This window comes from Pleurodeles waltl, chromosome 6, assembly GCF_031143425.1.
Source record: "Pleurodeles waltl isolate 20211129_DDA chromosome 6, aPleWal1.hap1.20221129, whole genome shotgun sequence".
In the NCBI taxonomy this organism is placed as follows: Eukaryota; Metazoa; Chordata; class Amphibia; order Caudata; family Salamandridae; genus Pleurodeles; species Pleurodeles waltl.
In genome coordinates, this window is record NC_090445.1 from 330,382,898 (window position 1) to 330,527,076 (window position 144,179).

Genomic DNA, 144,179 nt, shown 5'->3' on the forward strand with positions numbered 1-144,179 from the left:
TCTGGATGGTGGTAATATCCAACTGTTGGACTTGGCCCTTTTTAGCAGGGTCATTCCCAAACTTTCTGCCTTGTTTTCAGAACCCGTTATTGCTGGCTTTTAGGACTCTGCACACTTTACCACTAATAACCAGTACTAAGTTGCTTGTGCTCTCTCCTTTAAACATGGTGACCTGAACTTAATCAGCAATCTGTAGAAATGCCTGGGACATTGTGGATGGCAGGAAAGGCAGCCATGTGGGAAGAGCAAGAGCATTCCTCTGTGATCAGTCTAAAGCACACGCTTAAAGGATAGTAGAAATGAAAATCACCTAGTTCAACTGGGAATGCAAAAGCGTTCTCCATGGGAGAAACCAAACACACTCAATGTCAGCTAACGGTAGTACAGAGCTCGGTGAGACAGCTGGGCCTCAAGGAGGCCAAGACATACTGGTTTGCTGCACAGATACGAGTTTATGAATGGGGCGATAAGACAGGGAATATCCATTGGTGGACAACCTGGGACACCAGCTCCCGGCTGATTACAGAGATCTGAGACCCCCCCTCAGTTTCTTGCTCCAAACTTCTCAGGAGATCGCTGCCACGTTCGCCATTTACTGCACTACTCTATATGCCTGGCAGCACCACAAACCATGCAAAGCCACACACCCTCTCATCGCATACCTTCCCCTCATGACGCTGTCGACAATCGATAGGGAGACACTAGACCAACCCCTCATTCTTGAGAAGATCACCGCAGCTATCACAGACATGCTGATGGGTAATACCCCAGGGCAAGATGGCTTCCCCCTGGAATATTACTCCAAGTGTAGATCCCTTCCCTCCCCACACCTCATAAACTTATATCTGGAAGCAGTGGAGAAAGGCTGCTTCCCTCCCGAACTAGACCTCACCACAATTGTAGTTCTCCATAAAGCCAGGATGAACGCTCCTCATTTTGACCATCTCGTTTATCAATTTGGAAGTTAAGATATATGCCATATCCATCCCGACAAGTGCGAGTTCCTACCCCGGGCTAGCATGCGCCATCGCATCCGCCAAGTACACACTGTTCTAATGAATTATCATATGCTCCTCAACCCCACTGCATTCTTCCTCTTTGATTTTGAGAAGACATTCGACTCTCCAGACTGGGAGTTCCTTTTCCATGTCCTCCGACAGATGGGATTCAGGCCATGTTTTCTTTCCTTTGAAAAAGGTACTATATACCCAACCCCATGCTCAGGTACGGGTCCGTGGTGTGCTTTCTGCCCAGTTCCCCATCTGTCTAGGCATGAGGCAGGGCTGCCCGCTCTCTCCATTGCCATTCACCCTAGCAATGGAGTCCTTGGCAGCATGGACCCATTGTCATGTTCAGCTATTGGGTTTCTGCTGGTCAAATGACTTTGAAGACTATATAGCACTGTACGCCGATGACACCTCCTTTTTCTAGGCTGCCCGCAAACATCTGGGGCCTGTATTGTTCAAATCCTACACGTCTACAGTGAGGCCTCTGAACTCTGAGTCAACTGCACCAAATCACACCTGGTCCCTCTAAAGGAGTATGCCTCAACCGTCAACTGGCAGTCTCAGCTTCGAGTCTGTCATCTTAGCTTCAAATACTTAGAGATCCATGCTGCCCTCGAGTCAGGCCTGACCTGGAGCCTCCACCTCCCCCCAAAAGCTAGAGACCCAACAAGACATGGCTAAATGGGCCAATCTACCCCTCAACATTCTGAGTCATGTGGTTCTCTTCAAAATGTTGATCATGCCTTGGCTGCTGTATGTCCTGAAGAACTATCTACTGTTCAACTTACAACACACATCCGATCCTTCCTATGCCCAACCAAAACTCCCAAGGTTTCTTTCCAAAAATGCATCCAATTTACATATGTAGGGGGCATGGCGATGGGCAATCCGAATTGTACTACTGGGCATCTCAGATTCAGGTCCTCAACAACTGGATCTTCAGGGGTATGAGGACCCAGCCTTCAGACACGAGGTATTCCTCAGAGGCAGACACCATATTGAATGCCTATTATACACTGACACCATACCAAAATTATTGCCAGACCTGGCCCATATACCTATTCTCTGCTGTCAGGCAGCTCCCACCTGCTCTCCTTTATGGAGCTACAGACTGATTTTTCCCTGCATAAGCCACAATTCAACAAATATTTGCAGTTGTGCCACCCGTTGGCGACTAGCAACTCCATGGTGTTTTAAATACCTGAGCACAACCCCCTGGAGCTCAGGGTCTCCATGGACCCACTGGAAAAGGGTGCAATCACGACGATACACAAATCACTAATTGCCAACATCCAGCCCCACTTTACGTCCCTGAGGGAGCAATGGGAGAAGTGGATGGGCCCCCTGGATGAGAGCAAATGGCAATGTCAGCATGGCCCCAAGAGAGCTAGCCATATTGTCCTGCCTGCATCTCGTTGCATTAAAGTACCTCCAACAGACCTATCTCACGCCAAAGGCAGCTGGAAAGGATGGGAACATTCCCCAGCACATTATGATCCAGATGCGCCAGTGTTCTTCCACATTGTTTGGGAGTTCCCAGTTGTTGCCTGGTGCTGATAAAAAGGTTTTCTCCAGCCATTGGAAATCGGCCCATGCCCCCAACAAGCCAAGTGGAGAGTGGCTATGGACTAGTGCGTAAAACTAAAGGAACCAATATTCGCAGCAAGGGGGTGCCCCCAGAAGCACTACAGGAACTGGGGGAGATGGCGGGAAAACTATATTGAACTTGTGCCTTAGAATAGGAGCCAGAACTATTGGTTGTACAGGAAGAGTGGCTACATTTATTCATAGTTCAGTGCTTAAGGTGTTTTTTCCCTTTGATTTTTCTCTTTTCATTTCCTCTTTTACTGTATTTGCCTTCACATTGTGGTACTTGTATAAACGTAATAAAATCTGTTTTTAAAACAAAAACATCCAACTGGCACATTTTATTTACTTGTAAGTCCCTATTGAACGATGTGCCCAGGGCCTGTAAATTAAATGCTACTAGTGACCCTGCAATATTAATTGTGCCACCCACCTAAGTTTTAACCATATCTCAGGTTCGACATTGCATCCTGCGAGTGCAGTTTAAACTGCCATTTAGACCTAGCTGGCAAAATAAACCTTTTGCCAGGCCTAAACTTTCTTTTTTTTATTACATCCAAGTCAGCCCTAGGGTAGCCCCTAAATAGCCCATAGAGCATGTTGCAGTGTATTTAAAAAGTTGGACATGTACTTTTAAGTTCTGCATATCCAGGTAAAAAGTTGTACAGCTATCACAGGGGATACCCCAAAACAAAAACCCAGTTGAGACCTGGGTAAAGATATATACCTAAGGGGGATTGGTGACTCACGCTCAAGAGGGAAAGAGGTACTGGTTACTCTACTGGGGTCATGAGACTATGGCCCTCATTATGAACACAGCGGTTTTCACCGCCGTGTTCAGGCTGGCGGTCTTTCTATCGACCGCCAGCCCTCCTGAAACCCCACCGGCCGTACTACAAACATTCTGCTGGGCCGGAGGGCGAAAAAAAAAAATCTGCCTGCTGGCCCAGCAGAATGCCTGGCCGGGACATTGCCAGCGGCTCCATCAATGCCTCTGTGCGGTGGGTGCAGCTGCACACATCGCGCAGATCACTGCCCGTAAATCGGGCAGTGACCTGCGCGATGGGGCACTGCACGGGGGCCCCTGCACTGCCCATGCCACATGCATGGGCAGTTGAGGGGCCCCCAGGGGGGCCCCGGAGCACCCCTTCCACCAGACTTTCCCTGGCAGGGAAACCCGCCAGGGGAAGGCCGGTGGAAATGGGATCATTATCCGAGGGGCAGCAGCTCTGCCCTGTCGGATAATGATGCTGTCCACCGCCAGGCTGCCTGTCGGAGGCAGCCTGGCTGCCCTCCCTGTCTTCATTATATGGCGGTGTGGGCCGCCATGCCGAATGGCGGGATTTCCCGCCACCGCCGGCATGGCGGCCCACACCGCCATGATCATAATGAAGGCCTATGTTTTCAGAGACTGCTTCTTTGAGTGATTTAAATGGCTAAGAGCTATCAGATTTTTTATTGATTTTGAGTTCCCCTGAGGATTCTTGCTCTGGAATAGTTTTGAATTATTTGGGCCTTAATTTTGGATCTTTACTTTTGATTATGCTTGATCTATAGGATTCTCCTCCATCTCATTTATGTGCAGTTATTTCCAATAACGAGATACCTTGGATACATCTTTAAGTGACGCATTTGGTGGATATATATCAGCATTACATTTTGGCTTGTCTTGTCCTGATGGTGATCCTTAAATAAATATGGATCGAAACGTCAACTGTTATAACAGCAAACTCTGGGCTCTTTTAGTCGAGCAAAATGTGTGATTAAACAGTTCTTTTTCATGCAGATCTGTACTGAGTTTTACAACGTTAGCCCTTCAGCTGCTTTTGTGTATATATATATATATATATATATATATATATATATATTGAACTTTGTATATATTTTTTGTGTTTCACTTGTGCCATTCACCAGCACGATTGTCATGAACACATTTTATGTTCACTTTCACAATTTGGCCATTTGAATTGTGGTTGCTGTTTATTGTCCTCTAAGACTGGTTAAATGACTGTATAAACATTTAATTGTTTTTGCTTACTTCCCTGTGTCAACCTTAATTTCTTAATAGTTTCTACCTTGGCTTTGAATTATACCCGTTGAGACAGTGTTGCAGGTGTACAGGTAAAAAGTTGGACATGTACTTTTAACTTATACATGTCTGGGTAGGGAAAAACTCTTTAATTTGTGTTTTACTACTGCAAGGCCTGGCTCTCTCATAGGATAGCATTGGGTTGTTAATTGCATTTAATAAGTGCTACTTTTCAATTGGGAGCAAGAAAGAATGTCAAGTTTGGTGTCTAAAGAGTCAGAATTTAATAGTACTGTTGGATTTTAAGTTACAATTCTAAAAATGCCACTTTTAGAGAGTTGCCACTTTCTTGTCCTAATTATTTGGTGCCTGCAGCCTGTATCCTCGGTCACATGAACAGGTTTAGTTAGCAGTTGGTATTTGTGTTTTGCTCCCAGACAGTGAGACAAAGGCAAATAGGGTTGGAAGAATAAGCCATCCATGACTCGATGAGGGGGAGGAGCTGTCTCCTACCACACTTGCAAATCACAAAGGCTGTACCTGAGCTCATTCACAAAAGGTTTGACACTAGCCTTTTGTGACCCCAGACAAGCTGGGGCCAGGGCAGGGAGGCAGGAAATCCCAAACACCACAGAGGATGCAACCCTCCAGAACCTTCTAATTCTGCAAACTTGGCACCAGATATAAATAATGGACCTTCAGAGCCATCTCTTCAGTACACTTCTGGTCCAGTGGAAGACTCATAAGGACTGCTGTGCTGCTCTGCATGAAGGACTGCTACTATGTTGCCCTGCTGCCTGAGTGAAAGGACTGGCCCTACATCTTTAAACCAGGACCACCAGAATTACTCCAAGGGCTAGTTGGCCGGCCTCCTGATCACACACTCATGGGCAGAAAAGTTCCAACAACCTTCAACCTCACATCTGGACTCTGTCTGCTGTGAGTCCTACCCCTCAAGTTGTGCTACCCCAGTGCTTGACAATTGGAATTTGGCCTCGAGGTGCTCTGCCAGCCCAGCTGTTATCCTGTGAGAAGAACCAACTCAGTATGACGCATCTCCTAACAGTTCAACTTAAGAATCACCGCAGCATGACGCATCCCTGACACATGACCTCACATTGCAGCATGCAGTTACCTCAGAACTGCTGCAGAGTGACATATCCTTGGCACACAACTTTGCATTGCAAGTCCCACGTCGACAGCATCCTCGACGACGATGCAGTACTGTGCATCATAGCCCCTCGGAAGCGATGTTGCGCGATACACCCTCTGTGCGGGATTTTGCAATGTTCTGCAACCAGGATTTAAGGTACTTTGTTCAGCGGGCCTAACTTGGTCTCTGCATCCACCCCATGCTCCATTGTGGTCGGCCTGAAAGTATGACTTTGTCCCGGTCCGGCGTGACCAGATAAACACAGTTGGTGCTTTGTGCTTTTAAGTATTGTTTTTACTTAAATCTTTAAAATTGCATATCTCCAGTTCTAGTGATTGGATTTATGTCATTTTTGTTTCAAATAATGTATTCAATTTTATGTTATTTTTCTAAATTGGTGTGGGATTTTTCTTGTGTTGTATTATCACTTTGTTACTGTGTTCAGTGCTGCATAAATACTTTAAACATTTTCCCAAAGTTAAGCCTGACTGCTTTGTGCCAAGCTGCCAGGGGGTTAGGCACCACTTAATTTGGGGGTTGTTTGTGTTTCACAATAGCATAGATTGTGGTTGCTGCTTGAGTAGGGTTTTAATCCCATAAACCAGGAACCCAAATTCCAACACCAGCCTACTCCATGTCCTTCTAGACTCCACATTGGCACCCCCTAGGAGCCTCAGGCTGCAGCATATCTCATCCAGGCCAGACAAAATTACACCCATCCTAATGAAACTCAATTGGCTCTCCTTGCCAGACAGAACCATCTTCAATATCAGCTGCATCATTTACAAAGCAATCAAGACCACCCATCCCCTGTCCATTACTGACTTTTCAAAGAAGGAGACTAACCTAATAGAAACCTATCCCTAAAAATAAACAGGTACTCTAAAGGAATTACTAGGTCTAGCAGCAAATTCCTTGAAACACATCGCTTACGGAAATATTCCCAATGTCTCATATGCACTGAAAGACTCACAGGAAAATCAATAGCAAACTCACAGGAACACTTTTTTCTGTAAAGGCCTTACTCTTTCCTCTCCAGGCTGTCGGATGAATCTGCCACCGGTCAGATTCAAACAGATTTAGTAGGAGGAGAGGTGGTGAATGTACTGAAAGGACCCAATGCTGTTCCACTATCAACTGACAGAACAGGAGAAACCAAGCGCCACAAGGCCACCAAAGTTCAAAGAAGCATATTGAGATCCCTTTGTCCCTTATCTTCTCCAAGACCCTTTGAAAGAAATTGGGGTAGAGGTATAATGTAGCCTCTGAAGCCGGTGGAATGACATTGCATCTACTTTAAATATTTTAAAATCTCACTCCCCTTGTGTCACCAAACACGTTTTATCTTTATCACTGCACCTTCTAGTGTTTCCAAATTGCTACAAACCATCAACCTTAACTTGTGAGAGGTGACTCCTTTTCTGATATAAAAGATACAACTCACATAGTGAACCTTTCACTTTAATTGTTCTTTATTTCATTGAGATTGATTTATTCCATTAAATCTATTTCAAATGTTGTAGGTTTTTGATTATTTCCAGCAATTTAAAATCATTCTTATTCATTATTCCAAATGATGAACATAATTAAAACCAAATAGACAACGCATTCACGGACTTTCTGACCCACCTTCAGGAGTAATAGGCACATCCTGAACCCCAAAAAGAAAAGATACATGTAAGAATGTTAACACTCCACCCAATTTTAAACTCAAGAAACTTATCATTTTCCTCCTGATCTTGTTAAAAGTCCTAACCTTCATCGGAATGTGCAACTTTTTTTTCACGTCTAAATGTGCTACTTTTGCAGCAAATATGGCATAATAGCGTTGTCTGTCATTTGGGTCAAAGACGGACCATATGACTTATCTTTCTTATATATCAGTTATCCATGTAATACGAGAATACCGTCAGTAACTGACTCAACACATCCCTAAGAAATATGTGAAGAGATTAATTGACACAAAGCTGTGAATGATAACTTTTCATTCAATCCCTTCGGGCACGCAGACATCTCAGCTGTGAAACATCATGTTGTTTCCATAAAATGTCTAGCCACACTTGATCTGATGTTTTTATTCCTGATATCAAAGTTATGATGAGTTGATCGCGTCTTTGTTGATCTAGGCGTTTGCCCTACTTACATGAGGCTCGGGCTCTTTAATGTATAAATCACATTTCATGTTTTACAGGTTGCATTGCATTTTATAGAAATCGTTTTACTTGTCATTAGGTGTTGTATATTTGTCCGCTCTGATAAAGTTATTGCAATATGAGCTGTGTAGACTAAAGAAAGTTAATTGTATATTTGTTCCCAAATAACACCACCTTTGTATTTTTCTTGTATGAGCTTTAACTAGCCTCCTCCTTAGTATTCTAGAACACTTTTTTTCTCGCCACCAATTCTGTCAGTTTCACCACTATTGATATAATTTCATTGTTTTTGCTTATTTTTATGATTCCACGACTTTGTCATTAGTATCACAATATTATTTTTGATTTGTTTTAAAGCTTGTGTTCCACTTATATAATTTACATGCCTCATTGCTTCCGCTGGTCATTTTTTTGGTACCCTTTCATTGGAATTTCTCATACATTTATTGTTTTCTTGATTTATATGTATCAACTTCTGTGACGACTCTTTTGAACTGTAAAATGTGAGTAGAAGGTAACAGTTTAAGCAGTTGTCATGGGCGGAAACTAGTAGCATGTTAAATGCTGTTTTCATCTGTTTCTTGAACATGAAAGTCTATCACAAGTTCTGCCTGCTTATTTTAACATTTATGTCAAGCAAATATATTTCGTTCGCCCATGTTCAAACCAAAGTTGATTGCATTATGGAACTCATTTAAATACCTTCCAAATCTCAGTAAATCGCCTTTAGTTCTGTTCCATCTGTCCAGTGTGTCATTTATGTGAAGCTTTAAAAAAACAACAGGTTGTCTCTCCATTCCTCTTTTTGTAAGTTGTTTGTTCATTTTTCTGCATGAAAATATTTGCATATGTTGGTGCCAGGCTGCTGCCCGTTCAAACTCAAACAGTCCATAAGTAAAGCTTATCAAACTGCTAATCCTTTTTGGTTTCCAGAGTAGAGTGATACCTGCCGAAAAGCACTTTGATGCCTCATCAGGAGTAGTGAGTGCTATATAAATACAATAAACTGCATCAGGAACAGTCCCTTCTCCCGCAAACACACACTTTCCAAAATTAACTGTTCAGCTACCTCTTTCCCTCTTCATGAGGGATGTTCCCATAAAGATTAATAACATCAAATGTAGAATTTATGTCAGTTGTTTTACATTGTTCTTCCTCAAATGTAATGAGTACGTCTGTTACATCTTTAATTATTGTGGGTACATGTGTTAAATGTTGTTTAAGGTGCACATCCAAGCATGTTGCTAAAGGTACAAAAAGTGATTATTTTCTTGTTATTATACAGGATAATGACAGATTCTCAATATCTTCATGCATTTCGTTTTTTGTACCCTGTACAGGACAGGTGTTGATCTTTCAGTTTGCAGTAGATATGACCCATCACGACAATTGCATCTATTTTCCAAGGATTATAACTAGGGCAAGCTGTGCAATATATATTCTCCCTTGCTGGAAGACCAGCTGCTGACAGAAACCCCAGATTCATCTCTGGCTACAAACACATCTCTTTGGATATTTGCTCAGGGACAGAGAATGAGTTGCTCTTTTCTGTTGAGATGACTCCTTGCCATCTAATTGATGGAGCAAACTAACACTCATTTCCTCCTCTAGCAGGACAAGTGAAAGTGTGCCTTATAAACTACCTCCCTCCAGTTATAAACTACCTCCCTCCAGTTTGAGTAATGAATAGTTTCTACCTAGCTCCACTACTAGTGAACCTCGAGATCTAAAAGGACTTTCCCCCACCACCCTATCCCACATGATTTTCTGTTAGCAGAAAGACTTGGAGATTAGGGAGCCGTGGAACCCCTTTTTAACAAATAGTTCATATCCAGTCACCATTCTACCTCCTCCTTGAAGGCTAACATGACCGGGATTAGTTGTTTGTACTCCCCTTTTGTTGAGGACTGATAGTTCATCAAGTAATATAATAGGGGTTTTAGATGAATACAGGAACAGAATACTACTCCTGCTGTGGCTGCCAAATGACCCCAGTGTCGCACCCATTGCCAAGGTTTCACCTGGGAGGAGGTCAACATGCCTGTCAGAAGGTTCTGTAACTGAAGAGCTTGGACTGTAGAAAGACACTTCCCAATTATTCTAAAAATCAATTTTCCAAAACAAGACTCCACAAAGTGTTTCTCCCTAAAATATGTTGGAAAAAGTCAACACGAAAGGGGTGAAGGGTTTAAGGGACTAAAGTAATGGATATGGGGGTTAGGATTATGGGGTTAGAAGTGGGGATTAGGGACATGGGGTTAAATGGATAAGGTTAAGTATTTGTTGATATAGGGTTAAGGTGTGTGGCATATGGTTAGGGTTTTGGTTTTAAGGCCATATGAGTTTAGGACATGGGTTAGGGATTTGGGTATAAATCTAGATTCTTGAACTTCTGGGATGGGGGTTAGGAGTGAAGGGATATAGGTAGAGAGATTCGGACACAGAGTTAAGGGTACAGGAGTTGAGGGATGAGGTTAAGGATGTGGAATAAGAGTGAAAGGTATGGGGTTAGGGTAGAGGTTTAAATGTACATATTTCCATCATCCATCTGCACAGGAAGTGACATCACTTCTTAATGGTGGCCACAACATAAGCAAACTGCTGGCCCTCCAAAGGCAAACTAAAGGCAAGCCTATCTATGCTCGTCTGTGCCTGGACCGCACCCAGCGCCAGGAACTCTAGTCCTCCTGCTGCTTCCCAGCTCTGACCCTCCACACCCTCAAACCCGGCTGCCTTTCTCTATGCTGCTACCTCACTGTATCACACATCACCAAGGGAGTGTTCTTCTGCACTTTCTGCAAGTTTTCATGCACTTACCACATGCAACACGCAACACTTTCTGCACCTGCACTTACAGCACCTGCACCGACAGCACCCAAGACTCACAGTCCTGCAACCACCCACACAACACTACCCACTCATATGAATGCTCCTCAACACCCACTCACTCACCAAACATGTCACAGAGATCTCCGGTACAACAATGACCAGGCCTACTTTTCCTCATGCAAACCTGGCTGAACCCTGTATCAGTACTTGAGATTGCCAGAGCCATCATCTCCCCCTACCCATGATTCAAGTTTTCCAGGCAGGACAGACTTCACAAGCCCCTAGGGTGGATTCACCATTATCCACAAGAACGCTGTCAGCTACACCACCTCCATGGACAAGACACGCTCCAACTTTGAACATCTATCTGTCAAGCTCCACGTCACAGCCAGCTTCACTGTAAGTCGCACTCACATCCACAGATCACCTGGACCGTACACCAAATTCACTGATGCCATCATGGACTTCTGCGCATACTCTCTCTTGACGCTAGCAATTACATCTTATTTGGACACCTCAACTTCCACCTGGAAGACCACACTGACCCCAACTCAAAAGCACTCATCAAAACCATTAGAAGCCTGGACCTCACCCAGTGAGTAAAGGGACCTACCTACATTGCCAGACATGTCCTGGACCCTTTGGCACCTCCTTCAGCAGCACCCAAATCGAAGAGCCCACACAGGTCTCCTGGGCAGACCGTGTCTTCATCAAGTTCAGCATCCTCGTCTTGGTCCGATGCACATGCACCATGCTAGACCAGCTCACTGAAACTGGAGCAGCATCAATGGCAAGGACTGGAACATCGACCTCAACACCCACCGACCATAACACAGCATCAACCTTCCTAAAGCCATCAAGAATTTCAGTAATTGGATTGTCTGTTGGGCCGACTCCCTTTCCATCCTTAAACACAGCAATTAAACAATATCTAGAAACTAGGCCAGTTGGTAAACAAAGGAACTCACACTGATGAAAAACCACAGCAAACAAATGGAGTGCAAATGGAGAGTGATCCAGGACAATGCTGACGGGATCATTTTCAAATCCACATTGAGAAGATACCGCCAATTTAATCCGGACCACCAAACGTGCTGCTCGGGTGGACCACTGTGATGCCAGCACCAACAGAAGCAAATAAATCTTTGCCACTGTGAAGGATTTCACATCACCAGCAGCTGCCTCGAACTTGATCACCCACTCTCAGGACCTCTGCAACAGTCTTTCTCATATCTTCAGCCACATAATGACTGCCACTTAAAGCAACCCCAACCCACAATCAAAACCGACATACTTTAGCAAACACCAAACTCTTCCCGATCTTATCCAAAGACTCAGTGCTAACTACATGGCGTGTCATCACACAAGACAAAACTGCAGCCACCATGCAGTCCATCCACTCAAGTGCCCGATGGGACCCTTGTCCTCACCACGCCTACTCCTGAAGACTGCAACCCATCAGCGCCATGCTCAAACCCATTCTGAATACCTTGCCCTTCACACGTGTGTGCCCTTCACACAACTATCCTCCCATTGCTGAAGAAACCCTCCATAGACCCTTCAACAGTGGCCAACTACAGACCGACCTCCCTGCTACATTTCCCGGCCAAGCTCATAGAGAAAATCATCAACATGTTCCTCACTGAATACTTCAAAGACCACTAACTCCTCAACACCACTCAGTCTGGTTAAAGATTCAACCACAGCATGGAAACTGCCCTCATTGCTACCATGGATGGCATCTGCATGACTCTGGTTGGAGGAGACATGGCGGCCTTTATCTCCCTGGATCTCGCTTCAGCTTTTGACATGGTCTCCCACCCCATCCTCATCCAATTCCTACATGGCATCAGAATCAAAGAACATGCACTCTGACGGATCTGCTCCTTCCTGACTGGAAGGACCAAGACAGTTATCCTGGCACTTTACATCTCGGACACCTGTGACCTCAACTGTGGAGTTCTGCAAAGGATCCTCTTTGAGCCCGACTCCCTTCAATGCATACATGATCCCTCTAGCCAACACCATCCCCTTTCACAACATCCTGACACTCGCTTAACTCAAACATTGCATCCAACACTGCATTTGTGACACTAACACTGCACCCTTGGGCCCACTCACTGCACCAACCGTAACATGAATCACTGTGACCGCCATCTGCACTTTGCCATGCTGTGTGTCTGGCAAATTCAATTCGCCCTGGTCCTGTGTCGAACACAATGGTAGAAATTTGAACTTTACCATGCACTTCTTTACACTCTCTCTGTGTAAGTACCAAAATACCACACCCCGGTTTTGATATCAACAGAAATTCAACATCTTGTGTGGAATCATTTTTGCTTACTTATATACGCTGATCAAATGAACATTTAAAAGGATGTTCACAAACAACAACAAACATTTGGTACCCAATTTATTTTTGTTCCAGTCTCTTAATACACAAAAACAACCTAGAATTTTTTTTATATTTTGCATGTGAAATGCCACCCATCAATCAATTTGTGCATTTAAAACAAACAACAGGATTCACATTATAGAGGGCCAGTCCCACAAATACCAGTACATGAAAGGGGTGATAGAGCGGTCCGTACTAATAATTTACTTCAATCAATCAATAGTTTATTCGGTCCAAATTTGGGCCATTTAAAAGATTTAAAAATATATACATACGTACAGAAAGATAAAAACCATAAACCAGTACACAATAAAAGGAACAATAGTAAAAAAAGTAGGGGTCCAGTAGCTGCCTGAGAAAGATTACATAAATAGGTGGGGTGAAAGAGGTGCTCGGAATAGTCTCTGGATCTTACCCTGTACATAACCCTGAACAGTAAAATAATAATAACGTAAAAGCTGTTGTGTGGCACATCTCTATATAAAATCAGGCATTGAAACTCCAGACAGTAAAACTGATTAAAAATTTAAGAAGTCAGACAGTGGTAGATGATGCTCTAGGTTAATTAGTTCTTTTGGGTTAATTAATCCACTAAATTGCATCTTGACAATTATAAAATTAAATATAATTTTAAATTTATAAAACACTTTAGTTAAAATAACTCAATGTAGCACTTATTCAGAGATACGGTCTTTTGGGCTCAATAAGTCGCGGTTTACAATTAGAGCCCAAGGCTGATATAACAGGATGCTGGTTTACTCGCTTTAATGTAAGATTCCCCCTTCATCGCACTCCTGAATGCTTTAAAGAATTTCATTTTCTCGTCTTTTATTTCACAAAGTTTGTAATCAATAGGTGACTTTTATTCCCGGAATACTCTTCGCTTGCCTTTCCCCTTCCAATCGAGCCCCACGGACTGCGTCCAATCCGTGCGCGACCCTTCCCTGCAACCAACCTATCCCAGCGCGGCTCCTAGTGACGTCACACTCACACACACTGCGGCTGACAAAGCCTTGCGGCTAGTCCTCCTTCACTCAGCTCCTCTCGTAACAACTTCTTGCATGTATCGCGAGCTACAAAAACTAAAACAGATCTGTCGGTTTACTACAGGAAGGGTAACACAGTCGCTTCAGGACCTTAGGGACTTTTCACTAGCCTCGGCCGCTATTCCGTCTTTCTCGGTCCCCACGTTCGCAAGCAAATCTGACCCGCAGACCTACTCTCAACTTGTCAATGATCTATTCTAGTGCACTTAGAATCTTGTCAAAGCCCGAAGTCGAAGTTTCTTTCACTCCCTTACACACGTACCGACTCGTTGACCACGCCCGATCAACCTACTAAACCGCCCAGACCACAACATAAAACAACATACTCCGGAGTCTCTTGACCTCGCAGGGCCCGTCTCAACAACAACAACCACGTGGACCTTTTTATGCACAAAGCGCCACACGCACATGAAGTTCGACGACTTCCCTACTCTCACACTCGGAGCCGCACCTCCGCTATTTCTATGAAGTTCGACGACTTCTCTACTTCTACACTCGGAGTCGCACCTCCGCTATCCTCCAAGAAGAAAAATCCTCGCAACCCTTTCACACACCCTGCGGCAATAAGCTGTGCAAGCGCAAAACCCTAACTTCTCTCATACCATCACTAGTACCGCCAACGCTGACTCCACACCTCCGTTCTCTCCATTCGCAAGCTCCGAGATCCCGGGAAAGTCGCGGTGGACCTAGCCCATCATCATTCTGTCAATCAGTTTTATCCAAGAAAAATCTAATTCAACTTCTCGAGTGTGGTCTCAAAATTTGAAACCGTTAATTCAACACCATGTACTTTAAGAGTACAGGGTCCCAAAAGACGAAACCATCCTCTGCTACCATCTACTGATAGAGCGGTCCGTACTAATAATTTACTTGTATTTGGACGCTCTTTAGGCCGATGAATCTTTTGACTAAGTGGGACTCTCCGTACTCTTAATCAATCAATTTCATTAAAATCAATAATCAATAACGAACATAAGCAATACCTTGATCAACATAACACTTAACAATTAATCCAGAATACATTTCGGCGAACCCTGACCTTTCAGTCAGGAATAACCACACCAGTTTATTGCAAAGTTAGTGAATTTATTTCCCTATATTAACAAAGCTAGCACAATATAGATGTGTCTCAACACCAAATGATAAACGTAAATGAACATTAATAGCTGTCCATAGCGGCGGAACAAGTGCAGTCTATGTAGCATTTGAATCACAAGGCATTCGATAATAGCAATGCAAATCACTTAAACGATAATCTGTAATGAACTAATTGCATACATTTAGTCAGCATAACAAGGTCTCAAATTGCATCGTGCAACAAAAGGAATCCTCATCTAACCTCAAATTAGCATCGGCATGTGGGGCTTCATGCGAAAACAATTTAGCAACATAAATTTGGAAAAACTCCTAACTAGGGATCTTATCAAAATCAGCAGTTGGTTACCTAAAAGAAACACAATGCAATTTTACAATTTCCTTTCATATTTACCAATTACGATCAGCATACAAGGAAGTCTTCGTCTCACAGGTACCGTTTCTCGATCAGCATGGGTACCGTTTCGATCGGCATGGGACGGGGCAAAGGGGCAGGGGTGGACGGGGCAATTGCCTCACGGCGGCAAGGTGAAACTATTACTTCATGCAAAGGGGCAAATCAAAGTTAAAGTCTCTAGGGCCAGAATCATTTAAAGTCTCTTTCTCTCGATTAGAGAAAGCATCAAAGTCTCTTTCAAAATGGCGTCGCAGCAAAGTGGGCCATAATAGCTACGAAGTCTGCAAAATGGCGGGTATCGAGCTGGTAATGGCTGCAAAAAGCTGGTAACCGCAATAATGGCTGGTAATGGCTGATAATAGCTACTTTCTTCTCGTGCACCTGGGTTTTATAGACAACAGTTCAAATCCAGTAGGGTCTTCCATTGGAGGGTTCATAGGTTAGCTTCAAATTGTCCAATCAAAAACGACAGTTCTCAAGCTTTTACTTAAGCATACATTATCCTTGGAGATGGGTACGCAAGTTGCAACATTTTATACCAATTAGCTCACTTTCAGAGCCTCCATTGTCCGCACCTGCAGATTGACCTTGGAGTAAAGAGAAAATATGCCAGGCTGGCACGAAACTTTAAGATAAGCATGTGAACGATCTCAGTGGAAAAGTACAGCTTCAAGCAAAAATACACGTTTAATAGCACATTGGAAAAATACGAGCATCTAAACCGTGAGACCAGGCAACTAGGCCAAAGCCTCCACTAAAGTTATGCTAAGCTAAAACATTTCAAGCAAGCAAATCGTAGCACACGTTTATGATTATGTCGGATTAGTGCAATTCTAATACATCACATTATATAAAGCACGCTTATAAATGTTGGCAAACTACTCTGAGGGCACATTTTGTCCCCGTACAATCTTTATTAGTTCGGTTAAAGTCACACATGATTATTGCAGCACTACGTTTAAGCGTAAATAAATCAAAACCTTCATTTTCTGCTTCATCAATCCCTCCTCTGATGACTACTTGTCATCACACCAAATTATGCCCACAAATTTTATTCCATTAAAATTCTGTCAGTTCTCTTTTCCTTTTAATTCCCCTAGTTTTCTCTTTGTATTCTTCTGCCATTCTTTTCATTATTTTCTCCTCCTTCCTTCTTTTAATTCTTTCCATAATCATTATTATTCCCCTTTTTATTCCCCAAATTCCAAATACGCAAATTATAACTATCATAATTCCCTCTATTATTTTTAGCAGTATCCCATTCCAAATTCCCCCAATCCAATTTCCCACTGAAGCAAGTCCTTTTCCAACCTTCTCCCACACTCCTGGTTCTTTCAATTCCTTCAAGTCCGCACTCTCTTTTGTTAGATTAGCAAGCATTGTTTTAATCTTCACACTATTGTCGGGAATATATGTACAACAGTGTCGTGCACCAAGCATTTTGCAAACGCCACCATCCTTTGCTAAAAGAATGTCTAAAGCAAGCCTATTTTGAAGAGTCATAGCTCTTTCCGCTGCAAGTTCAGCATCTATCAGGATTATAGCACCTGAAAACTTTGTCAACATGTTATCCACTATAGTAGACAACTTTCTTATTTTGATGGAATTCAACACAACTCCCAATGAAGGAATCATGGCTCCAAATATATCTCCTACCACAGCAGCTGCGGTCTCTCTTTTCTGGATACGATGGGATCCAGATGTCTTTTGAATCATCGATAGGTCATCCAGTTGATAAACTTTTGGGAACACTATACCCAAATAACATCTCCCCTACCATCCCTTTGGAAGACGATAATAGGCATTATACCCACAAATGTAATATACACCTGGAATGACAGGGTCAAGTCCGTTCATCATGAATGTCCATTTGGCCTTAAAGATAAACGTATGTTTACACTCACTCGCTCCTACAAAAATGTTGTCATAATAAGATTCACCTCGATATATACAAAATTTCCCTACATGCCAAGCATCTAAAGCTATTCTCCCTTGTGTCTTTATTGCGGCAAAATCATAATTATCTACTGAAGTCCTCTTATGTAGCTCTTTTTCTAATTTCGCATCCATTTGTGCCCTTCTATCATCTGTGCGATCTAAAAAGCTTATTTCTACTGCAGAGAGCGAGCAGGTAAGATTTTCCCTATGAGCGTGAGCCGTTTCAAAAGGTTGCATTGGCTCGAAAAATTCCCTCATTATTTTAGCATCCCAATCTTTAGCAATCTGGCTTAGCTGCGCTATTATAGGAACATATGCAAAGGTAACATCATAATTTGAGTAAAAATACTGTATGTTAGTTTGACCATAAAATCTAGACATTACTATACTACATGTAATCCCGTATGTAAGAGGCATGTGGTGATAAGTCACCCCTTCCTTTACTGATGTCGGTATCTGTGTACACACATAACATAACATAACAATCTTTCGCATCCATTGTCTCAACATATTCTGTTAGCAAGCGATAGAAAACGTTATATGAAAGTTCTTTCTTATCATGCAAGAGTCTCTCATCCAATTCTAGTCTTTTCAATGCGGTTAGTTCAGTGACAGTAACAGGAGCAAGAGTAGAAGCATCAATTTTCTCATTCTCACCCTTTCCATGCATTCCAAGTACAATTGCCATTATTATTAGTACACATGCAATTATCAAACCTATACACACATATTTACAATATTTCTTTCTACTATTTTGCGTCATGATCTGTATAGAATCAGAGAGCTAGAAGCACCTATAAAGAAACTATTCAGCAATTCAGTTACAAAGCTGAACGAGCGCAATGTTCACACCGTCTTCTTCAAGAGGCCAAGTCACTTATCGGTTAGCAGCATTTGTCTCAATTCGGCAATAACTCAGTCTTTTATCAGTTTAGCAAGTGTCTCATCCGGTTTAGCAATGTCTCAGCTGGTTTTATCACTTTAGATTGTAGCAGGCAATGTCATTTATCACCCTTTCAATCAACACTGTCCATAAAACTTTTCTTTTCTATTGGTATCTCTTCTTCTTCGTTCTTGATGCTTAGAGATACAAACTCATCAGTCCAATCGTCATGACTACATATGCCCATTCAGGACCGGATTATCTTCTGTTCGGTATCCTTTTCCTTTTCAATTTTGCTTCTCTTTTCGATTCTGCTTCGCTGGTACTTTCCACTTTTGTCAAGTCTTTTTCTTCACTCGGGGATGGTACCGCGACAGTTACTTCTTTTCTTTTCTCTTTCACTTTTGGCCTTTCTCCGTCATTCAAACCTTCTTCAGTCCTTTGTTTTATTGGTGATATGCTTAGTCTCCTCTTTGCACCATGTCCATTTGATGGACCTGCCATCTTTTCTGTGGAAGCTTGAACCCTTTCGTTCTGTTCGGCCTTGTCCCCTCCTTCTGGGGAGTCAATCACGTTCTCTTTTTCTTTTTCTGTATCGTCTGCTTTTGGGAAAGCCCTCCTCTGATCAGGCTCTCCTGCTTTTTCACCCTTTTCGAGCCCTTCGTCACCGTTACTTTCTTCAGGCTCTGTATCACTTTCAGCTGCTTCAGGTTCTTTGTCACCTTCAGCTGCTTCAGGCTCTTTGCTACCCTCAGCTGCTTCAGGCTCTTTGTCACCTTCAGCTGCTTCGTCGCTGTCTGAACTTTCTCCTTGGTCTTCCCCAAGTGAGTTGGTCTCTTCGTCCTCAGAGCATATCTCTTTCTCTTCCGTTCCTGCCTGTTCGCTTTCAGTTCGGTTTCGCTCTGTCTCAGCACTCAGCACTGCTTTATCAGGCACTGGCAGTTTTAGCGCTTCAACTTCCTCATCTGTGGGACACAACACTTTCTTTGTGTGACTGGCGTGAATCCAGTTGGGAACCCCCGCACACTTCACAGCGGTAGTTGTCGTCAGGATCACTTGGAAAGGGCCTTTCCAACGGGGTTCCAGACACGACTTCCTCACGTGCTTCTTTACCACGACCCAGTCACCTGCTTTCAGTGCGTGTCCTGGACCTTGGATCGGTGGCAAGGTGCTTGCTTCCACCTGGTGAGAGAAAGAGCGAACCACGTCAGCCAGTCCCTTGCAGTAGTCTAACACCATATCATCTGTAATATTCAAAAGCGCGTTTGCGGGAACTGCAGGAAGCCTCATAGCCCTGCCCATGAGAATTTCATGCGGAGACAATCCAGTCTTTCTATCAGGGGTGTTTCTCATTGACATTAGCACCAAGGGCAATGCGTCGGGCCATTTCAAATTTGTCGATGCACATATTTTCGCCATTCTTGATTTCAGTGTACCATTCATCTGCTCCACCAGTCCTGATGCTTCAGGGCGATAGCTACAATGCAGCTTTTGCTCAATGTTCAGCGCTTCGCAGAGTAACTTTATCACCTCGTTATTGAAGTGACTTCCCCTATCTGATTCTAAAGAGATCGGGAATCCGAAACGTGGTATTAACTCCCTCAACAATACCTTTGCAACTGTAAGGCTGTCATTTCTACGTGTGGGGTATGCCTCAATCCAGTGACTAAAAATGCACACAATCACCAACACATACTTCAAGCCTCCATGCACAGGCATCTCAATGAAGTCCATTTGCATTCGACTAAATGGGCCGCTGGCCCTGCCAATGTGGCTGGCGTTCACAACTGTTCCCTTTCCTGGGTTCATCTGCTGGCAAGTGACACATCGATGGCAATCTGCTTCTGCAGCTTGACGAAATCTGGGGTTAAACCAATCAGTTTTGAACAATCTTATCATGGCATCTCTCCCTAGGTGAGCCTGCCCATGATAGAACCGCGCAAGCTGTGATAAGAGACTGTTTGGCAAAACAAATTTCCCTTCATTTGAAACCCATAACTCATCTGGTCTCTTTATACATTGTGATTTAATCCAGGAGTCTCTTTCATCCTCTCTGACGCTATTCTGTAATGCTTTTAATTCATCTATTGTATCTACAACCTTCAAGGCAAATGCTTCAGCTGGTTCGAGTTCTGGTTCACTAATCGAGTTCCATTCATCCCTGAGTAATATACAGTTCAAGGCACAAAATCTTGCAACTTGATCCGCATATGCATTTCCCAGAGAAACATAGTCCTGTCCTTTTGTATGAGCACTGCACTTTACCACTGCAACTTCGGCTGGCATTTGAATGGCGTGTAACAATTCCCTTATTCTCTCCCCGTTTTTCACTGGGGATCCTGAAGAAGTCAGGAAACCTCTCTGTGACCATAGTTGTCCAAAGTCATGTACAATCCCAAACCCGTACTGACTATCAGTGTAAATGGTGACTTTCATCAATGCAGACAGTTGACATGCTCTTGTAAGGGCTACAAGTTCTGCTACTTGTGCAGAATAGACTCCTTGAAGCCATCCCGCTTCCAAGACACCTGTTACAGTACATACAGCATATCCTGCTTTCAAAATCCCCATCCCATCTCTTAGACATGAACCATCAACGAAAACAATTTGGTCATTTTCATCAAGTTTAGTATCCTTAATGTCAGGTCGAGGTTTTGTGCAAAATTCAGTCACCTGAAGGCAGTCATGCTCGACGTCTTCAGCGTTCTCAATTTCAGCATTTTCTCCAGGGAGCAAGGTTGCTGGATTCAACGTAGTGCACCTTTTCAGCTGCACATTCGGTGAGCCCAGAATTGTCGTTTCATACCTTGTGAGTCTTGCTCCGGTCATGTGTTGCGTTCGGGAGCGGGTCAAAAGTATCTCAACTGAGTGAGGGACCATGACTGTTACTGGGTGTCCCATCACTATTCCTTCACTCTGAGTGAGGCTGATACCAACTGCTGCTACGGCGCGCAAACACCCTGGGAGTGCTGCTGCAACCGGATCCAAAGTAGCTGAAAAATACGCTACTGGTCTGTTTATGCCACCATGGGCTTGAGTCAAGACAGACAAAGAACATGCATCACGTTCATGACAAAACAATGTGAAAGGCTTTGTGTAATCAGGCATACCTAAAGCTGGAGCCCTGCACATGCACTCTTTCAATTCAACAAAAGCATCCATCTCATCTCCTTTCAGCTCAATTTGATCCAAGGCATCCTTCTGGGTCAGCTTCAGTAAAGGCTTTGCTAGAGTCGAGAAGTTGGGAATCCACTGGCGACAATAGCCCACCATTCCCAAAAACTTCCTCACTTCCCTCCTTGTCTTTGGTGGACTCATTTGAAGTACACTTGTTATTCTTTCCTTCATTATTCTCCTTGACCCTTTCTCTATCTGGTGACCCAAGTATTTCACTTTCTTCTGACAGAACTGCAATTTGGAAGGAGACACCTTATGTCCATTCCTTCCCAAATGGTTCAACAGAGCAATGGTATCGGCTGTGCAGCCACTTTCTGTCTTTGATGCAATCAGTAAGTCATCAATGTACTGTACTAGAGTTGACTCGAATGGCAATTCTAATGCTTCCAAATCTTTCTTTAGAATCTGATTGAAGATTGACGGTGACTCAGAAAACCCTTGAGGAATTCGACACCAACTGTACACTCTGTCTAAGAATTTGAAACAAAAGAGGAATTGGCTGTCCTCATGAAGAGGCACAGAAAAGAATGCTTGTGACAAGTCGATGACTGAGAACCATTCGGCATCGCAAGGGACTTGAAACATTATCACAGCTGGATTTGGTACGACAGGGCAACACTTGACTATGATGTCATTTATTTTCCTCAAGTCCTGCACAAGTCGGACCTTTCCACTTGGCTTTATTAGTCCCGTGATTGGTGAATTACATGGACTGCTCAACACTTCTTTCAGTACTCCCTGCTTTACAAATTCGTCAATAAGTTGAGCAACTTTCATGAGGGTGTCTTGTGCCATGTGGTATTGTGGGTTCTGGGGAAAGATTGCATTGGGCTTTACAGTCACTTTCACTGGTTCCACTCCTTTCATCAATCCCACCTCTTTCCCTGTCATGTCCCACACTTCCTTTCCGACTGTTTCCCGTAATTCGGCTGGAATATCTTCTTCAGTTATCATCGGGAAAAGACAAATCAGAGGATACTCTTCATCGACCGTTTCCATCTCATCCCCCTCTACACTGTCCTCTTCTTCCCCATCACTGCTCGTCTGGATTGTTATTCCTTCGTTCGAACACATGATCGAACAACCCAATTTGCACAATAGGTCTCTCCCTAACAGTGCTATCGGGCTTGAGACACATACCACAAACTGATGCACCCCTTGATAGTTACCGATGCTGACTGGTACCGGATCTGTTATTGGGTTCGTCAGGTGCCTGTTTGCTACTCCCACCACTTGAGCTGTCCTCCCTGAGAGTGGCAAATTTGGTACTTCACTGCTCTTAACAGTCGAACGTGTAGCCCCTGTGTCAACCAAAAATGAAACACGATGACCCATTACTCTTCCCTCTACGTACGGACCCTTTTGATCAACTTCCAAGGATGCTGCAAGCACACAATCTCCTTCTTCTTCTGAGCTTTCACTCTCCCATACATTGTTTATTCCACTCTCACTGTGTAATGGGAACTGCTGTACAGTGCCATTTGTACTCATTACCTGACCCGAGACCTGTGGAGGAACCATCACTTGCTGCTGACTCATTGGTGCCAAAGGTATTTGCATTTGCTGATTAGGTACCATGGGTAACTGCTGTTGCATTGGCTGCATTTGCGTCATCTGCATGCGAGGCATCTGCATCTGCTGCGGCTGCATAGGTTGTAATCCCTGCAACTGATTTACGGTCTGAAAATTTGGGTTTGGACCTCTCATTTTCGGTCCTCTCATTGTCTGAAATGCATTGACATCATTGTTTTGCTGACCAACACCTGCACCTGCACCTGCACCTTCCTGCACCACCATCGGGCACTCGCGTTTCCAATGACCGACAATTCCGCACACGTGACACGGCATCACCTTCTTCATTGCCTGCACACCAGTCACAACAGTATTCAAATCCGGACCATTATTCGCAAAACCTCCTCTGCCTCTGCCTCTGGCCTGTGGCTGAAACGCCATGTTTCCCTGCAACTGCGGCTGCGGTACCTGCTGTTGGAACCCTTGCATCCCTTGCAAACCTTGCAGACCCGTCTGAGCTGCTTTAAGCTGCATCATCATCACCTTCTCCTTCAACTTTTTCTGTTTCACTTCAATTTCGTCGCTACAGTATTTCGCATAATTCAACACCTCATCAATCGGTTTCGACTGCCAGCAAATCAAATGCGACTTTATCATCTGACTTATCTCTGGTCTCAACCCTTCCACAAATCTGAACACAAAATGGAGCATGTCCTTCGCCTCTATTGTTTCCGTGCCACTGTAGTTCTTGAACGCCTTCAACAACCTCTCATAGTAACTATGAATCGACTCTTTAGCCTCTTGGGCAGTTCGATCGATCTTCTGCCAATCTACATTTTTCGCGGCAACCTTCGTCTTCAGGTGCTCAATCACCTTATAGTACAGGCTCATCACCATAGGTGATGGTGCACCCGTCTCCCTGTCTCTCTCTGGTTCACTCGTCGGCCAACCTACAGCTCTTTTGCAATCCTCCCACAAATCTGCCGGAACCACAATCTCAAAGAGAGTGTTCAGATCTTCCCAGAGACATTTTGCAAGCTTTACAAACCTATCAGTCTGTTGATACCATTCAATCGGTTTCTCCCTCAGTTTGGGAAAATCATCCGTAAAAGACTGAATGTCACTTCTGTGCCATGGTACATGTATTAATTTTCCCCCTGCTGTCTCCCTCATTGGTAACATTGTTACTGCCTCGCTACTCTGTGGTCTTTTCGCATTGTGCTCTGTAGCACTGTCCCTCCTCTTTTCCTTTCTCTTTACCCATCTGCTTTCCCACTTGTCTAAACACCTCCACACTTGTGCACTCTGCAACAATTCTCTAAGGTGCGCCTTCATGCCTGCTGACCTCATGTGTTCAAAATCTGTGGTCCCAAAATCCAATCTGTAGCTCCTGCTCAAGTGTTTTGTCTTGTCTATGTCAACCCCGTTTTTGTCAGCTATTTCTTGCAAGCTTTTATGTACCTTGTTCACTTCTTTCGTAATCCTTGGACATAGGTATCTCAGCTCTTCTTCCGAGTAGGACTCTAACCTATTCACACCCATAGTCCCTTCCACCAATTCTTGTGCTTCCATGTTCAACCTCATCCTATTCATATAATCTTCTCCCTTCCCACTGTCTGAGCTTTGTGTGGAATTCAAACTGTTGAACCACTGTGTCAGCTGTTGCGCATTCAACCCCATCAGTGTAGCGTTCACATCGACTGCCATTGATGACTGCGGCAACTTTTCAGTGTTCGATGACAGAGGTATTATCAGTGGAGGACTTGACCTCACCAGTGTCGACTGAGCACATACGGGACTAAACTCCATCAAGGATCCGGATCCATTTGGCTGAGCCGCTATAGGAGTTATCCCTGGAGTGTTTTCTATGCACCTTCTTTCGGTCCCATTCTGCAGCATTGATCCCTGGCCGCTCATACCCAAATTAGACTGACTGTACAGAGGTACCGGCGGACCTACAGTAATGGGTAGCGATATCGCATCTGGGTTCTGTCCATTCCCCATGTTCTGAGGCATGTTCATTCCCACACCATGGGTCATCATTGCCGGCATGCCCATCTGACTCCCCGTCATCTGAGCATGTGCGTTTCCCCCCTGCATCTGCTTTTGAGGCATCAAAAACTGGGTTGATTCAGCTTGTGCCAATGTTGGGTTGTGACCATTCTGTATTCCCATTACAGTCGGGTCTAGAACCATTCCCGTACTGTTGTCACTGCTGTAATATCTTGGGACCTGCGGCTGATAATTTTCTGCTGGTTTCAACATAGGCACATCTGGATATATTCTCCTAACCTGCGGTATCTGCGGGGTGAACAGTAGACTCGGGTCCTTAGACCCCGACGATGCTCCTGAACTCTGAGTTTCACTGTTCTGTACCTGTGCCGGAGGGGCAGAACTGGTACTTGGACCTTGTCCACTCTCCGCATAAGGTGGTGGACGGTCGTTCAGCAATTGCATTATTAGCTCCTCATCCTCTAACTCCTCTTCTCTTCTCAACTTTTCCTCGTCCTCTCTATCCTTGGAACACCTCCTGTTGGTCTTACAGGTAGCTTTCTTACCTGTCTCCTCTTCTTCCTTAGTAATTGCGGGAAACAATTTTATCCCCTGCAATACATCTGACCTCCACACCTTCTGTGCATTATCCCACCTAGCGTCCGCTAGTGTCTTTTCTACCTTCCTTATCCTTGTTTCGAACTTATTTTTCTGTTGCTGTCTGGTCATTAATTCCCAAATCGCTAGAGCCTCAAACTGGGCTGGCCTTGGAGGCACCTTCATGTCGTACATCGTGAACCTCAAATTCTCCAAAATCCTTATATTGAATGTCCTGTGGATCGGGAATGCTACGCTCCCATGTTTCTCTGTCAACTTGTGCCATTGCTTTAGCCAAAGGCACGGAGCTACCCCTTTTCCTCCATTACAATGTAAGCTGGTGTGCCTTCGGGCGGCGTCTCCTCTCCTACACTCGCTTTAATGTAAGATTCCCCCTTCATCGCACTCCTGAATGCTTTAAAGAATTTCATTTTCTCGTCTTTTATTTCACAAAGTTTGTAATCAATAGGTGACTTTTATTCCCGGAATACTCTTCGCTTGCCTTTCCCCTTCCAATCGAGCCCCACGGACTGCGTCCAATCCGTGCGCGACCCTTCCCTGCAACCAACCTATCCCAGCGCGGCTCCTAGTGACGTCACACTCACACACACTGCGGCTGACAAAGCCTTGCGGCTAGTCCTCCTTCACTCAGCTCCTCTCGTAACAACTTCTTGCATGTATCGCGAGCTACAAAAACTAAAACAGATCTGTCGGTTTACTACAGGAAGGGTAACACAGTCGCTTCAGGACCTTAGGGACTTTTCACTAGCCTCGGCCGCTATTCTGTCTTTCTCGGTCCCCACGTTCGCAAGCAAATCTGACCCGCAGACCTACTCTCAACTTGTCAATGATCTATTCTAGTGCACTTAGAATCTTGTCAAAGCCCGAAGTCGAAGTTTCTTTCACTCCCTTACACACGTACCGACTCGTTGACCACGCCCGATCAACCTACTAAACCGCCCAGACCACAACATAAAACAACATACTCCGGAGTCTCTTGACCTCGCAGGGCCCGTCTCAACAACAACAACCACGTGGACCTTTTTATGCACAAAGCGCCACACGCACATGAAGTTCGACGACTTCCCTACTCTCACACTTGGAGCCGCACCTCCGCTATTTCTATGAAGTTCGACGACTTCTCTACTTCTACACTCGGAGTCGCACCTCCGCTATCCTCCAAGAAGAAAAATCCTCGCAACCCTTTCACACACCCTGCGGCAATAAGCTGTGCAAGCGCAAAACCCTAACTTCTCTCATACCATCACTAGTACCGCCAACGCTGACTCCACACCTCCGTTCTCTCCATTCGCAAGCTCCGAGATCCCGGGAAAGTCGCGGTGGACCTAGCCCATCATCATTCTGTCAATCAGTTTTATCCAAGAAAAATCTAATTCAACTTCTCGAGTGTGGTCTCAAAATTTGAAACCGTTAATTCAACACCATGTACTTTAAGAGTACAGGGTCCCAAAAGACGAAACCATCCTCTGCTACCATCTACTGATAGAGCGGTCCGTACTAATAATTTACTTGTATTTGGACGCTCTTTAGGCCGATGAATCTTTTGACTAAGTGGGACTCTCCGTACTCTTAATCAATCAATTTCATTAAAATCAATAATCAATAACGAACATAAGCAATACCTTGATCAACATAACACTTAACAATTAATCCAGAATACATTTCGGTGAACCCTGACCTTTCAGTCAGGAATAACCACACCAGTTTATTGCAAAGTTAGTGAATTTATTTCCCTATATTAACAAAGCTAGCACAATATAGATGTGTCTCAACACCAAATGATAAACGTAAATGAACATTAATAGCTGTCCATAGCGGCGAAACAAGTGCAGTCTATGTAGCATTTGAATCACAAGGCATTCGATAATAGCAATGCAAATCACTAATACGATAATCTGTAATGAACTAATTGCATACATTTAGTCAGCATAACAAGGTCTCAAATTGCATCGTGCAACAAAAGGAATCCTCATCTAACCTCAAATTAGCATCGGCATGTGGGGCTTCATGCGAAAACAATTTAGCAACATAAATTTGGAAAAACTCCTAACTAGGGATCTTATCAAAATCAGCAGTTGGTTACCTAAAAGAAACACAATGCAATTTTACAATTTCCTTTCATATTTACCAATTACGATCAGCATACAAGGAAGTCTTCGTCTCACAGGTACCGTTTCTCGATCAGCATGGGTACCGTTTCGATCGGCATGGGACGGGGCAAAGGGGCAGGGGTGGACGGGGCAATTGCCTCACGGCGGCAAGGTGAAACTATTACTTCATGCAAAGGGGCAAATCAAAGTTAAAGTCTCTAGGGCCAGAATCATTTAAAGTCTCTTTCTCTCGATTAGAGAAAGCATCAAAGTCTCTTTCAAAATGGCGTCGCAGCAAAGTGGGCCATAATAGCTACGAAGTCTGCAAAATGGCGGGTATCGAGCTGGTAATGGCTGCAAAAAGCTGGTAACCGCAATAATGGCTGGTAATGGCTGATAATAGCTACTTTCTTCTCGTGCACCTGGGTTTTATAGACAACAGTTCAAATCCAGTAGGGTCTTCCATTGGAGGGTTCATAGGTTAGCTTCAAATTGTCCAATCAAAAACGACAGTTCTCAAGCTTTTACTTAAGCATACATTATCCTTGGAGATGGGTACGCAAGTTGCAACATTTTATACCAATTAGCTCACTTTCAGAGCCTCCATTGTCCGCACCTGCAGATTGACCTTGGAGTAAAGAGAAAATATGCCAGGCTGGCACGAAACTTTAAGATAAGCATGTGAACGATCTCAGTGGAAAAGTACAGCTTCAAGCAAAAATACACGTTTAATAGCACATTGGAAAAATACGAGCATCTAAACCGTGAGACCAGGCAACTAGGCCAAAGCCTCCACTAAAGTTATGCTAAGCTAAAACATTTCAAGCAAGCAAATCGTAGCACACGTTTATGATTATGTCGGATTAGTGCAATTCTAATACATCACGTTATATAAAGCACGCTTATAAATGTTGGCAAACTACTCTGAGGGCACATTTTGTCCCCGTACAATCTTTATTAGTTCGGTTAAAGTCACACATGATTATTGCAGCACTACGTTTAAGCGTAAATAAATCAAAACCTTCATTTTCTGCTTCATCAGGGGTTACCAAAATGTCTCTCTGAAGAATAGTTTTTCTTAATTGATTCACGTTTATAATATCCTCGATGTTGGAGGCCGGGGTTAATAGATCTGTGTTTCAATAAAAACCAAACACTGGTTTATTTCTTGTATACAATAGTATGGTTCTCCTGATCCTTTATTCAAGAACCCATTACATTTCTGGGCTTAGCTGTCGATACCTTTCGACCATAGCTGTGGTGAGGGTGTCCCCAGGGCTTGGAACTGGTATCTCTTGAATTTGTGCAAACCTACGAACATAATTCTATTTTAACTTGAACCTTGTGCCTGGCGTGTACTTCATAATTGTATGACTTCTGCAAAACACACCTTTTGTACTGATTTTTGTCCTGAATTTTGGCACCGTGTCCTGGTTGTTGTGTAAAGCCACTACTCAGAGCTTGCTTCCATGCCAGGTGGCACCTTGTGTTCTACGTAGGCTTTTATTCAGTAACTGAACCTTAAATAACACCCTCTCCGATTTTACCACTCACACACAGTACCATGAAATTGGCAATTTTTACCAAACAGGCACATTCATACAGACATGCAGTGCACCCCGCTTCCCTGTCCAATAAAAGGTCATACAAACACAGTTTTCGCTATTACAGACAGTGCACTCTCTAGCACAGTTACTGCACCCTGCCCTGAGCGTAACGCACTGTTCATCGTCCCATGTGTGACATACGCACAGCACTCGTTATTGCCTACTCCTGCCTGACACAGTAAAATAACTACTAAATGGACCCATCCAATTGAATCATTGCAATGTCATCGTGAAAGATTTCTTTTAAATAACCCAACGAGGCTTACAGCCGTAGCCTTTTGGAACCATGGGTTTTATGTGAAAAGAACAACTACAAGTCCCAGAATGCAAAGTGCCGTTGGGAACAAAACCAGACCTGGCTGTGGGTGCAATTTAATGACGGGGGGGGGGGGGGAGGCACGTGACAGCTTCGTTGCCATCAACGTATCCACCATGGCACTCTCACTGCAACCTGGCACTCTCCCAGCAACCTTGTTTGCACACTGCACTTGTCTGACGCAGTCACTGTATCCTGGCCACGTGTCCGACTTTACTATACCCTGCACTATTCCTTACTTTCTCCTTCCAAAACATTAACTTCCACCTTCGCCGACTAGTGTGGCGCCCGAGGACGCTAGGACCCTGGTCACAGGTAGGAGAGATGGAAAGGAGGAGGAGGAGGAGGGCAGCGGGGAAAAGAGGAGGAGGAATGGGGGGAGGAAAGCTGGGACGCTGCTGCTGAAATTGAACACCAGGCCTCCTCAGCAAATGCAATTTCTCTCTCTGCGCGGTCCGCTCCGCCGCTGCCTCCCCTCCCCCACGCCCTGGCTCCCTTTCTCTCCCCTCCTCACTCCTGTCCCAGCTCAGCTGAAATCAAAGCTCCGTGGCCTGCTGGTGGGGAGCCCCTGGTTGCCCGTTCCTGAGCGGGGGGATCCCTGGCCGGCGCAGCCGGAAGTCGCCCGACACCGGATCCAGGCCGCAGGAGCCCCGCTTCCCCCCAGGACGTCGCCTGGCCTGGGGCCCCCGGACCAGCCCGGATACACCCCGCCTTCCACCCGTTTCAAGGACTCGCGGCTCCTGCACAGGGTGGCAGTAAGGGTGCCTTCTTGAGAGGCACCCCTTTGTCTTCCACCCTGTTTCCAGACACAAAGTTCGGCTGCGGATTTTTCTGCATTTTCGTAAAGCTGTTTCGCCCTCCAATAGAAGGAAACGAGCAGCGAGTGAAGGGAGAGGCATTGTTCAGGCGATCGGAGGGGCCACGGACCTGAAGTTGGGGTTTTCAGAGTAGCATCTAGACGGTCTTGTGCGTGGGACTGCCTGGAGACCGCGCGATCAGAGCGACCCAAAACCCTGGTGGAGGGGAGGGGTTGTGAGCGGCGCTGGAGTGGTGGTTTACTGTACAGTGACTGAAGGAGCGTGCGTCCCTTGGTATTTGGAGCCGTGAGTCACCCCGATACTGTGTGCCACCTTCAACCAACAGTGGTTAGAGGATGGGGCCAGCGGCCGTGCCCACCTCTCTCGCAGAAGATGAGCGTTGATGACTCCCCATACAGTTTGAACCCGCGCCCCCTGCTTACGTCCCGGGGCCATGACGGTAAGTGCATTGTCATCATTTTTTGAAAATACTTTGTATTTTTTCCTTGTTCTATTCACGAAAGCAGCAGGGTGGGGCATATGTGACCAATCTGGACATTTGTTTACTCAATATACACTTCTTTGCGAGGAAGGAGGGTTTCCTGGAGGTGGAAAGTTATTTTAAATTCAGTTGACTTGCACTTACTGTAAACTCACTTGTACCCACGTACTTGCCTCCAGGGCTTGTGACTGCGTTGTGTAACAACCAGAGAGGCATTGTTTGCCAGCTTGCTTTCTTTTCTTTCTCTCTAAAGGTTCTAAACAAAACCCATGCCCAGTTTTGTAAGCCCGCTTCTCAGTGCATACTGGGAACTGTAGCCCTCTGTCAGCCAGTGGAATCTCTTCACACACAACACTGCTGCCTTTTGGCTAGGTGTGCGCTATATAAATACCATGTACACAAACACTGAAGAACTGCTGGAAACGTTTTATTCAATTATGTACAAAGTTGATATATATGTGCATAAATAGCATCGTGCTCCTGGATGAAGACGTATCGGTGTTGCCATCTTACGTCTCGTTCCGAAGACGCCTTGTTTCAGGTGTTGAATGTTTCTTTGCACAAATCATTTTTATCAGCTTGTTAACCTTTTCTGGTGCATTGGAAGCACTCTGTAAGTGCTAGACTGCATTAATTGATCAAATGGACTCCCTGGACTTCCAGCAAGGTGGTAACGCTATGTGAAACCAGAACTGTACACAGGCGGGACACTTACACATTGCAGGGGGCAGTGAATTGTGTACCTAGACACCGTGCCCCTTCACAGACTTGTAGACCCTATCAAGGGTAACACTGAAACCTATTCCTCGGCCATAGCTATCAATGGACCCTTCTTATTAACAATGTAAAATAGTCGGAAAAGGAATTATCAGGCTAGTACTCAAAAGGTCTGGAAGTCCAATTTTTGTGAGGGTTTAAACTGGTGTAGTTGTATACCCATTGTGCATCATCAAGAAGACGTGTGTAGGGTGGGAGATCAACCATTGCACTGGGTAAGGATATAACACACAGGCATGCACTTGAAGAAACGGCTGAAAACCTTGACTAGACGCTCAGGAAAGCCCTGCTTAGAGGAGATAAACACCAGGTCTGTGTATACAGAACAGGAGTCCCATCGTGCATTGTGGCATAGGGAAAGTCGGGCTCATGAATACCCGCACCTGGCTGCCACATAGCAGCCGCCAGTGATTGGCCACTTCTTACCACCCCCCCATGCCCCCTTTCACTAGCTTCATCTCTCCAGTTATGTCTTAATGTGCGCCCCGTGACACCCACCCTGTCGGGCCCTTAGCCAAGTACTTTTGACCTCTGGTTCACTAATGGTATGTATCTGAGTTCTCGACTCCTCTTAGCTGCGCTTGTTGCCTGCTGCACCGTGGACAGAATACACTTCTAGCCCTCGCTCATGCACCTAACAAGTACACATTGCCTCTCTTCCAAAATGTTGCCACACACGTGCATCCAGCCTATATAAAGCTTTTCAAACCCAGATCAGCCGCACTTCACCTTCTGAGCACACCCAGCAAAGTGCCACGCTCTGAGGAAACGTCTGGCTGTGGCACACATTACCTACAAGAAGCCCACACTCCCAAGCTGGTTGCATCCATGCTGCCTCCCTTTGCTACTCTAAGAGAGCCTATACACGTTTTCAGTCACGGGCTTCTGCCACGCTGTGCCTCCACCTTACTACTGTACAGCTGAATCACATCCCCTGTGGTTAGCCAAGAAACAAGCTCCACTCTTCTAGGCCACACCATTAACCCCTTTCTCAGCCATGCCCACACCTGCATGCTTCTGAGAACCTTCAGGCCGTGAGACCAGTGGCAGTAATGTGCTGTACAGGTGACCATGCACTGGGTCAAGGAGATGTACACCAAGCTCTCCATCATGAATTCAGATGAGAATGTGAAAGAGAGCCAATGCAGAGGCAGAAGAAATCCCATCATGCATTGGATCTGGAAAAAATCTAACCCTGCCTGCGGGAGAGGACTTATGAACTATACCACAGACCACTGGCAAGGAACTCCTATCACTTACTAACTGGGGTGATGAGGTACAGATGGGAAAACTCCTATCCTGCATTTGGGCAAGGAGCTAACATCCAGGCCAGTTAGTTTGTAAATTATACCAGTAGCGGACTTAAATATTAAAACTGTTTATGTGCTCGAAAACCCCATCATGCGGTAGCGTGTTGAAATAAAACAAGATCACATCTTGGTTGGAAAAAAAATGTACTGGGCGAGGAATAGACCAGCCCTGCATCTTCTCTGGGGGAAAAAAAAAGGGTTATCCTCCTGGACAACAGGGCAGGTAGGGCAAAAATCAGGTCTGTTTATAGGCAGAGAAATATCACACTATGGGACCTTCAGCAAAAAAGCTGACTTTCTTCTGGGTAATGAAACGGTGGAATTTAGACGGGTACCTGTTTTTTGTTATGCTTCTGTGGGGCTATATGTAGGCGGTCCACAGTGGCCTTGACAGAAGATTTGTTCCATAGGAGATCATATTTCTGTAAAATGACCAGTCTCCAAGCCCTAACTCTGCATCTGTGCCAAAATCATTGACCCATGGAACTCACTCAATCTCGATTTCGGAATAAACATGTGTCCCTACATTATGTGTTGATTGGTTGTAAATCCTTTGTTATTGTTGGTGACTGATCACAGGGATATAGCTGCCACCATCATTCCCACAATTTGCCATCCCCATTAAATTAACTGTATATTGTTCCAAAATTGGTACATGATCATATTCTTTACAGTTTCTTTTCTGCCGTCCAAAGGCTTTGATGACCAACCTTGAATCTTTTACTTATCTATTTTTAAAGGTGGTAATTCAGCTTAATCGCCGATTTACCTTTGACGGTTGACTCATTTGGAAAGAGTACCTGGGTTCTGCCCTAGCTAAAAACGTCTTCAGAAGATTCTGCGGTTTTTACGCTTTAAACTGTAAGTTGTAAGACATGGTCACTCGGAGTGACATATGCTAGATTTGATTTTGGTCAGGACTATACACAGCTTTGTATTTTGCACATCACGCATAGCTGATAGAATCATTCTGCAGTTCCATTTGCTTTGGCCAGTATTTTACCACCAATGGAAACAACTGTTGCTCTCATTTGTTGTCTTGCTTTAGTGCTTGGATCTTGGGAATCCTACTAAAGTTTGTCTCAATTAAATTAACTTCGTCTTACCTTTACATCCAACAAAACCTATGTGCTTGGTTTTTTTCTTTCTTTCAATTGCGGCTCAACTAAACTTCTATAATTTCCAGGTTCAGAAAGAAACTTGCTACAGGTTTAATTGCCTTCAAGTTGGGTCCCGTTAGCGAATGTTTAGTTCTGCTCTCAGTGTTTGCCATGCTTGGTTTTTGGAACAGCTACTTAATCACTTGGTGGATTTGCACCACTGGATCTTGACACGGTTGTCAAGCCTTCTTTGGATGCTACTGACAGTCTCCTTCTGAAACCATTTCCATCTTGTCCTACTGTGCCAAACTGCTGCCCATGGTGCCTTGATCCAGCTATCTGAAAAGGTCGGTATAGTCTTAACATAGGATGATGCAAGACCAGAGGCGCGCCAAAGTAAATGTCTTCGTTTTATAGACAGTGAATTATCTTTCCATGGTTCACTACCAGGAAGTTATAGGCAGCAGTGGCAGTTGAAATCGTGCAGTTCTTTTTGCTGTGCTCACTAGCAGTCACACCCCACCCCACGGCAGTTTGTCCCACTGGCTTGTGACGCGTTCGTATCTTGGATTTGTCGCTTGGTGATGCATTATACTTTTGAAACCTTTACGCAGTTTTACCTGATTATGCCTGCATTTCTGTTAACTGTGCACTCTCCTTTAATGTTTTGCCCACTTAAGTCGATCAATGATTTATGGACGGTTGCCTGTCATAGCCTTGTGAACGAGTGTAAAGAGGCTGTCCTTCGACCCAATGGAAACCGGTGGCAGGCAGGTGCTGCCTGGACATTTGAACCCTTCTGTAGCCGCCTGTCTGTCTCCAGTCTCTCCTTCTCCCCACGCCGCACCCATGGTGCCTCTTGAAGGGTGGGCCCACAGGCACTCTAGCCCATAGCGCGTTTGGTGTTCTTGCCCATTGGTCACCACAAACGGGTCCAGCGTGTCCGGCTCTTGCAGTCCCAGAGAGTCTGGTCGTCCCTGCACTGCCTAGTAGAACGGGCGGAAGCCATCTTCCCTCTGCTCTGCACTCCGTACACTCGCTCCCAGTGGCGCAGCGACTGCGTCAACACTTACGCTATTGGTCGCCAGGTTGTCTGAACTAGAGACCCTCACTTTCTTCTTAATAACTAGAACGTCTGCAGTCCAGCGACGGCCTCTTCTGCTGTCGCATCCTCTTATGCTCACTCTCCTTCACTTGCTGCACACGTCCTCCAACTATGCATTATGGTAGGCGCAGCTCACTTTGCTTACGTTTCAGTTATTGTGCAGCAAAATAGATGTCCTACACTGGAATCTCCTGGCAGTTGTATTTTTCTGGATTTTGCCGCTCCTCAGAGAGGATTAGCCCTTCTATTTGGTAGTGCTTATCTGGGACATAGCGATAGTAAATGGCGCGTGCCATCGGCTGACACAAACTATATACGAGGATTTCTTGCACAACAGGACGCCTTCCAAAACAACTCGCAGGGTGCGGTTCGCACTCGTTCTCTGACAAGGATGCCAGACTAGTCCTCAGCGCCTGTTATAATTTCTGGTTAGCCCACTTTCACTTAGTAGAATGTGTGCCAGGCCCTGCCTGAAAGGGAATCGTATTCTGTACTTAAACACTTCTTTGAACGCCTGGAAGGGAATACACTTACCCTTCACTGAAATTCGGTGATACGTATAACTTACATCTCAGTATTGAATTGGAAACGTTTATTCTACTCCAGAAACAGAACCAAGTACTGCCTCCAACAGGAAACTGGTTGCTTCTTCCGTGTACAGGTTCACTTCTCTTGTGTAGCACGATATACATTTTGTATAATCCATGTCACCCTATGGTGATATGTATTCATTACCTGATCCCTCAACGGGACAGACATATAAGGTATGAAAGAACCTGTGGAACCGTGCTAGCTGCTGAATAGCAGACACAGGCTATCCCAGCCCACTTAAATACCCACCACTACTAACCAGGCATTCTTATATGACAAAAGGACGACCATCTTCCAGTGCATTTTGACATCTCCTCCGTTGGTATGACAGCTTTGTTGTTTGGTCAGTGACGAATCCGAGAGATTGCAAACTGGTTGCTCTTAAGAAAATGCCCAATGTCTTCCAGAACCTGGTGTGGTGCAAACGAGTCTTCAGTGAACTTCAGAAGCTTTGCTCCTTCAGTCATGAGAATGGGAGTGAGGTTCTCCCTTCCTGCGGCAAAACACACTTTGACCACGTCTGAAATGAATGAATAGATCATCCAGTTGTAGTAATATTGTTTTCAGCTTCTTAGTTGCTGGTAGTTCACAAGATTCTTACGCTTCGTGATGAAGATTTAAAGTGCGTATTTTGTAAAACAATCTGGTTTAAGGATAGGGATGCTAAAGATTCGAATCTGGCACATATTCCTGTGGCACAGGTGCAAGAACATCCTTTGTGTGGTAAGTTTTTTTTATTTTCTGAAAATGGCTGTTTTACTCTTATTATGATGGACTTCTAGTCGGTGAGCGAGTCCTCTTTTGTCTTTGCTTTAATTGCTTCTGTCTGCCAACCTCCTGTTTTCTGCACTCTGATAATGGATTCTAACTTTGCTTGAGAGTCCAAGTTTGTAGGTTCCTTAATTAAATACTACTAGCCCCTTAGCTACAGGGATACAAAGTAACCCTACCTAGACTCTTCCCTCCTCCATCATTTCTTTATCCTATTCAATCAAACTAACAGACTTGCATGTTCACCGCTCAAATTAACTACTTATATTTCCCTATACTAATCCACCACTAATCCTTTGGGTTCTGGAGTAGCATGCTACTGGCAGAAAAGTGCTTCTGCGCCTCGGAGGTAGTAAGCGCTATATAAATACAATTCCAAATATAAAGCAGAACTGTAACACAACCTCACTGGGCAGATATTTGACCCTCCTCACCCCACTCACTATTCATCAACAACTGTTAACTCTTGAGGCTCCAGTACACATCCTGTCACAGTCAGCGTAAGAAATGGGAAACAGGACATGGAGGACAAACTACCAGCACAGTAAAGTGACTTGCAGAGCAAATCGGAGCTGCCAGCATAACACAAATTATAAAATGTGTGACTCTCTCTCACTTCCTCATCCATGACACCCCTGAGTGTGCTGTGTCTCACATAACTGCACTGTGGTGGGCCTCTCGCAGGATGTGGAATGGCTCAATACATTAGTGTAGATAAGACCACACACTTCCAACCACATCCCTGTGCAGTGTAGCATGATACCATGTGGACAATGGCTTCAGCTTCCCACCTAAGGTAGTACGTGTTGTACCAATACCATAATAAAATACTGTTTATTGGGGTTTTTTAACCTTTTTTGATTTGTACTACACCCAGGATCGGTGCACATTCATCACTGCTTCGTTGGACAGTTTGGCCGCCTTTTGATCACTATGTTTTATTGTAAATGTTTACCTTTCTTACCCTTACAAGGTCCAATTTGCCATTTTTCCTTTGTTTGAATACCTAGGACATTTACCATGTTGTAACGTCTTCGTGACAATTTCCATGTAAAGATTAATTGGGTTTCGAGCACTGCCTGAGTGAATATTGTTTTGTTTCTTGAAGTTCCAAGTGGTGGGCTGTGGGCAGACTAAAATGGAGAGTCCACTTCAGTGGCACAGTATTGAATCATACGCACAAGATGCGATGATTCAGGAATCTGGAACAGATCGAAGGGATCTACTTGGGAGAAGATTGAGTTGTGTTTCTTTATTATGGCTCCATATTTGGTGAAACTTTACCTAACAATTGCTTTAGAGGCCGGTGCACATTTATCCAGTACTTGTGCGTCATATTTATTGCAAACCCTAATAGAATTGCAATTTGAGGAGCTGGAAATGTACGTGTAGAGAAATGGCCTTTTTGCATTCTCTAAAAAAACAAAGCATTTTCGGAGGGTACAATTAGCGCCCCAGTACTGTTGGATTTTCCAGGTGTCCGTTTTAATGCTCCTATCATTTTGTGGTAATTATGGGATATGAGCATTATTATTCAGTGTTACAACTGTATTGTCCGCAGTTCAGAAATAACAGCATGTTAACGCGTGCACGAGGAGCCGGAAGTGTGCAGCTCTTACTTTTCGAGCTCCACCTCATGGTACAGAAAGGCAGTTTGTTTCCCCAGAGGAAATGACCTTGCAACGTGTACTCTGACCCCTCTCCTGCCAGGAATCGGGCTGGAGGAACTATTCGCAACTTAAGCGTCTCTGTGTTTAGGTTTCCGGTCAAGGGTGCCCCCGCCCTCATGCTGCGTGAGTGGATGTGCTTAAGGGGGTTGTCACCTGTCCTTGAAACCTCACCAGCCCTGTTTTTCCGGCTGTGTCCCTAAAATAGTTTTCGGGTGGTGACCTTCTGCGGTTGGTGTACGTGCCTGTGAACAGCACAGCAGTGTTTCGTGGCAGGGTCAGGTCCTGATATTTACAGTTCCTTGCGCTCCAGGAAGTTCCCTGTACATGTGCGCAGCCTTATGCGGAATTTATACACAAGTATCTAACTCCGTGTAATCTCCTTGACTCGAACACGTGCTTAGGAACAGCATCGAGGCTGAGATCGGGCCAAGCCTCACCGACTGGTTAACAATAAATTTTTTAGTGCATTTATTTCGATTTTCCGCATAGAGTGGGCATTGTCACACAGGATGTTGTACCCTTGCGGCTGACGGGTGTGAAGAGGGTTAGCGTGTCCGCATCAGGAAATAAAGCTCACACGAGAAATATAAGATAGATTCACAACATTCTAAATGAGATCTTTTTTGGAAAATCGAGCGAGAGATTTTAGAGTTACACTATTTACAATGTGGATTGCAGTCAGTGGAGTAAAAGAGAGCTCAAGTGCTGATCCCGAGGTGGCCGATTTTCAACAACGCTTCTGGCTCTCTGACGCGGAAAGAGTTAACATTGTATTTCCCCAGAAATGGGTCTGGTGGGTCCTAAAACTCCCGGAAACTAAAGGATTATGCCAAGGAAATGTTTTCTGGACGAAGTGAATTAAATGAATTGGGTAAGGAGGGTACCGGGATATGTGGCCCTACACCCGTCTGTCCAAAACATGCCCCCATGTTAAAGAATGTTTTTTTTTTTCCTCCAAACGACCTCCTTTGCATTAATTTCCTCAGACCAGTGAGACTCTTGGTCTCTGACTCTTTATTCATATAGATACAACGTCCAAATAGTCTTGTATTTGCAAAATCCTTTATTTATGTGCAAAATCCATTATTTATATTTTAATCCAAAGTACACAACCAATACATGTAACTGTGAAAACCCCCTTTCAAGCCTTTCAGTTAAAATGTCCCTCATTTGTGTAGTTTCTTAGAGGCGTTCCATATAGTCTAATATTGACCATAGGGAGTTCCTCGAGAAGATGAAGACGCAATTGCGTGGAGTTGCTGATACCTATAATGGGGCAGCTGACAGCACAAGTATGGAACGTTTCTAGTTAGGAAACTGCACAAATTGGGGCATTTAAACTGCTCCTTCTGAAATCCTTGAAAAAGAGATTTCCCCGAAATCCGTGTTGGCTGTGTACTTGGGGTTAAAAGTCACATAAAAGATTTTGTAAGCGATACGAGAAGACTTTTTGGACATTGTGTCTATAGGAATAAAGAGTTATAAGAGGGAAAAATGAATTTCGGAGGTCTAATAGACCTGATGTAGAGGACAACCACCTTCAAGGTAAAGGCCCGCCATTTACCCAAGAGCCCTTTTACTATCTTGATGGACTGCACCACTCCATAGCCGCAGTGAAACCCTCCTGGATTCCCCGACTATTGATTTCTCATTGCATCCTTTCCATCTATCTGACAATAAAGATACTGAACCTGGGCTTCTCAAAATACACTGAAATAATCCTAATTTTTCCCTAAACTGAAGCCCATCTTCAGCAGACACAGAAAAGAAGTGCATTCTAGGTAGATAAACAATGTAGTTAGAAGTAAGCGCCCTCACCTTCCAGAGTCAATTTTAGGCTAGTACATTTATCCCGATGAGTGTTGGTGCTACCACAACCCGCGCGAAGGCTGTTTTCAAACCTAAGGTTCTATGAAACTGAAGGAAAAGCACCGGATCTCGTAGGAATAATTAGAAATCATCACTGAAATTGCTAAAATGAGCCTCCAGCCTAGTATATCTTAAGAGCAGGATCAATTCTGCCTGAAACGCTCCACATAGGTCCCTCCTGTACTTCCTGAAATCGGTGCAGTGGCCTAAAGTTTCCCCAAACTCTTCGTTTGTACCAGTTGGAAGTACTGAAACAAACACCCATAAACTGTCAGGAATAGATAGTGTAGGACTGAGATGCATTTTGGGTAGAATGAAGATCCTCGCCGGTTTGTTCTTTGCTCCTGCGGCTGGCAGGAGCGTTTCAAGAGCTGGGGAAGCCAGGGCCAAGGGACTGCGCTCCCAAGGCCTGCACAGCGCCCGCCCCAGCCCAAGGGAACAAACCGTCTCTCTAATTATTCAGGCGCTAACCTGACGTGCGCTTAAGTATTCCAGTGGTGCTGGGTCTGGCCTGTGGCTTTCTCTTCTTGCGCCTCTCCCACCCCACCAGGCATGCGGCCAGAAGTATGTACTTGAAGATCATTGGCCTATTATCTGTCTTCAGACAAGAACGCCCCAGTCGAAATATTTAAGGGCCTTGTTGAGTGAAGTCTTTCACAAAGAGCACATTGTGGTGAAGCCCTGGGCTATGAGTCCCCCATGAAGGGAGTATGTTGGACAGTGCCTCCGCGCGGGCCAACTTTACTCCAGCATTCCATGAAGGGCCCCAGAATGTTCTAGAAAGCTCTAGGAACTGCCCTGTACTGTTCTATAAAGCCCTCAAACAAGCTTTACCGACTTCATTCATATTGGCGCTGCATTATGTTCCAGTCTTGGGCTTTCCTAGGACAAATGTGTGTTTTCAAATGTGTTAGGAAAATTACTTCAATGGAAGAGAATGAGAATCCACAGCCGATCAGTTTACTAAACCAAAGCCCACCGCTGGATCTGTGGTCCTGAGAGGGATGTCTGCTTCGGAAACGAGGCAGTATTGAGAAGGCAATGGTTTTGTATTAATTAGCAGTGGCTGGAAACAGCAGGCCCGAAAATGTGCCTCAATGATGAATATAGATGGCAAAACCTCATGACCACTCAAAAACACCACATCACGGGGCTTTCATATCCGCATCAGCTAGCTGCAGAAGACGAAGAGCGGGTGACACCCTGCGCTGCTGCTGTGCGCCATGGATATTGTGGAGTGCGTGGTCTGTGTGTAAAGGAGGCAGCTGGGGGAAGAGGCCGAGTTAAGATAAGCTGCTCCTGGTGGCTTGTCGGAACCCTTGTATGTGCTGAATAAAAAAAAAAACCTAGATGAAAATCAGACACCTCTGCTTCTTTCTCATGTGCTCCTCAGAGGCACCATCTGACCCTTCTCAGCGGAGGAAAACCTTTTCTAAAAGTAGCAGACTTCAGAGCTGCTGTCCAAGAGCTGCTTATGTTTGCTTGCACCCCTTAACCCCAATAGTAGGCACACACTCTCCTCCCTGCGCCCCCTCCCCTACACCCTGCATTTTTCCCGCCTCAGATTTGAGTACTTTCCCAACCTCCCTTTTCTTCCCCACTTGGTGACGCTCTCTGGCCTTGTAGACTCCTCTGTGCCCACCCTCGCAGCCCTCTGGTGCAGGGCACCATTTCTCCTTTATAGCTAGCTACACGTCCATACAGGCATGCATGTTTTTGGTATATTTAAAATCTCAAAAGTCGCTAGCAGGCGGGGAGTAGATACCACCACAGCCGGCTGCGGTGCCTGTAGCCAACAGATTTATTAAACTACACCAAAGTAGGAGGCCTTTACGTTGGTCACACTCAGAACTCGTACAGAACAGGCAGCAGCAATGTAACTTTCTTTCTTATACACAGCCGATACAGCATGGTCGGAAGGAGCATCAGCTTCCGTTCACACAGGGACACGAGGCACTGGGGAGAAGGCGTTAACACGCACAGGAGAGGGCAGCTCAGGCAGCCATGCTGGGTGAGGACGCGCTGGGCCGTACAGGCTGTGAATAGCCCGCCATGGGAACGGTGAATAGAGGAGGCAGCAGAACAGTCATTGTAATGAGCACAACACCACTCGAAAACAAGCACTGGTAGACCCAATAGGTCTCACCTATGCGAGAAGTATTGGCTTTGGCAGTGTGTTTTAGCCATGCTATACACTAGTGTGGATGCTGTTCAGCATGCCTAAAAGTGACATGGAGTAGGGTACATTGGGGTAGAGTGGAATGGTGTAGATTTGGGGTACAGTGGAGTGGGTTAGAGTGGAGTATATAGGTATAGAGAGAAATGGGGTTGATTGCAGTGGGGTAGATTTGGGTAGGTTGGAGTGAGGTAGATTGGAATGGAGTTCAGATTGATTGGAGTGGGGTAGATTGGAGTTTAGTAAGGTAGATTAGAGGTTAGTAGGGTGGAGTGGGGGAGATTGGAGTGAAATTTGGAATACTGGTGTGAGGTAGATTGGAGTGCTGTGGGGTAGACTGCATGGTGTGGTAGCGCACTAACATTACAAACAACACATGTTCGATAGAAATGACCATAATATTTGCACAGACCTACAGTTTGACTGCACACAAACGATAATATGTGAAAATGCCATTTCCACCACACTTAAGAATTACAAAAAAGTACTTCATTAGTACTATCCTAAACTCAAGATGGACAGCCCAAAACAAAGGCAGCAAATAGAAAGCAAGCAACTGAGAGTTACAAACCATAACACCAATTGTAAGCAATGGTAGAATGCATTCCCAGGGAAGCTTTTAAAATGCCCACAAGAAGTTGTTAGCAAACCATACAGCTGCACTGTCTGGTAGACTTTGACCTAAAGGGTCTAGTTTGGCAATTTATAGCCTGAGTTTTTTGGTTGGTTAAGTAACCATGCCAATCTAGAATGTAACTAGAGGCCTAGATCTGGCCATGGTAACGTGAGGTCCAGAGTCTGTTATCTAACCTGGAGAGGTTGCGCCAAGGATGCCCTCATAGAAGCACCGTCCATATCCTACTTCAGTCATATAAAGCAATGGTGGCAGCGTGCAGAGTTTAGTCCGAGTAGAGTGTGGTGTAGTGCCTTACTGGGCATCGCAGATGAGATCACAGCCCTCTAACTGTACCCTCCTTGAACTGTGTGGTATTTTGTGCTGCTGTGAGCTTAAAGTACTCTCTATTTACCTAAATGTTAGTACAGGGATGGACACTAAAATGATTGTGTCTGTTGGTTGACTGAGTTCTTGCTGTCCACACTGCCTGCCTGAGAGGCTCCCTGAAAAGCCTTAAACTGCTCGCTACCCATGAGCAGAAACTGTGTGTCTGGCCCATTTTTCAGACGTCGTGGGCAAACGCCCCCTCAAATCATGTTGTGTGAAAAAAACACACACACACTGTGTGAAATCTCCCCCCAACAGCCTATATAGCAGGGTGAATGCCAGAGAGGAAGAATTGCATTAAAGCAGATGATCATAGAAAGTGGAAGGGGCAAGGTACAACAAAAGACCAGATGCAAGGCCTAAACCCTGCTATACTGGAAAAGTATGCGTCAGAAGCTGCTAGGCACCATCCCTTGCTGCTTCAGGAAAGAACCCGAGACCCCGGCGTTCAGTCAGTACCGGCGTTCAGTCAGTATCTCATTGCAGCCGAGACCCCGGTGTTCACTACCTTTCCTTTCTGCTGCTCCCTCCTTCATCGCCCACCACGCCCCTCCCTTCCCCTGTACCAGTGAATCCCTCTTTAATTGTACAGACCTCTTGCTTTGTAATTAGGTTTGTCCTATAGAACTCTGCACACATACAGATTGAGGGTAAATATTTGGGGCCAGTACCATTCTGGTAGCGATTTCTGACAAGGCATTACTTTATTAAGCTTGGAAAGGATGGAGGCGACGGGCCTTTGTAAGGACACCCTCCTCTCTGGGAATAGGGAATTGTTCACCCCCCTTCAGTAGTGATGATCTCTAAAATTGCTGCCTGTTGTAGCAGTTGGATGCCTCCTGTTCCTGGTCCGTCAGTGCTGTGGTTGGCACACTTCTCAAATAAACATGCTGGCCATTTGTGCATGTTGTGAGTTTCTAGAAGGGAAAAGAACTGATGCTGAATAACATTTTGTGTATCATTTTCTGTAATACTTTTATCACTTAAATTTTGCGTCTGTTTTTATAACACTTAGGTCTATATTAACATTATTTTGGTGTGTTTTGATATCGTATTTGTGGCTTTCAGTTTATATTTAAACCTGGAAAAATGCCACAATTTTGAGATTATCATGATGTTTATTTTTTTAACCCGCCGTGACGAGAAAATACTGTCTAGGCTGACAACATACTGGTCAGGTGGCAACCATGCCACGTGGCCATCCAGTATTTCCTTTAACCTAGAACTGGCCGCAGTCGGCATGAATGTGCAGCGTGAGGAGAGTAACGGTCAGTGTAAGATGCGGATATCTTTATGCAGTCTAAGGAAGACTTCCACTTGGCTGTCTTGCCGTTAGCTGTGCCTTGCAGTGCAGTCTGACCTCTGAGCTGGAGAACTCTTTCAGACCGGAGTCTGTGTTCTGGTAGTTGGAGTTGGGTATTTGTTGGGGTGCATGTGGCTTTCATAATGGAACGTGTGAGGTGGGCGTGGTTAAAAGCCCACATAGAAACCAACACGTTGGCAAAGCAGCGCTGGCGCGCTGCTGTCTCAACCTGAAAACATATGGTTATGTTGCTGCACTACGTGTGCCCCTCCCCTCCTGCCTTCCAACCCCCTGTCCCTCGGCGACCCATTTCTTGGGGGTAGGTTCACAGCTATATGTAATGCACCGCACACCTTAAAACAGGTTTTCACTATGACTCACATTTTCTGTCGAGACTGAGTCATGAAGGGGGCAGGGCAGCCAGTGTATTTTGAAGGTGACCCCAGTGAGATCTATGAGTGCTGCTGGTTGTAATGGGGGCGAGGAGTCCAGTGAGGCTGAGGCCCCTCAAACGAATGGGGATTTGAGAGGTGTGTTATGTCCTTATACGCAAATACAGCATTTTCTTGCATAATTATTGCCTTTTATATTCGATCATTACCTATTTGTAATGTAAACCTCCATGCTGCTGAATTCCGAGAATCTCTCGACTTTCATCAGCCCCCTTGGCTCCAGCATCACAACCCCACTCTACAGGTGCCCCTTTCTGTCTAGTCCGACACGCTTCTTGGGCCTCCTTGTAAATATATACACTCCCCCACCCTCCTGGCATTCATAAGTTGTGTACTTTTCACCTACACAGCCCTCCTTTGCTTTATAGTTCGGTTCTGGCTCTAGAAGGCTTAATTCATTCATTCATTCATTCATAGACAAAGAATAGAAAATACAGTACAGAAAAAGCTGGTACCTGTTTACTATTAAATTCACCATTATTTAGTAATTACAGCACCAGACCACTGATCAGAAGTACTGTGCGTAGCATCATAGACGGTACATAGGAGAAGTTGGGTTACATAATTTACATATAAAATTAATTTAACAGATTAGATGTTTTGAAATAGTCCCATGTCTCCAGGTATTAGCTAGGACAACATGAAGGACAAGGATATTGACTAAGAATATAAGACCGCGCAGGACATAGTCTATACGTGCACACGGTGGCCCAGGTGCTTCCACTTAGTGTCTCTTTTAGTTGTATGTCCCTTCTGTGCAGTTTGAAGTCCAGCAGTGTGAGGCTGACGCCTGTATGACGTTTGGTGAGGCATTCCAGTGGAATGGCCCTAGTGGGTAAAAGGCTGGAAGGTTTGGAGACGCACACCATCAGGCGAAACAGCGTACAAACCACAACATTATAAATAGAGGGAAAAGGCTGCTTTAATAGAACATGTCTGGAACAATTAACCTTGGCATTTTTGCCTTATAAAACTATAACTCCTCACTAATACATAAAATTCCTAAAAAGCCCACCCACACCCTCTACAAAACTTGACCCGACTAATCCAGTACCCATCTGTCCAACCTTCTATAGTTCCCCATGCCTTTTCCTCCCTTTTGTTCCTTGTACAAACTCCCTGACCTCTCATCTTTGTGCATCCATACTCTTCCCCCCCCCTACCCCAACGCATGTCTGTAAAGACCCCGCCACCCAGGAAAACCCGCCAGGTGTCTTCATGCAACACCCGGAAATGTCTTACACTAATCCTGATCCCATAAATTCTCTCCAAGCAATTCCGAGATCTTCATTCGCAGCTCTATTAAATAATGCTCATTACCTAAAAAAAGATAAATGCACCCCATCCTGCCTAAAAAGGTCTGCATCCCCATGAACAATCTCTCCATGTTGCAAAATTGAAAAACCCTCAACCTGACAAAAGCTACGCATTTCCCTGTTCACCTTCCTCCGCTGCTTTTCTGTACCCTTAAATTAATTTGCTCCCCTCCAAACTCGCCTAGGAACCAACTCTGTCCAAACAATGTGTCCCAGCCCATTTTTCCTTGATCCTCAATAAATCCATCTTCATCACTTCCAAAAGCCCGATTCCCCCGATAGAGCCACTAAATCATTTTCACCCAAATGAAGCACTAATAAATCTGGACAAACCCCTTGAGCTAATCTTTTGGAAAGAAAATATAATAATTTCCCCACCTCCTACCACTTTTACCCATCCAATAGATCTTAATCCTGGCCCCATCCAAAGCCAATTGCCTTCCAAAATGTTGTGACGAAGCCTGCTTCTCGGCCCAACGCACAAAGTAATGCCCCACTATGCAGACTGAACAAACTGCTCTGTTCGGTTAAGCCACACAACCTGTAAAGGCAGAAAACAGAACAGTTACCTATACAAATAAACTGACATCCGTGCAAAATTATCAACAAACCTCAGAACTGGGTTGTTCTAACATAGCTCTTAAAACACTGGGACTTCCAAAGCCATAATTTCCATGTCTGACTGCCCGAGTTGTTGGGCTTCTGTAGCTGCCCCAATCCTAAAGTAATGAGTACCATAAAATTGTGGATCCATCCCCAATTTGTATTATAGCCATTTTCAAAACTGCAGGCAACTGATATGACTTCAAACTGGTGGCGTCTTGATGAATAAATACAAACCTAGAACCCTCTGGCAAAAGACTGGCAAACGACCACCAACAATACACAGAACCCTCAGGACAACCTGCAAGAATCCTCCTACAGAGTTCTCCCGCCATGGGATCATAACCCCAAAAATACTTGCCGTAAAAAGAAATGCCTGACAACTTATCAGATATGCTTGCTGCCGACAAACCCAAATCGATCTGCTGCATGATAAAACGAACTGCATCCTCCCGCCTTTCCTCACAAGCCAAAACACACCCAATCTTTTTACTGCCCCTGATTTAATGAAATCAGACCAAGCCTGTTCATAACTTTTTCGTGTAGACGGAGCTATAGACTGCTGAATCAGCTCCAACATCTTTAAATTCCCAACCCCCATAATGCTCCAGGGACTGCTGTCCTCTGTGCATCTGCTCCTGGTACAAGCCCACGGAATCTCCGCCACTGCAAACAAGATAGTCATCGGCAATATCATTATTGATGCCTGGAACATACTTGGCCTTGAAAATTATATTAAATTTCAAACAGCTCAATAAAAACAACCTCAAGAGGCATAGCACTTTCTCATCTTTTGCTTTCCATGAATTAACAAAATTCCCAACTGTCTGATTATCAACATAAAAACCACATTTTTGTTGGCTAAAGCGTGACCCCACATTGACAATGCCACAACTAACGGAATAAAATCCAAAAATGCAATACTGTGCCGGGCCGCCTTCCGCGCCTCCGGCCAACTCTCCGCAGCCCAATGTCCATCCCAAACAAGCCAAAACCAAGCGCAACTGAAGCATCCAAAAAAACGTGTACTTGCCAACACCAGTCCTCATCCTCCACCAACATAGTCACACCATTGAAGTAATGTAGAAACGAAATCCACATCCTCAAATCAGCACGAACACTGGCCCGAAGCCGGATATGATGATGTGGCAAAACCGCACCACTAATGGCGAAGCCCAACCTCCTAAAAAAAAAAAAAAAAAAGAAAAACAACTTCCATCTCTTACACCTTACAAGCAAAATTTAAATGCCCAAGTTACTTTTGGACCTGCCTCCACTCCAACGTAGGTCTCTGAACAGCTTCTTCCAACAACTCAATCAATAACTGAACCTTAGCACTAGGTAACCGTACCTCCATTTTCAGGGAATCCAACTCTATTCCTAAAAAATTCAAACATGTCTTGAGCCCTTCAGTTTTTTCCGGAGCTAAGGGAACGCCCATGTCAAGCATATCCCTTTGAAATTCCGACAACGCTGGCATACAATCACCTGACCCAGCTGCTCCCATCAAAAAGAAATCATTCAAGTAGTGAGTTACAAAATGATAGCCTGTCCGCGACTGCAAAAAACACTGTAAAAATAAAATAAACATTTCAAACAATGAACATGAAACCGAGCAAACCATGGGCAACATTCTGTCAACAAAAATAGCACCATCAAACTGCATTCCTAACAAAGAAAAATCGTCGGGGTGCACAGGAAGGAGCCTAAAAGCAGACTGAATGTCAGATTGTGCCATTTCAGCCCCAACACCACATCGTTTCACCAATGAAATTGCTTCATCGACTGAGGACACCATGGAATCCTCTGGGGCAATAAAATCATTAATGGATACCCTCACCGGCCATGACAGATGATGTATCAAACTAAATTCACCAGGTTGCTTTTTTGCCACCACCCCCAATGGAGAAATCGTAAAATTCTGCAATGGCCAATAATCAAATGGGCCTACAATTCTACCCATTTCCAGCTCTTTATGCAACTTAGCCCTCACTACTTCAAGTTGATCAAACGCTGACCTCAAATTTTTTGCCCATCTACGAACTCTTGGCCCTTGGTTACAAAGCCTAAAACCTTCAGAAAATCCCCACCACTGGACTTTAGCATCAGACACCTTTGGATACAATTGTAACCTGTACCACATAACAACTAAGCTAATAGGCGTAGGGCCCCTTACCTGCCACCTGTTGCGTATGGCCCCTACCCCTGTCACTACCTCTCCCATGTGGACCTATTGGAAAACTGGATGTCTACCTCCACAGCTGGAGCAGTCATGTCTGAATTTACACTGTTGTCTTGTACACACACCGCTATTAAACGACCAGCATGCCCCATTTTGAGGCAGCTGTCCTGTTGAAACACTCCCCACCCCATATTTGGTGGGACGACCTGAAAGGGCTTATACTGCAAGGGCAAACCACTAGCAGTATGCATACCCGGAGCCCTACTCGCCGCATGCAGCCACTGCATCCATCACTCATTATCTATCTCTCCCCATTCCTTATCTGGATAAACCACCATTCTAGCCTAAATTCTTCTTCATACCTAAACCACCATAATCCATTTGAGTCCTCTGCACAATATCCATGTATTTAAATAAAGCTATACATTGGTCTGGATAGCATTCACAATAAACACTTGCATATATAAAAAATGCCGAAGTCCAATTCTCAATTGTAGTGGGTACTCTGGGCCTACGCACTAACTCCTGCTCTTCCTCCTTTGAACCCTCCTTAGTCTGGACTTCCCTATGAAGTAACTTGAACACATCAATGAACTCTTCTCTACAATTTTATCCTCTAAAGCTTGAGTGAGATGTGCCCCCAGTGGCATCGACACTCCCATGTAAGGAAGCTTTTTATTCTTAACACTTCCCCCAGCACACACGTTATCCAGTCTACTGTCTTGAGTTTGACTTTTCCCCACCTGACTCGATTCCGACTTACCTGAAACCCTGTCCATACAACTTGCCTCAATTGTTAAATCTTTATTCAACAAATCATCTCCCCCCCCCCCACTCAAAACCATACCTTCCCTTCTCCCCTCATCTTGAGGTAAGCTTCCAGCTGAAAGAATAATCCGACTCCTTCCACCATGACGATCGCTCCGGACCACCCTCTTTGCTTTCTCCTGCAACACACCAAAACTCCTTCCCCTGTTAGCTTTATTCTGCACAAGCCTTTCTTCTGTTCTTCTTTGTTGCACTAGGTCTACCACCTCAGAGGCATTCTCATCATCATAGTCCAAACGTTCTTCCATGACCACGCTTCTATCATACCACCAGCGCTCCAGCTGGTAGACGGCTCTTCATGCACTAAATGTTGCACATCCTGCATGACAGGTAAGATTGTCTCCCCTGAAGTCAGCCAAGCTGCTCCGGTTCTCGCTGTCTCTTCATTACGGTGTACTAACCCCCACCGATATCCCTGATTGGCCTTTGCGGCCTGCTAATAGTGTGCTCCTCATGCCCACCCAATGCAGAAGTGCCGCCACACCCAGGCCACTGAACTGATGACCCTGGCTGCCAAAAATCCAATCTCACTTGCGCCCTACCAGCCTTACCATTGACATCAGCTTCACCATACAACATACGTTGCATACCCACACCACCTGTTTCTGCAACTTGGTTATGCTGCCCTGTCTGTTAAATGGTCTGATTATTTACATCCCATTCTTGCACCTTAAGCAATATTGGACTAAACAATCTGGGGACCAGTTGCACTCTTCCACCATCTTGCCTCAAAACAGGAACATTGAACAATTCTATAACTGAAATAAAACCTCCTTCGCCCATGTGCTCTTCTTCCTCACAATCCAACAGCACAATAACATCAATCCTGATGTTCTGCAGTAGGCGCCGCCATCTTGGGAGCCGTTCCCCACTTCCTTTCCTCTAAAACTCTCTCCCCTCGCTCACTATTATTATCCGAGGGGAGTAGAGGTTGTTTTTTTCCTTGCAGCAAGTGCGCCTGTTGCCCCAGGCGCATGTGCATGAAGAACACCATCCCCCAAGTGGCCATCACAAGCTACCGCACTCTGCCTGGAAATGCCTCTCCTCCTAGCAACCACACGCTGCCTAATCGACATGCCTGAATGTCGCACGAACTTCGTGCTACCTCTCCTACTAACAAAACTCTTCCCAGTTAAGCCACCGCCTTCCTTATCCTGCACTACAACCACGCTATACGGTTAAGCCGTGATCTTCCTACCTGTGACACTTTTTTGCCTAAATTTCGTTTTTTTTAGCTGGTGACACGACAGCGATTACCGCTGCCGCCACGCCATCGGAAGATGCCCTCTTGGGTCTCTTTAACCCCACCCAGGCCTGTTCTAAAACCTCTTCTTGGAGGAGATCATCTCTACCCTCCTCCTGTAAGATCTTCAACGCCTAGATAATTTTTCTAGAATTGAGCATATCTATAATATGACTAGCTGTTAACAACTCCCAATGAAAACTTCTACCAAAAAGCTATCTTAGGCCTACCTCACAAACACAACAAACGACTACCCTGGGTGTGGCAAAACGGCCAAAGAGGCCGCCCACACCCTGCCCCTCATTTATAAGGTCCCACCTAACTCTCACCCTTCCGCCCCAATCACCCAATCAACAACCTGTGTGGTGAGTTCTACCACCGATGCCTGATCTGCCCGGGGGGGGGGGGAGACCGGGAAAGCCCTTGCTCCCCCCAAGCCTCCAGTCATAAGATCGAGCTAGGCAGATTGAAGATTTTGCAATGGTGTGTAGTGAGCTAAAGTGTTTACAAGTTCGTTGCAGGCCAAGTTGTTTATTCATTTGTTACAAATGTGTGCAGTGCCCTGTTTTTGGCACTCAGCGATCCTGCGTGGCGATAGGTGGAGGAGGGGGTGTGCCTGGAAAGGTTAAGTTGTAAAGCTCGGAATCCGATCTACAGCAGTGTGGATTGACCGTGTAAACTGACCAGGAGACTAGTGCAGTAATCCTCTCTACTGAACACCAGTGAGTTGATGAGCGAGTTAGCGGTGTTGAGCAAAATCACAGAGCAGACTGTTTGTATGTCAAGTAATTCAGTGCAGCCACCACAAAAGTATGGGTGAAGAAGGCTTCTATCTTCATGATGCCAAGCCGAGGTTCTTGGCTGAAGAGCTGAAAGCCAGTCTGTCATGTGGGTGTGAGATGCTGTTGGACTAGGGGAAGGAGGAATAGAATTTCTGCTTTTGGGTTTGTATCTACAACTGCAATTCCGTTCACAATTATTTGAAGGCTTTGTTGGACTGTGTGGTGCAAACATTGAGTAAATGCATCCGATTTATGAATGCTAACACCGTCAAAGTGCAAAGTGAAATGAAAAAAAAAAAAAAAATCCACATTTTCTTCCGCCTTGTACCCAAATCCCATGGACAAGCAAGTTGTGAAAAGAGAAAATCAGACGTGTTCCCAGCATTGGACACAGATGTTATCCAACGTGCTGTTCCTAATTTCTGCGTAATTCCACGTGGCTGGACAAAGCTGCCCCACAGGCCAGTGTTACCATCCTAATGATGTCACAGCTTGGCATGTTATTCTTCATTAACCCGGGGGTCAAGTTATTTCTTTCAAAAGCAGTCTGAGGAGACTCAAAGTACAACAGTGAAAAGATAAGTGTGCAAACGCTGGCATGTCTTGTACGTCTGTGGAAGTCCACACGCACAGGAAGGAGTTCTATTTAATCCATGCTCCCTTCACAATTGAACTGGGTTTTGAGAATAGAAATACCATAGAGCTTGCGTATTGCAGGATCAAGGAGAAGGTCCTGCAGCATTGACAGTCTTGTAATGGCTTGAATGCAAAAAACAGGACTGACCATCTGCTTCAGCCAGTTAGTAATTTCACGAATATTTTTAGACTCAAAAGCCCCGATATATTTTAATAAAAATATGAGCTGGGATGTCAAATATTTCTATAGAATGCATTGTGTTTAAATTAAGAGTTACACATTTGTAGACTAATCAAGTGTATACTAAAATGGTAGATTTTGAGTTTTCTCAAAATGTTCCTTTATGCCCCACTCCCCACCCCTTCAACCTCGCAATTTTTTTTACCCAGACTGCGGCTTTTGCCAATTTCATTGCTTCTCTCCCTTCTTTTTTGGGGTTTCGTGTACAAACAGTTTTTATGTTTTTATCTGTTTGTTTGCAAAATACCTCCTGTGGACCATACCAAAGACTTTCAGTAGGCTTGGAGCCTGCCAATTGCTTACCATTGGTTGACTTCATTGTCTTTCGCATTTGCTCGCCTCATATGTGATGGCATGACTTCCTGTTCTTGTATTTGTCCCTGCCTTGCAGCATATCCTCTTTACCATCCTTCTGATTGGCTGACTTGTATCTTTCCACTTCTCACATTCATCAATCTACTTTTTTCTTTTTCATTAAGCACCCTACATATTCCTCCTTCAATTGCCGTCACTTCACCCACACCTCAGTTATTCCCTACACCAAAACGTCTGTGAAATAAAATGTTTTCATCTAATTTATTTATTTTTGGAGAGCCTTGCAGTTGCCATTTGCGGCTGGGCTGCTCTGTGCTCTATAAAGTGATTTCACATGCCTCTGTTGCTCTCTTTCCACAGTCCACTCCCTGTTGTTTTTCCCCATCAACTCACCTGCTTCCCACCCGCTTCTCCCCTCCTCATCCATTGCTCTCCCAGCCCTCGTGGCCTTTTTAACTTAAATATTTTTGAAGGGCCCGGAAGCTGACATTTACTGCAGGGCCACTCCATATTGCAAAAAGCTCTTTGGTGCAACATAATGTAATTGCTTTTAGTGTACCAATCCAAGTAGAATCCACCAACTTGGGGGAAAAAAGAGGCACCCACGTTATTCCGTAGGTATGTATAGTGTTGCATACAAGCATGTCACATGAGCGTGCATACAGAGTGGCAAGAATGCGTCACCACACATGTTTTTCTCTTTATTTTTGCCAATGCTGCACAGCATCAGCAGAAAGCATTTTGGTTGGTGAAAAGCACTGGCAAAGCCAGTCTACAAATTGAGACCTATTGGCTGTTCAGTGCTTGTTTGCTGATGATTCTACTTGGTACCTCAGCCAGCTATTGACTTCCATCTTCTTTTCTCAAGTAAGCCACGAACTCCCAAAGTTCTAGAGATGAATGCATTTAGGCTATGGGTGGCTGAACACCCAGAGTTCTGTGGAGAGATTTTCTACTCACTTCCTCACTGCGAACGGTCGTGACCACCTGTGATCGTTGACAGTGAGAAAATCCCATTGGGTGCCCTTCTAGCGCCCAAAGGTCACGCTAGAGGACACAGATTCTCGCTCGTCAACTTAAGCTAATGCGCCACGCATGCGCAAAAAAAAACATTGCGCGGCTGGTGGATATTGGCCAGAACTCTGTGTTATGCTTGCCAAAATTCAGCCAGCTTCACAGCGTGAGTGGAATTTATCATCCGCTCCTAGTTTGGACTTTGAAAGAGGTAGAATTGTTTCCAAATCCTGAGCATGGAGTTTTGACTTTCTGTCCCAAAATGTTAACTGAACCTCCAGATACAAGTCACCCTTCAGATCCCCAGGATAACACTGGGCACGGTGAAGTGGTGGCGGAGGGTAAGCAGACAGGTGGAAGACTAGGGGCACACGTCAATCTCAGGTGCCCACACTGCGAGTCAGGAGCCCTTGCAGCTATTGATGGGGCTGCACAGTTTGGACTCCATTCATGTGAATATTGCTTGTATGTGTTTTTTTTAATTTTTTTTATGTTTGTTGTGAATGTCCAGCGTACGCAGCTGGTCCTTTTCCTGTACTAGAGTTTATTTTTTATCTAAGCATTGGTTTGCATGAAACCGGACCAGTGTGTCATGCTTAAAGAGGTGTTGTCGAGCATATGAAGCATGCAATTAAAGTATAACCATGATTGAGTGCTTATATTATTCAAGTAATTTGACAGAGTAAATTGCTTCCAGGCACTACTAGTCTCCCACTTTGCTGTGATAGTGTGTAGCAGGGATAGTGAGGACATTTGGCAAAGGCTAAAAGATGAGACTATAGGCCTTTCCAAAAACTGCCCAAGTATGGAGTCTGTTCGTGATGAGTGAGCACTTGAGTAACTTCTTCAAGCCGCTCACTTTTTGACATTTAAAGACATGTTTCTTTTTTGAGGACAGTTCTCACTCTGGAGTCATTCAATGGCCTTAGCAAGATTGGCTGGATTTCCCTAATTAGCCATTTAAACACCAGATTCAGCCATGCATTCATTATTGAGTTTATTTCATGTTACACCAATCCTTGACAACGTAGTCCGCTAGCACCACATAAAGTCAGAATAAAAGTACAAGTTTAAAGATTAATAGCCATTTAGACGTTATTGTTACATTTTTATTTATGAACTAAAATGAAAAAGGAAATGCAAATATTGCGCATCGCTATAAAGTGCCTAACCATGATAATGATGGTGAACAGACGACTAGCAGCTGCATTATAGTATTGCTGATCTAGGTCTCCAGACCTTGTGTATAGTTGGGCCATGCTCGTAGTGCATACTAGAAGACACAAAATGTGATGCACGGCCTCCGAGTAAAGTTTCACAAAAATGGTGTTTCAGAAAGTGATCTATCATTGTACAGCCTGCCCAGAGGAATTAACCACCTCTTCCAACCGTGTGTCAAAATAAGCAAAACAATAGAAAAAGAATGATTGTTTCATAAGTAACCATGTCGCCTGGTCAGGCACTAGATAAATGTTGCTAATGCTGCCGCTCCTGAGGTCCTGTCTGATAGAAGGACTGCAGGTAGAGTTAATTCATGACCCTTAGATGTGGGTCATAGCCCACGACTCCTTTTATTTAACAGGTAGCACTGACCTCTATTTGTGGTATAATATATATATATGTATCTATATATGTATATGTATATATGTGTATATGTATATATGTATGTATATATATATATATGTATATGTTTTTTTTTTTTTTTCAGGTTAATACTTGTGCCCATGACTGAACATTTTCAATAGCAGGACGATCCTTTCTCTGAGTAGAGCTACGGGAGAATCTTAAAGCAGAGCATCAAGACTAAGCCATAACTGTTTTCTCAGTTTAAGCCAGGAACATTTCTCTCTTCCTTGAGGTTAAGTCTCTAGATCTCAACCCTTGAAGGTAACCTTGTCCTCAACCGTCAGCTACAGCAGTCACTCTGGTTTCAGAAACGTGGTCAAGCTTTCTGAGGCCTGTATCTCATCTGATACCTTCTTTCTGAGTGTTTGTAGTTTTATAATTGCAAATTCTTATAGACCTTTGTACATCCGTTTGTAATAGTTGAACCAGGTATATTACATTTGCACTCAGTGCTGTTACTGGAAGATTGTTCAGGTCAAATCGGACAGGTGTTCTTAGTTTCGTCATAGTCTAAAAGCCTTTCTTAGCAGTTGATAAGGGATGGCTTCACGGGATTTCAAGACGACTGCCTAATATGGCTCTTAAACAGTTACGCCTGTCGGTTTTTCCTCCACTACACTTGTATGGTGCCATGTTCTGCCTTAATTGTTGTTGCCCCCAGGATGATGGCCTGGGATTATTTAGCTGAAGCCAGCTGTCCTTCATCCAGATTTGTATTTCTGGATGACTGTCTGTCCATCAGGTACTGATCATTACTTTGAGAGGCACAACATGTCACTTCTGACCGGAGTCCAACTCTAATTGTAGTGCCAGTGCAGTAGTTATTCCCTAATATTAACTAAGTCACAACTTTAAAAAGCTGGTCTATTCTTGATTAAAAGGGAAATTTGGGACAGACGACTCTACCATATAGCCTCAGTCACAAACTCACTTCTGTTTGTTCACATCTGATCTAGCGAAGTATGTGCACCCAGCTGGGCACTTGTCCACACCCCCGTGGGTGGACGTAGCCTTCCACCCAGCCGATTAGGTAATATTTACAGCTGTGTACAGGAGGTAATATTCATCACGTGTTAATCATGCCCCTACATCACCCTTTGCTGCTCGGTCCCTTGACTGCCAGGAGCGAGTAGGACACTTTTGCACCCCTGCATATTCTGAGAAGTAATTAGCTCCCGTTGTGCATCAGTACTTTCTGCTGTTGCTCCTTTCCTGTGTGTTTTGTGTGCCCCTGCCTCCTGCAGAATGTGTTTTACGAAACCCCCAACTCCTAGAGTAGCACTTCTCCAAAGGCTTAGGGAAGCATGGAGGGCTGGCTGCCCGCACCTCAAGGGATATTTAATGTGCAATGTTGAGTAAGTAGCAGGCGGTCAACTGCAGACATTTTGTCTTTTAGAAAGAAGTGCTGTGGGTGAAACTTGAGACCTAATGTGGGTTGTGCACTTTTGCAGTCTGTTGAAAAATTAATTTCCTCCTATCTTCAGGCATTGAGGCGCTGGCAAAGATGTGTCCCGGCATCACTAATGTACATTGGTTGAACATTGCTCGGATTATGTTGGCAGGATGTTGTTACTAATGACCTATTTGTAACTCTTGCGTTCTTTTTGCCCACAGACCCTGCTGGCGAAGGCCTTGTATGACAATGTGGCTGAAACCGTGGACGAGCTGTCCTTCCGTAAGGGGGACATCATGGTTGTGCTGGAGCCTGACACAGCAGGCCTGCAGGGTTGGTGGCTCTGCTCCCTGCACGGCCGTCAGGGCATTGTGCCAGGCAATCGTGTCAGGCTGCTGGAGGCCGGTGTCAACTATCAGCTTGGGCCCCGGCGGGACCAACTGCCACAGGGTCAGCCATGCTCACCGCCTCCTCCTCTGCGTCCCAACCGGGAAAATAATGGCCATCAAACACCAGGAAAGGAGAGCTGGGGGGTCTACCAAGTTCCTCCAAGATGCGAAGCACCCTGCCGGGGTCCACCAAGGTCCATGGAACCACAAGACGTGTACCAGGTTCCCCTGGCCCGCTCCTGCCCCAAGCCCCTGCTCCATGGAGGGTCTCCTGCTAAAGCCCAGGACAATGATTACCTCGTACCCGACATAATGCGGACACCTCGGGGCAAGACGCAGGTGCCTTCAGAGGAGGAAAGCGAGGTGAGATGTGAGAGTGGTGGACATGGCAGTATGACATGCTTTTCTGTTTGCATCACAGCCAGAACACTTGCTTTGAGATCCATCAGGTCTTCTATTCTCTGAATACTCTGATGTGTAGGGAAGGAAGCAATTCTTTCACTCTTTCGGGATCACTTCTGCTGGCCCTCCGCTGAGGACTCTTTCTGCTCTGCAACCCTCTCTTGGCATGAACTGTTATTTGGTGTCTTTGTAGGGTTGTTTTTGCTAATCTTGAGTTGTCTTCCCTGGTCTCTCCCTGTAAAGGGGGGATATTCAGTCTGTATTCTGTATATTCTAGAAAGGTTGTTGGTCCTTGCTTTTGCACTCTCTTCTTGGAGGTGTCTCTTTCTCCACTCTCTGCTTCTGGGTCTGACCAGTCTTTCTTTGTTATACCCACTGTGTACTGGTGTCAGGTAGTCACCCCGCAACCCGACTTGCCATGCTTTGAGTCCTGAAAAGGATGTCTACCCTCCTACCTTGATGCAGCCTTTTGTGTCCTGGAGGGGTGTCTTCACTCTCTGCTCTTCAGCCTGCTGTGCTTTCATGAAGAACATATATATAATTCCTACCGCTGCACTGTGCCACGTCTCTTTGGAGAAGTCTTTCTTTGCTCCGTAGGTCTCCCTTATGTGTTGTGGAGGTTGGGCCTTGAGCTTGTGTGCTGATGAGGGTTCTTCACTTAAATCTCCTTCCTCCTGTTGTCTCTTCAGAAAAGAACATATCTGCTTTTGACCTTTGCCTAATGTCAGGTCGCCTTGTACGCTTGTACGGGTCTCCCTTTTTTTTTTTTGTTTTTGTTGTTGCTCCCTGAGCCTGTCTCCTGCTTTGTCCCTTGAACAGTTTCTTTTCTCCCTGGCCCTAACTCATGCTGTGTTTCTCTCTGCTACGGGTGTGTAATGGGTAGAATCCCTTTGTGGAGGTGTCTTTGTTCTTCCTGCCTGCAACTGATGCTCAGGAGTAGGGAGCAAAGAGACCACTGGCCCTTGTGTGCAACTTCACCCCTCAAATACCCGTAGCTTCCAGTGCCTCTCTTGGGCAGATCACATTTCAAGACCCTTCTTTTGTTTCACAGGTATATGTTGTTCCCCCAGGAGCAAGACTGTGCCTCTCGCCACCTCTCCCTGCAGGTGTCTCATCCATGCAAGACGAGATCTATAAAGTGCCTCGAAACGTGGCCAGCTGTGAGCCTGACCTTGAGGAGGTGAGTTATTTGTATCCTCAACAGGGTGAGTACGTTGACACTGGTATATGTACTGATGTGCACACACATACCGCCTTCCTGGTGGATACTTGTGAAAACAATAAAATAAATTGCAAGGCCTCCACTGTTAACAGGACACTTCACACTCATGTAGCCCAAAGCTTTGTTGTTGGTCCTCTCTCTGAGGCAGTGCTTATGGTTGTGTCTCTTTGGCAGTGTTATGGATGCTGTATCATTATGAGTAGTTGTGTATTTGTTATTTTTTGCAGCTTGGATGCAGTGCATTCTCCTGCCATCTTTGAAAAAAGCTTTCTAATCTAAGTGGGCATCAACAGGGTAGTGTCTGTGATGCCGTCCATGCAACTCTTAGCATTGTCTCTGCTCCACATTCAACTTTGTTTTTTCTGGTATTGGTTAATTCTAAAAAAGAACAGATAATGGACGGAATGCTGAACAATGCAAACATTCACCCCCAGACCTGGGTTTAATTCATTGTCTTATTTGCCCACTATGCCACCCCAGTTTGGACCCAGACAAATGCAAATCAGTCTTGACCCTGTTGTTCCCCATGGGAACAGTCCAGCCGGAACTGCCAGGCCAGGTCCTCCCTGAACTGGAATGGAGCATCCTTGGACCGGTTTCGGGGTATTTTCCCTCATCAGCCAGGCTAGCTTGAATCCTGTGGAGTGGTGAGCACAGACCCACGTCTGGGCATACCCTTCCCACTTTGGGCGACAAAAGCAAATAGAACAGATGATGGACGTAATGCTGAACCATGCAAACATTCACCCTTACTCACAAAGATCAGGGTTTAATCCATCATTTTGTTTGCCCACCACACCACACCAGTTTGGACCCAGCCATAAGCAAATCAGTCTTGACCCTGTTCCCCTTGGGTACCTCTCTGAGCCCAGCCACTAGATGTCGGAAAGAATACACAGCGTGTGCAACTAAAATTGTCTCCACCCCAAAACTATTGTTACTGGTAAGCAACTTTTGCTTAAAATGTCTCTATCGAGCAGTACTCTGGAGCTGTAGTTTGTTGTAATCCTCCCTCTGGTTCTCTGTTGTTGGACCACTTTGAGGGTAGCACTTTTGTCATAGTCCCTTCCTGGCAGCTCTTTATGGATTCTTGTTGGTGCAGTACTTTATTGATGGTCCTTTCTGGAGTCAATGCTTTGTTGATTGTTCTATCTTGAGCAGTGAATAATTATCAGTGCTTTCTGGGTAGTGTGCTTTGTTGCTTTTCTTTCTGGTCTAGTGCTTGTGTATACCCCTTCCCTTTTTTTGCTTTACCTTGTTGTGAGTTCTCTCTTAGGGTCAGTGTCTTTCTCTGGGTCCTCTCTTGGAATACTTGACCTTTTTGAGGCATTGCTTTGTTTTAAATCCTCGCTGGTGGAGTGCTTTGATTTGGGGTATTCCTGGGGCAGTGCTTTGTTGATGGTGTTGTGGCTGGCTTTCTTTTGTACAGTGTATTGTTGTGGGACCTCTTGGGTGTGATGTGTTGTTGTGGAGACTCTATCCGGTACAGTGCCTTGTTAAAGTAATACATTGAAATGGCTCCCTTGGCTCTTTAGTTGAATAGTTATTGATAGTCAAGCCCATCTGATTCAGTCAGCTATAAGCTTGTTGCTAGGACTCTTCTTGTGTTTCATGTTTAGGTTGAACCTACCAGACAACACAAGTTATGTGAGCCTTCCCCCTGCTTACCATTTTTTTGGCTTTATTGTCCATCTCATTTGCTTGCTTCTTATACAGTAACTTACCTTCCTCTTCTTGTGTTTGACCCTCCCCTGGAGCATAGTCGCTTTGCAATCATTTTAGTTGACAGACTTGTTTTGTTCCAACAATCACATTTAGGAAAAACTTTTTTCTTTTCATTCAGCATTCCATGAGAGTGCATATGTTTTCTATCTTCCTTGTGTGCCGCTTCACCCCTCAAGTACCCATTCCTTCCCATCCTGTGTTGCTTATTATCCCTCACAGCCTGCCTGCAAAAAGCACAGCAACAGTGACACTTTTGCTGGACCATGGCCTAGGAGCAGACTTTAGTGTTGGTTTAGTTTTAACTGCTGCATGCTGAATGTTGCATGAAAGCACACGCTTCTGCACATAAAGTCTTTTATGCCCTGGGGGCCGAGCCATCTGCTGCACTAACTCGCTGGAGTCAGAGGCAGAAGGTATACTTAGCATGACACTTCACTTCAAGGACCATAACTATTTTTCCTGGGCTACTTCAGAGCAGCAAATGGCTGAATCCCATGGAAAGTATGTTAGGCCTTCACAGATGTTTGCCGTTTTTTTGACATTTCCTTATTCTTTCTAAATTCTGTTCAGATTTTCCCAAGTGAAAAGTATTTGAAAAGTAAACCATGCTGTTTATAACGCTTGAAAACATTGAATTCAATATTTAGTTTTGAGATACCATAAGATATGGGTTTGCTTTTCCTCCAGCATTTTGAATTTTTTAAACAAAACATTATAGGAAAATAATGCTAAGGCAAATAATTTGTCATTCACATTAAAAAGATGAGAACTATTGGCTCTGCCTATACATGTGAGAGGAGGCGATCATGAGGCCGATGCAATTGGAGGTTAACCATTTTCTGGGTGTTGTGGTAGATTTTCGACCGCACCGTAGTTTGGAATTGATATCTGAGGAAGTGCACCAGCCAGTGGATGAGGAACTGGTAACACTTTAGTCACTTGGCCTTTCCACTGTCTTGTATACTGCGGACCACAATCTTTTAATTAGTCACCTATGCTACTACTTTTCCCTTTGGGTGCTCCTCAAAGAAGATCTTGGGCCACCTCCAGAAAATTCAAAATTAGACCCTGGGAGTGGCAGCAGGGATTATCTGCTTTGATCAGATTGGGTCTACTGTACAGAGACTCCTTTTGCTCCTGGTGGCAAAACATTTCAAGTGGTAACTTTAATTTCCAAAGCCACTCCTATTGTTGTGCAGGCCCCGTGAACACTGAATTCGGATTTCCACAAACGTACCCTGCGCTACAGGAAAAGGGTGAAAGGAAGAGCGCAGGATTAAACATCGTGTGATGAAGAATAAGGTAATGCGAGCGATAGGAGGAAAGAGGTGGAACGATATTCTGCTAGACCTGTGAGGTTCAGCCTTCCTTTCTCAACTTAAATGTCGATTAAAGTGTTTGTTTTCGGAGTTTAGAAGTGGCTATGGTCAGCTGTCTTCTAGGCTGCATATGTGCCTAGATGCCCTTAGGTTTAGACCTTTCAAATGTTGGTTGCCTTGACTAGATTGTAGAAAATATACACAACAGAAAAGTACACCCTTGGAATTCTGGGAGACTCCCCTCTTGGGTAGAGCTCATTCCAAAAGAACTGTGACAGCCCACCTAGACCCCCTTGCAAAATGTTTAAAAATATAGGGCCAGGTGTATCAAGCCTTTTTCCATTCGCAAACGGTGTGAATGCCCATTTGCGAATGCAAAAATGCCTTTCAGTATTTATGAAAGGCATTTGCAACGCAAATTTAAGGAATCGCTAAAATAGCGATTCCTTAAATTTGTAAGCCTGTTTAGAGAATCGCAATTTGCGATTCTCTAAATAAGAAATCGCAAATAAAGAAATCTTATTTGCGATTTCTAAACCACATGTAACTAGCAATTCCTTAATGCGAATTGGGCATTGGGTTAAACTTGGTGGTATTGGGTTGAACTTGGTGGTAACCATGTGCAAATTTTAAAAACGCATTTTTAAAATTGACATGTAACGCACACATGCCCCTTTGGCATGTGTGCGCCTTACATGTCCTGAAATATTTTTTTTGGGTGCAGCAGAGGGGGCCTTAGGCCCCCAGCACCCTGGGGTTTTGCATTTCCTAAATAGCGAATTCCAGTTAGGAATTCGCAATTTGGGAAATGCAAAAAAATCGCAAATACGGCCTACAGGCCCATAGGTGCGAATGGGGTCTGTATCGCAATTTGGAATTCGGTAATAGCATTTGCGATTTTTAAGAAATCGCTATGACCGAATCGCAAATATGATACACTGCATTTTGCGAATCAGAAATATCGATTTCTTAAAAATCGCTATTTCCGAATTGCAAATGCCTTTTTTGTTACATCTGGCCCATAGATTATTAAAGTACTACACATGTAGAGCCTCAACATTGAGGTACGCAGCCACCATTAAGTATTACAACTTCTAGATTAATAAAACCAAGCCAACCTGAAGTAAGCTAAAGTAAGCGTTTCGTCCTTCTTAGACATCGAAAAAGGATAGCTTAGTACAGGCATGAGCAAAATGACCCAACAGTAGTGAAATCAAAAGCTCAGAATCTTAAATTACAGAATCATTTGTGAAACTAGTGGGCTCTAGCTGAACACTCTTGGTTATTCAAACCAAAGAAAGGTGCATAAATAATCAAATGGGTATAGACTGAATTAATAGGACTATATTTAAGGTCTGTTTATTTTTATTGTCATCTGTAGGCGGAGCCTACTACGGGGACTTCACAACTCCTGTGCCAGACAGGAGCCACCCGTTTGCAGATGTCGCTTTAAGGATTATTGGGGCTGCACAGTTTGGCTTTAAGTTAGGAAGATTTAAATACCCTTTTTGGGTAAGGGGAGGAGCCAAAACAGTTTGGTTTTCAAGCCTTAAACTTTGTATTTTAAGAAGTGTTCTCATTGGCTCCTATTTGAGTTGACTAAATGGGAGCAATTAATACTAGTGACGCAATAGTGTTGCTACCTCAGTTCAAGAAGGACCTCAAGACCTGGCTCTTCAACTGATCTTTGAGGACACACCCCTCAGCGCCTTGAGACCCTGCTGGTGAGTAGTGTGTTCTAAAAATGTATGATTGATTGATTGAATTGCACTCACAGTCCACTTTGCAGGCTCGAGGACTCCTCAAAGAATCACTTCTTACTCTTTCATGGCTGGTTTTCCTTCAAAGTGCATACAAATGTTTCAGACTAGAATGATTTGCTGATAGTAACTGCCCCCTATTGGTTGTGAAACGTATGTACCACATAAGTCTGTGGATACAGTTTCTGCTTGGTGAACCACCATGGTCCCCTGGACCTCTGATCCTCCAGATCACAATTTAAAGCAAGTATCCTACCAGAAACCTGTTGAAGAGTGAAATGTGATTTTTGCTTTTTATCCTGCCCAGCTTTTCCAAGGGCCTAAGAAAGTGAATTGGAGTATTTGCATTTTTTTTTCTTCAGGTCACGCTAACTAGGCAGTCTTTACCAGTCTGTTAGCGAAACTCTCTTTAGGACCACAGCTGAAACTTAGTGGGCTTAAAGCATTCACATTCCTTACCATTGGTTAGCTTTTTTTTGTCACTCATTTTCCTGCTTTTATTCAGTGGCTTGCCTTCCTCTTCTTGCATGTCTCCAACCCTGGAGCACAGCCTCTTTACCCTACTTTTGATTGGCTAACTTGTAACTTTCCCCTGAAAAGCAAACACCATGTTTTGTTAAGCACTCCCTTGAGAGTGCATGTGTTTTTCAGCTCTCTCCCTCATTTGATTTTTCCACACTTAGTGTTCCTCTGTCCCTCATGTGCTATCCCCTTCCTCTCTTTTGTGTGCTTCTCGTCTGGAAAATCCACCCCCCATCCCCTGCTCAATGTCTCCTTCTCCCTCATGTGCTGCATTTCCCCTCCTTTATCCCTTCATACCCCACCCAGCTTTATTTTTGTTGAATCTCCACATCAAATCAGTTTTCCCCCACCTGCACCTCCATTGCTTGCCCACCCCCTCACAATCCTTTTAATGTTTTATTCTAACATGTGTTTGCATTCCTTGAAGGTTCCATTTTCTGCTGGGCCTGGCTGCAGAAATGTACTTTCGTGAAACGTTTTTTTTTTTACTTAAGCACCAAGTAGTCTCCTTCATCTTGGATCAGTAAATAAAAAAGATAAATAAATCAGATGGCCACTCAACCATTCATTAGGCACTTGCATGCGCCTACTGAATGATACAGGCACCAGTTGCATCACAATTTTTTTTGTTTTGTTTGGGCTAATTCTGCACAGCATCGTCAAAAAGCATTCTGCTTTTTACCAGTGCTGTGCAGCATCAAAAATGCTGTTCAGCACTGTGAATGCAAAAACCATTGGCCACTCCACAACGCCCCAAAGGCCAGAGCTGTCGGCTTTGCCAATGCTTGTTATAACTGCAACCAAAATTTAAAGTCCCTCCAAACACGTAGAAGTGTGTATTTATCCATACCACCGTGAATTTGTCAGGACAGGGTGCTTTGTTGTTTAAAATCATTACTTCCTGATTGGTGGAATTTAGACCCAAGTTGAACAATCTGGGGGTCAGTATCCCTGTCTTACTGGTGAAGTGGTCTATGAACTGGCCACCTTCCAGAAGTCAGTGATCTTTTGTAAGGCAGAGAGATGCCTTTCTCATGTTTGGCAGTTTGTCTAGAAGTGTGAAATGTAGTTGTTGGATTGAACAATAAAGAATGGACTTCCCTTCTCATGATAAAGTCGAGTGTAATAGAAACAACTCCCTTAGCCCGCGCCATCAGGATGTTTAGTTTGGGACCAGTATTAGTGGCATCCGTCTGCATGGTATATGAATAGATGCCAGTTGGGCTACCAATCACTGGAACCTTCACAGATGTTTCCCACTATGTGATAGTCCTTTCACAAGTAAGGTCAACACCATGCTTTCTGCATTATTATCCTTCAGAAGGCTTGGTATTTAGAAATGCTATGGGACAATACTTCCTAACAGTATCAGTTGTTTTTCCGAAATGCTCAGACTGGTTTCTGACTACGGTTGAGGCTGTGTTGCTGTGGCTGGGCACTCTAATTTAAGATGCGAATTGACACTATAGAATTGTTCTCAGCTAATGAAATACTGCTTCCTACTCTGCGGCCAACATGATATCCTTGCTGCTCAGTTCTGTGACTTGTATCCTCCAGAGCACCTCCTGCGGGGGGGAGGGGGGTTTGCCAAGGGGGGGAGTTTCCACTTTAGTGATCTCTGTGTATGGGAGGGACTCTAGCTATGCCATTTCCTACTTCTAATCTTCCTGGACCACTTAACTCCCCAGCATCCAGTAGATGCCAGAAGATAGTTTTATCACAAATGGTGTTACTAGAAACGCAACAAAATCTCACGTGCTCTTGCTTGGAAAGTCATTCTTCGTGCTATTTACTCTTCATAAGATGGCTTGTGGTCTATGTTGCGCAGTTTCTTCAACGGTTAATTGTTGTGAGGCAACAAGTACGCTTCCAACCTTGTGATAGAATTGACAGGCTACACATAATGGTTTCAAACCATTAAATTTGGTGACGTAGATATGGTGGACGCAGAGTGCGTGGCCTGAGGGCTGAAATATTCAAATTCCCTCATCTCCTTGACTACTTTTTTTTTTTATATATCCTGTAGAAATATTTTCAGGGCCCATAAACCAGCGAGGAGGGTCGAGTGTAGTGTACTAAGGCATCTGCCTAAACCACTCTAACCTAGCCATAAAAATCCCATCACCTCCTGGGGGTGCTGTCAATCAGTTCTTTAAAATAGGTAATTGCCTTCACATATAACATCTACTTCCTTTCACCTTCAAAAGTCCTGGGGTGACCCCTGCCCTTGGCACCTTCTACTGCTCAGCACACCACAGCTGAGATCAGGTTGACTCTGTTCATCATAACCTTGTTCGCCTGTCTTAAGTCAATTACTTCAACAGCCTAGTTCATGTCACGCAGCAATCTCTGCAGTCAGCAACCAGACTGGGGCAGTCAAAGCAATAACCATTACATCTATGCTAATTCTAACAACTAGCCTGATGTGCTTATGGATAAAGGGACAGCCTAGAGAGGGATACAAGAGAGACACCAGGCAGACAATTTGGTTACCGGTTAGTCATCGTAACATAGGAACAAGAAGTGCACTAAGTAGTGCACAAAGCATTTACATGGGTAAGCTATTGTACACGCTAGCTGAGCTGTGCTGCTCTTGACAAACCCAAGCTTCTTTTGACAGCTGAATAAGGTTTTTTTCATTACATTTTGCTGCAAATCTTCACTAGTTTGAAGAGGGAGGACACAATGGTGCAATGCCTACTCGAGGGGAGTGCAGTTGTACCCTTGCATAAACCCCATCTTTGAGAAAAGCTACACAAAGCATACATTAAACCTAATTCTATACTTGTCTTACAGTGCACTCTTTAGAAACTGATCTTAAAAACATTTGCTTTAGGTGGCAGAGATATGCTTTTTGTTAGATAAATTATCCATTCAGGCTTTACAGAGCTGAGATATATCTCTTTCTGCTCATTGATCAGGCACCAGAACTATCCCTTGAGTAACAATTCATGATTACCAAAGGGAAAGAGCCACAACCATTCACTTCTCCTCAAGTTTTTGAAAACATAAGCAGCATGGTGCCTGGTTCATAGTAGTTTCTGTGGACAATGCAGCACACCATGTAATGGATCCTTCAAGAAGCTGGCAACCAATGCAACTTGCAGCAAGCCTCAGAGAACTTGGGAAATTTACTGAAATTCATGACAAGTCGTGCTGCCAAGTCTAAACACATAGAAGCTTGTAAATATTGGACTCAGAAAGGCCAGTGCAGCAAGCATCGTCATAGTTTATTCTAGAGATCATAGTAGAAGTCACAACACAAGTTTTCAAGTAACACAGAACAGAAAGAAGGTTTTTCTTCAAGATCGTCATTTTGCTGTAACTGGATAGAACTGCAACAGCAGGGGTAAATTCCATCATTGTAATCTTGTCTGACTTCATTCACTGCAGCCATATGGGCAATCATGGTGCCTAAACTAGGCCTCAAACTCTTCCAGCTAGCATCTGGTGCTCTTCAAGATGCTTGGGAAGCTGGTGAGCCATAACTTCTCATCAATTTTGGTGACCACTGGCAAAAGAAAGATGAAAGCTTCTGCCTTGTGGTCCAAGTCTGACTTCTTCAAAAGGAGTTTGATGATTCCTTTTTTCTACCCACTAGTGATAGTGCCATATAAAAAAACGGTGTTAAGGATGAAGGTAAAAGCAGACATAACTGCAGGTAAAGATTTTAGAGTCCACTCTACATATATAATTTGGGATATTGGAGGCTACAAAGTTACAGCAGGTAGAACAAGCATTTGTAATGCAGTGGGTCTCGCAATTGCTGAGTTAGAGCTGTTAGTGCTGTAAATTCCTAACTGTACTTTTCTTCCCACTTAAATTGAAAAGTAAAACAGTTGACGAGCGAGCCGATTCAAAGCTCCATGGCTCCATTAGCATGAGCCCGAAGGAGAGACACAAAGAGAAAAAGAAGTTAGCTCGTACTTACAACAGGTCAAAACGCTTGCACGCTCAACCTAAAAATGGGCACATTAGGTGGGTTTAGCGACCCCAAACTGAGACTAGTAGATTGTAAGATATGTACATTTATGGGTACTCTCAAGCTAGAAGCACAAATACTGATTTTGTAGACAAAGGATATGGTTTCTGGTTATGTAGCACTAGGGTGATATTTGGTGCACACTTCCATAATGAAACTTTCATTCATTCATGCTACTATGGTGTAAGCTACTGAACTGGGGACATAGACGTCTCTTGAGTTCCTCGCCTTAGAATGAAGCCTAAAATGTGGAATTGGTGTTTAAAGCACCGATGACTGCATGTTTTGAATGTATGCCTTAGCATTTTATCCTGATAGATTTCTTCAGGTTTTTTCTGACTAAATCTGTGGGAAATTGCTAAATGCGGTAACTGGTGCACAACTCAGAGTTCTGATCTGTGTGCAAACATCCATTTGTGCATGCATCAGAATTTAAAACACAACTTTGAATCAGGATTTAGGTATTTATGTTTATAGAAAGCAGGGATTGTTTCTGCCATTACAGCCTCAAAGACCTGTAGGGGTTAAGTAAGATGCATTGTAGTTGTATTGGTACATTGCTTCTTACTCTTAATGAGGCACCATAGCTAATTTGCAGAAAGGTAGCCTGCTACTCAGAGTATCGTAGATAGATTAGTGTTTGTCGTGCGGTCTGTAAGAGGAGGTTTTTGGTCATGCATCGGGACCAGGGTCCTGCACACAAGTTTTGGTGCCATGTGTCCGTGTGAATTTAAAGAGAAAATAGGTGTGAGAGATTTTCAAGCATTCCATTCTCATTGATGGGTAGAAATATGTGAGCATGGTCTGGAGTATTTTTTAAGTGTGGATATGACAGAATCCACTGAAACGGAGTTATGAACGAGCACGTACCTGCACATGGCTATACGAGAGAAACATGAGGATGTATGCAGCTGCACAAGCCAGTGCCTGCTATCTGTGGGGTGGTCTCCGTGTATACTGTTCAAAGCACATGGCATACAGGCTACGAACGTTAACAGATGTAATGGGATCTACCCTTGCGTAATGCAAACTCTGGGATTCAGGCAGTTAAGAGTCCATCCAGTCAATGCCTACAGGCTTCACAGTACAGAAGGCCCTACATCTCCTACAATGCATTTTGCTTAATGCAACGGTTTTGCAGTGTGAATCTTTTTTTGGATTCGCCTGCTGTGAGTTATTCTCCCATCTAGTGGTTGGGTCCTGAATTCTCCAGTATTTTGTAGTCCTTTTGTTTTCTTTGTTTTTGGTTGCAAAGTCCTTCCTCTCGTTCTTGTTTTTTGTTGGTGGGTGTCGACAATGCCTCGATTTGGTGTCCCTTGTGACGCTGTTGTGCTTTCTCAGGAAGCTCCTACCTTTGTTCGGCATCTTCAGATTCTGTTTTTTCCGCTGTTGGGTCTAGTAGACTGCTGAAGGATTTCCAACACAGGGATGACGATTGTGATGAAAAAGTGAAGAAAAACACAGACTAAGTTACCGGATTCGTCTAATCCACTGACGCAGTCACCAAGGAGAAAGATTAAAGAAGGAAAGTTCAGCAAGTTGGGAAAACTTTGGAGAATGCCCGTTCGGTGGGGAGGGGGGGCAGGGGCTCTCTGAAGGGCCTAGATGGATAATACACCTTTTCAGTTTTGTAAGAACTGCCATCAAAAGCCTTCTCAGAATGATAGTCACCCTGTTTGCAACCTGTGTCTCCCTGTTGATCACCTGAGGGAGGACTGCAACGCTCATTTGCCATTCGCACCGAAGATGCTGAGGGTAAAGGAGAGACAGAGGAAAGCTTACCACAGCATGCAGAACAAGCAGGCATCACCATCTATGAGCGATCTTGACCTCTCGCGAAGAGAAGGACAGTGTTGCAGAGGAAGCTGGGGAAGAGATGTCAGACGCAGAGGTGAAGTTTGTCTGGGCTGAGCAGCCGAAGAAGAGGTAAGAGAACCTACGAGCACTACTACTTAAAAAAAAAAAAAAAAAAAAAAATCAGCAGAGTCGGAAAAAAAATGTGACTCCCAACCATGAAGGGGAGCCGCTGCTTTGAAACATGCACCGCCGGCAGGCATGCCCCGAGAGAAGAAGTCGCATAGATCCATCGAGGGGGAATCAAGTAGAGGAAAGACTCCAGAAAATCCCAAAACGTCAAAGGATGGATGGGATAAAGACGCTTCGTTGTTGAAAAGGAATGAGTCAAAACAGGGCCGCGGAAGCTCAACGACGGTTATATTGTTGAAAGAAGCTTCTGCAGACAAGATGAAGACTCCTGCTCTCGACCCCGAAGAACTGGTCGCCAAAATAGAAAAGCGGAAATGACTGGAGGTCAAAATGTCTGCACTCCTCCAGAAAAAGAAAGAGTTCGACAACCTCAGGGGTTTCAGAATTCCACCAAAGGCTTTGACGCTCCAGGACTTTAAAGACCAGGGAGTCAAAGACTTAAGGCCCCCGTCCCCTCTTAATCCTGACCCTCACGAAGAGGAGGAAGAACCTTTCTATGATGAAGAGAAAGAACAACTCATGGAAAGTTTGCAAGGTTCAGAAGCCGAGTACACAGGTCAAAGGCAGGAGGTAGAAACAGACTCCCCCGAGGAAGCAGTAGACGCCTACTCTTCGAGGCCTTCACCCCCGGATGATATAGGTATATACAACCAAGTCATCAAACAGGCTACAGATACATTTAGGGTTCAGCTGGAAGAAGAAAAAAAAAAACACAATCTTGCTTTCTCTTTGAGACCCTAATACCAACACAGGCAAGAAACACTTTTTTCCAATGATCCTTGGTGTTCTGGACCAGGAAAAAAGAGCCCTTCAGGAGCCTGCCACCTGCAGAGATTTAACCCCAAGGGCTGAGAAATATAAGAATTCCACTAAAGGTCCAGTGTAGGAAGCTGGCCTGGTGTGTGGTGGGTACCTAAGGTACTTACACCTTATACCAGGCCCAGGTATCCCCTAATAGTGAGGTGTTGGCAGTGTCTAGAAGCCAGGCTCTCTAGAGGTAGCTGTGGATGAGCAGTCAAGGCTTATCTAGGAGACCTGCAAAGCTCATGCACATCCACTGTAGTAACACAGCACTTCACACATGAAAGAAAACACTCAGTTGTTCAAAAACAACGGTACTGTATTTTTGGTCACACAATACCATAAAATACTAAAGAGGCAACCCTCCAAAAGGAGGTAAGTAATACACTAAATATATACACACTAGTAAACAGCAACAGGCATAGAAAAGGTTAGAAAACAGTGCAAATAGCAATAACTGATAGTTGACCCTAGGGGAAGCCCAAACAATATACTGAAAAAATTGAATGCAAACACAGGACGCCCACCTATGTAAGTGGAATGTGTAGAGGGGAGCTGGGAGTACTAGATAGCCCCAAGCGACCAGGAAAGCAGGAGTAAATCACTGGAATTTCCACAAACCACCCAAAAGGGAAGAATAGAAGACACCCAGACAAGGCTGCAAGAAACCAGCGGGGGATTCCTGGAGAGGAAGGCCTGTGGAGAGAGGGGAACAAGTCTAAGAGTCACAGTGGAGTCCAGGAGGAGTAGGAGCTACTACTCACCCAGCTGTGCCTGTGGGGATGAAGGTCAGGTCAGCACTGCAGCCCTGGAGCCAGAGAAGAGTTCCTGAGTGATGCAGAAGGTGTCCCACGCTGGAAGGAAGATTACAGATGGGTGTCGGTGAGGGATTCCACAAACAAGCCTTGGCAAAGGCAAATTCACAGTTAGTGGAAAAGTGGTGCTGCCGGGACCAGCAAGGCCCAGGAGGACTCAGCTCAGGAGGGGGAGTCAGAGGGGACCCTCAGCGTAGTTCTTGAGGTCCGTCTGGTTGGCAGAGGGTTTCTTTAGCAGGGGGTTGATCTCTGGGTGCTTCCAGTCTTCCGGGAAGATGGCGGACTCGATGGAGCAGTTGATGGTGGTGCCAGCTCTATTGAAGATGTGTTGAGGGCACGGGCTCCGGAGTGAATGCTCTTCATGATCATGAGGGTGTCATCAGAGGTGAGGGTGGTCCAGTTGGGCACGGTCTGCTTGGGCCTGGAGCCATGGGTGCAGTGGTTGTGGGTGGGGTCGGTGTGTTTTGGGTTGCAAACCTGTTATAGATCTCCTTGATCTTGCGGGGGAAGAAGGTGGCGAGGTTGTCGCAGAGGTTTTGAGAGGGGGGAATGTCTGCTGTCTCTGTGTTGAGTTTGGTGAATTCTTTGACTTCGGCGAAAAGTTCTTTGCTGTTGTGTGCGTTGGCATTGATGCGTTCCTGTATGGCTGCTTTCTTTGATGTTCTAATGAGGTGGTGGTGTGCGGTGACGGTGGTTTTGAAGGTTGCATGGTCTACCACGATCTTGCTTCTCCTCCATCTTTTCTTGAGTCGTCTGCAGGTGCGCTTGGACTCTTAAGGGCAGGGGAGAACTGGCTGGCTTTCTTGGAGGGCTGCTTGTCTGAGGATTTTCTGAGGGAAGCCAGTGTGTTGGCACAGTCTGAGATCCAGCGGTGAAGGTTGCGTGATAAGTTGTTGGCGTCCGTGGATGTCAGTGGTGGGGTTTTGCTGAGGGAGGTGGTGAGCTGGTCTTCGGTGACCTTGTTCCAGCTTCTGCGAGGATTGAGGTAGGCGTGGTGGCGTACAGTTGGTTTGGTGAAGGAAAAGTGGACGCAGTGGTCAATTACAATAACATCTGATGCCTCACATATGGGGTGGGGTGCACACACAAACTCTCTCAATGTCCGAGGACTTTGGAAGGCAGAGGAGGCAGTGCAGCACATCAACATCATAGAGTTGAAAACTGCGTTCCAAGCCTTAAAAGCATTTCCGAAGCAGTTATCAGGTCAGTCAGTGTTAATTCAAACAGACAACACCACAGCAGTGTTCCACATCAAAAAAACAAGGGCAAACTCAATCCCCACAGTTATCAAGATTAGCCCAGGAACTGTGGAACTGGGCCATACAAAGGAAGATATCTTTAACAGCAATACATCTGCTGGGGAGGACCAGGAGGAGGCGGACAAGCATCTTGTTTTACACAAATGGGAGTTGAATCAAAGTGCTCAACAGAATTTTTTAGAAATGGGCAACACCACATATCAACCTGCTTGCAACACCAGAGAACGCAAAATGCCAAAACTTTGCGTCCAGACAACCGCACTATCAGTCCCTGGGGAATGCCTTGTCGAGAACTTGGTCCGGGACATTTGCTTATGCTTTTCCACCAATACCACTCCTACAAAGGGTGATCAACAAATGCAAAAGGAGCAGGACGATGCTGATTTTAATTGCTCCCTCATGGGCAAGCCAAACATGATTTTTGGAACTAATCCAGTTTGGAAAGTGAAGGATTCAAAAGTTACCAGTACAATAAAATCTACTATCTATGGACAAGGGAAAAGTCCTACACTCACAACCAGAAATCTTAAGCTTAGCAGCTTGGCTCCTGAAGACCTAGAATTCGGACACCTAAAGTTATCTGAGAAGATAATGGCTATACTTGGAGCAGAAAGAAAGCCAACAACAAGAAAGTGCTATTTTTCAAAATTGAAACTATGGTGTCTTAAAAAGGGTTTGTTATGAAAGAACACTAAGGAATCAACCGTATTAACACACTTAATGCACCTAATAAATTGTAATCTGATCTGTAGTTCATTACGGGTACATCTAGCGGCAGTAGTAGATTACACAAGGGGTAGCTTAGGAAGAAGTTTCTTTATTGCATCAGTAATAAAACATCTTCTAGAAGGCACAAAAAGAATCGTACTGCCAAAGAAGGTACCAGCACCCACATGGAACCTTAACCTGGTATTAATGCAATTGATGAAAACACTGTTTGAACCAATACAAAAGATTTCACATAAGGTGCTCACTATAAGAACTGATTTTGTTAATGGCCATAACGTTGTTCCGGAAAGTGAGTGAAATACAGGCCCTCACAATCCAAGAGCCATATATGCAAATCATAAGAACAGAATTGTCATGAGGATAGACCCTCAATTTCTACCAAAGGTAGTGTCTCAATTTCACATGAACCAATGTATACAAATACAAAGTTTTTTCCAAAACCCAAAGGATCAACTGGAGAAAGCTTTACATACATTAGAAGGTAGAACAGCGATGATGTACTATATAGAGAGAGAACAAAATCATATAGGAAATCAAAACAATTTTGTCTCATTTGCAGGGAACATGGGAAAGACAGTTACTAAAGGTACAGTGGCTAGATGGATTTCAGAGCCAATACAAATATGACAGGCAAATGCAGGTGGAAGATTGGGGACAAAGCCCAAGGAACACTCAACAAGGAAGAAGGGAGCAATGATTGCCTTCTCGGCAAATACACTATTGCAAGAGATTTGTATAGCAGCTACGTGGACGTCCATGCACATGTTTACAAAGCACTACTGCATAGACATCCAAATAAGCATGGAAGCACAAGTGGGTCAGAACATTCTAAAACATTTATTTGCAATTTCGAGCCCATCTTCAATCTGTTCTCCACAAGGCAAACCTACTGCTACGTAATCTATGCACTGCATGTGAATCCAAAAAAGTTTCTTACCTGTAGATGTAGTTTTGCAGCTTGAAAGATTTTCTGGATTCACAAGCAGTGCATCAACTGGATCCACCCACCTCCTCCAAGAAAATGGGAGAAGGAGGAAAAAAGAATCTGAAGATGGCAAACAAAGGTGGGAGCTTCCAGAGGAAGCATGACAACGTCACAAGGGACACCAGATGGCCTCAAACAAAACAAGAAAGAGATGAAGGACTTTACAATCAAAAAAAACAAAGAACGACTACAAAATACACGAGAATTCCGGACCCAGCCACTATATGGCAGAATAATGCACAGCTTGTGAATCCATAAAATTCTTCAAGCTGCAAAACTACACCTACAGATTAAAAAAAACATTGTTACTGGGAGCAGGAAAGCAGACAGGCTTTAGCGGGTTGTGGCCTCAATTAGAATCATTCAGTGACGGAATATATAATTTTCTCTTTCATTTTCTCTTTTAATGTGCATAATGTTATGGATGGATTCAAAGCATTAGGAAAATAAACTAATGTTTGAGGCAGATATGCACTTTGGACATGTCAAGGGTTAGGAAAGTGCTATACAAATAACAATACAATATGACATCACTACATCTCTCTATTGCATGTGGTGAAGTACCCCTGCTGTGTACTTGTAGATATGGTGGGATCTGATAGCTGGATATTTCAACCCCCTTGATCTATCCTCAGGCACTTTATTGAAGTACCCCAGATCTGCTAACCAGATATTTCATCCATGTTGATCTATCCTCAAGCTCTTTAAGTAGCCCACAATGTCCTGATTACAGCTTGCACAGTACTGACAGGCTGTAAACTCCGTGCCAGTAATTTCCAGTACTGTGCGATAACTCTACCAATACTGTGCTAGTAAGCTTAGACCCCACAGATGGAGGAATCACACGGTGGACCAGGCAGTATTTTACATGGTATTCCCTTTTCTGTGGGGCTTAAAGCACACATTTACCACCTGCTTTGAGAAAGTGTTAAAATCGCAGGGTGAATGAAGGTGAGGGGGTGAAGAGTGGAGGAAGGAGTGTAGAATATTGGCTGGCAGAGAGGAGTGTGTAATGCGTCCATGCCATGTTTGAGCAGAGGTCGTGCAAGAGGTCCCGGTTACAATTTAGCCTTTTCCCACAGTGATTCTAACTGCTAGATTCTCTGGCGACCAAATTTAGTTTTTCCTGCACCCATTAATTCTGGGTGCAGCAACACTGAACCTCTCATCCCGAACCGAATTCCACAGCGGAATTCATCTTAGCAGTTCTCAGTTGGGGCCCTGTCTTTCATGAGCACCATGCAAGTGAGCTAATTAGGCAGAGAGATCGTGACATGAGGCACGAGACACAATGGAATAACCACAAAGTCGCCTCTACCTACAAATGGATTTTGGATTACCTCTGAGTTTTAAATGTGCGGGATCACTTGGATATATTTTAACAACCTTTTTTAAATTTTACAGTCGGTTTTCATACTTTTATTTATATAAAAACAATTGTTTCAGAATGGACCTTGGGCTGCCTCTGGCTGAAAGGAAAGGGAGAGTGTATCTGTTCTGTGAAACCAGGAAGAGGCAGACAGTGAAAAATGGAAAAAGCAATGTTGCCAGGGTGCATTCTACCTCAAAGGAATGTAAATGTGTGTAATTTGTTAGTCAACAAATATAAAGACTGCTTGGAGTTCAGTATATTTGTTTAATTGATGGAGTTATTTGAGGTCTGGTGGCTACTAAGATTCTTTTTTTTTTTTTGTAGTATTTGTAAGGGCGTTATTGGCTGAGTTCTGGGCTGTGTTCTTCTAATGGGATGTCATCAAAAGAGGTTTGCACTACCTACAGTTTGAGTGTGCATTATTAAATATATATATATTTGACTCTTCTTTTATCTTAAACACTAAGGGCCTGATTTAGTTTCTTGCTGACTTGTATTCTGTCACAAAAATGACCGATCTCCTATCCATCCTATCTATTAATAAACTGGGCGGGATATTCGTTATGTTTGTGATAGAGTACTTATCTGCCAGACTCTAATTAAGGTGCTTAACCTCGTAGCACATTCTGCGACAGCCTATCTGATACTGTGTGGAATACATTTTTAAATTAATTACATCATGACAGTGTTCTCTGTCACAGGCTGGGACCTTGTAGCACTATAAACACACGGCAATGTTCCTTATTGCACCAACCAGGATTCACTTCCGGCTGAAACCCTTCTAACCCAGTGGGCTTTTTGCACGTGATCCCAAATGTGTCCAGGAAAAATGACAACCTACCCCTGTTTAGGTTGTCACATACAGCCATAATCACTGTGCACTCCACCCCTTAATGACCCCGAGTACTAGTGCCACTGCCCTTGCTGCACTATTGATTGATCGCTACCCCCGTGTGGGCCCAACCTCCTGTCCCCTGCTTAGTGCAAGAGTGGAAACTACCGGGGTCCTGCCTGCCCACTTGAAGTTGCCGTAAAAGCCACTCTGCGCCCCGCCCTCTCCACGCCCTGGGCGTCGGTCATCGGTTGCCTTGGGCCTTGTAAGTACCGGAGCGGCGCCCATTAGGCGAGTCCATTAGTGAGCGGCGCCGCACGAGATCCTGCTGAACTGCTGCCCGGGTTCACCTCGGAGTGGGGATGAGATGGGTCTGTACTTCCGGCATGTCCCTGGACACCAGCGTACTTCTCCGGGCTCGGGGGCTCGTGAGCGCCTCCCAGTGATGACCGGGGTGATGCGCTGTCCGTGAGTTCACTGCAGGTCCGTGTCCCACTTCCTTCTCACCCGAAATAACCTCCTCAGCCGAGGAAGCGCAGTACGCAAGTCTGGACAACGTGCTGCTGTTGTCGCTGGGTGAGGCAGCCGGAGCTCGCCAGGCAGTGAAAGCAAGAGCCGCAGTGCCCACACCCTCCCCTTCCACAGGGAGCCCTGCTGGGGTTGCGAAAGTTTATTCACCCTTCCCTGCCATGTGTCTTGCCAGCTTGGTTTGTTTACTACACTATGCAAATAGTGCTGATCGGAGGCATGTAAGAGCTAGGGGGCGCCTTCAGTTTGCGTTGCCCTACGAAGGTCTGAAATGGCGAACTGATGGCGCGGCATGAGTGTATTGTGTTTATGTTGGTGATATTGTGTGCACAGGTGTGCGTGGAATGCCTTGTATTTGGTGTTGGCGCAGCCGAGTGTGGTGTTAATGATAAAGTATACTTTGTGTGCCTGTTTTATATGCCGCCAGCTGGTGCCAGATGGCCAGGACACCCGATTTCCTGTATCGACCTTTCATTTGATAGCCTATCGTGACCTTTGACTTCAAGTTTTGGTTCATTTCCACTGAACCAGTTACTCCATTAGTCCTAATCCCAGTGGTTTTGCCCAGGCCTGGAAAATGGCTCCCGGAGGGAAGGGCATCTCGATCGGCCCTGGCCTTGAAGTGTCGTTTGTTCAGTATAGCATGATGACCAGTGTCAGATTCTCGCATGCTTGGGGCGGCAAGCAAACGCGCAGCTTTGTTGGTGAATAGATCGACTATTTTCCTAGTTGTGTGGACGGGTGAGGCCCTGGTGAATAGGGAGGCCCGGGGATAGTGCAACAGATAGATGGGGACAATTTTCGTAACACATTGCGACCGCGGGCTAAATTGCTCTGTCTGTAATCTAGGGTACCACCGCTCACGAGAGACTAGGCTCTGCAGGACACGAGTCGGAGCTTGACTGTTATTTGAAAAAGAAGAGTTTTTATCATTTGAAGAACTGCGCATTGATTTCTGTATCCTTGAAGTCGGATGGTATGTCACGCGTTGATGGTACTCAGGGGAGTAATGTGTGGACATATCTGAACGTTTTTGGAGGCCGGTATGGTGGGTGATTTGATCCCACGCTCCCAAGCACTGGTGACAGTCCTTTCCCTTCTGGATCCCCAGAGTAGGCGGATGGTGTCTGTCAAACACTCCCCTGTTGCTTCATGGTTGATCAGGGGTGTAGGTGCTTTACTGAATTCCTGCCTTCAACCTAGCTCCAAAGTGGTATAGGCCGTTCCAGCTCTGCATAAGCTAGCCAGGAGCAGAGGTCACAGCCTTCTACACAGCCTAATTCTTCTGGGGTCAGTTGCATCTTATAATTTTTTATACCACCTGATGATGTGGGTCCACATATTCCCAAATAACTGCTAGCTAATGATGTGGTCCGGGCATTGTGTATATGCACCAACACTATATGCACACACTTATAGTGTGTGTAACAGTGATTCTGGGCTTCCAGCTGATTGTTTGTTGTAGAAAAGTACCCTCTTTTTGGCATGGTCACTCCCACTTTTTGCCTGTTATCAGTATGGTTTGACAGTGCTCACGGGGATCCTGCTAACCAGGACCCCAGTGACAGTGCTTTCTTGGACCACAAACACCCTACATTTGGCATACTGGTGCCCCCTTATAAGTCCCTGGTATATGGTACCCAGGGCATTGGGGCACCAGGGGTCCCCCATGGGCTGTAGCATGTATTATGCCACCGATAGGGAGCCCATGCAAAGTGTATCTGCAGGCGTGCCATTGCTGCCTGTGTGAAAGGGTGAGAGTGCACCCTTTTTTCTACAGGTCACTGTACCAGGTTACTGTTAAGACACCCCTATGGTAGGCCCTCCTAGCCCAGAAGGCAGAGTGCAGGTACCTGTGTGTGAGGGCACCCCTGCATGAGCAGAGGTGCCCCCAAAAACTCCAGCTCCATTTTCCTGTACTTCGTGAGTGTGGGGACGCCATTTTACGCGTGTACCGGACATAAATCAATACCTATGTCCAGCTACATAATGGTAACTCCGAACATAGGCATGTTTGGTATCAAACATGTTGGAATTATACCCCAAGGCTTTTGCAAGCATTGGTTGTATGTTTCCATGCACTCTGGGGGCTCCTTAGAGGACCCCCAGTATTGCCATTACAGCCTTCAGAGATTTTCCAGGCAGCCCCAGCTGCTGCCACCTCACAGACAGGTTTAAGCCATCCTGTTGCTTGAAAAGCTCGAGCCCAGGAAGGCAGAACAAAGGATTTCCTCTGGGAGAGGGAGGCAACACCTTATCCCTTTGGAAATAGGTTTTACATGGCTTGGAAGGGGTGGTCTCCACAGGCCCCTGGTATGCTTTGAAGGGCACATTTGGTGCCCTCTTTGCATAAACCAGTCTGCACTGGTTCAGGGACCTCCAGTCCCTGCTGTGGTGCAAAACTGGACAATGGATAGGGGAGTGACCACTCCCCTATCAATCCCCACATCACCACCCCAGGGGTGGTGCCCAGACCTCTTCCAGATGGCCCCTTGATTCTGCCATCTTGAATCCAAGGAGGGCAGAGGCCTCTGGGAGCATCTGAGTGGCCACATCAGGCAGGTGACGTCACAGCCCCCTCTTCATAGGTGGTCACCTAGCTAGGTGACCAGTCCCTCTTCCAGGGCTATTTAGGGTCTCCCTCTTGGGTGGGTCCTCAGATTCGATGTGCAAGACTCAAGCAGGAATCCTCTTGTTGGCATCTCCTCCAAGGGATCTTCAGGCTCCGTGTAGCCCCAGCCCCCTGCACTCTCCCCTGCATTGTACAGCCCTCTGGGTGCATCTACTGCGACGTGGGACCTCTCCTCAGGTGTGCTGCCAGGGCCTCTCTGCGACTCATGGGATCCTCGCCAGGGGGTCTTCTGTGGGGGCTGCCTCCTCTTCTTTGGACTCTCTGCACTGTTGAGGGTCACTGGGACCGCCCCGCCCCCAGTTTGAGTTCCTCTTGTACTGTGCTGGTCCCCGGCAGCTCCACTTTTCCTCCAACTGTGACATTTGCCTTTGCCAAGGCTTGTTTGTGTTTTTTTCCACACCACTGACTGACTGCAATCCTTCATCCGACGTGGGACGTCAACTACATCACCCAGGAACTCTTCATCTGCTCCATTGCAGCATTGCTGACCATCTTCGTGTTCTTGTCAAACTACTCCTGCATCCACAGACGGGCAGGAAAGTGGCTTCTGCCCCCAATGGACAGTCCAACTGGAGGTGGACTTGGTCCCCTTCTTTCTAGGTCTTCCTCTTCCAGGATCCACCTTTTAGTTTCTTGCAGTCATGTCTGGGTCTTGCTCTATCCTTCCCTGAAGTCCTTTGGATTGGTTTGTGTAGAACCAGTAACTTACCTCTTTTCTCCTGGTCGCTGAGGGGCACTCTAGTACTTACCTTAGGGGATTTCCTAGTACCTCCAGCTTTCCTCTATCGATTCCATTTCCTTGGATGGGGACCCAACCTTTGCTTTCTTTTAATTTTTTTTTTTTTTTTTTTTTTTTTTAGTATATGGTTTGGCCTCCCCCTATGCCTTCAGTATTGCCTATTGGTTTTCACTGTTTTCTATTGCTTTTTATACCTATTTCTGATTACTACTGTACATACATAGTGTGTTTACTTACCTCCTATTGGAGAATTGCCTATCTAGTATTCTAGGACTTGTGTCCCTAAAATAAAGTACCTTTATTTTTGTAACACTGTGTGGTTCTTTTATGTGCTGTGTGACTGCAGTGGTAATACATTAGCTTTGCATATCTCCTAGATGAGCCATGGCTTCTCATCCACAGCTACCTCTAGAGAGCCTGGCTTCTAGACACTGCATACACTTCACTAATAATGGGTTACCTGGACCTGGCATGAGGTGATAATACCATAGGTACTCACCATACACCAGGCCAGCTTCCTACATTGGTGGTAAAGCAGAACCATAACTCAGAGGAATTTTTAAGTCTGTGGTTGAGGAGGGGGTATAATTGTAAGTATGCTAATACTACACATTCAGCATATAATCACTACTATGATGTTCATTGTCCTCTTTATTTACACCTTACCCACTATTCCTGGTTGCAAGCACACACAAAAGCAGTACCTGCATTACCTACAGTGTTTTTTGGTGGGATCTGGAAGTAGTCTTTGTTTTACAGTTGCCTCCTGAGATCAGGGGTAGTGCCATATAATGGGTCCCATTTATGGGGTTGAGGCTTTAGTATAGATCACATCTCCTATTTCAGGGCTGAGTTCATGGTCCAGTGTGCTCTTTTTCTTCATTGCTGCTGTATGTATCTGTTTGGAGTGGTTCTTTGTTAGATTTTACTTTCTGGGGTGGTACTTTGAGGGCTTGAGCTTCTGGAGGAATACATTTATATCTATTTCTAGGTTAGTGCTTTGTTGTGGTTTGTCTCTGCATTTGTGCTCTCATAGCTCTTGTGGCATTGCATAGATCCCATATTGCAAGTGGTGATTTAAGGCCCTCTTCTAATGAAGCCCTTGAGTTGGTCAGTTCCAGTGCTATATTATCAGTATCCACCTCAGGGACTTTTTTGAGCTCCACCTCTGTGTTCTGCGCCCCAGTTATAATTTGGGGAGATGCAATGTTTGCAATTATAGCTGCTATAGGTTTCTTCTGATTCTGCTTGGCAAAGGAAGATGAGAGACCTGGGAGCAGGCATTCTAAGGGAGACTTTGTGGTTCCCTGCAGCGCGTGGAGGTGTGGGGCACTTGAGTAGAAGAGACCAGAATAAAAAGAGGTGGGGGGTGCTGTGGAGAGATGCTCGTCAAACCACAGCTGTAAATTGGCACCACACAGCGAGGGACATGATCAGCAAGTTCTGGTTTTCAGCCAGCAAAGTTTAGCACTCAGAGATGTATCCGTTTGCTTTTCCCATTATAAATACGGGCCTACAACCTGTTCTTGTTATTTATACAGCACACAGTCTAACACAGGCTGGTGTATGATTACGTTTGTGGAGATAAGTCCAAGCCAATTTAGTTTAGTTATTTAAATAACCAGGCTGGCTGAATAACATCTGACAAGGTCATAGCCAGGTAATGGTGCAAGGGACTTGTTGCTGTGCAGTGGTATTTGAACAGACTGAACATGGTGAATTGGTGGCCCTCGGATTGTTGCAGTGGTATGGTATATTTAAAGTCTCATCTGTTGCTTTGTTATCTTCTCTCCACCTGCAGGTTTATGACCACCCCCAGCCTCTCCGAGAATCCTTGAAAGCACCACAGTCACCTGGTGAGGTCTACGATACCCCAACTTCCTTTGGCAAGAAGGTAGCACGGGTGGCTCCACAGCCTGTGCCCACAAGCTGTGCCGAGCCTGAGCAGATCCCAGAGGATATCTATGATGTGCCACCAGCCTTCCAGAAGATGACGGAGGAAGTTCTGGAAGAGGAAGATGAGGAAGATGTCTATTCTGCTCCATCCAACCTGAAGAGGGCCTCAGCCCTGTTGAACCTGTACGAGGTCCCTGAAGAGATTCTTTGTGCTGAGGCAGACAACTTGGTCTATGATGTGCCAGCTCTAGCTATGGAAGAGCCATGTTCTCCCCCTACTGCCCTCCACCGTCTATCCATTTCTAGTGCTGGCAGCAGCCGCTCTAAGTCATCTGTAGAGTCTGGCTCAGGCAAGGATGCACCGCTTGTTATCAAGGAGCCAGTGGTCGATGTTGTATCGGCACTCGAGACACTATCACGACTGCACCAGTGCCTGCAGGGTCTCTTGGCAGGCTTTGGTGGTATGCACCCACCAGAGATGCCAGACACAGAGCCGCTGCGTGAGGCCCTGAAGGACTTCATAGGTTTTGCACAGGTGGCAGTTATGGGATCCACGCAGGCCTCAGACCCCACTTTACACCAACGGCTGGCTAGGCACCTAGAGCTGCTGGAGGAAGCCCTGCGGAATCTTCCACGTGGTGGTGTTGGTGTACCAGAGGCATCTGGAGGGCGCCGCACTAAGAGCATTAAGACGCCAGTGAAGGGAAGCGAAACAAGCTCTCTTCAGCCATCCTTGCTTTGTCAGATTTCAGAGAGCAGTGCAAGTGTGGCTGGGCTGGTCCAGGCTAATGCCAACCTGCTCTTCCAGAGGCCACGACTGCCATCCAATGAGAGCCTTTCACGCCGGCCGCTGCCTGCCCTGCCCACTCAGCTCAGTGCGGAGCGCCTTGGGACTGAGACCGCCTCACCAGCCTTTGTACGCAAAGGAAGCATCCAGGATCGTCCGCTGCCACCTCCGCCACCAGTCTTCATATCTGGGAAAACAGAGCTAGGACCAAATGAGTATGAGGGCATCAAACTAACTGAGGAGTATGACTACGTTCATCTCAAGGTGGGTGTACTACTGACAGCACTACACTTTCCCCAAGTGTCAGCACTCATACAGCATCTCCACAGCCAGTACTTCTGTAACACCCCTTTTTTTGCAGCATCATCCTACAGTATAGTCACATGCTATGCATTACTCCTCCAGGTAGTGGTTGGGTGTGAATGGATTTTGGAAATTATTTTAGTTTGGGTGTCAACCACAGAGGGTGCCAGTACCTCTTGGTTATGTTGGCCGTGAGCCCACAGTGCTCTTGTGTGTGACTACCATCTTTAGATTCTTTTTTTTTTCTATCAGTGGTTTCAGAAGTTGTCACAGGAACTAATTACTTCCATTGAGGACGACAGCCCTTTTTATAACGTAATATGAGGTTCTTCATCAACTTTGACAATCGAGAAAGAATAACTGCGTCGGTTATCAGCATAAGTGATCGCATTAGAATTCAACTCTCTTCGACCACAGTAGGCCCAAGTTGCAGAGAACTTTTATAATAGGATGTTTTGTTTCCTCCTTTTTCAGGATCTTTCACTAGTAAGAGTGCTCCATTTATGTTTTGCCGGGGTTATCTTTGAAAGTTTGTGTTTAATGACGTGCATGATGTATGTAACTCATGCATTTTTAATTCCACGTGAAGACAAGACTGAATGGTTTGTTTATTTTTTCAAGTTCAGGCCAAAGGAACAACATAGCTATCGCTACACTGTGACATAAAGCTCAGATTCCAGTAACTTTTGTATTTGGAGCAGTACTTGTTTTATTTGGGTTTAGATATGATGAGAAGGGGTCAGAGTCGAATCGGGGCAAAGAAAACATACTGAGAACATTTACCCCCAAAACAACATTCTATAATCCATTGCTCGAACTTAAATTGAGCCCTTGGCCAAGTCCAAAAGGACATTTTGTCAGTGTGAGAAAGATCAAGGTACTCATTGCTCAGAGAAACAAGTCTTCAGAACCGAAAAAACTTGGACCCAAGGGTAAAAAACAAAACAAAAAACCCTCCCACATTGAGAACATATCGGATGTAAAAAGGTATATTCGTGGTAGACAAGAAGAAATAAATGTTTTGTCTTTCAATACAGTCACATTGCCTTCCAGATAAAAGTCAGAAGATGCTGGGAAGAGGTAATGCAAGGGTTGTAATTCAACTTGGACTTCGTCGTCTTTTCAAGTCGATCAGACCCAGTGGGCACTCATTAGGCAACACTGTAAAACTAGGCTCTCACTGCGATATTTAACTGCCACAAACACGTTTGGCATTGAAAATAAATCTCCTGACGTCAAAAGAGTTTCAAAGGAAGAAAACCTCCTTCATAGAGAAAAAAGATTAGATATTGCATTGGAGATTCCAGAACACACCGGGCCTTTATCAAATGGCACAAATAACACACAAGCAAGGAGGAGACCTGAGATGAGGATGGACAGTAAGTTCATGCAGATGGGGAAAATTCGAGGAAGCACAATTACGGGAACACATAGGAGATTCATCGCAATTGAAGATAGAAACTTATCTTACTAGAGTATGCCTCTGATGATATACCGGAAAGTACAAATGAAGGACACTGATTTTTGCACAACAGAAAAAACGTTACCTGCCTATTCTTTCAAGCGTTGCACACCACAACGGAGAGGTTCTTCATAAACTCAGCTACCGGAAAGGCATTGGTCTTTTTTTAGTCTTATTCCTTGATTGGAGGGGGCTCAAAATCTCGGTGGAACCTCAGGGCCTCCTTCAGACAAAGCAAACACAGGTAAAATCATGGAAAGGACAGTAGCTACTCAGACGTATACTTGAGGGCAAAACAAAATCTAGCACATACCCGAAGTCCTTGTTGGAGACTGTAGATAGTGCAAGCAGATAATGGACCACAGTGACTGCGGTCCAAGACATGCTTGGCTCAGGGTGAAGAGCTTTTAAGCCATAAGTGCCGACAAATACTATTATTTCACTAAATGGAGCAGTTGTTTGAGGAAGAATTGAGAATTGTTGGAATAAAGAACACGAAACCAGAGGAGAAATGAGCCATTGCAGGCAAAAAACCCAAAGAAGGTTCCAATAAAGGCAACCTTATGTTCTACAACCGAGCAACCCTAGGCAGCACAGGAGTCCCGTTATAGTTAAAAAGCCACACAGCAAAGATAGTCATAGTCATTTTGAAGTGGAGGAAGATGGGTTCGACCACTTCTACAAAATAAATTGATCATACATCCCCCACACCACAGAACACCAGTGGGCAGAAGACTGAGATTTTATCCGGAAATGTGACCCTAGGTCATAGAGGTAGCGTGACGGCATAGAATTCCTACACCTGCCACCCCTTCTGAAAGAAAATACATTGAGTATGTCAGCGAATGTCCTACAGCTGTAGAAGAAATTCAGAGTCTGCTAACACAGGAAGACAAACTAGGAGTACCTAAATAATATATATATATATATATGTGTGTTCATTATTGCTTCTCATGCCATAAATAACCTAAAGGCCAATATTGAACGTACAGTTCTTGAACTCTTAAGTCAAGATGCAAAAGTTCAGAATGACAACAGTGCAAGAAGTGACAATGTTTGGAAAAAAAAGGACGCCCTTGCACCATTAGACCTCAGATATGTCTATTGTCACATACCAATGCATCTGAAACATTGAATCTATTTAAGGGAAGAAGACAGAAATTCTTATTAAGGCAAAGTCCTCCCTCTAGGCACAGTATTTCCCCTAATAGCATTTATATAATGTCGACTGGTGTTGGCAGAGCATATCTGGTCCACAGTAAGTACGTTTAAATCTCTATCTAGCAGGCTGGCTCTTAAAGAGGAACTTCTTTCAGCAACGCAAGAACAGTCTCAATGTAGTGATCTTACTGCAACATTTTCACGCAAGACTTTCTTCAGAAAGGAAATAGTTTCTGCCAAAGTGATACTAGTGTGAATGGGAAAAAAAAAAAAGAATTCTGCCATTTCATAAACTGATTGTCCTATATCGGATGTCACAGTCTCTGAAAGCAAGAACAGTGGTGAAATTGTTGTGGATGATTGGTCGTCTACTTAGGTAGTACTACATGCTTGCTGACAAATGAGACCACTACGCGAATGGTTAATCAGTCATTGCCCCTAGAGACATTCAGCTGTAAGAATATAGTGGTTATCAGCTACGAAGCACAAAAGCACGAAGGATGCATCTAGTAGAACACAATCAAGTGGAGAACATTCAGATCACCAGCCCCAAACTCTAACATTGATAAAAATGCTTCACATTCACAGGTGGGGTGTGCACCTATCAAAATTCCAAACTCTGGACCAGTGGACTGTATGGCTGGAAAGGGTGTTTTCAAAACACAAATGTGTTTCACAGCTTCATATGGAAGCCTTTCCATTTAAATAAGCATTTGCAATGCAGTGGGTCTCGCGTTTGCTTGAGTTAGAGCTATTACCGTGGTAAATTCCTAACTGGACTTTTCTGCCACATAAATTGAAAATAAAAAGTAAAACAGTTGTCATACGCAAGCCCCACTTCAAATTCTTTGCTATAACTTACTGGAACGAGATAATGCCTGCAACTTTATATCAGCTGGGTCGGTGCTCTTTTAAAACTACTGATGCCAAGGCTGAATAGAGTGTCTTGGCAATCTGCTGCCACTCAGCGGACAGTAAAATCATGAGGCCTGCTAGAGCCTGGCTGAGTTATTGGCTCCCTGCTTGAATGTCTAGAAGGAATCGCAGCTGGGATGAAAGGTAAACCGGAGAGGGGCCATCACAAGCTGTAACAGGAGGAAGCGTGATGTAGTGTGATAGCCAACAAAAATGTTCACTTGATGAAATGGCCTGGAAGGGAACTCGGCACACAAACGAGGGACATTTCACAAAATGCACCAATAAAATGAAACATTTAAAACAAACAAAACAAGGAATAAATAGCAAGAGTGGATGTTTAAAAAAAGGGGTAAATGGTACAAATACTAATAGGCAACACTATTTGAGTGATTTACATCTACAAACAAGGAGGGACAACGTCTACCCTCTGACAAACCTAGCACAGTAGATGTAGCATTATTCAATTCACAAATAACATTTCTTGGGTAACATAGCAACTAACAGGAAAATTAAATGTACAGGCGGACCCATTAAAATATATCATGAATGGCAATTAGATGAGTCCATCGTAGAAGAGATCTTTTCAGTATGGGGCGCATTTACTATAGATTTGTTTACAAGTCAATAAAAAAATGGAGACTTCATGGCACAGTATACATAGCCAGAGTCGCAGGGAAATTTATTGCTGTTGCTGAACTGATACAGGAAATTTGCCTACGCTTTTCCCAAATTTCACTTGTCCTCAGTAAATGTGAGGCCTCCCAGATCATTTTTCTCATGTCAGTTGGTGCACCAAGTGTGATATTCACACGTACTACCCATGTTCAAGAAACAGTAGGAGATGAAAATGACTCCTGCTTTCTCAACCAACAATGCAAGGGAGTCATATATTGCATCCAGAAATCAAATAGTAAAACTTGTCAGCATGGCTTTTGAAGTCTTAACATTTGGCCGCCCAAAATGACTACGCACATCTGTGAATGTTTCAAGAGAGGTGAAGAAACCCACTACATAAACGTGTTTTGTGGAAAATTGTTGTCTTGTAATGTAATTTAATTATGCATCCTTACGGGTATCTGGAATTTGACATATACGAAAGGACCAGATAAAATACAGTTTTTTCTAACAAAAGTTGTTAAAATCTTTGTAGAAGGTGCTAAGAGGGTATAGCCAACACAAAATTGCCAGTTAATGTTTTGAGAGTAAATATTGTTTCAAAGAGACACGTATTGCTTCCATTTAAATCTGTGCATGTAACCCTTTAACCTTGAAACAACCTTCCTACTAGTTACCACCTCACTAAGGGAAGCATATGAAGTCTAAACTTTAATAATACAACACAGTTTTTACAAATACCAAAATACAGATAGAGTGAATAGAGGTGTGGTCTTCTACATTTAAGAAACAAAAAACTTAGAACAAGTTTAACTTGTTTTGTAACTCAAGCAGGTCGCGTAAACCACTCTCAAAAGGTGTCATTGCCAAATGGATCATTGAAAAAACCAGTTACACTACTAATTCGCAAATAGAAACTATGAAGCAAATCCAAGGCTTACGCTTAAAGACAGAATGTAACTTCTTGAGCATACTTGGGTAATTTGTCCATTAAGGACAAATGTGCAGCAGTCATGTGGTCGTACATATATGTTTGATGGCATGTGTGGCTATCGACCTGCTCCTGCCATCTAGTGTTGGATCAAGAGAGTTGCAAGTTATTTTTCTTCGAAGAACTATTTTCGAATCACAGGAATGAGTGACTCCTGTATCTCAGTTGTACTGCACGTGGGCATTGAGTCCTTTGTTAGATTGTTTTCCCTCTGCTGTCAGTTCAGATGTGTAGTTCTTTGCTCCGTCTTCACCGGACTCTGCTCTGAGACTTTCTCCCAGTCTTTTCTATAATCAATGGTATTGTATTTTTGATCGAGTTCTCTTTACTCCGTTCATACTCTCCACCTTGTCTGGTCCAAATTCAACCGCTCATCCTTCGGGGTGATCTCAACTGGCTATGGGCCTGCCTCATCATTGTGTCAAAAGGAATGACATTCTGAAGGAACGGACTCCATTTCAATTCTGCTCTCGGTGCCACTCAGAGTTTCCTCACACCAATAACCACTAGGTGCCTAACTTGTGTCTATCGCCAGATCATCAGGAAGATACCAGCGAGGCGTGCCATTCATTCCGGTGGAAGAACACCTTCGAAACCGAAAGACATGCAGATTGGAGATGGCACACATCCTCAGAAGACACCCCAGACATCTTTGGGGAGCAGCAAGCACAGGAAGAGCACGAGCAAGAGGAGGCCGTCTCCATTCAGGTTTCAGACTCCGACGTGCAATCAGTTATAGAGAGCCAAGAGGTAACTTCAGCACAACATTTAAGTATTGTGGCCCATACTATCCCCAAGAAGACTTCAAAAAAGCCTTTACTGAGGTCACTGGACCACTGCTTTCAGGACGTGGTCAGTCTCGGAAAGAAGTTTCATCTGCCCCTCCTGTCGGCTCGGCATCGAAAACACCTAAGATTACTGCTACGTCTTTGGTTTCGACCTCTTCTGTTTCAGTTCAAGTGACGACAAGCAAACATTCGGATCTGACTGCCTCAATCAATTAATCAAAGCATTTGTAGAGCGCACTACTCACCCGTGAGGGTCTCAAGGTGCTGAGGGGGGTGGGGGACTGCTGCTACTATTCGAAAAGCCAAGTCTTGAGGTGTCTCCTGAAGGTAAGTAGGTCATGTGTCTGTCGCAGGTGGGTGGGAAGAGTGTTCAATGTCTTGGCGGCGAGGCGGGAGAACGATCTGCCGCCGGCAGTCGTTCTGTGGATGCGTGGGATAGTGGCAAGGTCAGCGGAGCGAAGCTGTTGGGTCGGGTACAGAAGGAGAGCCGTCTGTTGAGGTATTCTGGGCCGGTGTTGTGCAGTGCTTTTGTGAGCGTGGGTGAGGGGTTTGAACGTGATTCTCTTGTTGATGGGGAGCCAGTGCAGGTCTCAGGTGGGCTGTGATTTGGCTGTTGCGGGGATGTCCAGGATGAGGTGTGAGGAGGCGTTCTGTATGTGTTGCAGTCTTTTCTGGAGCTTGGCCATGGTTCCGGAGTAGAGGGCATTGCTGTAGTCCATTCTGCTGCTTATGAGGGCTTGGGTGACTGTCCTTCTGGTTACAGTGGGCATCCATTTGTAGATCTTCTGAAGCATGCGGAGGGTGTTGAAGCAGGAGAAGCAGACGTGTTGACTTGCTGGGTCATTGATAGCAATGAGTCCAGGATGAATCCCAGGTTGCGTGCGTGGTCGGTGGGTGTCGGTGCAGTTCCCAGTGTGGCAGGCCACCAGGAGTCGTCCCAGGCGGAGGGGGTGGAGCCGAGGATGAGGACCTCAGTTTTTTCAGAATTCAGTTTCAGGCAGCTGTTCTTCATCCATTCGGCGTTTGCCTTCATTCCTTCATGGAGGTTGGTTTTGGCGGTGGTGGGGTCCTTGGTGAGGGAGAGGATCGTCTGGGTGGGAGGGGGGGGGGGCAAACAGAGGGGGGTGCCTGCAACATTATTACACACAATTAGACAAAACACACATCGGACCAGTGGGTCCTGTCCATTATTCAACATGGTTATAGTCTGGCGCTCACTGGTACACACAGGTTATCACAAGGACATCTTGGAAGAAGTGCAGTCTCTACTGCTCAAAGGAGCTATTTACCCCGTCCCGCTACAATAACAGGGGACAGGGGTGCACTCACTTTATTTTCTCATTTCCAAATAGGACTGGGTCACTCAGACCCATCTTAGACCTCAGACCCCTAAACCACTAAATTCTTTCAGAACATTTTCACATAGTCACTCTTCAGGATGTCATTCTACTATTGCAACAAGGAGATGTCATGACAATACAAATATCCAAGGTTTGTAGTTGCGGGCAAACATCAGTTCAAAGTCCTCCCTTTTGGAACCACAACTGCTGTCAGAATATTTACCAAATGCCTAGCAGTTGTTGCAGCACATCTCTGAAGACAGAGAATTAATGTCTTCCATACTTAAATGATTGGCTCATCAAAGCCAGCAAATTACACACTCCCCTCACTCTCAAATCACAGTAAACCATCATCATAAATTGGGGTTAACAATCAACTTTGACAATTCCGTTTACAGCCCTTTCAAATTCAACCCTATTTAGGAGCTGTTCTCAATGCGCATCTGGGGTTAGCATACTCCAAATAAGGATCACATTCACTTGCACAGTCAAGGCTGTCCTGCATCTTTTAGGAATGATGGCCTCTTGTATCGTCATTGTCCCTCATGCCAGACTCCACAGGCGCCCACTACAGCAATGCCTGTCTCATCAGTGGTCTCAGTCACAAAGTTACCTTCAGGGTCTAGTGTTGGTAGACCACCAAACTTACCACTCTCTGCAATGGTGAAACTCCACCAACTTATTAAAAGGGCAGACTTTTCAAGGCCCTGTTTCTCAGCTCATTCTGACCATGGATGCATCCCTGACAGGTTGGGGTGCACGTCTCCTGGACTTCACAGTCCAGGGCCTCTGGGATTTCAATCACTAATTCATGCCCAGCAACTATCTGGAGCTTCAAGCAGTATTTCTAGCTCTAAAAGCTTTCCTCCTTCTCCTATCACACAAAGTTGTCTTAGTCCATACAGTGAACATAACAGCAATGTAATATCTACAAAAATAGAGGGGACGCGGTCATTCCAGTTATTACAACTGGCACAAACCATATGGAAATGGGCTCATCACCACCACATTCACCCACTGGCAAAATATCTCCCAGGAACGGACAACAAATTTGCAGACCTGCTCAGCAGGATGCATCAACAAGTCCAAGAATGGGAACTCCACCCACAAGTCCTTCAAATGTACTTTCAAAAGTGGAGAACTCCACAAATAGACCTTTTCGTCATAGCAGAAAACGCAAAATGCCCGAACTTCACATCCAGGTACCCCCACCCACTGTCCAAGGGCAATGCTCTGTGGATTAACTGGTCAGGGATGTTTGCCTATGCTTTTCCACCTCTCCCTCTCTTACCATTTCTGGTTCGAAAAATCAAACGGACGTCAATCACCATGGTCCTAGTAGCTTCCACTTCTGCACATCAGACGTGGTACACAACACTTCTAGATCTCTCACAAGTTCCCCACAAGAAGCTCCCCAACAGGCCGGGCCTTCTCACACAACATGGACAAATCAGATATCCAGACCCCAGGTCACTTAACCTTGCGATATGGCTCCTGAAGTCATAGTTTGGTTACCTCACGGGTGTATGGAGATTTTAAAGGAAGCTCATAGACCAACAACTAGAGCATGTTATGCAGCAAAATAAAAACATTTTGTTTGCTACTGTAACTCCAAAAACATTGATCCCATTAAATCAGCAGTACACGATATTTGCTATTTGCTAAAGCAAACTTAGCCTGCACTTCAGTTCATTTACACCTTGCAGCCATAGCTGCATATTTACAAATAAACAACATACTTCTCTTTTTAAAATTCCAGTTATTAAAGCATTCATGGAAGGACTTAAAAGCGTAATCCCACCTATATTACCTCCAGTTCCTTCCTGAAAGCGTAATATTGTGCTCACTAGGCTCATGGAGCCTCCTTATGAGCTACTTCATTTATGTCCGATTCAGTTCCTTTCATGGAAGGTGGCTTTTCTAGTTGCTATCAAATCCCTTAGGTGTGTGAGTGAGCTCCAGGCACTAACTGTAGAAGAATCTTTCTTTCAAATACACAAGCACAAGGTAGTCCTTCACACTTAACGCAAAATTCCTTCCAAAGGCAGTTCCTCAATTCCACATCAACCAAACTATTGACTTACCAGTTTTCTTTCCACAGCCTGATTCAGTAGCCGAAAGAGCACTGCACACTAAAGATGTCAAAAGAGCATTCCTGTATTATATTGAAAGGACATAAAAACTCGAGAAAACCAAACAACTTTTTGTAGCCTTTTCACTATCATATAAGGGTAGTGCAGTCTCAAAGAATAGTTTAGCTAGATGGATTGTTAAATGCATGCAAACCTGTTATGCTAATGCAGACAGTTACCAAAATTTCCTAGAGCACATTCCACAAGGAAAAAGGGTGCCACTATGGCATTCTCAGGAAACATTCCTTTAGTTGACATTTGCAAAGTAGCTACCTGGTCTACACCACACACTTTCACAAAGCATTCCTTTGTAGATATACAAGCACAACAGCAAGCCAATGTAGGGCAGGCTGTCCTAAGTACACGTTTCCAGACAACTGCAACTCCCACAGGCTAGCTACCGCTTTATGGAGGGACAGCTTTACATTATGTGCAGAGCATGTGTATCTACAGGCACACATGCCAATGAACGGAGCATTTTACTTAACTAGTAGACGTCTGCTAGTGGCATGTAGTGCTGTAGATTCACATGTGCCCTCCTTCTTCCCTTAGATGCCGCTGGCCGTTGCAGTTACTTTTACATTGGTATATACGTAGATACACTTGCATGGACATCTTTCTCTATACTTCCTCTTCATTACTCTTTCTTACCCACCTGTGGGAAAAACAATCTTAAAAAAGTACTCAGTGCCCACCGAGAAGTAGGAGTCACTCGATCCTGTGACTCGAAAATTGTTCCTAGAAGAAAAACAACTTGCAACACTCCAGACCCAACACTAGATGGCAGGAGCATGCATAGTGTGTGAATCTACAGCACTACATGCCACGAACAGATGTCTACTGAGTAAGTAACATCTTCCTTCATAAATATTATTGTGTAGCTATTTAGGCTGTGAAGCAATCATACGTAGGACAGGCAGCAGTAAATGGCTTTTTGCTACTACAGACTTCAAGTCCTTCTCCATGAAGCATACTGCTATATGTCCTAGTATCCATGCAAGGTATATTGTCTGGAATAGGTTCATGCTGCAAACGAAGCAAGTTACTTGTAACCATAGTTTTGCAGCTTGAAACTCTTCTAGATACGCATGTGACTGCCACGTCCACCCATTCTTTGTGGAAGGAGGGTTACACAAACTGAAGAGGAAACCTAGGTAGTGCACCAAACAGGGCAGACAAAAAGAATCTAAAGATGGTGGTCACTTATAGGGAATTTTGGGTTTATGATTAACATCATCAAGGGGTCCTGGCTCCTCCAATGATTGACTTACAAAAGTAATAGTATGAATTGTTTCAGAGATCTTTCCCGATGCAACCACTATATAGAGTATGAACAACACATGAATCTAGAAGAGTTTCAAGCCACACAACTGTTTTTCAGATAGGTATCTAGTTTCATCTAGCGCTTCTGCTCTGTCCCACGAACCAGCACGAATAGCATCCTCACAACTTTTGCTTTTTCTGCAGTCTCATGTCCCAGAGTTTCCCCCAGAACTTGTGCTAATACATTTTCTTTGCACAGCTCGTGCTTCTGCCATCTCACCCAGCACTACTTCTACCCAGTGCCCCAAGGGCTACAGCTCCTGCCACATGCCGCAGTGCTGGTGGTCCTGGCGCATCCCCACATGATTGGCACAGGGCTGGCACAAGAATTGCCTCTCCCTTATGACTTCCCCATGACTGATCCTCTTGCAGCATGCATATATGGGCTTTTGCCACATTTCTTTACACCAGCTCTCCGGCTCCTCCCTCCGATACCCAAGCTCTTGTGTAATGTCTTGACGCCTTAATATCCTTTGTTGACACCCACTGTTTAGCTTGTGTTCAGCTCTCTGGCTCTCTTGCACTCTTCCCTAACACAGCAATATTTCAAAGTGTCTTGGGACACTGGCATCCTTCCCTGCCTCTGGTTCTCTTGCTCTACATCCTGACATTAGAGTTCTTATGCATGTTCTCCCACTCTTCCATTTTCATCTGGCAGCAGTGCTCTAGTGCACTTTTGTTGCTCTCACTGGTGACAAAGGTGTTTGTACTTCCGTCTCTTGTTCGCTTTCCTTCTTCTGTCTCATTGACTCTTCTAAATACAGTTTTTATTTCTTCCCTGCAGGAAGCAGAGAAACCGAGCTCTCAGATAGGTAGTGCCCTTCCTGGAGGACGTGCACCCCAGCAGAATGGCCTGCCCTTGATCGACCCGGAGAGTCCTCCAGACACACCGGAGGAGTTATCTCCAGGAACCTCTCCAGAGCTGGAAGGGATGATCCATGAGCAGCTCACCAAGGTAATAACGTGACCCTTATGTTTGAGACTCCCAATACTCTTTCCACAGCTGTGAAGGGCCCCTCCGCTGTAGGGAGAGCTGGAATTGAGTGCTGTAGAGCCTTCCATCTGGGAGGCAGGATGACAGGAATTACAGTGCAGTATGTAAGAAGTAATGCAAAGCCTTCAAACTGGGGCCTATGAATTGGAAGTTTGCAAGGCCTCACAGGTAGGATGTAGGAAGGACATAGGACATCATCAGGGATGGAATGGGGCAGAATACCCGATAAATGCAACCGATTGCAGGAACAGGTATGCAGAGCCTGCGCTTGTGGAAGGTAATAGATAAACGGTTTCAGGTTACCAAGATCCGAATAAGAGCCAACATAGAGCCCAGAGAGCAAATGCATTGCTTTCCTGATCAGACACAAGAAATAGGAACACAAGATACTTGAAAAAGAAGGGCATCTGAAGAGAGGACGTATGTCATTTATTTTGGGGGGTACTAACTCAAGGTGAAAGTTAACAGGAAGTTAAATGAAGATTAAAGCTTGTGCAGGCATTAGGCCAGACTAGTTTTTGCAGTTACTCTGTTGTCCTTGCATCTGGACCATATTTCTAATCTACGATCAACACTGTCCCCACCCATTTGCTGTTTTTCTGCAGAGATCAGCTTTTCTGGGGCTTCTATAAGCCCTTCTTCCCCTTCTCCAGCAGTGCTTTGTTCGTTTATGGTTTCCTCTTCTTTGAGGGGACTGCTCTCTTCCACCCATGCAATTTATTGGTTTGGAACAATAATTTGGGTGCAGAAAACAGTTCTTGGTGACTGACCTTGGAGCCTGTGTTTCATGTTCAGGCAGTCTTCGGGCCCATTTAATGGCCACTGGAAAATATTGCTCAGCAAATGGACCGAAGAAAAGATGCCTGGAAATAACCTTGTCAACAAAGAGGGGAAGGAGTACTTTCGTATTAAATGAGAATAACTTGTGTTTGTAGGAAGTCCTATGGCTCAACATCGTCCTGAATTCCACCAATCCAAGTTTGAGTCACATGGCCTCAAGAAGAGCTAATGTGATTGTTGAAAATCAGTTCATCAAACATCAGCACAAATTCAGATTTGCTGCACCAGACAACTTCCAACTAGTGTTCATTTTTTTTCTCTTTGCAACATACACTGTGTTATCTTGTGATTTGTACTCTCCCGTTAGTAATATTCATGAAGAAAAGAAACTAGGCTTCCTCAGCCAAATGCTTCTGTGGACTGAAGGAGGATTTGCTCCACTTCACCAAGAAATCCTCGATATACTAATATGACATTAGAAGGAAAACAGTCTTGCATGCCTTAACCACAGAACAGCTAAAGACTTATAAAGAGATGTGTTTTTCTTTCTCTGTGACATTTCAGAGGCAATAGCTAGCACATTAGGCAGATAAAAACTGGACCACCAGAGAAGAGGCGTTAGGCAACAGATTTGTGAGGTGACCAATACGGATCTAAAACAATTCCATGATGAGAACTGATTAGCTTTGTTTGAGCTGACAACCTTAGGGTGGTCTTCCCCCAACTTTTTGCCTGCCTCCCTCCATTTTGACATCCTGCTTTTGTTGGTTTTAGAACTCTGTGTACTTTAACACTGCTAACCAGTGCTAAAGTGCTTATGCTCTCTCCCCTAAACATGGTAACATGGCATATTTAATTTACCTATAAGTCCCTAGTAAAATGCACTACATGTGCCCAGGGCCTGTAACCTAAATGCTACTAATGGGCCTGCACCACTGATTGTGCCACCCACACAAGTAGCACCTTAACCATGTCGCAGGCCTGCCATTGCAAGGCGTGTGTGCACTTTTACTGCCACCTAGACTTGCCATTTAAAACTACTTGCCAAGCCTTCAATTCCCCATTTTTTACATATGTCCCTCCTAAAGTAGGCCCTAGGTAACCTATAGGGCAGGGTGTTATGTAAGTAAAAGGCAGGACATGTACTTATGTGTTTTGCATGTCCTGGTAGTGAAAAACTCACAAATGTGTTTCTCACTACTATGGGGCCTGCTGCTCTCATAGGTCAGCACTAGAACTGCCCTTATATACTTTTAAATGGTAGATTTTGATCTGAAAGAAGTAGCCACATCATATTTAGTATGGCCAGAATGGTAATAGAAAACCCTGCATACTGTTGAAGTTGATTTTAATATTGCTATTTTAGAAATGCCACTTTTAGAAAGTAGGCATTTCTCTGCACTTACTGCCTTAGAGCCTGTCTCCAATCCATGTCTGGGTTGTGGTGGTTGACAGCTCCCCTTGTGCATTCCACCCAGACAGCTATAAACACAGGACAATCAGCTGCATCTGATTTCATCTGCATACAGATGGGTTTCCCTGAGTAGGAAGGGTGGAGGGGCTCTCTCTTAATCTTTGAAGGTCAGCGGCCTGCCTCGCACAAAGGACTGATAAACCCCCCACATGGCTCCTGGCAGACAGGGCTGGGTTGAAAGGAAAACTTGTGCACTTCAAAACCACTCTATGAAGTTTCCTCCACTTAGAGGCACTTTGGGGTATATATACTGTAAGTGACCCCACCAAATCAGACACTCCTGGACCTACAACTGGACTTCATTAGAGGGACTGCCTGGCTGCCCAAAGGACCCATCTGGACTGCTTTGCTGAAAGGACTGCTGCCCTGCTTGTTGTCCTGCTCCCTGCTGGCCCCTGACCCTGCTGAAAGGACTCTGCCTTCCTCCACAAGTGCTCTGCAAGGGCTTCGATAGAGATTGCCTCCGGTTCTGAAGTCTCAGGGCCACAAAGAGTTCACCAAAAAGAAGAAAATCCCAGTGCATCGGAAAATCGACAGAACACCTGTGGAAATCTACGCAGCGCCTGCCTCTTGGCTGAAAAATCTTTGCAGTGCCTACCAGACTGACGCAGTGCTTGCTCCTTCTTACCAGCGCGTCAAGGACTTTCATCTCCTTGTCCATGGGCGTTAAAATATCCCCGCATCGCAGTGAGGAACCAAGGCTGCGCTTCTGAAGAGCGACGCATTGCCTTGCAGCGTGGAAAGAAACAATGCATTGTCTGTAACGCGCCAGGAAATCTGACACATCGCCTTATTTTTCAACGTATCTCCTCCTCTGCAGCCCCGTGCATCATTATTTTTGACGCATCCCAGTTACTGTGTTACAAGGGTACAACCACTGATTCTTAAGGATTAAGACTCATTCAAACCTTTAAAAAGTAATTTCTTGACTTGTGCATATTGAATTTTTTTCGTTTTGGTCTTATTTTATTCAGATAAATATTATCTATTTTCCTAAACTGGTGTGGATTACTTTATGTGGTGGTTTCACTGTGCTACAGTATGAGTTATTGCAGAAATACTTTGCACATTGCCGTCTAAGTTAAGCCTTCCTGCTCTGTGCCAAGCTTCCCGAGGGTGAGCACAGAATAATTTGGATTGTGTTGCAACTTACCCCAGCTGGGATTGTGATCCCTACTTGGACAGGGTGCATAACTCTGCCAACTGGAGACCCAATTTCTAACAGTAGGAGTAAATAGAAGCAAATTTGTAACATGTTCAGCTGTAGATCTCAGTCTCTGCACCCTCCAGCCATCTAGTGTTGGGCGTGGACGTTGACACACTGCAAAGCCTTCTTTTACTAATTTCTTATGCTTAATTCTTTTACTTGTTTTCTTGATTTTTTTAGTTTATTTTGTTTGTGCGAAGGACACTGTAGTCAGAAGCTCTTACATATCAAAGTGCATGCACAGGAAACTTTTGTCTTGTGAGTTCCTATTCTGTCCTGCAATTTGACCTGTGTCTCTGAACAGCCACTGCATGTCCAGCTCAAAGATGTGGCCTGTACTATAGGTGATCCTTGAATCTGTGCAGGATGGAAGGCTTCCTGTCTGGGTGAGGGAGTTCAGTACAAGGTGCACATTCTAGCTGTGATGCCTGTTGCTGCCAGTACGAGTGCCATGAGCTTATGTGGACTGCTTGAACCAAAAGCATAGAGTAGTTTATTCCAGCATAGGATGCTGTTCCGCCATTTTACAAGGATTCTGAAGGTATTGCAATGGTGCTGCTCCGACCTCGGTGCCAATCAAACTGCATTTGAATACTGTCGATCAGTATGGGTACCAGAGCCCAATCCCCCAAAATATTGATTGACTTTTTGCTGGATGCTTATGTTGGGAAGTCACGCCACACTCCTTCAGGGTCCTGGGACCCGACATCGATACCTGGGGCGCCTTTTTGTGCATTTTGAAGAAAAAGTAAAAATGTCAAACCCAGTTCCTGATTCTCACAAAAAGAATCAGAGGGCAAAGTTGCAGCCCTCCAATTGGTGTGAAAATTAGTGTAACAGCTTGCTGTGTTTTAATGCCTCTCGTTGTGCAACCCGGAAGAGCACAAAAATCCGTACCAACACCAGTACCACTAGGTTCCTATTATCCATGCACATGCCATTACAGATTTTTAGGGTAACTTGTCCTGCTAAGAAGGCCGATATCCATTCTCTATGTCTGTATATCCAGATATCTGTATCAATACCTTCAGATTAGATAGCGAAAAATAATTGAATTTTTCTGACATGCTTTTTGTGCCCCACTCGGTGACCCTATTGCACTGGCATCAATAAGAACACAGACTTCAGTGGCAAGTAGTGCTTTTGTTGCCGTTTGTGTGCATGCTGTGGCGCACATCGGTTTTCACGAGTCATAGTGATAGGCCTTTACGCAGCTCTGGTGCATCACCATGTTGGAAGTCAAGGCACCCTGGGAAAATCTGCAGGGCGCTATGCTCAGGACACGCCCATGTCCGTGGGTCTCCGCGTTCAACATAATAGTAGCATTTCAAGATGGCGGATCTGATCCGTGCTAAGTCTGTCCTCCTAGCAAGTGCAACTTGCGGCCAGTTTTGCATGAGAGATTCCCAACAGCAAGGTTGATAAGTTGTACATGTCCACTCTAAGGCTGGGAGAACCCACATGGGCTCAACCCAGCATTTACCTCTGGGTACTAAAACTACCCACTTGTCCGCCAGGGAATCCTAACTACCCCGCCAGCATCCTTTACAGATAACATTCATTGTCACCAGAGCCCGTCATTGCAACTGGGCATGCAGGATACCAAATTCTAATGTGGAACAGTTGAGCTAACTTTCTGTTTGGATGAAGGTACCGTAAAAGGCAGATGTAGACTTCACCCCGCTCACATGTAAGCAGTGGGATTCACAGGATTTACTAGAGACCATGCTTCAGGAAAGGGGAACTGTGTTCACCAGTTTCAAACTTGAAAATCATTTTTTGTTAGTTGAGCCGTCACATGGTTATAAAAATCTACAGTACTTAGGGGTTTTTAAACATTCCTGGGGAAACATCACTCTATCTACTGTGAGGTTTTCGGACTCTTTCTCAGTCGTATCTTGCTTCCTACATCGTGAAAACTGAATTAGTTTCACTTTAAACGAGAAAGCAGGGCATTGTGACCAGGCCGAAAAGCCCTTTGCTATTTGTTCGATTGTGTGTCTGTATTCATCTGTGTGTTTATGTACAACCAAGGGACCCTGGGCTCCTGTACGCCTGACAAACAACCCCTTCTTTGGAAGCATGAGAGAACAAGGCTCGCCATCCTTCTTTGTCTTGGTCCTGTAATATTCTATACGCACTTTGGTGCTGTTTGTGACAGTTTCAGTTGTATTTCACATCATGATGGGGCCTTGTTGACGCTGTTTAGCAAAAGTACAGTTGCAGGCTTGTGTACAATGAATGATGCAGTATGAGCTTCCTTTGGTGTTTACATGCAGCGTCTTTACAGAGAACCGAGGAATCTCTGTACCCGTCTCACAACTGTGCCGAGGACCGTTAGAGGCTGGGGTGTCATTGAATCCTTACTTTCTCTACACAGAGGAGCTGCGCCACTTTGAGAGACCTCTGAAGTTTGCTGTAAACTCTTCATATGTTCTGTTTCGGTCACAAAGACTCTCTGCGGACAGGCATTAAGCGACAGATTTCCTTTAGCCTCACTCCACCCCACTGGTACTATATTCCTATATGCCTGAAGAATAATGCCGGATGAGGCCGCAACCACTTAGAAAGAGGGGTGCTCTCCCTAAGAAAAGGGTGCTAGACTTGGAACCGATTCTTGGTAGTCTGGTTATCCACATGAACTAAAATTGCAAGCGAGCATTCATCACCTAGTCAGTCCTGGTTCTGAAATTCTGTCATGGCCCCAGCCATCGTGAGACGGTTTGATATGCCTGCTTCAGGGAGCGCTTTCCTGCCGGGCTGGCTAGGGGCCCCGCTGAATCTGTCTTTCAGTTGTAGTGTGCTGAATAATGCAGGAAGATAATGGTAGCACCATCATGGCTTAACTAGTTAGTTATCAAATCGCCTCCTTTCAGCCAGCAGCATCCTCTTGGTACCTTCAGCTCCTGAGCATATTGTGTGGGAAGGTGTAGAGGGTGGTTGGTTATACATTACTCCCTTCCATTGCTGAACTTTAAATCAGGCTTCTCGAAGAACTCTTACTCTAATTTTGGGAATTTATGACACAAACATTATTACGTTTTCTGCTTGAAAAGATTGATCACGACATACACCAGGTAGTGTAAGAGCAAGCGGTTTAAGAGTTGCTACTGGACACTATGGAGAAAGACACAACATTAAGTGCATCCTTGAGTGCCGGCCTCTAAAGTATGTATAGTAAAGTATTAACCCAAGTATGATGAACGATTTTCTTATTAGACTGAGATAGTACCATTTCACTGTTATTTTGCCCTTTTTGGCTTATTAAAGGCATAGTTCTTCAATGTGTCTTATATTCTGTCTTTCACAAACCTTTCGAGTCTGGAGGCTTCTTGTGGCCTTCATCATGTCGCCGTCAAGTCGCATTTCTGACAACAGTCACCTGTCCAAGGAAAAATGGCAGCTTTTTACTACATCAGCGAATGTCCGTTATATCGCCTCCCACAAAGACATTGAGGTTTGTTGTCTTTCCTTTCGTTTCAAAATAAGCGATTCACTTTAATCTGCACCAGCAAATGATTCTTCCTGTGTCGGATCTTAGACCTCACTCTTTCTTTTCTTGAAGACATTACATGCCCTGCCTTCCGGACTCTAAATCAGACTTTGGCATGGCAAGCACTTTCCGAGTGTCTGATAATGCGTATATGACTTGTGGTGGACCTAACCATGCAACAAGATGGAGAAATCTGCCATTATCAGATGCATAGCCATCCTTCATTTGTAAATTTTATGAAATTTAAAGAAGAGGAACACTTGCCATGGAGGAGTTATCATTTAATAGTTTAGTTTGGTTACATCAACCCATATAAACAATTGTCACTCGATTGCACATGATTATAATCCATTGTATGAAACATTAACATTTGACCAAAATTTACATGTTAGCATGACAATCACTATACAGTTGGACTTCATTATATATTTAACTAAAATTGTCTCCTTTGAGTATTTTACACAATACCTTAAAATGTTAGCAGCAAAGCATTATTATGTTCTTGAGTCTAGCCCTGCAGCACGCCTCTTTTGCAATGGATTCTCTGCCCAGGAAGATTTAGTAATTTTAATCTTTGCCCAATTTGATCTATAGACGTCCCTAATGTTGACAATTGCCTCCTGCAGATACATCATTTGATGCCATTTTTTCAGAGTCTTAATCAAAAGTATCAAAAGACACTGAGTTGTGCACAAATACACCCACAGTGGCATCACCCAGACTTTAAGCTTATTCTGTCTATCGTGGTCATCACCGCGGCGCCCTGAAACTACACTGCCTAAAACAAATCTGGTTCATAGGCAGAGCATCTTTGCTTCCCACTATATTCCCAGAGAGTTCATGCTGGCCCAGCAGAGTAAAGGCAGCACCTGTGCCTTTTGACAGACATTCACCCATTGCAAACACCAGTAAGACAGCAGCATGAGCCACTCTATGCTTTTTATTTTAAGCTTTTGGCCAGGAAGTTCTTTGAAGCCTATTTGCTTGTACTATGGTCAGGGATGTGTTGTTGACATACTCTTTGTCCTTCCTGCAGCATTTTGTTTTAGGAAGTCAGTTTCCATCTAGTTGAGAAGGGGACGGACTGCAAAGACTGAGTATAGGAACACGCTACCTCTCAAGCTCAGGCAGACCGCATCACTGAAGCAGTTTAGGAAGGACCTCAAGACCTGGGTCTTGGATTGAGCAGCACACCCGCAAACAGCGCCTTGAGACCCTCCGGGTGATAGGCCGCAGTTTAAAATCACTGATTGATTGATCAATTGATTGAGGAATCATCAAAAAGGCAATTTATTCTATCATGGTCTCTTCTCAAGGGCTGTGGTGGGACATAGACGGAAAGCTGTGGGTCTCCTGAGCACACCCCATAGCCCTTAGGTGAAGAGGGTGTCTAAAATTCTGGACTTGGTATATGATGAAAGGACCACGTGCCTTAAATGTAACACACACTTATTGGGAAGCTCTTTGCTGATAATGGTAAGCTTTGGTTGGGGGAGTAAATGGCTACTTTGGCAAGGTGGAAATTCCTCTATACTTAAAAGGCATCAGGCGCAAAGAGGTGCTGCTAGTGATGTATGCATTCTATTAACATGTTTTCACCCTCTCTCCCACACCACCACATACATCTGTGAGCTCCAGAACTTGCCAAATTAATAAAACAGGTCTGCTGCACTTGTTTGGCAATACCTGAAAACCACGCACAGTCATTTAAATATCCAAATCTGATGTGCAAGCAACCTCACCCCATTCATCATCCCAAAGTATGCAAAAAATGCTTTGCCTACATGAACAGGGAGTGTGGGCTTGTTAAACGAAGGGGATAATTATATCAAATTTACAGTTAATACTGTAGTGGGAATTCTTTGGTTCTTAGTTAACTGTCAATGTTGGAGTGGGATTGGGAATGCTTGGCCTTTTAGCTGGTAAAGAGTTAAATGTTCTCACTTTTTGTTTCTCTATTGCAGAACAACCTTGGAGGGAGGTCACCCGATCCGTCACTCGAAGACCTACAGCTCCTCCATTTCTATGCTGGGCAGTGCCAGGGTCACTACAGCACCTTGTTGACTGCCATTGACTCATTCTTCGCCAGTGTTCGTGGCAACCAGCCACCAAAAGTGTTCATCTCCCATGGCAAGTTTGTAATTGTCACAGCGCACAAGCTGGTCTTCATCGGTGACACTCTAGCGCGCCTGCTAGCTTCCCCCGAGCTACGGGCGCAGGTGACCGCCTGCAGCAACGCGTTATGTCAGTCCCTGAAAGTGGTAGTGCTGGCCACCAAAGGTGCAGCCCTGCAGTACCCTTCACTTCCAGCCGTGCAAGAGATGGTGGACCGGGTGACTGAGCTTTCTGGCTGCTCCCTGGCATTTGCCACGCTACTGAGCCGCCTAGCAGTCTGAGGCCATGCTCCCTCTGTTCACCTACCATGGTACACTATGTCTCTAGGCCGATAAATAATTTATTCTTTTATTTAATTTTTTTTAATAACTGACTTTTAGAGAACATGTTTGCTGGATGCTTTGCACCTCTCTGGTCTTCTTGCCACCATTGAACAGCTTCAGGCAAGTAAGATGCCATTTTTTCCCTGAACTAGTGTGAGCGTCTGCTCTTGGCTGGTCCAATTGCAGTGGGGGCAGTGGGAAATATCTTTCCATAGGTCGGTCCAACAACTGGGAATGGGAAATTGCTTGTGTTAGTCTGATGCAATGACTGGGTTTAACACCTTCTCTGGAGCCTTCAAATAGCAGGGATTAACTAACTTCTCTTCCCTCTGACAGTCTTAGCGACAGGGTAAGTCACCGACCATAGGTTGGCCTGTAGACTGGGATTAACTCCTAGAAAAATGGACTGACTGGTTAAACTATGGCTATAAAAAGCCTGACGACTCTCATCCTCTAGGGATTCCATTAATGAGGTTGAACCCTCTGCCCTTGACTGTTCCTACGTGACCTACTGGCCTTTGATCTGTGCTATCAGTGGGCTTGTGAACCATCTGCTTTCTGGCTATTCCAGTGTGGAAATCAACTATCTGACCCTAGACTTTACACCCTCTTCATCACCAGGGAGTTGAGGGGCATATGTGCTATGCAAAACCAACTTTGTTACTGGATTCTGAGACAAAACATTGTGAAAAGCGATGACTTTGTTTTTAACTCTAATTTACAAAAAATATCATCTTTTTGCTATATGGAACATCTGGGTGGGCGGGGTGTTTATACTGTGGATAAGGATTTGTACAGTTTTTAAAATAAAGCTGTTTTTTGCCTGATGGCCTTTAACACGCTTGTCCAGGATTTTTCCATTACAGGTTGAGTGGCGTTTGATTTGGACCTTCGCAGATCAGGTTTGCAAAACATCAGGGACAGAACTTTTTCCAGGGCTTTGCCCTGAATCCTCTGCTGAAATAGTAACGAATGTTGCAGGACAAGATTAATGTGTATTTAGAAAGCAGCATGTGAGTGTAGTTCTTAATTTACATGGCACAGTTTGGGTTTATTTATATCTGCATTATTAGAGTTGTCTGTGTGTCTTCTAAGGCTGAAATGGCATCATGGTGCCAAGGGTCCAGCTGGGGTTCCCAAGACAGAGGTGCATGTGAATTATTCATTGGAATACTGGTGGTGTGATGGTCAGAGGAGAGGTACAAAGCTGTGGTTAAGAACCTACCTTCAACTGCCTAGGAGGGCAAGGTTCCCTGGTAAGGGAAAGGAGTGTGTGTCTTTGTTATGTTTATGTCACGTTCACCCAAAAGGGTATCTAGACTGCCCTGGAATGTAGATATGGAGGCCAATATGTTGGGGGGGTGGAGGGGGGTATTAACACCCCTGCCAGAGCAGGCTTTGTTCCTGACTGCTCGAAAGTGGAGGCTCTCACCCTTGGGGGTGGTCAGAAACATGTCTGTTGGTGGCAGGCTGTTTAAGATTAGTCGCCCAGCACATGCGTAGTAGGTAGGTTTTTCAGCAGGCACCTCTAAGTTATCCTCTGGGTGCATGCATTAATAAATCCATCACTGGAATCAGTGAGGGATTATTAATACAAGATGTTTGATACCAAATATCCCCGGTTTCAGTGAAGCCATCATGTAGCTGGGGAACCTAATTTGACCGGCATCCAGCACGTGTACTTAAAAATGGCTTCCCTGATCACTTACTATGTCTATGAATCGACAAAGGCATAGCAGGGGCATATCTGCTCTTGTAGATATGTCCACACATGTAAAATAATGCACACTGCCTCAGGACTGGAAGGCCTGCTGTAGGGGTGACTCCCATATATTGCATGTGGTGTTAGTGGGCATGGCACACAGGCTGTGTGCCATGTCGTTTTTTCACCTTGAGCTGCACCAAGACATGCAGCCTGAAATGGCATCCTGCATAAGCTAGGTGAGGGGTCCCTAAGAGTGGAACAATAAATGCTGCAGCCCTTGGGCACTCTCTTGGGTACCCATGCCCTATATACCTGGGGTACCACTTACTAGGGACTTTCAGGGGGTGCCAATTGGGAAACAATTGTACAGTTTAAGGAAAGAAATCTGGCACTGGGGACCTGGATAGCAGGAACCCAGTGCACTTTCTGTCAAAATTGCATCGAATACCAGGCGAAAAGTGGGGGTAACCATTTCACAGGATCTTCTCAGAAGGGTGTTGTGGGAGACAGTGTTGAAGGCCGCAGAGAGGTTGAGCAGGGGGAGGGCTGCTGTGTCTCCTTGGTCTAGAATGGTTCACGTGTGTGGCAGTGGTGAATGCTGTTTCGGTGCTGTGGTTCTTTCTAAATTCTGATTGTGTATTGTGTAGGCGATGGTGACGTTCAAGGAGGGTTGTGAGTTGCTTGTTAATGGCCTTCTCAATCACTGTGGCTGAACAGGGGAGCAGGGAGATGGGTCGAAAGTTACTCATTTGATTCAGGTGGGGTATAGGCTCCTTGAGGAGGGTGTTGATTTCTACAAGTTTCCATTCATCTGGGAAAGTGGCGGATATGATGAAGGTGTGGATGCTGTGGGTTAGGGTGATGCTGATTGGTGTATTTCGCGGTTATGGATGTGTTGGGGGCATGGCTTTGTTGCGGCCCCTGAATGAATGGTCTGCATGACAGCCACTGTGTTGTTTCTGGTGAGGGCTGATCATTAAAGTCAGGTGGCCATCTTGGTTGTTGGTGGGTAGGTTAGCAATTCGTTCTCTGGGGTGGATTGGTGGGCAAAGTTGTTGTGTATGTTTGTGACTTTGCTGTGGAAGAAGTTGGATAGGTTGTCGCATAGTTTTTGTTTTGGGAGGCAGCAATATTGTAGACAGTGGTTGAGGGTCAGTGGAAATCATTGGTTGAGAAAATATCCTTGCAAATGTTGGAGTTTCCTTTGATGCAGTCCACTAGTGCTTTTTTTTTTTTTCTTGGCTTCTCAAATTTGCTGGTGATGGTGTCTAAGTACAGACTTGTAGGTAGTTCTTTCAGTGGTGTTGTGGCTTCCTCATAATTTCCTTTCTAGCTCTTTACAGTGCTGCATGTTGGATCTACTATGCTTGTTCGGTTTGGTGCAGTTCTTGATCCAGTTGTTGATGTCCTTGTCGAGGTGGTCTGTGGGGCTCGGCAAATCAGTTCTGACAGCGCAGAGCCAGTCTGCTTCTGTGGTTTTTGCCCCGGCTGTGGGTTGGAACGACATTTAATTCCACATATTGTTGACATAGCACAATTGAATGGTGCGGAGGTCTTCTCTCGCCTTGATTTAAAAAAAGGCATACCATCAGTTGGAACACAAGGAGAATTTAAGGTACATTAAAACCATTTCTACACATATTGGTCCGTTTCAATACACAATGGTTAGAGCGGCAGACCCTGCCGCAGAGATCTGGCCCAGGACCAGGGTTCAAGTCCCGCCTCGGCAGGTCTTGGGCTCAATTCCCTTGGACCAGATAATTCACGCCTCGGTCCCTAATCTAATTAATGGGTCCCACTCTGTAACTCTGGGCAATAGCTTGCTTAATCTCCACAACGGCCTGACAGCGCTTGGATGCCTGGCTTCACCCTGGGGGTGCCCAGGAGTGGGCACCTCACAGGGAAAAGCCAGGAGGGGTTCTCTAGCGGCATGTGTACAGCGCTTGAGACCCTAACGGGTGAGTAATGCGCTATACAAGTGCGAAGTTTACCGTTTTTTTTTTTTTTTTTTAGGAACAGATCTAAATATTGGTGGAAAAGTTACTCTGTCACAACAGTGACGGATATTCCACCCGCTGAAATCTAAATCCAAAAGGATATAATGGGATTTAGATTTTGGCGGACTGGATATCTGTCACCATTGTGACTGAGTAACTTGTCTGCCAGTATATAAATCAGGCCCTAAGTTTCGGTGTGTCATCAGACGCAGAGATTTTTCAAGATGTCATTAGATATCTCATACAACCTGTTGCAAATGCTTCCAACTGTAGCAATGTCATATTGGGTTTCTGAGATACACAGAAGGAACACGACAAAGCTTTACTTGTTGATGCAGGTTTAATGCTAAATACTAAGTGTGAATTTAGTAAGACAAAGCTAAAATTCTTTGGCCATATCTTCTCAGATGGCGGCATGACACCTGATCTAGCTAAGGTACAAGAGTTGTCAATTGCCAGTGCCCCCACAAGATGCTTCCATGTTGCGGCCATTCTTTGGCATGGCCGGTTACTGTTACAGATATATACCAGACTTCGCCACTGTGAGTTCTCCATTGAGAGAGTTAACGAGAAAGAATGTTTTAATTTCAAAGATCACGTGAATGTGAGCAAAGTTTTAAGAGAATTTAAAATGCTACTGAAATGGAATATTTTGATCAAAAGCTACTCAAGCCTTGGTGGTGGTGCCGACGCAAATTGCGATTTCATTGCCAAAGGGGACTGCTCAGACGATCAGTGGGCTCTGAGGTGGGCACGGGCGGCACCAAAGCAGTCTCTCTCTGGTTTCTTTGGCACCGAGCCGGAGCGGGGTGTTACATCCGAAGGTGGTGGTCTGTGTGGATCATGGCTCGAAGACAGTGGTGGTCCGGCAGCCTGTTTCTGGTGGTCCAGGGCAGCTAGACTACCCTTGAAAGGGGGCTGCTCCGCTTGCAAAGTGTCAAGGGGGAAGGTGTACCATACTCACAGCTGGCTGCACTGGTAGAAGATCCTCGATCTCCAGTTCAGGGTTGGCGCTGTTGAAAGAGGAGAAAGCTTCCTCATCAGCAGCTGATGGTTGTGGGTGGTGTTCCACCTCGATGTCCTCAGTTGAAGAGGTTCAGGGTGTCGTCTCCGCTTTTATGCGACAGCTCGAGACAAGCCCGATGGTCGAGGAGGGTCTTCTAGGAATGGAAGGATTGGCAGGCGTCTCATGAAGCCTTGTGCTCGGGAGACAGGCACAAATTACAGACCTGATGGAGGTCGGTCCAAGGGCATTTCACATGGCATCGAGGACAGTAGCGAAATTGTGCCAGTTTCATCACTGTGGAGGCATGGTGAGGGGACACGGTCAGGAGACGGAAAGAGACCCCGAAGGGTGGAGGCTCATGTGGGGCTGAGGTCGACCCAAAAGTACTGGTCGAAGCTGGAGTTGTTGACATGATATGTAGAGAAAAGATTTACATGATCGGAAAAATAATACTGATGGAGGTAATGCACCAGTGTAGACTGAGCAGATCATTGTGACTGTGTCGAACCAGAGCCCGGGAACATCCGTCCAAACCAGACGGCAGCAAGAAAACAGTCTAACTTTGTAGAAGATATCCATGCCCATTACCAGCAAGAGGAGGAGTTATAGAACCTCATGACTCAAAAGACTTCTAAGAAAAACAACTTCCACACATCAGGGCTCGACACTAGATGCACAGCATGTGAATCTACAGCACTACATGCCACAAACGGATGCTTACTGGGTAAGTTACATTTTCTTTGTTTTTCTAGTTTTGGCATTTCTGATCAATTTAGTCCCATATTTGTGCATTTTACCAACTTGCAATACAGGCATACATATGTGAAACATATGGTTGAATCCAAATATGTAGACATTTCGGAAACTTGGACAACATTCTGAATTCAGCAAGTTTGTGTAGATTTCTCAACGTTTTCCCAAAGAAACAAATCATTGAATCAATAATAGTGAAGAAGAACAATCAACAAAAGTAATTAGCCACTACGTTTTGCCAGACTTCTGAACCCAAAAATATACAGCATTTGAAGTTTGTTCAAAAACCTATGACACCCACAGCCAACAGCTGAGCCGTAACTTAGAGTGATTTTTTTGCAGTGCACCTACCATGCAGCACTTGATAATAATGACAGTTCTGGTGAATTAAAAATGTAGGATGTATTTTTGAAATGCACCCAGGAATCTGAATTTAGGAAGTATTTAAATTTTTTGATTTAAAAGATGCCTACTTGCAAATTCCATTGCCGAAAGCACAATAAATACCTGAGGTCTGTGGTAAACAAAACCCATTATCAGTTCACAGTACTGGCATTTGGGATAAAATCAGCACCTAGGGTGATTACAGAGTTTCTGGCGGTGGTAGCAGCTAACTTGAGAAGGAAGGTTATACATGTATACCTGTGCCTTGATGACTGGTTATTAGAGCAAACACTTATACCAAATGCAAATAGGACACCCAACAAGTAACGGAAACCCTTCACACACCACAGTTCTTTTTGAATATAGGGAAGTCCTCTCTGGAACCAGAACAGGAAAATACGTTCTTGGGAGCAAGAATCAACTGGATCAAGAATCAACTTCTTTCAAGGGAAAGTGTACCCCCAACAAGAAGAGGACTCAATCCCCACTCACAGAAATTTGCTGCTGCCAGAGGAGGCAAGCTCAGAAAGCGAGGATGGTGGGGAAACTGCTAGGGATAATGACATCATGCATACTTCATGCATAATTACATATATGCAAGAATTCACATGAGGCCAATCCAGGAATGACTTCAAAATCAATGGTTACAGGCAACCGGAGTTTGGAAGATATAGTGGTTCTCATACAAAATGTAGAACATGAGATAGTGTGGTGGAACAGAGCACCCATTACACACAAGAGAACTTTTGCACAGCCAACTCACAACTGTGACGATAAGCACAGATCCTTTGCAAATGGGATGTGGAGCTCATTCGGGCTCACTTAAGATACGAAGGATATGGAAAGAACAGGATTCAGTGCTGCACGTCAATATACTGGAGCTAAAGACACTTCTTAGCTCTAAGGCATTTCAAAAACAGGTTTTGGGGAAAACAATCTTGATTTAAGCAGACAATAAAGCAGCATTGTTTTACATAAACAAACAGGGAGGGACTCAGTCACCACCACCCTTATCAAAGTTAGCACAAGAAATAGGAGATGGGCTATACAGAGGAAGATGGAATTAAAGGCCATACATCTTCCGGGGCAGGACAATGTCAAGGGAGACAGACTGAGCAGACAAGCCACTTGCTCCCATGAATGGGAACTGAACAAGAAGCTTGTAAAAATAATTTTTCAAAGATGGGGTACTCCAACAATAGATCTCTTTGCAACTCAGCAGAACGCAAAATGCCAAAACAACACCTCCAGGCAGCCACACTGTCAATCCCTAGGGAATGCACTGTCGATAAAATGGTCAGTGACATTTGCATAAACATTCCCCCACCCCCGATTCCACTGTTACACTGAGTAATCAGTAAATGCAAAAGGAGCCAAAAAATCTTAATCTTAATTGCCTCACAGTGGGCAAGACAAGCATGGTGGGCAGAACTAGTAGAACTAGCATAAGGAAATAATCAAGCATTACCAGAAATTCAGGATCTGTGGCAATGGAAAGCTCAAGAGTAGTTCATCCAGAAACCTTGATCTAACAGCATGGCTCCTGAAGACCTAGAATTTGGTCAATTGAATGTACTGGAAAAAAACAATGGTGGTGCTAAGGGAAGCAAGAAGGCCAACTATGGGGAAATGTTACATAGCCAAATGGAAAAGATACTCTCTATGGTGTGTAAAAAAGGATTTAAAGGACAAGACCACAAGGGAAAAAACAGTATTGAAATACTTGACTTTCCTTCTTGAAGAAGGACAGATTTATGTATTAAGAACCCACCTGGAAGCGATCGCCGCATATACAAGAGGACATATTGGTAGGAGTTTGTTCACGTAACCAGTAATCAAAAGGTTCTTGGAAGGATGCTAAGAGGGTGTCATCGCCAAGAAGGATTCCAGCCCTCACATGGAAGTTCTCATGCAACTAATATAAAGAGGATTCTAACCTTAGCACAAACCGAATTTACAGAGGCTAACCTTAAAGACCACCTTTTTGGTGGCTATCACATCACTATGCAGAGTAATGTGTTACAGGCACTCACAATTCAAGAACCCTATCTGCAAATTCACAAAGACCGAATTGTCATGAGAACAGATCCTCAGTTCTTGACCAAAATTATTTCACATGAATCAAACCATACAAATTCAAATTTTTTTCCAGGAACCAAAATAATTAAGCAGAAAGAGCTTTACATAAATTACATGCAAGAAGGGCCATAATGTACCACATAGAACAAAATCTGTCTGAAAGACTCAACAACTGTTTGTATCTTTTGCAGATAGTTTCTTAGGAAGACCAGTATCTAAAACATTATTGCAAGATGGATTGTGCAAACAATTCAGTGGTGCCACACATATGCAGGAGAAACTTTAACTGTGGCACCAAAGGTGCATTCAACACGAAAGAAGAGAGTAACAATTGCTTTTCTGGCAAATACACCATTGCAATACATTTGCTGGGCAGCAACGTGGTCATCGGTACACATGTTTACAAAACATAACTGCATCGACATACAGATGAATAAGGAAACTCAAGTGGGGCAAAGAGTGTTACAGCATTTGTTTACAAGTTAATGTCCATCTTCAATCCAACCCCCACAAGGTTAGAAACCGCTACAACGTCAAAGTATAGCATGTGATTCCAGAAAAGATACATGCTGCAAAATGTATAATGTCTTACCTGTAGGTGTAGTTTTGCAGCTTGAAGAATTTTCTGAATTCACAAGCGACCCACTCACCTCCACCAGAAGATGGAGAAGGGGAAAAAAATCTGAAGATTTCGACCTAAGGTGAGTGCTTCCGGAGGAGGTGGGACGACATCACAGGGGACACCAAATGGAGCTGCTGTTGACACACACGAGCAAGAAAAAACCTTAAAAGAGGGTCTATAAGATAGTAGATAATTCCAGACCCAGCCACTAAGTGGTGGAACAATGCACAGCATGTGAATCCAGAAAATCCTTCAAGCTGCAAAACGACACCTACAGGTAATAAACTTTGTTTTTTTAGTATGTGGGTAGCTGCTGTATTTTGTTCCTGGGTCCATGCCTGGAAATACCATATGTTTCTGAAAAACAGTGATGCAGGGAGTTTATGGTGGGTACAGCTTGTGTGGACCTAAAAATTTATCCTAACCCCGATGCCTTGCTAATATTAAAATTTGGTTAAGAGTTTACTCTCAGTTCCCAGTATTTAGGCATACAATCCTCCAGCATGTGGAGAACCTACCAACCTTGGGCAGTTCTGAAAACTATAAACCTTGGCCAGTCTGGCGTGGTGTGACTTACATGGATCGATCCCTCTTTTTTAAATTTTTTTTTATCCAGAATGCCTTGGAAATATAAAACTATCCCTAAAAAAACAACCCTTAATATTTCAGAAAACTAGAGACCGTGGAGAATCCAGGGTAGGGTGGCTTGCATGAATCCCACTTTATTCCTGCTCAAATTTCACTGCAAATGTCAATTATAGGTCGAAAAACTAAATTCAGTTTCTTAATTTTTACATGACTGTATAATTCGGAACCTCCAGCTAATGGCAAATGTCCTACCATACTGGCTTCATACACCTAATAAAAATGGTGGTGCCCATTGTGTGGTTGTGCCTGTCGTACCAGACTGGAAAAGATCAGAAATGTGACTGTTAGAAGTCAGTGTAGTGTAGTGTTGTGTCAATATGGGCTTCACATGTTCACAGTTGTGGTTGATAGTGGACATTCATACATCCCTATTGATACTCAGGGTAACTGCACAGGGACCCTTTGCAGCTGTTATGTTATTGGGAATTATAAAGCGCATAGCTGCCCCAAAAATTAGGGCTTCCCATCTCTAGAAGTAAAGAAAGGATAAGCTAAAGTCAGCGGCCTAACGGATGGAATTCAAACTGGATTTTTCTGGATTCACATGCTGTACATCTATTCCACCATCTAGTGGTTGGGGCTGGAATCGTGTTTTGTCTGTCTTCTTTTATTCTTTCTTTTTTCTTTTGTGCATTGTCGACCAATATTTGGTGGTAGGCCATCCCTTGTGTGACATCGGATGTGCACCCTGAACCATTCTACTACAAACAATACGAATCTGCTACACTTAAAGACCAGGGGCAGCTCGACAATGTGTGGCACGATCTCGACGCTGAATACCCCGAAGAGGGTGTTGACAACTACCCCTCAAACCCTTCACATCCAGACTACCTGTCCATGTACAATGGACTTGTCAGGGGGACGGCGTACACTTATGGGGTCCAACTGTGGGAAAAGAGAGAGGACTCAAGTTTCCTACTCGAACCATTGATGCTTTCTCCGCTGGCAAACCTCTACCTTCCTATACTTCCCAACATTCTGGACCAAGGTTAAGAGGCATTCCGGGAGCCAGCCACAGCAATTGCTGTTAAATCGCAGGTGGAGAAGAAATACAAACACTCCACACAAAACCTGCAGTAAATCAAGGGAAATGTACCAGTAGACTCCATAATTGTGGCAAGAGCCAGGAAGAGGAACAATACTTCCACAACTACCTTGCCACCACCAGAGAATGAACCATGAGAATGTATCCAGTGGGAACAAAGATGAAGAGGGAAACAGCTACACAAAGGAGAAAGACAAATTCGAGATAGAGGGCCTCATGCAAGACCTCCTAGAGGAGTTTAAAAAAAGGGCCAAAGCACTGATCCAAGAGGGCAAGAATATCCTCAGCACTTGCCTCAAGTCAACATTTGATGTGGCAGACACAGCCAGCAGGCAGATGTTGACATTTACCTTAAGAAGGCGTGCATGGTTAAGGGCCTTTGGGTTCAAAGCAGACATGCAGGCATCCATAATCAACATTCCTCTAATTGGGGAGGCTGTAGAAAAGTACCCTCTTTTTGGCATGTTACCCCCATTTTCTGCCTGATGTCAGTGTCTTTTTGGCTGTCTCACTGTGATCCTGCTAGTTAGGACCCCAGTGCTTATGGTTTATGGCCTGCTTGTCGGTGAGTTTTGCTGTTTTCTAAATTGTCACTGGAGTCCTGCTAAGCCAGTGCTCATGCTCTCTCCATTTCCAAATGTGTCACTACATACTGGTAACTCAGTATTTCACTCCAAATTGGCATACTGGTCCACCGTTATAAGTCCCTAGTATGTGGTACCCAGGGCATTGAGGTTCCAGGGATCCCTATGGGCTACAGCATTTATTTTGCCACCCAGAGGAAGCCCATGCAAAGGCTTCTACGGGACTGCCATTGCAGCCTGGGTGAAATAGTGCATGCACTATTTCACAGCCATTTTCACTGCACCAGGTCACTTATAAGTCACCTATATATCACGTCTTCCAACCCTGAAGGCTGGATGCAAAGTACCTGTGTGTGAGGGCACCCCTACGCTAGCAGAGGTGCCCCTACGTCATCCAGGCCCATTTTCCCAGAATTCGTGAGTGCGGGTACACAATTGTACGCGTGCACTGGACATAGGTATTGACCTATGTCCAGCTTCACAATGGTAACCCCGAATATGGCCATGTAAGGTGTCTAACAACTGGGAATTGTACCCCGATACTGACTCCAGTATTGGTTGCACAACCCATGCACTTTGGGGGCTCAAAGGAGGACCCCCAGTAATGCCATACCAGCCTTCTGAGGTTTTCCAGGCAGCCCAGCTGCTGCCACCGCACAGACAGGCTTCTGCCCTCCTGGGACTTGAGCAGCTCAATCCCAGAAAGGCAGAACAAAGCATTTCCTTAGGGAGAGGGATGTTACACCCTCTCCCTTTGGAAATAGGTGTTACAGGCATGGGAGGGGTATCCTCCCAGAGCGTCTAGAAATGCTTTGAAGGGCACAGATGGTGCCCTCCTTGCATAATCCAGTCTACACGGCTTCAGGGACCCCCAGTCCCTGCTCTGGCACGAGACTGGACAAAGGAAAGAAAGGGAAGTGACCACCCTCTTTCCCCCACCCCCAGAGGTGGGGCCCAGAGCTCCTCCAGAGTGTCCCTGGGTTTTGCCATCTTGGATTCCAAGGTGGTGGGGCACTCTGGGAGCATCTGAGTGGTCAGTGCTAGCAGGTGACGTCAGACAACCCCAACCCCCCCCCCCTGATAGGTGCTTACCTGGTTAGGTGACCAATCCTCCTCTCAGGGCTATTTAGGGTCTCTCCTCTAAGTGTTACTTCAGGTTCAGATTGCAAGGCTCCAGCAGGAGTCCTCTGCATCCTTTACTTCATCTTCTACTGACAGAACAACCGCTGACTGGTCCAGGAACTCTACAAAACTGCAACAAAGAAGCTAAGATGACTTCTGCAACATTGTATCTTCAGCTCCTGCCAGCAACTGCAACAGTTTCCAGGTCGTGCATCCTCCGAGGACTGCCTGTCTTCAGCCTGCACCAGAAGAATGGAAGGCCTGCACCAGAAGAATGGAAGGAATCTCCTGTGGAGTGACGTAGTCACTTCCCTGCTTCAGCAAGTACCTCTCTGCGGCGATGACCGGTGGCTTGGGTCCCCTCTCCCGACGACAGGTGTGGATCCAGCAACATGGGTGGTGGACTAAAGTGACTGACAGTCCCAACGTCCAGCTGTCCAACTTTGGTGGAGGTACGAGCTTGCCTCCCCACGCAAGACAGTACACCATGCACTGCATGACTTGCAGTTGCCAAGCCTTGTGTGCGACCTTCCAAGAAGTTCTTCATGCACAGCACAGCTTAGGCCCCCAGCAATCCATCCTCCGACACACAGCTTCCTGAGTGATTCTCCGGCAGCGTGGGAATCCTTTGTGTCATGCTGCGTGGGCCTCCATTTGCACCTTCTTTGTCTCCGTGCTGTGGTACTCCTGTGCGTGCTGCACGGTTTCCTGAGAGCTCTCTGAGTTGCTGAGGGCCCCCCTCTGTCTCCCCCTCCTGGGTAGAGGCCACCAGGTCCCTCCTGGTCCCAGGCAGTGCCATTTTCCGCTAACTGTGAGCTTTGCGTGTGCCAAGGCTTGTTGGTGAAATCCAGCGACACAAACCAGACTGCCTTCATCCATCCGGCGTGGGACATCTGCATCAACTAGGAACCCGCATTTGTCTTCTTTGGTGCAATACTGACTTTGTCTTCTCACCGGTGGTTCTTCTTTTGCACCTTCATCCGGGTTAGAAGGGGCTCCTGTTCTTCCTGGACTCTTCAGTGCTTCTTGGACTTGGTCCCCTTCTTCCACAGGTCTTCAGGTCCAGGAATCCATCGTTGGTGTCTTGCAGTCTCTTCTGGTTCTTGCATAATCTTCTATCACAACTTATTGTGTGTTTCAGGAAACTTAGTGTGATTTTACTCCTTTTTTCCTGGGCTCTGGGTTGGGGGCTATTTCTTACCTTTGGTGTTTTCTTACACTCCCAGCGCCCCTCTACACAGTACACTTGCCTGGGTGGAAGAAATTTTGGTTACTAGTGTATATATAGTATATTTTACTTACCTTCTAAGGGAGTATAGTTTCCAAAGTACTTTTGGCATTGTGTCACTAAAATAAAGTACCTTTATTTTTGTAGCACTGAGTATTGTCTTTCATTAGTGTAAGTACTGTGTGACTGTGGTGGTATTGCAAGAGCTTTGCATGTCTCCTAGTTCAGCCTTGGCTGGTCTGCTTACAGCTCCCTCTAGACAGCCTGGCTACTAGACACAGACTACATTTCACTAATAAGGGGTAACTGCACTTGGTATAACGTGTAAGTACCTTTGGTACCCACTACAAACCAGGCCAGCCTCATACAGAGGCCCCCTTCAGAGCAGCTGCAAATAAGGTGCTACAGCAAATGAAGAAGAATAACAAAACTGCCAAAGAAATGGGGGCATTGCAGTTCAAGGGATCCTTAGGAAAGGAGGAATGGAGACCAGCAGTGTGAGAAAGTAGCCTCTTTCTAGCCTTGTTACCCCCACTTTTGGCCTGTTTGTGAGTGTATGTCAGGGTGTTTTCACTGTCTCACTGGGATCCTGCTAGCCAGGGCCCAGTGCTCATAGTGAAAACCCTATGTTTTCAGTATGTTTGTTATGTGTCACTGGGACCCTGCTAGTCAGGACCCCAGTGCTCATAAGTTTGTGACCTATAGGTATGTGTTCCCTGTGTGATGCCTAACTGTCTCACTGAGGCTCTGCTAACCAGAACCTCAGTGGTTATGCTCTCTCTTTACAAATTGTCACTAACAGGCTAGTGACCAATTTTACCAATTTACATTGGCATACTGGAACACCCTTATAATTCCCTAGTATATGGTACTGAGGTACCCAGGGTATTGGGGTTCCAGGAGATCCCTATGGGCTGCAGCATTTCTTTTGCCACCCATAGGGAGCTCTGACAATTCTTACACAGGCCTGCCACTGCAGCCTGAGTGAAATAACGTCCACGTTATTTCACAGCCATTTACCACTGCACTTAAGTAACTTATGTCACCTATATGTCTAACCTTTACCTGGTAAAGGTTGGGTGCTAAGTTGCTTAGTGTGGTGGCACCCTGGCACTAGCCAAGGTGCCCCCACATTGTCCAGGGCCAATTCCCCAGACGTTGTGAGTGCGGGGACACCATTACACGCGTGCACTACATATAGGTCACTACCTATATGTAGCTTCACAATGGTAACTCCGAATATGGCCATGTAACATGTCTAAGATCATGGAATTGCCCCCTCTATGCCATCCTGGCATTGTTGGTGCAATCCCATGATCCCACGGGTCTCTAGCACAGACCCTGGCACTGCCAAACTGCCTTTCCCGGGGTTTCACTGCAGCTGCTGCTGCTGCCAACCCCTCAGACAGGTTTCTGCCCTCCTGGGGTCCAGCCAGGCCTGGCCCAGGATGGCAGAACAAAGGACTTCCTCTGAGAGAGGGTGTTACACCCTCTCCCTTTGGAAAATGGTGTGAAGGCAGGGGAGGAGTAGCCTCCCCCAGCCTCTGGAAATGCTTTCATGGGCACACATGGTGCCCATTTCTGCATAAGCCAGTCTACACCGGTTCAGGGACCCCTTAGCCCTGCTCTGGCGCGAAACTGGACAAAGGAAAGGGGAGTGACCACTCCCCTGACCTGTACCTCCCCTGGGAGGTGCCCAGAGCTCCTCCAGTGTGCTCCAGACCTCTGCCATCTTGGAAACAGAGGTGCTGCTGGCACACTGGACTGCTCTGAGTGGCCAGTGCCAGCAGGTGACGTCAGAGACTCCTTCTGATAGGCTCCTTCAGGTGTTGCTAGCCTATCTTCTCTCCTAAGTAGCCAAACCCTCTTTTCTGGCTATTTAGGGTCTCTGCTTTGGGGATTTCCTTAGATAACGAATGCAAGAGCTTATCCGAGTTCCTCTGCATCTCTCTCTTCACCTTCTGCCAAGGAATCGACTGCTGACCGCACTGGAAGCCTGCAAAACTGCAACAAAGTAGCAAAGACGACTACTGCAAGTCTGTAACGCTGATCCTGCCGCCTTCTCGACTGTTTTCCTGGTGGTGCATGCTGTGGGGGTAGTCTGCCTCCTCTCTGCACTAGAAGCTCCGAAGAAATCTCCAGTGGGTCGACGGAATCGTCCCCCTGCAACCGCAGGCACCAAAGAACTGCATCACTGGTACCCTGGGTCTCCTCTCAGCACGACGAGCGAGGTCCCTTGAATCCAGCAACTCTGTCCAAGTGACTCCCACAGTCCAGTGACTCTTCAGTCCAAGTTTGGTGGAGGTAAGTCCTTGCCTCCCCACGCCAGACTGCATTGCTGGGAACCGCGACTTTTGCAGCTACTCTGGCCTCCGTGCACTTCCGGCGGAAATCCTTTGTGCACAGTCCAGCCTGAGTCCACGGCACTCTAACCTGCATTTCACGACCTCCTAAGTTGTCCTCCGGCGGCGTGGGACTCCTTTGTGCAACTTCGTGTGAGCACCGTTTCACTCCACTTCGTAGTGCCTGTTCCGGCAGTTCTGCGGGTGCTGCCTGCTTCTGAGAGGGCTCCTTGTCTTGCTCGACGCCCCCTCTGTCCCCAGACGCAATTGGCAACATCCTGGTCCCTCCTGGGCCACAGCAGCATCCAAAAACCCTAACCGCACGATTTGCAGCTAGCAAGGCTTGTTGGCGGTCTTTCTTCGGGAAAACACTTCTGCACGACTCTCCACGGCGTGGGGGATCCATCCTCCAAAGGGGAAGTCTTTAGCCCTTGTCGTTCCTGCAGAACCTTCAGCTTCTACTGTCCAGTAGCAGCTTCTTTGCACCCACAGCTGGCATTTCCTGGGCATCTGCCCATCTCCGACTTGCTTGTGACTTTTGGACTTGGTCCCCTTGTTCCACAGGTATCCTCGACTGGAAATCCATCGTTGTTGCATTGCTGGTTTGTGTCTTTCCTGCAGAATTCCCCTATCACGACTTCTATGTCCTTTGGGGAACTTTAGTGCACTTTGCACTCACTTTTCAGGGTCTTGGGGTGGGCTATTTTTCTAACCCTTACTATTTTCTAATAGTCCCAGCGACCCTCTGCAAGGTCACATAGGTTTGGGGTCCATTCGTGATTCGCATTCCACTTTTGGAGTATATGGTTTGTGTTGCCCCTATCCCTATGTGTCCCCATTGCATCCTATTGTAACTATACATTGTTTGCACTGTTTTCTAATACTATTACTGCATATTTTGGTATTGTGTACATATATCTTGTGTATATTTGCTATCCTCATACTGAGGGTATACTCTGAGATACTTTGGCATATTGTCATAAAAATAAAGTACCTTTATTTTTTGTATATCTGTGTATTGTGTTTTCTTATGATATTGTGCATATGACACTAGTGGTACTGTAGGAGCTTCACTTGTCTCCTAGTTCAGCCTAAGCTGCTCTGCTAAGCTACCATTATCTATCAGCCTATGCTGCTAGACACCCTATACACTAATAAGGGATAACTGGGCCTGGTGCAAGGTGCAAGTACCCCTTGGTACTCATTACAAGCCAGTCCAGCCTCCTACAAGCAGGCAGGGAAAGATTGCCACCAGTCTTGCAACAACACCAACAAGTCTCACACCAGCCCTCACAACAGTGGTAACACCCTGTGAGACACCCCTTTCGCTAGAAACCAAGAGGGAGAGGCCAACTAGCAAGAGGGGGAGGTGGGAGCAAGCAAACTAGTGACTGTGTCCACAGCCACGCTGCATTATCACCAGAGGGGGGGGGGGGGGAGAATAGAAGAGTTCCTTCAAAAGTAGAGGGCAATCACTGCAGACAACTGGATATTAATCTTAATAAGGCATGGTTATGCCATAGAACTCAAGACACCACCACCTGTCTCCCCAAAGAGACCAGCATTAAGGGAACAAGAACTCATAGAACTGTGACAGGGAGTCAAACAGCTCATCAAAAATTGAGCCCTAGAAAAATTCTTCAAAGGGAGACAAGAAGAGGTATTGACTCGCCATACTTCGTAGTACCCAAACAAAATCTAATCCTGAGACTAATACTAGACCTGAGATAGCTAAACAAGTTCATATGAACACAACACTTCAAGATGACAATGCTATAATAGGTAATCCCATTACTAAAGAGGGGAGATTATATGGCCACCATAGACATAAAGGATGCCTACTTGTAAATATCAATGAACCAAGACTCAAGTGGTACCTCAGATTCATCTTAAACAAGGTACACTTCCAGTTCAGAGTTGTAACCTTTGAAATAAAATTCACACTGATAGTGTTCACAAAAGACCTAGCTGCTATAGCTGCACATTTGAGAAGACAGGGTATACATGTCTACCTTTACTTGGACAGCTGGCTAGTGAAAGCAAGCTCACAACAGAAGTGCCAACAAGACATACAAACAGTCATCTCTATGCTTCAGGAGCTGGGGTTAACCATAAAAAAAATCATCTACACATCGGGAGCAGAAGGCATTCCTCAGGACAACACTGAACTCTAGGTCAGCAAACACACACCTAGTGCCAGGGAAAGCTAAGGCAATAATAGAGCAGACTCACCGCTACCAGAAGAGTCAGTCTCTGACAGTGAGGACTGTTATGAATTGATGGCAATGAAAGCATTGTGCATTCCACTCATACTGCATGCAAGACTGCATGTGTGACCCATACAGGAATTAGACTGCAAAAGATGGTTACTGGCCAGAGGGAGCTGGGAAGATCTAGTGGTTGTCACTACAAAGGTTTAGAAAAAAGTGAAATCATGGAACATAAGGAGTTTAACAACGGGGAGATCACTCCCTCTGTGACAATAACTATGGGTGCCTCCCACATGGCATGGGAGCACACATTAACAAAAAGGTCAGGGGCCTTTAAAGCCCAGCAGACGCAGTGAAACACACAATCACACTGGAACTCAAGATGGTCGTCTTAGCATTGAAAAGCACATGTAGACAGATGGACAACGCAATAAGAATGTTTTACCTCAAAAAAACTGAGAATAAAGTAATTCCTACTTCCTAAACTAGCACAGGAGATATGGAAGTGGACACTCCAATGAAACACAGCTCTTGTAGTGATACACCTCCCAGGAGATCAGAACAGAGAAGCAGACAGACTAAGCAGACAAACTACTCCTACGAGTGGGAAATAAAACTAGAGGTACTGGACAACGTGTTTAGACAGTGTGGCACTAGATGCACAGATCTGTTTGCAAGCCCACAGAACACACAATGCCATGACTTTGCATCCAGATTTTCACACCATCAATCCAAAGGGAATGCCCTGTCGATAAACTGGTCAAGGAGATTTGCTTATGCCTCCCTATTAATTTTCCTAATCCCAAGAGTATTAGACAGATTCAAACAGTCAAGGATGTCATGTCAGTTATACTTATTACCCCACAGTAGGCTAGACTACCATGATACATGGACCTATTAGAGACTTCCAAAGGACAGATCACACCCTTAAGAGAATCACTGGATCTGTTAACTATGGAGGACCAGAGGATTTTCCACCCAGAACCAGCTATGCTCAATCTGGTAGCATAGCTCATGAATACCTGGAGTTTGGTCACCTTCAACTGCCCCCATGGAAATCCTTAGCGAAGCAAGAAGATCAAGCACACGGAAGTGCTACATAACCAAGTTGATTACATACATCCGTTGGTGCAGGGACCACAAGAGACTAGAAACCGCCTGACATGCGCATCACTAAAGGGCCACTTGGCCGCCATAGTTGCATACACCAGCTTCTTCATACTACCAGTAGTAAAAAGATTCCTGGAAGGACCAAGGAAGGTGGCACCACCGAGAGGCGCACCAAAACGAATGTGGAACTTGAACATAGTACTCACACAGCTGATGGCAGAAGCATTTGAACCTAGCACAAGGCTGGACTGACTTTCCTAACCCTCAGATCTTCCTTCCTAGTGACGATCACATCGCTTCGCAGGGTTAGCGAGCTATAAGCACTCCTGCCTCTAGAACCATACCTTTAGATCCACAAGGTAGTGCTAAGAACAAACCCACATTTCCTACCATAGGCAGTATCAGAATTCTATGTCAACTAGAGCATCAAACTACTGGTCTTCTTCCAAGAACCAAAAACTCATGCCAGAAGTGTGGCACACCTTGGATGTGCAGAGAGCGCTCATGTGCTATCTGCAAGAGGCAAAAACAATAAGAAAGGAAACAACTCTTCGTCTCCTTTGGTAGGGCAAGCAATGGCACACCAGTAACAAAGGGGACCATTGCACAGTGAAGATCTGCTCCACAAGGGCAGGGAAAACTCTGCCTACGAGGCCCAGAGCACACTCAACTAGAAAGAAGGGTGCAACCTTGGCATTCCAAGCAAACATGCCCACCAGCAACATCTGCATGGCTGCGTTATTGCCTTCCATATACAAATTCATGAAATACTACTGTGTGGACATCCAGATAAACAAGGACAGAGCGTGCAACAGCACCTGTTTGCTAACTCAAGCAGATTCCAACCTATCCTCTCTAAGGAAACAAATACCGCTAGATAATCAGTGCACAGGTTGTTAATCCAGAAAAGGATTCATACACTAAATGGTTACTTACCAGTGGGAGTAATTTTTAAGTTTTTTCTGGATTCACGTGACCCACCCACCTGCCCGGGAATGTGGGGGGGAACAAACCGGTGAAGTGTACACCACTTCAAGAAAGAGGAAGCTTCAAACTACCAACGTCACCTAGGGGAAAAAATAATCTGAAGACTGTGACCACCATCTGGAACTTCCAGGATGCACATCCAACGTCGCACAGGGCATAGACTTACCACCAAATGGTAATGGGTGATGCCCAAAAGACAAAAAAAAACAGAAAACAGAACACTATTTCAGCCCCAACCACTAGATGGCAGAATAGATGCACAACATGTGAATTCAGAAAACTCGTCATGCTGCAAAACGACCACTACTGGTAGGTAACAATTTCATTGTCTTACCCGAGTGACAGTTATGGCGATTTTCAAATAAAAAAAACTGTTGTCTATTTAAAAGAGCATCTATGGCTTGATCCGTTTAGCAGGTCACTCTAGAAATCAAAACATTGGAAAGCCAGAGCAAATAAAGTCAAAATGGTGACATGGTAAAAAGTGGGATTTTCCTACAGCAACTGCTGGTTATTATAACATTGCACTCATCAAAGGAGTGAAATCTTTGGTTGCCTGCCACTTGACTAGATAAAGAGGTAAGGAATCATGACTCTCATCGTTTAGGTAGTTGTTTCCAAAGAGCCAATATACGTATTGTAAAAATGCATATAAATATGATAGAGGAAAACAAAGTAATTCACATATAGAACAAGTGCTGGTGATGGCAGCAGAGCTGGGTACAATTAAAACTGCCTCTTCGTCTACTGGTGAGTTTGGGCACTCAAGCCATCATACATGCACTTGTCCCAGTTTTCCACAATGTATCAGTTGGGCCTTATCATTGGCTTGTCACATTGTCGACACAGACCTACTGAGATGAGGGTAAGGTTTCCTACAAGGCATCCATCTGGCATACAGTCACAGCGTTGCAAATATACAAAATTACAGTTGGCAAAGCAATATATTACTCCTGGTAGGAGAGCAGAACAAGGATTGCCATAGTGCAGATCAACCACTGAGGGTTTAACAAAACCCCTTGCCTACTACGGTAATCCATGAGACAAAATACCTGTTTACGGGCTTTAACACCGAAAATTACAGCCCACCCTCATGCCTATTGGCTTTGGTTTGCGTGTTTCACAATAATGGTCGGGCCTACTTCCTTTATGTTTATTTTTCATAATAAACAGAACAGGGCTATGACATGTGGCTTAATTTTTCCTAATGAATCGCTAAGACCCATAGCCTTTAATAATGGCTTGTCACCATATCTACCTCGGGCCTACTGCACTGCATTTAAGCTTTCCCACAAAGCAACAATCGGGCCGACTGTACTAAAATCACAAATATGTTCAAAAGTAGAGTTGTCAAAACAATGCACAACTGTTTCTAAGAGGAATTAACAAGGATTCTCTAAGTGCAAATCTTCAACACGCAGGGTTTATTGGAAGGGATGACCAACAGCAAACCCTTGCCTGCTACATAGAAAACTTGAGATTCCGTGTAAAACAAACCTGTTTATAAGTTTCAGCACTGTGTAATACCAAACCACCCTTACGTGCCTGTTGACTTTAACATTGTTTTCAGAATAAATACCTTGGGCCTACTGCTTTTGTTATAACTTTTCATTATAAACAGATTAGGCCTGTGGTATATGACATAGCAATTCACAATCAGACCTGTAGCCTTTATCATTGGCGTGTCACTATAACCTGCAGGCCTAGTAAAGTTAGAAATGCCTTTTCATGAAATAAAATGCTGTTCATTCATAAAAATGCAAATATGGTTAAACAATTAACAACCCTCCTTTAAAAGGGACTGACCAGGATTACCACAGTAAAAATCTTTTATCCCTGGGTTTTCCAGCTGGGGTGTCCAACAACAAAACCCTTGCCTTCTTCAGTAATGTTTGACATTCCATTTAACACAACACCTGTCTACAGGGTTTAACAGGTTGTATTGCAATCCACCGTTTGGCTTTAACAAATGCTTTTCTTAGATGACAAACCTGTGATCAAATCTATAGGCCTGATCTGTTTATTGTGAAAAGATATTGCAAAGACAGTAGGCCTGATGTATTCTCAGCAAACATATCATGCCTACCATCTTTGTGATATCTTTTCATAATAAATGAATTAGGCCCATAGCTTTGATCATTGGTTTGTCACCATAATCAATTCAGTCTTGCTCTATTGAGCGGAAGCTTTCCACAAGAAAAAATTGCAAATACAAACATTTTTTTCAGTTGAAGCACACACCTGTTCAACAAATGCTGTACTCAAGAGTCAACATGTGGGAGGACTAAAAGTCCCTTTCAGTAATGCTTCCTTAGACTCTATTTCTGTGGGTCACATAAGGTTGGTGACAGCTGCAGTGTCAATCCAGACCTAGAAACATACAATTATTCATTGAGTGAATGTAAAAACGTAGACCCAAGTCCAACCCATGCAGCAGGTGTTCTCAGATCCTCGTGTGGTGTGTGGGAGGAAATCCTAACTGTCATGAACCTGGAAATAACTCTCCTCTTTACTGACCTCCTTGGGTCAAGATGAAAAACTGTGAGCAAAAGGGTGAGACATTTAGCTCCTCTGTAGTACAGAGATGGTAGCAAAAATTTGGTCTGTGCAGAAAGCCGGAGTGCCAAGTGTTGACGTCCGATCTGCTTCCCATATAGTTGATGGCTGCAAATGCTACAAAAATATAACGACAACTCATCCGAGCCATACTATCAGTCGTGGCTCGCACGGAGTCACAGGGGGTGGGGCATCATGGGGGAGGATGTTGGGGGAACATTAAAAAAAAAAAAAAAACTGCATCATCGATACTCGTCATCTCTGCACCAGACAAGGCCTGCACAGGCCCCCACCCTGCCCTTCGGCCAATCCTGACACTGCTCAAAGCAGCCTTAGGATTGGTTGGGAGCTCCCAGGCAGACTGGGAGCCTGTGCCTGTTCTATCCAGCCTGACAACACAGTGCCAGGCTGGAGAGAGCACACTGCGCATGTGTGTGTTTAGCCGGCCCGAGACGGCCGGCCAAACATACATGCACAGTGAGGGGAGTGCACATTGCACTCCTCTCAGTGCTCGTCATCCCACATGCCCCGCCCCCTTTAACAAGGAAAGGATAATAAACTTAGTTTTTATTATGCAATTATTGAAACAGGTATCCCAGGGCGTTTTGACCTTTGAAAGATCACCTTAGGCTATCATTACAGGATCAAAGTTCATCTTCCCAAGGAGAGTGTATGAATATATGACTTACCCAGCACATCAACTATCTTCACCATGTTGAACAGATCACAGGTGAACAATATCTAGTCCAAAATGTTGGGGGTCAGGTGGAAGAAGCTCCTGATATTGTTTCTTCCTAGGGCACAACACATTTCTGGGCTGATGTATAGTTAGCAGCATTTATTGTGTTGGAAACACCAGAAAAACAAGCATTAGCAAAGCCAATAGCTCTCGGCTATGCAAGAGATATTGGCTTTTCCAATATGTTTAACCCCTATTGTACACCCTCATGGCTGCTGTTCAGCTTGGTTAAAAGTTAGTGATGTAGAAGAGAGTAGTTTAGAGTGGTGTAGGGTGGAGTGGCCCAGAGTGGCCCAGAGTGTTGTGGAGTGAAGTAGTGTCATAGAGTGGAGTGGAATAGGTTTGAGTGGAGGGTATTAAAGTGGAGTGTCAAGAAATGAAGTACAGTTGAGTGGCTCAGTGTATAGTGGAGTTGAGTGTCAAAGAGAGGAGTGGTGTGAAATGGAGTAGTGTCATACAGTGGAGTGGGGGTAGAGAGGAGAAAAGTGGATTGGTGTAAAATGGAGTAGAGTGGAGTGTTGTTCAGTGGCGTAGGGTGAAGTGGCATAGATTGGAGTAGAGTCAACATGGAGTGAAGTATAGTGTTGTAGAGTGGCATGGAGTGGGAAAGAGTGGAGTTTCATATGGGGTGTCGTGGAGTGAAGTAGAGTTGCATAAAGTGAAGTAGAGTGTTGTGGAATGGCGTAGGGTGAAGTAGAGAGTTGTGGAGTAGGGTGCCGTGGAGTTGGAGTACTGTCATAATGGAGTGGCGTAGGGTATAGTGGATTACAATAGAGGGGCATAGAGATGAGTGGAATAGAGTGCAGTAAAGCGGCATGGATTGTCTTAGAGTGGAGTGTTGTTGGTATACTGTCAGAGTAGAGTGGCTTAGAGTAGTACAGATTGGAGTAGCATAAAGTGGAATAGAGTTTCATAGAAAGGGGTAGCATATAGTGGAGTGGAGTAGAATGGAGTAGTGTTGTGGAGGAAAGTGGAGTGTCAGAGTGGAGTAAAATGGAAGAGTATTGTGTTGTAGAGTGGAGTGGTGTAGACTGAAGTAGAGTGTTATAGAATGGAGTATAGTGCAGTAGGGTGGAACAGGAGTGTTGTGGAGTGACAGAGTGGAGTATAGTTTTGTAGAGTAGAGTGGCAAAGTGTGTAGTAAAGTGGGATAGAGTGGAGAATAATAGAGTTTTGTGGAGTAGGGTGAAGTAGAATGGAGTAGAGTTTTGTAGAGTGGAGTGACGTCGAGTGTTGCAGACAAGACTAGCGTGGAGTGGCGTAGATCAGAGTAGTGTCATACAGTGGAGTGTCATAGACTGGAGAAAAGTGGGGTAGAGTGTTGTGGAGTGGCGTAGAGTGTAGGAGAGTGGTGTAGGGTGAAGTGGCCTAGAGTAGAGTGCCGTAGAGTGGAGGGACATAGAGTGGAGTATGCAAGGTGTGGTAGCACACTGCCATTACAGACAACACATAATCAATTGAAATTACCATTACATTTTCACAGACATACAGTATAGCTGATGAAACTATACAGCACAAAAACAATGTGATTAAATCAGCATCACCGTGTATCTTGATTTGTTTATATCATATTCAAATATTTGTTTCCATCACACTTCAAAATGTAAAACAAAATTGCCTCGTTTGTGCTTTCCTAATTCTGTATTCTGAAATATTTGTACAGTTCAGTTACTGGCTTTTAAATTTTGTGGTGTACTAGGAAAAAATAATATCCTACAGCCTTTCCCACCCACAGTACCCAGCAAGATTGTCACTTAAACCTTCTAAATTTGCAGTCAAAGAATGAAAAGTAAACACCAACCTCCCTCAGAAGATTAGAACATTTGACCTCTAAGTTTGAGTGCAGAACAAATTTGGCAAGATAAAAACCAAATCGAAAGGCCTATGTATTGCTTAGTCACTTCTGAACTCCATTATGGTTATTTTGGGGGTGCTTCTGCACCCCCTACTCCTCTCCTTCCAGTTCCTATGGCCTAGGTTTGAAAATTGAGGAAGAGGATTGTTCAAGTTATGCTGTAGTAAAGAGCACTAAACAAAGTAAACAAGCTCCTAATCAGAACAATATACCTCACAGGCATGTAAGACTGGTGGCAAAGATAAGTAGAATCAGTGAAGCAGAAAGATGATGCAGGAAACCTTTTCCAACAAATAAAGCACATTTACAGCTTCCTGAACTAGCTTTCAAGGGAGACAACTGAAAACACACGTAATCTTGTGGAGTGTGTCACAAAAAATTAAAAGAGTTTCCAGAAAGCGAGCACTCGTGGAAGAATGCAAGAAGCCAGTCAGAGGGGTGGTAAACAGGCTATGGTCCATCAGTGGGACAAAGACATGCTGGACACCCTAAAACAAATAAAGCCATCAAATAGAAAGCATGTATTTGTGAGCCTAAAACACAACGCCAATGGTAAGCAATGGGTGGAATGCATTACTAGTGAACTTTTCAGCATGTCCTCAATATGCCCTTGCAATGGCTTCAACATAAAAAATTACCTGTAATACTCCAGTTTAATACCGGTTTGGTATTAAAAGAATTAACAAGTGAACTATCAAATTTAAAGCAACAACTGTTAAAATGAATGCACCTTAGCCTCGACCATTGGAACTATATGGCACAGGAGGAACACATTATGCAGTGGGGTTAACTAATTATGCGACAAGAAAAGACACATTATCTTTTATAATGCAGCACGCTGTGGCAGTATTACTTTAATTTTTATAGTAGAAACACTGAACAGGCAGATACTGCACCACATTACTATTAGTTTATTTGTGTACCCAAAGGAACAATCAACAAAAGAAAGGTGGCCTGTTACTGCCTGGTAAAAGGGCCTGGCACTGCACAGCAACACGTGTGGCAGCGTTTCTAGTAACATTTCAGCTAGAATTTTTTTTTTGGCTTAAATCTGCAAATTGTACAGAGGGTGATGGAGTGTGTGGCAAATGAGACAATTCCAAATCTATGAGGAAAACATCACGGCTACAGAATCCCTTAATTCCAGTGGCCCTGACCATAGCACATCTAACAAGGAAGATGCCCTTTTAATACTCCCTTTTGTTAAATGTACAGAAACAATATTGCGTTACTCACACACCCAAAAGAAATCCCAAAATTGAACCGAAGCATTGAGTTAATGACCTTCTGCAAAGTACTATGTATTTACAGTTAACCTAAAAAGTGCTGTCATTTATTACAGATCGATAGACTATATGACATACCAAAACGAATGTTTACTTGATATGGAAATGCAAAAAAGCGGAATGTCAGCAATTTTGGGTTAGATAGATGGCTTAGCAATTTCATGCAATCCTGGCACCACAATGCAGGACCTCCTTTACAGTTCAGACATGCAGAACAATGCACAAAATTCAAATGGCAAGAAATGCATTCATACATAGCATTCCTCTCTATGTAATCTGTGGAACAGCAACCTGGAGTTCAGCACACACATGTTCAAAACTTCCTTGGCACAGAAAAAGGATGGAATACTACTTGAATCTCCAAATCATCTGCTTTGTCATATACTAAAACTTGAACTTCCTTGTTGTGAGGTGTATTTCACAATCACTACATATACGCTCACAAAAAAACAAAGTGCACTTTACTGCTCAACCACTAGATGGCAGGCGTGTGGAACGTATGTGACACTAGCCGCTGTGTTACTGTTAAGTCTGGGTTTCTCCAGACTTGTGCATGTGTTGTCCTGTAATGAATAACGTTCTGAATATACATCTTGGATTCTTCATTCACATTCGCCCATTGCTAACAATCAACTAGTTTTAATGTTATAGGACCATACCTATACAAGTGGATAGCTCAAACACATCACTTAATTTGTACAATGAATAAGCACAGACTCAACATTTTTGTAATGAGTGCAATGTCTGGGCTGCCGAATGCCAAGGCAGCCTATTTTTGATTTAATCTAATGCCTCTGTTTTTTCAATCACCCTACATTTCTGTATCTTCAACTCACTCTTTGGGATTCTTTTGATGCCTGATTTCTAAGTTTTCCTATCTTAGGCTTCCACTTTTTCATTTTCTGCCTGTCTCTCGCTTGCCGTGGGTCAAAATATGATGATGACACGCAAGTCCCAATCCCAACAAGCATTTGCAAAGCCAAGCGGCCTGGCACTCGCCACCAGCCTTTTGGGTTCAGAAATTTTTGTTTTGTTCTGTTGTGGTTTTAGAAAAATATTTTTGTTGGGGAAGCTGCTGGATCCTCATCAATCTAAAACAAAAAGTTGTTTGAAGGCAAAAATATACTTGGGTCTGGAAAAAGCCCCCATTGTCATTGCCTGTCTCCGAAGAGAACTACTTTGTGAGTGGATGCACGCCTTTTTAAAGAGCATCATGTCATAACTCACAGGGAAGTCTGCCAAAGGTTGAAAGGGACTGGCTCATTGCCCTATAATGCATGGTGGAGTGGGTGAAAGAAAAATGTGAACGGCACAACAACACACTAATGCATGAAGTCTGCCTGAAAAGCCCTAAAAGCAATTATGTTAGACACAACTGTAGTATAATCAAAAGGTCTTGCAAAAAACACCAGACCTAAATAAAGCCAATTGCTGGCAGCCGCTTTGCTCTTGCTTTTTTAAAATTGTTTTTGTAATTCTTTATTACAAATGGATAAGCAGCATTGAAAAGATAGGTAAAAAGGGAGGCTTGCAAAGACAAAGAGAGTTGTATAGATATGTATCCAGACAGACAGAGCCAGGTTGGGCAGACTGGTAGATAAACTGATAGGCAAGTTAAGAGACCTTTAGCTAGGCAGGTGGCTAGATAGGCAGTTAAATAGAGAAACATGTAGATTGACAGCCTGTTAGATAGACAAAACATGTCATGAGGTTGACAGACATGTAATGTTGGGTAGATAGATAGTTCAGAAATAGGAAAAAACATAGCTAAAATTAGTAATTTAAAAGTTAAATGTCTATGTAAGCATGGCATACAAGATCACTGAAAGCAGTCTGGAAAGTCATAAGTAGTACATACAGACTAAATTGGTTAACAAATATAACTGAAATCTTAAAATAAAATGCATACAAGCATGACATACTGTACAGGGTTGCACTTAGCAATATGATAACGTCATGAAGAACTGTTTCAAATGGACACCAATTTGGTATGTTGTGAAATAGCTAGTAGTCCAATAAAAAGGCCAGTACAGAAGGAATTTACAACACCAGCAGGAGATAGGAACTGATAAAGATGGAATAATCCCTCTGCTTAACAAGGAGAGCTGGTACCAAGGATCTAGCTATCTCACCAGACACTAAACACAATGGTGACACCAAGGTTATAAAGTAAAAATAAACACTGGCACTGAAGAGAACGACATTGTCTCCGGATGTGGTCCTTATGAAAGAGCAAAATGCAGCCACTCAAAATGAAGTTATCCAGTGGCTGACCCCTCTTCCCGTGATATATTCTGCAGTAAGCGGAAGCAAACTGTGAACAACAGACCAATGGATGAAGACAGCTGGCTAAAAGCCCCTTTTAATAACGATGGACCTAAAAGTGTGTGATAATGCAGTAGTGCTAGTACATCTTCCAGAGTGGGGGTGCTGCCATTTTTGTTAAATCCCAGAAGTCATAGGGCTTGTGAAAAATTTAAGTATCACGCAAAGTGCAAGCATAGAAATGACCTACACTCATTCAGGAAAGTGGTAAGATGTAATATGTAGCCAGTGATGCATTTTGGAGCAGACTGTCACAACTATGTTACTAAAGTATGGCGTGCAAGCTCACTTTCATTTACAGAAATCACACTTTCCATTGAAATAGCCACTAAATTTGCCCAGACTGCATATAGTGCCCAAACAGCAATGTGAGAAAACTGAGTTTCGGGGAATATCCTTTACATTTCACCAAGTAAAGTGTCTTGATTTGATGGTATTAAAATCTTTTTTTCCATCACACTTGAGAATTTAAAAAAATGTGCTTCATTTGTGCTTTCCTCACTACTGATATATTCTAATATATTTGGGGGAGAGCACATTGGGAGGTGAGATGGCACATAGCGGGATGCAGGAGAGTGAGGTGGTGTGGGAGGAGCTGCATGTTCTGCCAGCAGGGAGACACAACCTCATCAGACCTGATGTATTCAACCAAGCCTTGGTTAGGATGGTCCGCCCAACACATGCCACATTGGGCAGAGAGGCAGCAGCCATAGTGGTCTGCTTGCCACTGAGGGGGGGACCAGGGGGTGGGGTCAGAAAAGTGGAGGCCAGTCTAATGTGGGCGGGCTGTGAGGACCAAACATGCGGAAGGCAGCAGTCGAGATGTGCCACTTACCAGCAGCCGCCGTGAACGAGGACACGGCGCCAGGGCGCTTTAATACCCTGCAAGTGGGCCTGGCTGGGGGGCCTGAGGATCAGTTTCATGTCCCAGATGGCGCAGAGGGGAATATATAGGCTGCACACAGCGCGGAAGAGGGACTGAAAGGTGGGGCCAGCTGTGAGCTTGTCAAACACAAACTGGGAACAATCCGATGCCACTGGTTTGCCTGGGGGTGTGGGGAGCAGGAAGAAAAAAAGGGGTTACTCCCAGGTCAGAAAAATGAGTGGCGGCAATAGCATTCTGGGAAATGTAGCCCCTGGGGGTTCCTGGTGGCGAGGACTCATTTAGCCCTGCTGGATTAGGCCAGGGTCAATCCTGCCAGTGGCAGGGAGTAGATTTAGAAGCCAGGATGCATGAGCTGTGTTAGCTGCTGAAGGAGACCGAGGACAGGTGGGAGAGGTGGTGTAGGGAGAAGGATGGTGAGCTGCAGCAAGGACACCATGGACAAGAGTGTAAAGAGCATGCCCCCTGGAGAGGCGGGTCGTGGCCCGGGGCCAGGGGAGACCAGGCAGGCAGAAGTCAGTGGGTATGGGTGCCGGAGGACAATGACAGCCAGCGGAGGACAATGACAGCCAGATTGACACAGAGAGAGCTGAGATGGATTGTGGAGCCAAGGGTGAAGAAGCTCCTGCAGGTTGGAGCAGCCTGGAGGGCAGAAGGGCGACAATGCCAATGGGTGAAGTTGGCGGACAGTTGGCGATGCTGACAGGGCTTGGGATGCTGGCCCTGAAGGGGTGAGGTAGTCATCGGCGGCCCTCCCCACACTGCGGACTTGGTCACAACTGGAGCACGCCACAGGATGCATACCCTGGAAGTACCTCTGCTGGGAGACCGTGTGAGTGTGTGCATGGTGAAGAATGAGTGGGAGATGGATGATGTGGATGATTTGGGGCTTGACTATGGCAAGGGCAGCGATGAGTGGTAAGAAGGTGAGGGATGATTATGCGGGGAAACAAGGGAGTCACTGGGAGAAGTTGACCAAGGTGGGCATCACAGCGATGGAGGATGATGTTGATGTCTTGCGCAAGTCAAGTGCAGACAAGCAAGGCACTGGAGGAAGGCAGACAGGTCTTGGCAAAGGACACTGCAAGGAGATGAGGGACGGAGACAGACTGTCTACATGTACGCAGGACCGGTGGTCGGTATTGGTTGGGGAAGACTGGGCAGGTGAGAGGAAAATCTGCAAATCAGTGGGGGTGGGAGATGGGGTGATTGACACAAGGAAGGACACAAAGAAGGTGACGGGGTCAGAGCAGTTGTCAAGGTAAGAGACTGGGAAAGAGGGCAATAAAAGAAGGGTAGATGTTGGGGCAGGTGAGGGCACAACAGCGAAGGGCAAGGAGGGAGAAGACATTAAGGAGGGGGAGCAGCACAGGAAGTAACTCCCTTACATGAATTTAGCGATGCCTTTGGGCTCTCACATATCCAACAACATAAAAAACTGAATTTGGAAACACAAATATGTTAATGTATTTAACTTGTTACACAGGATATTCACGCCAAGGAGGGCTCTAAAGAGGGGATATAGAAGCTGGCCCGATGGCCCAGGGTGCCCATTACCATGGAGACCTGGACATCAGCTTTCCCTTTAAACGCCAGTATGTATCGTGAGAAGCATTTAGATAGAGTGATAGCAGTCTTCAAATACATAGATATTACCAGTAAGGCACAGATGCAGTTTGGGGGGGTAAGCATTGCTGAGCCTTAATGGGGTGTATAGGGCCTGGGTCAGCATCAATCCAGATAAGCCATAGGAGGCCATGGACTTTAAGTTGTGGTTACAGTGGATGTCTTCCGCTCAACCGCCAGCGCCAACACCAACACACACAGCAAGTGGTCCACCAGACACGTACCGATCTTTCCAGCTATGTCCCACTCAACAAGGGGAGGGGAATGGCCCAGATAATGCAGGAACCAATGTGGGAGCGCGCTGGAACTTTAATAAGGATTTCTGCACAAGACAGCTTTGTACGTTCAAGCATGAATTCTTGAAGTGTGGGGGAAGGCACCCCATCACACAATGTTTCACATTGGCAACCCCTGCAGAACAGTGGCGGTCAACTAGAGGGAGGGGACACCAGGCACCCCCGCTGCCCACAAGGGCTCCTACACCAGTTAGGATAGAGAAATTGGCTCCATGGCTGCAGGCCTAACCTGACAGGTAGACTGCTTTGTGATGGGAATCGGGTTTCAGTGAGGGTTTTCGTTTGGCATACCAAGGACCACAGGAATGTAGGTGTGCAGATAACCTACAATCGGGTCCTCTTGGACCTTTCCGCAGCTTTCAACACCGTCTCTCACCACACCCTTTGAACACGCCTTCACAACACCGGGATCCGCGGCAAGGCCCTCGACTGGATCTCCTCTTTCCTCTCCGGCAGAACCCAGAGAGTCCGTCTTCTGCCCTACCTGTCCGAATCCTCCAAAACCATCTGTAGCGTCCCTCAAGGATCCTCCCTCAGCCCAACACTTTTCAACGTTTACATGGCTTCCCTCGCCAACATCGCACGATCCCACCACATCAACATAGTATCCTATGCAGACGACACCCAGCTGATCATCTCCCTCATGAAAGACCCCACAACAGCAAGAAACAACCTCCACAAGGGACTTCACGCCATCGCCAACTGGATGGAATCAAGCCGCCTCAAGCTAAACACAGACAAAACAGAGGTTCTCATCCTCGGCAGCAACCTCTCCACCTGGAACGACTCCTGGTGGCCTACCTCCATCGGAGCCGCCCCCACCACCCAAGTACGGAACCTGGGCATCATCCTTGACTCAGCACTCAGCATGACTCAGCAGGTCAATGCAGTCTCCACTTCCTGCTACAACACCTTCTGCATGCTCTGCAAGATCTTCAAGTGGATTCCCGTTGAAACCAGAAAAACAGTCACCCACGCCCTAGTCAGCAGCCGACTGGACTTCGGCAACGCGCTCTATTCAGGAACCATGGCCAAACTACAAAGGAAAATGCAATGTATCCAAAACACCTACGCCCGACTCATCCTTGACGTACCACATCTCTGCCCACCTCAGAGACCTTCACTGGCTACCCGTATCGAAGAGGATTACCTTCAAACTACTCACCCACGCACACAAAGCCCTCCACAACACAGGTCCGGCCTACCTCAACGACAGACTCACCTTCCACACCCCCACCCGCAAGCTCCGCTCCGCCAGCCTCACCTCTGTCCCCCGCATTCACCGCACCACCACCGGAGGAAGATCCTTCTCTTACCTCCTCGCCAAGACCTGGAACTCCCTACTGCTCCAACTACGCCAGACCCAAGTCCTCCTGGCCTTCAGTAAACGCCTCAAGACATGGCTATTCGACCAATAGCTCCCCTCCCCCCCCACCCAGCACCTTGAGACCCTGACGGGTGAGTAGCGCGCTTTACAAATTGATTTGTTGATTGATTAAAAAGCTTACCACAGGTGGTGTCAGCGAAGTTGGAGAAGGAAGTTGCTGAGAGAAGGATTGTAGGCTCTTTTTATAACTGGCCCATGCCAGATTTGATTGTATCTCCACTGGGGGAGGTGCCACGGAAGGACTAGAGGGAGTTCAGGATGCTACATCACTTGTCTTGGCCGGAAGGGGAATCAGTGAATATTTTCATTGCCGCCAAGGACAAACTGGTGGTGTACGCATCGGTAGACAATGCTGTACGGTTAGTCCACTTGCGTGGTTGTGGGGCAGAATTGGCTAAGTGTGATATCAAGTCAGCTTTTCGGCTCCTGCCCATTCATCGGGCATTCCTGTGCACTGTTTGAGGCATTTGGGCCCATATTTATACTTTTTGACGCTAAACTGCGCTAACGCAGTTTAGCGTCAAAAAATTTAGCGCCGTCTAACGCCATTCTGAAGCGCCATGCGGGCGCCGTATTTATGGAATGGCGTTAGCCGGCGCAAGCAGACCGGCGCTGCCTGGTTTGCGTGGAAAAAAACCACGTACACCAGACAGCGCCGGCGTAGGGGGAAAATGGCGTATGGGCGTCTTAAAATGGGGCAAGTCAGGTTACGTCGAAAAAATCGTCGTAACCCGACTTGCGCCATTTTTTTTCGACGCCCATCCCCCATCAACATGACTCCTATCATTGTAAAGATAGGAGTCATGCCCCCTTGCCCAATGGCCATGCCCAGGGGACTTATGTCCCCTGGGCATGGTCATTGGGCATAGTGGCATGTAGGGGGGCACAAATCAGGCCCCCCTATGCCACAAAAAATAAAAAATAAAAAACTTACCTGAACTTACCTTAATGTCCATGGGATGGGTCCCTCCGTCCTTGGGTATCCTCCTGGGGTGGGCAAGGGTGGCAGGGGGGGTCCCTGGGGGCAGGGGAGGGCACTCTGGGCTCATTTTGAGCCCACTTGTCCCTTAACGCCATCCCTGACCCAGGCGTTAAAAAGCGGCGCAAATGCGCCGTTTTTGGCCACGCCCACTCCCGGGCGTCTCTTTTGCCCGGGAGTATAAATACCACGTAAAGGCCTGGGAGTAATTTTTTAAGACGGGAACGCCTCCCTTGCATATCATTAACGCAAGGAAGGGGTTCACGCTAAAAAATGACGCACACTCCGGGCACTTTGGCGCCCGAAGCGTCTAACGCCAGAGTATAAATATGGCGTTAGTTGGCGTTAGTTCTGCGTCGAATTTGCGTCGAAAAAAACGACGCAAATTCGGCGCAACCAGAGTATAAATATGGCCCTTAGTACTTTCTTACAGTGGATTTTCTCCTAGAAGTGCAGTCACAAAGAGGTGTCTCATTTTTGGATGTTTTTTTGTTTGTTGGTAGGGAAAATTCTGGAGAATGCTTGAGGGCACTGCGGCATTTTGAGGAATTAGCTAAAGAAGCAGGAGTCCCTTTGTCGCTATAAACACCTGCAGGACCAAACAGAGTATTGACTTTCCTGGTCATTGAGCTGGACACTCAGGAATTGGTGGCACAACTGCCGCCTGATAAAGTAAGGGAGATACAGCAATTTTTGGATGAGGTGATTGGTGTGAGGAGTCTGGAACTGAGCAAGATACAGAAACTACTGGGATTTTTAACTTTGCATGCAAAGTAGTGATAGTTGGTAGGGTTTTTTTTTACCATAGGCCAGGTGAGTTTGCCCCGGACAGGATGCGGATTTCCATGGCAGTAAGAGTGTACCTATGAATTTGGAGGATGTTTTTGAAGGATTTCAATGGTGTGTCCATATTGTTTGTGGATGATGACACGATTTGGCAGGTGAAACATTTTTCTGACGTGTCTGGAGCACATGGTTTAGCCTTTTCTGTAGGGATATGGTGTGAGGAAATGTGGCCTGCATATTGGCTGCAGAAGGGCAGAAGCAGTGTATTTCTGGAAATATTCCCTTTAGTGGTGGCACTGCTGGTGTGGGGAGGGGGATTGGCTATCAGGACAGTACTGCTCAGTGTGGACAACATGACATTGGTAGAGTTGGTGAACAGGAAAAGGGCTTGCGACCTTATGATGCTGCGCTTATTGCAACAGTTGGTGACATGGACTGTAGGACATTCTTTCGTGAGATGGGTTGCTAAGTACGTGGATCTGCAGATTTATGGATGAGGCCTTGGACTACCCAGTGGCAGGCATGAGGTGATATGGTGGGGAAGGAACAGGATGATATGGGGCAACCTTTTGTCTTTTCTTGCAAGCTTGGTTCTATAAAAGAGGGTGCCAGGCATGCTGCTTATACACTTGGGTGAAAATGATTTGGTTAAGCTGTCCAGTTTGATGCTGCTACAGAGCACATGAAGTAGGATCTCCGACTGATTAAGATGAAATTTGCAGGGACATGCCTGCTGTGGATGGAGTTTGTACCTCGGAGGCAATAGACTGGGGCTTTGAAATATTCTGCCATTGATAAAGCCAGGAGGAAGCTTTACAGAGTTTACAAACACCTCTACAAACAGCAGCCACATGATAACCTCCTGGTCCTGATTACCACATAGACCACTGCAGGCATCATGTCATCCATCCACTCCAGGGCACCCACCGACCGCTGCCCCCACTGGCTTTTCAACTCCGAGCCAACATTATTAGCACAGAACTAACCTGCATTCTCAACACCTCAATCTCCATGTCAACCTACCCAGATGAATAAAAGCATGCAGAGGCCAGACCCTTCCTAAAGAAACCCTCAGCCGACCCTCCACGACCTCAAAAACTACAGACTGATCTCCCTGTTCCCCTTCCTGGCAAAGTGCTCAAGAGAGCTATCAACCAACAGCTCACCCACTACCACGAACGAAACCACCTTCTCAACATTTCACAATTAGGATTCCGGGGCCAACCACAGTACGGAGCTTGCACTGATAGCGCCACGGATGACATCAGTACCCTCCTTAACTGATGAGAGTCAGCAGCTCTGATCCACCTGGACAGCCCTGTAGCATTTGATACAGCCTCCCACCACACTCTCCTCAACAGACTCCACAACATAGGCATTTAACAAAATGCCCTTAAGTGGGTTGCCTCTTTCCTCTGAGGCCGCATGCAGAGCATCCACCTTCCTCCCTCCACTTCTACACTCAGGAACATCACCTACGGCGTACCCCAAGGATCCTCTCTCAGCCCAAACATGTTTAACATCAACATGACCCCTCTCGCAGACATTGTCAGGTCCTACGGACTCAATATAGTCTCCTACACCGACAACACTCAACTAATCCTGTCACTCACCAAAGACCCCCACAACGCCAAAGCCAACTTCCGGAACTCCATGGCCAACGTAGCAATATGGATGAAAAACAGCTGCCTCAAACTAAAATACAAAATGGAAGTCCTGATCTTTAGGAAGAACACCTCTGAATGGGACCACAGCTGGTGGCCAGCAGAACTCAGACCAACGCCCTCTCCATCAGACCACATACAAAACCTCAGCATCATCCTCGACTGCCAGCTGTCCGTTGAATCTTTACATGGATCGCTACTGACACCAAAAAGACAGTCACGCACACCGGAGTGTCCTAGCTACTTAAAAGACTCCAGACTCTACAGAACACTGCAGGCAGAGTCATCCTCAACCTCCCCAAGCACAAAAGCATCACCACACACCTCAGGAACCTCCACTGGCTCCCCATCCAAAAGAGATGCCAATTCAAAATCCTCACACTTGCATATAGGGCTCTCCACAACCTAGGGCCATCTTACCATCCACTGAGCTTCTATGTCCCAGCAAGACAACTACGCTCCACCTTGCTAAACCTTGCACACACACCCTGCATCCATCTCAGTCACAGCGGAGGCCGCTCCTTCTCCTACACAGCAGCCAAGACCTTGAACAGGCTGCCCCCCCAACTCCTGAACATCTATCCCTCCCTGGTAGACTTCAGCAGGAAACTCAAGACGTGCCTTTTCAACTGAGACACGGCACCCTCAGCGCCCAGATACCCTTAGCAGTGATAGTGCTGCACTTTACAAATGCTAAGATTGATTGACAGAGTGATGAGGGTTTTTTGTCTGGCAAAGTACATTGAGGGGCTATCGCATGGTGGCATTAAGGAAGAGGATCAGTTTTTGTTTTGCTATGATGGGGTGCAATTGCCTCAGTTTGGGAATGTATATTATGTTATGGAACTGCAGGATGTGGTGGGAAAGCTTTGAAATGAGAACATTTCGTGCAGAGCTGCTCATGACTAAGTAGGCAGAAGGTGCTGTGGGGCGGGGTGGCGGCAGGAATACATCCTCCAGGCTCCTTCCTGCCTGGTTGGTAGTAGTTTGTGGGGATGGTGAGTCATCCATGGGCAGAGTCACCCTTCGGAGGGTGGGACCACAGGTGAGGGAAAGACGGTGTGTGGGATTTTGCAACAGGACAAGAAGACGGCATTGGAGAATGTTTGGTAGGGTAAGTGAGAGGGAGACTGGGGGAAAATAAGGAAGATGGAACGACAAATGAAAGAAAGAATGAGGGGTATGTTAACTGGGGAGTGTGATCAGTTGGTACACATTGAGGGTTTCTGATATTTTTGAAGAAGTTGACATTGATGTAAAATTGGTATAGAAGTCAACAATAATACTGCAAAAATGTGCCCTAATAGAGTGGCCTTTTACGCTACATCAAGGAGTGGTGTGCGATTATTTCATGATGAAGGAGCCTGGTGGGGAGTGGCAGGCGAAGCCGGTCTCTCCCTGGGCTACTGCATGAATACAACAGGACAGGGAATAGGTCAGGTTGAGGGAAGGGGGTGGGCTCTAGGGAAAAGATATAAGTGGGGGAAAGGTGAAAGGTTGGCCTCTTTTGAGGACTCCTTCACCTTGGCAGGGTAGGGTAGTTTTATTAAGCCACCTGACATGAGTGAGTTGGAGGCTGGTGGTCACATTACGTCACAGTAGCACATGGTTTGTGTGCAGTATGTTGCAGTAGTTTGGAGGGGGTGGTGAGTCCGATGCAGGCAGTCAGTGCTTGGTGTGGGGAGGATGGGAGCACAGGGGAGGGGATGACAGTGGGCTTTGCAATAGGACAGGGAGGTGGCATTGGAGAATGTTTGGTAGGGTAAGGGAGAGACAGGCTGGGGGACTGTAAGGAAGATGTAAAGACAAATGAAGGAATGAGTGAGGGGTATGTGAAATGGGGGTGTGAACAGTTGGTACACATTAAGGGTTTCTGATGTTTTTAAAGAAGTTAACTTGATATAAAATTAGTATTGAATTTAACATTAATACTGCAAAAAACTGTCCTAATAAAGTGGCCTTTCATTGTTCATCATGGAGTGGTGTGAGATTATTCCACAAAACACACAGTGGGTGCACTCTTGAGGGGTGCAGACAAAGGTGTGATAAGTGGACAAGGGGACAAAGCATAAATCTTGCAGGCCCCGGAGACAGGATTGGACCGGGCGGTGGCAGTGGCCAAAGGTGGTCTTGTTTTGAATTTCGCAGTCGCCCATGGTCAGCAGTCATTGGTAGCCATGGGATTGGCGGGGTTGCATGGGCAAGCTTCAGGGGCACCAGCACAAGTTCAGTCTTGGGCTGGGCTACCTGAATGCACTTCTGGCTGCCATCAATGACCATCAAAACGCCCCCTGCCCTCTGGGCACCAAACTGCTTTTTCACGCGCTCCTGGTGCTGTGTGGGGATCACTGCTGCTCTCTGTCCGGGTCGGCGTATCCGCCTGCTGGAAGGGCACCTCTCAGGAGCATCAGCGGCGGCAACAGTGGAAACACTGAAAAACGTGTT

General features: G+C 45.1%; 1 protein-coding gene across 2 annotated transcripts; it reads left to right on the top strand.

The window, feature by feature from the left end:
* Positions 1-29,902: 29,902 nt before the first annotated feature.
* Positions 29,903-106,367, top strand: EFS (embryonal Fyn-associated substrate). 2 transcript variants are annotated; one of them, XM_069238186.1, is made up of 6 exons: positions 29,903-31,081; positions 57,651-58,181; positions 59,272-59,400; positions 83,230-84,375; positions 95,929-96,099; positions 105,057-106,367. In XM_069238186.1, exons 1-6 carry the CDS (start codon positions 31,076-31,078, stop codon positions 105,486-105,488), a joined length of 2,415 nt encoding a protein of 804 aa, XP_069094287.1. In that variant the 5' UTR covers positions 29,903-31,075; the 3' UTR covers positions 105,489-106,367. The 2 variants fall into 2 exon arrangements, with proteins under 2 accessions (XP_069094287.1, XP_069094288.1); XM_069238187.1 differs by lacking the exon at positions 29,903-31,081 and adding an exon at positions 56,163-56,297.
* The last annotated feature ends 37,812 nt before the right edge of the window (positions 106,368-144,179 follow it).

What these genes read in the sequence shown, in the direction of transcription:
- EFS (XM_069238186.1), top strand. An exon ending in CTTCAGAGGAGGAAAGCGAG is followed by an intron (nt 58,182 to 59,271) that starts GTGAGATGTGAG and finishes TTTGTTTCACAG; the next exon opens with GTATATGTTGTTCCCCCAGG. An exon ending in TCCATGAGCAGCTCACCAAG is followed by an intron (nt 96,100 to 105,056) that starts GTAATAACGTGA and finishes TCTCTATTGCAG; the next exon opens with AACAACCTTGGAGGGAGGTC.